The sequence below is a fragment of the Balaenoptera borealis genome (genome assembly GCF_965194805.1).
Source record: "Balaenoptera borealis genome assembly, chromosome: 12".
Lineage (NCBI taxonomy): Eukaryota > Metazoa > Chordata > Mammalia > Artiodactyla > Balaenopteridae > Balaenoptera > Balaenoptera borealis.
The window spans coordinates 104,046,469-104,190,647 of NC_138869.1; the positions used below are offsets into that span (position 1 = coordinate 104,046,469).

At 43.5% G+C, this 144,179-nt stretch overlaps 2 protein-coding genes and 1 long non-coding RNA gene across 10 annotated transcripts; all 3 read right to left on the reverse strand.

Annotated features, from left to right (window-relative positions):
* Nucleotides 1-40,647: 40,647 nt before the first annotated feature.
* Nucleotides 40,648-60,598, reverse strand: SNRNP48 (small nuclear ribonucleoprotein U11/U12 subunit 48). 3 transcript variants are annotated; one of them, XM_082347758.1, is made up of 10 exons: nucleotides 56,884-57,098; nucleotides 55,699-55,737; nucleotides 53,662-53,775; nucleotides 53,352-53,412; nucleotides 51,906-51,980; nucleotides 47,081-47,269; nucleotides 46,500-46,621; nucleotides 44,791-44,882; nucleotides 44,307-44,471; nucleotides 40,648-41,619 (listed from the first exon to the last, which is right to left on the reverse strand). In XM_082347758.1, exons 1-10 carry the CDS (start codon nucleotides 57,037-57,039, stop codon nucleotides 41,571-41,573), a joined length of 1,062 nt encoding a protein of 353 aa, XP_082203884.1. In that variant the 5' UTR covers nucleotides 57,040-57,098; the 3' UTR covers nucleotides 40,648-41,570. The 3 variants fall into 3 exon arrangements, with proteins under 3 accessions (XP_082203884.1, XP_082203885.1, XP_082203886.1); XM_082347759.1 differs by lacking the exon at nucleotides 55,699-55,737 and having other exon boundaries at nucleotides 56,884-57,096; XM_082347760.1 differs by lacking the exons at nucleotides 40,648-41,619; nucleotides 44,307-44,471; nucleotides 44,791-44,882; nucleotides 46,500-46,621; nucleotides 47,081-47,269 and adding an exon at nucleotides 47,276-48,972 and having other exon boundaries at nucleotides 56,884-60,598.
* A 112-nt stretch (nucleotides 60,599-60,710) lies between these two features.
* On the reverse strand, nucleotides 60,711-102,847 carry DSP (desmoplakin). 6 transcript variants are annotated; one of them, XM_082347679.1, is made up of 25 exons: nucleotides 102,210-102,844; nucleotides 89,996-90,095; nucleotides 88,732-88,880; nucleotides 87,853-88,027; nucleotides 84,733-84,861; nucleotides 83,140-83,190; nucleotides 82,082-82,243; nucleotides 81,150-81,254; nucleotides 79,419-79,514; nucleotides 78,965-79,090; nucleotides 78,269-78,421; nucleotides 76,955-77,109; nucleotides 76,018-76,144; nucleotides 75,041-75,242; nucleotides 74,564-74,790; nucleotides 73,735-73,901; nucleotides 73,157-73,295; nucleotides 72,438-72,631; nucleotides 71,209-71,371; nucleotides 70,034-70,117; nucleotides 69,367-69,474; nucleotides 68,678-68,776; nucleotides 65,617-67,911; nucleotides 63,460-64,620; nucleotides 60,711-61,117 (listed from the first exon to the last, which is right to left on the reverse strand). In XM_082347679.1, the coding sequence occupies exons 1-25, from the start codon at nucleotides 102,401-102,403 to the stop codon at nucleotides 61,106-61,108; spliced, it is 6,573 nt and encodes a 2,190-aa protein (XP_082203805.1). In that variant the 5' UTR covers nucleotides 102,404-102,844; the 3' UTR covers nucleotides 60,711-61,105. The 6 variants fall into 6 exon arrangements, with proteins under 6 accessions (XP_082203805.1, XP_082203807.1, XP_082203808.1 ...); XM_082347681.1 differs by lacking the exon at nucleotides 63,460-64,620 and having other exon boundaries at nucleotides 102,210-102,847; XM_082347682.1 differs by lacking the exon at nucleotides 63,460-64,620 and having other exon boundaries at nucleotides 67,414-67,911; nucleotides 102,210-102,842.
* Nucleotides 102,848-107,018: 4,171 nt separating this feature from the next.
* On the reverse strand, nucleotides 107,019-130,248 carry LOC309608231. The gene is made up of 3 exons (XR_014232755.1): nucleotides 128,218-130,248; nucleotides 120,048-120,149; nucleotides 107,019-108,370 (listed from the first exon to the last, which is right to left on the reverse strand). It is a non-coding gene; the product is annotated as an uncharacterized lncRNA (long non-coding RNA).
* Nucleotides 130,249-144,179: the final 13,931 nt, after the last annotated feature.

Sequence of the window (144,179 nt, forward strand, 5' to 3'; positions counted from 1 at the left end):
ATCACAATACTCTCCCTCCGCTGAACAAGACTTGGAGCTGTATGAAGACTGAGGCACCAAGCAAATCTTAGCTCAAGGTTACCCAGGATGGAATGAAAATTGAAGTAGAGCTCATTCCTGAGAAGCCAGGGTGGTTGGCCTCGGCCAGAGCCCACGTCTATGGATCTCACTGGGATGGTCTAAACAATCAAAACTACAGTGAGGTACCACCTCACACTGGTCAGAATGGCCATCATCGAAAAGTCTACAAATAGTAAATGGAGAGGATGTGGAGAAAAGGGAACCCTCCTACACTGCTGGTGGGAATGTAAGTTGGTGCAGCCACTGTGGAGAATAGTATGGAAGTTCCTTAAAAAACTAAAAATAGAACTACCATATGATGCAGCAATCCCACTCCTAAACATATATCTGGAAAAGATGAAAACTTTAATTCAAAAAGATACATGCACCCCAATGTTCACTGTGGCACTATTTACAATAGCCAAGACATGGAAGCAGCCTAAGTGTCCATCTACAGATAAATGGATAAAGATGTGAGATATATATATATAGATATATATATATGGCATACACACACACACACACACACACTCACAATGGAATAATACTCAGCCATAAAAAAGAATGAAATATGCCATTTGCAGCAACATGGATGGATCTAGAGATTATCATACAAAGTGAAGTAAGTTAGACAGAGAAAGACAAATATCGTATGATATCACTTATATGTGGAATCTAAAAAAATGATACAAATGAACTTATTTACAAAACAGAAATAGACTCACACAGAAAACAAAATTATGGTTACCAAAGGGAAAAGCGGGAGAGGGATAAATTAGGAATTTTGAATTAACACATACTACTATATATAAAATAGACAACAAAGACCTACTGTATAGCATAAGGAAGTATACTCAATATCTTGTAATAACCTATATAATGGAAAATAATCTATCTATCTGAATCACTTTGCTGTACACCTGAATCACTGCATATCAACTATACTTTAATTAAAAATTAAAAATAATAAAAAATAAATGGGGGCTTCCCTGGTGGCGCAGTGGTTGAGAATCTGCCTGCCAATGCAGGGGACACGGGTTCGAGCCCTGGTCTGGGAAGATCCCACATGCCGCGGAGCAACTGGGCCCGTGAGCCACAACTACTGAGCCTGCGCGTCTGGAGCCTGTGCTCCGCAACAAGAGAGGCCGCGATAGTGAGAGGCCCGCGCACCGCGATGAGGAGTGGCCCCCGCTCGCCGCAACTGGAGAAAGCCCTCGCACAGAAACGAAGACCCAACACAGCCATAAATAAATAAATAAATAAATAAATAATAAAAAATTTAAAAAAAAACCAATTCTTAGGAATTTTTTTTTTTTTAATTTTATTTATTTATTTTATTTATGGCTGTGTTGGGTCTTCGTTTCTGTGTGAGGGCTTTCTCTAGTTGCAGCGAGCGGGGGCCACTCTTCATCGCGGTGCGCGGGCCTCTCACCGTCGCAGCCTCTCCCGTCGCGGAGCACAGGCTCCAGACGCGCAGGCTCAGTAATTGTGGCTCACGGGCCCAGCTGTTCTGCGGCATGTGGGATCTTCCCAGACCAGGGCTCGAACCCGTGTCCCCTGCATCGGCAGGCAGACTCTCAACCACTGCGCCACCAGGGAAGCCCAATTCTTAGGAATTTTTTAAAAAAATAAATAAATAAAAATAAATGATCAGCTAGGTCTTATCCTTGTGCTGCATCTGTCATTTTCCACTGCTCATTCAAATTTTCTCTGAGTTAAATCATGGCTCTCTCCTGGAGTCTTTCATCCTTTAGAGGCTTAACCAGTGGAACAGGTCTCTAGTGTCTTCTAAAAAGCTTCACAAATATTCAAAAAAGATTTAATGAGGCCTCATTAGAAAGGCAGATTTTTTTGACCACAAAAAAAAAAAAAGAGAGAACTTCATGTTTGAAAAATATTTAAATACTGGGTCAGCTTCTGCAGAGCGCTTCAAAGAAAGAATGTTATGTCTAAGTCAGAATCTGAACATAAAAGTTCGAAAGATAACATGATAATGCTCACTTGGCAACTCCATCTTCCTGATGGAAATGCAAACAGGCAAAGGCAGAGCCTTTTTTTCAAAATGGATTGTAAACGCTAGGCCCTACCGCCATGCTAATTTGAAGATTATTTTATTACTGTGTACTTTTCAAGGCTAAATTGGAAACATCTGTCTTCCTGAGAACTAACAGGAAAAAGATTACAACTGAGGATGAGATGGCAAAGTCCATTTTAATTGCCTCATGCTGAAGATGGGAGCATCTCCGGGTGCAGGAAGCATCTCCTTTCATGCACCCCAGTATTTCATGAACTATAGCTAAGAACATACCACAAGTACATAATGCGTCCAGGCTCCTATTTATGAAACGTAAGTTAATTCTCTAAGTTGCTTTTTAAAAGAAAAAATTTTCCCGAAAGCATCTGGAACCAGATGACCACAGGCGTTCCTGACCTGCATGTTCAAGTTAATCATGTTCTATTCCCTCCATATCTAGATGCTCTGATTCTGATCTGCTTCCTCATTGTCTTGAATCACAGGAAGGTGTGTCTTTTCCCAGGATCACCTTCTCCAATAGTCCTCAAGGTCCTCGTGAGAATTACGCATGTAACCAGATTGTTCCCTAGGCTTTCTCTCTGGGTTCCAAGTAAGCTCACCTATAGTCAGGGCTGCTGCTTGCACTCTCTAGACCCTCCCATCCAGGATCTGCTGCCCTCTCCATCCTTCTGCCCCCTCCATCCTTCTGCCCCACCACTGGGGCGTCCCCCACTGCGATGTCTCTGCCTCCCCAGCCCCGAGTGACACTGATCTTGAAAGCCCTCACCTCCTACTGCCCAGAAGCCTTCCACACCTCCAGCCTCTGAGGATGTCCTTCTCAGATCTCGGGGAAATGCTTCCTAATCCTCACCACCCTCAGACAGACTTCCCACACCAGAACTGCTGAGCTCCTAAATTGGATACAGTTGTTTTCTTTATAGGGGAGCCCTTTTCTTCCCGGCAGGCACAGACACCAGAAGTTGGGGTGAGGGCTGCTGGAGGGGGAGCCACTAGGTGGAGAACTGGTCAGGCACAGGCTCACCCTATAACTGGAACCACTGTAGCTTGGTCAGTCGAACTGTGCCACTCAACCTGTCAACTCTTCCAGCCTTCCTTCTCACCCATTGTTGATCTTTTTTTCTCAGTAGCCAAGATATCCTTCCTAGAAATATGGCTTCCTTTAGGGACTCCCCAGTCAAGAATGGCCATTAGACTCATGGAAGGAGACCCCTGCCTTGAGCCCCATGTTTTAGGGGTTCTGCTTTAGCTTTCTAGGTGTGTTCCATCTCATAGGGCGAAGCGTCCACAGGCCCAAGGGAACATCCTCACCCGGAGACCATGGTCTTCCATGCTCCAGGCACCCAGGATCCTGGAATCCCTGCCTGAATGGCCCCAAGAGCACTTCTAGAGTCTGCACACCCTCTTATCTGGGGTCTGTTCTCCCAAGGGCAGGCTGCACCTCCAGGACATGAAGCCTAGACCTGGGAGGTGGCCCAGGGGCAATTGTTTGGGGGATTCTGAGGAAGAGCTTAGGAGAGAGGCCTAGAGTGTCCACACACGTAAACTTGAATCTTCTTGCTCCATCACAGCTGGAGCTGATGTGCACACAGAAGACAGGCAGATCCCAGGCCGGGGACTTTTCCCCTCACTGCATTTCCCTCACTGTAAGCCTAGGGAAAAGGGCTTTAGTGGGACCACTTAGAAAACATCATGTGTGTCCCCTGCTTGGGGTACCCAGAGGACCAATGTCCGACTCATGCCTGATAAGTCTAAACAGGGCAGGATGGGGTGGTTCCTGAACTGTGGGCAGAGGCAAGGACAGGCTGCTGCTGGGTTTGGTCTTAGCAACCTCGTAAGGGATGTGTAATGGGCAAAGGATGGGCCATGAGATCAAGCTGGGGAGGGACTGTCTTAGATCCTGCCCTAAAAGGGCTTCCCCAGAGCTGCAAGGGGACCCTAACAGAAAGAGACCAGAATATTACAATTAGAAACAGGCCTTGCATAAATGGTGATGTGTATGTGACAGGTGAGAAATAACCCTATTTTCTCTCTCATCCCCATGACCTGCGCTGGGAGAATCCAGTGAAGGGGGGAGCTGCCAGCCCACAGCTCTTACTCACCAGGCCTCTCCCCCAACCCCTGAGGCTTCCCTGCCTGTAGGCCGCCCTTCACCCCCTGCTAAAACTGGCCAACGATCACTGAGTCTCAGACTCAGCTACTCACAGACCGGGTCAGAAGTACCTGCAACCCCTCAGTGTCTGGTTTCTACATTTAAAAATTATCCAAGTCACAAATATATTCTCCTACAAAATCAACAATTCAAAGATTTATAGAGTAAGAAATGAAAAGTCTCCCTACACCTGCACCCCAGTCACATGTCCCTTAGCAGATGCGACCTCTAAGAAGGGTCTGTGCATTTCTTCCAGTTTGTCCTCATCCATGCATTTACATACACACAACATAAACACACACACCACACACACGCACACACACACCACACATACACAAAACAACACACGCACAGTTTGTGTATTTCATAAATGGGATTCCACTGCCACCTATTCATTTCATCTTACAATATGTCTTGGCGTTCCTTGTAAGGATGTCCTATGATTTATTGATTTAATCAGTCCTATTCTGAATGCAGGTTGTAGAGCAAGTGGTATAGAGCACACTCTCGCCAGCCCACCAGGAGTCAGATCACATCACAATTCCGCCTCCTGGTAGCTGTGGGACCTCAAATAAACTGCTTCTTCACCCTGTGTGTCTCAGGCCCTTCATCTGTATAATGGGGATAATAAAAGCACGTACAAGGGTGTCACAGAAGATTAAGTGAGTTCGTTTATGTAAAGTGCCTAGAAAAGTACCAGCCCACAGAAGGCCTTGTACAAGTATTAGCCATTATTCACAGTATAGCTATATTTCCAATTTTGCAATGATAATATTTTAGCAAACAACTTGTAGACAGTTCCGTGTGAGTATTTCTATGGGACAGATTTCTCTTCCTAGAAGTGGAATTGCTCTATTAAAAAGCATACACATATTAATTTTGCTCAACCCTACTAAACTGTGTCTCCAAAAGGGAGAAAATATGTGTGAGAGTGTGTATTTATTTGCACCTGCACCAGTACTGGGTGTCATCTCTGAGACTCTGGCAACCCATGGGTTGAAGCGGTGTTGTGATGTTTTATTTGCACTCTGCTGGTTACCATTAAGGGTGAGAATCCTTTCACAGATTTGTTTCACAAATTTGTCCCACCCCGTCCCCTTTCTCTTCTTCTGTGAATCCACCAGCCATGGTTTTTGCCTGTTTTGTCACTGCATTACTTTTCTTTTTCTTATTGATTTGTAGTTGCTTTCTCTATATCATGGCTATTAGCCATTTGTGATTATATATGTTACAAAGATTTTTCACCCAGTAAGTCATCTGCCTATTATTAGTTTGTCATGCAAAAGTATCAAATTTTTGGCGGTCAATTCTGAAAATCTTTTCCTTTGGCATTTTGTGTCTTGCTTAGAAAGGCTTTTTCCCACCCTAACGTCATGGAAAACAGTCCTCATTGCTGGAGGATAATTCGTACCAAGGAAATAATGAAAAAAGGTTTGGGTTGAAATTTTATCTGGAAAAAAAAAGAAATTAAATAATTGTTTTTATATTATATCTAGCAACATTTCCATTACAATTTCAACTTCAGCTAGTTTTCAAAATGAACTAGAAATAAATCAAGCTTTTACAGAGGGTGATAATTTTTCAGATAAAATTCTATGATTATGTTAACATAGTCTCCATTTTTTACAGAACGGTCATTTTTACAAAAATATTTGCAGGTGTCATCAACTCTCCCAAAGGTTTCTCTGCATCCTTTCATGTCTAAATCATCCCATTTTGAAGAATCTATCCTGATTTTCTTGTAAACTTCCCCGTCTCCTTTCCTTAACTGGTTCCACGCTTCCAGAGTCTTGTTTGCTGACAGCTTTGCACGAGATCTGAGCACTGAGCCGCCAACATTTTCACCAACTTCATGAAAAATTCTACCCCTTTGGCCAGATTTGCATTGTCATTATGCAGTCTGTTTATTTTGGCACGGAAGTTTTGAGTGTTTATAACACCAGACTCTAATCAGAGATCTTTGGTATCTGGGACAGATGTTTGAGCAGAGGAAGACTTTACTGTGGCCAATTCATTACTTACTATTTTCAGCATGTGTATAGTTTTGCTTTCTGGGGAACTCTATAACTTCAGGAACTCAGATCAGGAGTCCTGGGACAACGACGACTCCTTAGCCTGCCATGCCATTTAATTCACCCAATACCAAGGGTGTGTGCTGAGCGCTATTTTAGACACAGTGAATAAGGTCCTGTGTTAGTCAGGGTTGTCCAAAGAAACTGAACCAATAAGATACATACAATATTTATATTAAATATAAATATATTTATTATGAGAAGTTGGTTCATGTGATTATGGAAGCTGAGAAGTCCCCTGATCTGCTCTATGTAAATTGGAGGCCCGGGAAAGCCAGAGGTGGATTTCCAGCCTGGGTCTGAAGGGTGCGAGCCCCAGTCGGAGGGAAGGAGAAGACACATGTCCCAGCCCTGCAGTCAGGCAGAAAGAGTGAATTCTCCCTTCTTCCACCTAAGTGTTCTACTCAGGCCCTCACAGGTTGGGTGATGCCCCCCACGTGGGGAGGACCATCGGCTTTACTCAGTCCTCTGATTCCAGTACTAACCTCTCCTGGAAACACCCTCACAGACACACCCAGACATGATGTTTAACCAGCTATCTGGGCATCCCATGGCCCAGTCAGGTTGACATGTAAAGTTACCCATCGCAACACCTTTGGTAGTTGTATTTCCTATAGCTGCAGCATTTATCCCCTTTTCTACTGAAGAACTGGACACACTGAACAACCACCCTCTTAACCTCCCCCCTCCATCCCCTTCACACACACACATACACCAACACCACCTGGCCCACCTCCTCCTAATCGTTCCCATGAGAACCTCAAAAGGTTGTTTCCAGAAACACCAGGGACAAACCAAAATGAATACCTGTGAGAAAGTTAAACCCTGGTCTGGGCGAGAGGAAAGTTCAGAAATGAATGACATAAGGAACACACGGCCTCATCCTCTCACCTGACAAATGGTGGATGGCGTCAAGCTGGGAAGAAGACGGACCCCGCTGTCTTCCAGATCTAGAACTCCATAACTCAGCATCGGGCTGTCTTGAGCCAGGACTGACTCGTGTTAGCCCAAGCTCCCCAATATATTATGTGAAACAACTGTGTCAGAGCCTCTGACAATGCCAGACACTATGGTGAGGGAAGAAGATGAAAAGACCGTGGTCCATGCTCTCAACGATATTCCAGTAGAGTTGGAGAACAGGTAACATTACAGCAAAGGCCGTGAGGGTCGCTCCTGAGTGTGTGAGGGTGGGGTGGTGTATTCACATTGGGCTCCGTGGGGTCCCAGAGGCTCCAGGAAGGTTTCCACGAGGCCACCACAAGAAGAGCCGGGCTCTGGGCTGCCCCCCACCTACCCGGACATTGATGGGAGCAACTGCTTTTATCAGGTTTACATTTGGGGTGTGATTAAAGATGTTATTTAAAGAAAAGATTGCTTTTAAAGATTAAAAACCTGTGATCTAGAGCAAGGGTCAGCCTGGGGGCCAAATCTGGCCCATCCTCTATTTTTATAAATAAAATTAAATCGGAACCCAGCCGTGTTCATGCATCCATCGCCCATGACTGCTTTGTGCTCCAAGAGCTGAGGGGAGTCGTTGAGACAGAAACCGTATGGCCCACAAAGCCTAAAATATTTACCCTCTGGCCTTTTACAGAAAAAGGTTGCCAATCCCTGATTTAGAGGAAAGACATCTGGAGTCGGACCAGCTCAGATAACTGTTCATCCATGGAGGCAGTGAGTCACGAGGCAGAGGCAGGACAGGCCCCAGTGGCCAGATCTCCCTCCCATGATCCCCCAACATCACCATTAAAGTTTCATTCCCTCAGCCACCAACTGCAGTGCAAATCCGTCTACCCTCCCCAGGGACGCTGGGCAAGTGGCCTCTGTGCCCTCCTGCCCCAGCCGCGCTGTCCTCGAGGCGATTCACGGTGTGGAAAGGAAGCATGGCTTCAGGGTCTCTTCTGCAGCCTGGCACCTAGTTTTGCATTTTTTTCTTAAAGAGGGCTCCAAAAACATGGAATCTGCTGCCAGCTCTCTTCAATACATTCCAGGTAGTACCTGCCCTGTCCGGCAGAGCCTTTGACTCTCACCCCTTTAGACCTGTTGAGTTCACGGACAGTGAGCTCTCCACCCGCCTCCCCCGTAGGGCAGGCCCCTCCCTGCCAACCAGACCCCTTATTGGGGAAGGGGGATCTTCCCCCACTGATGACTGAGGCTAGGTGGGTGTGATGATTCATCTTGTGTGTCCGCTTGGCTGGGCTGTGGTACCCAGACATTTGGTCAGACATTATTCTGGATGTTTCTGTGAGGGTGTTTTGTGGGTCAGTTTAACATTTAAATTCATAGAGTTTGAGGAAAGCAGATTGCCCTTCCTAGTGCGGACGGCCCTCATCTCATTAAAGGCCCACATAGAACAAATGCCTTCCTCCCCTGAGCAAGAAGGAATTCTGCCAGCAGACACCCTTGGACTTGAACTGCAGCCTCAGCTCCTCCCTGGGGGTCCTGCCTGCCAGCCCACCCTGCAGATTCTGGACTTGCCAGCCTCCATGATGGTGTGAGTCAATGCCTTAAAATACAATACATCTCTCTACATAGATATCTCGATGCGTATCTCTCTACACACATCCTGTTGGCTCCGTTTCTCTGGAGAACCCTGACTGATCCCATGGGTAAACCAGGCCTGGTCTTCCTGTTCATCCACACAGGTTCAATTCGGGGTAGGAAGTGGGAGGTCCAGAACATTCTCTGACCTGGCATTTCAGGGCCAGGCACTTTGAGGGTCACTGGGTACTTGCATTGTTACCATTAATAAAATCAATGCTTAGACCCCATTTGGACCCCTTAAGTCTGTTCTCTGTCAAATAGAGAGGGGAAAGGGACCAGCAGTTGGCACCCTTAACCTTCAACATTTATCACAGTCAGTTTAAAAAGGATCTGAAATTCATTCAGTCAAAGGTGTAAATGATCTTCTGGAAAAACAAAATCTTTTTTTTTTCCAGAGATATCTGAATTCCCAAAGGAACAACTTTTACTGGTTTTCCTAGTGGTTTTATTTTCTTCCTCATACTTCTGTGAATTTTCCATATATTCTTCAATTAGTAGGTGTCATTTTTGTGTTGGAAAAATAAAATTTAAATATAAACTTAGGACTTCCCTGGTGGCGGGGTGGTTAACAATCCGCCTGCCAATGCAGGGGACACGGGTTCGAGCCCTGGTCCGGGAAGATCTCACACGCTACAGAGTAACTAAGCCCATGCACCACAAATACTGAGCCTGTGCTCTAGAGCCTGCAAACCACAACTACTGAGCCCACATGCCACAACTACTGAGTCCATGTGCCACAACTACTGAAGCCCACGTGCCTAGAGCCTGTGCTCCACAATGAGAAGCCACCACAATGAGAAGCCCGTGCACCACAACGAAGAGTAGCCCCTGCTCGCCGCAACTAGAGAAAGCCCACCTGTAGCAATGAAGACCCAATGCAGCCAAAAGTAAGTACATAAAATAAATAGATTTATTAAAAATAAATAAATAAATATAAACTTACTGGGTTTCACTGCTTCCTGTCCCCCAAATCACTGTCATTTTCTACTTGCGTTTGATATTGAGGTGACCTGCATTGTAAACTCAAGCTGGAGTTCAACCCCCCTGTTTCTGCAGATTCAGTTATTCATGTGCTGATTCACTCAACACATTTTCACTCAGCACCTACGTGTCCAGGCACCGTAACAGGTGCTGGGCCTCTGGAGTCAACTGGCCTGAGTTCACATCCCAGGTCTGCCCCTAATTAGCTGTGTGACCTCAGCCAAGTTACTTCATCGTAAAACAAGACAAACACTGGATGAAATGGGTCAGCAAGTGAAAGGGTTAAGGCAGCCTGAGTGGCTATGAGTTCTCAGTACCAATCAGCTGTTGCCATTTCAGATGCTGATAAGGGAACAACTTTGGTGGCAGAAGTTTCTGTCAGCTGGTTTCTGTTTTCAGAGTGAAAGGGGCAATGGTCAGGCTGTCATTTTGATGGAAGCAAAGAAGGTGTGAAGAAAGAGGGAAGTGAGCGGGATGGATGGTAGTGATTGGGGTCCATATACCCCTAGCAGCACTGGGCTGGGGTCTTGTGATGTCCTCCAGGGCACAGCGTAGGAGCAAAGGGAAGACCTGGATTAGTCCCAGCTGGGTTTCACCTGGGCGTCATGGAAGGCTGTAGGATCCAGGGACATGGGTGAGAACATGGCCACGTGACAGATAGACGAAGCATACACAGGAGCACGGTGCCCGGCCTGATGCTATAGAGGACGCCAGGCTGTTACATAACTAGAAGGGGCCTCCCCATGGCTCAGGGCACCAGGAGGGCAGCATCACTTGTATTTTTCAAATTGAACCCGCCTCAGGCTCTAACACACCAGATTAGTAGAAAGTTAAATATGTCCGGCTTGCGGTTTCCTGCCAACCTCCTATCATTGTCCAAAAGCGCATGGGCTTATTAGTGTCTCCAAGGCCAGTCCCATCCAGTCATGGAGCAAAAGCCAGACAAATGCCCTTAGGGCTGAAGGAAACCACAGTCACCCCCAGAACGCAGCTGTTCCAGAATTAGCTGCCCGGCCAGGCAGCGGGGATCACAAGATCTACAAGCAAATAACTCATCTTGTCTGATTCAAAGAAATCATGGACGCTACTGTGGGTTTCAAAATGGAGCAATTCTTCAAGCGGAATCCCACTTTCCCAGGATAACGCTACCCCAAACCAGCCCAGACCCCCAAGGTCCCACTGCAAACACACACCCTGTAGCTGGCAGTGAGGCGCCCCCACCCAACACTACTTCAGGACCATCTTATCCCCATGACACCCTAGATCATCCCATTGAGTCCCAGTCCCCTTCTCCTCGCGGCTGGGGGCTGAGGAAGGCCTTGGAGGGATCTCTCTGTGGACCTGACTCAGGAACCTTCTCAATCGGTAAAGATCCAAATTACATTCAACCTCAAAAGGGAAAAGACTGGAGTTTCCGTTGCTTTCCACAAGGGAAGTTCTTTATCTTCCTATAGTTTGGTGAAGAGAGGGATGGGTGGCCTCGATCAAGTCACCACAAAGGCCCGCCCCACCTCTACAGGGCAGAAAAATAACTGGCAACGGCAGCTTCTCTCCACGGGGAAAAAAAAAAAAAAACACTAAACTAAAAATTGATTAAAACTCAACAATAATAAACACCACAACTAAAAGATGGGCCAAAGACGTGAACAGACACCTCAGCAAAGAAGATATACAGATGGCAAATAAGCACATGAAAAGATGCTCCACGTTACACTGTTTACTTTGCAGGGAAATGCAAATTAAAACAACAGTGAGATACCACTGCATACCTTTTAGAACAGCCAAAATCCAGAACACTGACGACATCAAATGCAGGTGAGGATGTGGAGCAACGGGAACTCTCATTTGTCGCTGGTGGGGATGCAAAAGAGTACAGCCGCTTTAGAAGTCAGTTTGGTAATTTCTTACAAACTCACATAGTCTTAATATACAATCCGGCAATCACGCACCTTGGTAGTTACCTAAAGGACTTGAAAAACCTGCATACGATGTTTACAGCAGCTTTATTCATATTTGCCAAAACCTGGAAGCAACCAAGATGTCCTTCCATAGGTGAATGGATTAAAAAACTATGGTACATCCAGATAATGGAATATCATTCAGCACTAAAAAGAATCGAGCTATCAAGCTCTGAAAAGATATGGAAGAACCTTAAATGCCTGTCCCTAAGTGAAAGAAGCCAATCTGAAATGGCCACATATTATATAATTCCAATTATATAACATACAGAAAAGGCAAAACTATGGAGACGGTAAAAGGATCAGTGGTTGCTAAAGGTTAGAGGGGAGGGATGAATAGGTAGAGTATAGAGGATTTTTAGGGATGTCAAAGTACCGTATATGATAGTGACGGATACATGTCATCATACAGACGGTCCCTGACCTACGATGGTTTGACACGGTTTTTCAACTTTACGATGGCGCAAAAGCAATACACATTCAGTAGAAACCATACTTCAGATTTTGAATTTTGACTTTTTCTGGGCTAGGGATATGCAGTGCGATCCTCCCTCACGCTGCCAGGAAGCAGCAACTCCCCATCGGCCATGTGATCACGAGGGTAAACGACCAAACCGGTACATTTAGACCATTCTGAACCCAACCATTCTGTTTTTCACTTTCAGTACAGCACCCAATACGTGACATGAGAAATTCAATGCTATGTTATAGTATAGGCTTTGTGGTAGATTATTTTGCCCAACTGTAGGCTAATGTAAGTGTTCTGAGCGCATTTAAGGTAGGTGAGGCTAAGCTGTGATGTTCAGTAGGTTAGGGGTATTAAGTGCATTTTCAACTTACTATATTTTCAACTTACAATGGATTTATTGGGACATAACCCCACTGTAAGTCAAGGAACGTCTTCTGTCCATTTGTTCAAGGCCTTAGAATGTACAACACCAAAGAGGGAACCCTAATGTGAGCAATGACCTTTGGGTGATGATGACGTATCAACATAGGCTCCTCAGTGTAGGGGAAATCTCTGCACCTTCTCAATTTTGCTGTGAACCTAAGATTGCTCTAAGAAAATAAAATCTTGAAATGTTTTAAATAAATAAATGATTGACTAGTAAAGATACCGTTGCCATTGCTTTATTCAAGCAGAAGTAGATGGGTTAGAGAGAGTATATTTCTTCTTTCAAAATTAGATTTACCGGGCTTCCCTGGTGGCGCAGTGGTTGAGAGTCTGCCTGCCAATGCAGGGGACGCGGGTTCGAGAGAGTATATTTCTTCTTTCAAAATTAGATTTACCGGGCTTCCCTGGTGGCGCAGTGGTTGAGAGTCTGCCTGCCAATGCAGGGGACGCGGGTTCGAGCCCTGGTCTGGGAAGATCCCACGTGATGCGGAGCATCTGGGCCCGTGAGCCACAGTTGCTGAGCCTGCGCGTCTGGAGCCTGTGCTCCGCAACAAGAGAGGCCACGATAATGAGAGGCCCGCGCACCGCGATGAAGAGTGGCCCCCACTTGCCACAACTAGAGAAAGCCCTCGCACAGAAACGAAGACCCAACACAGCCATAAATAAATAAATAAATAAACTCAAAAGTTAAAAAAAAAAAAAATTAGATTTACCTTGGACAATGGTCCTCATTCATTCAACCCACAAGTAGTTATTGCACGTGGCAGGCACTGCTCTAAGCACTGGGGATGCAGCAGGGAGCAAATAAACCAAGAGCACTGCGCTCGTGAAACTCACATTCTCATTAGCTATGTGACGTCATGAAGCGCAACAGAGGAAAATATCAGAGTCCGGGGAGGGAGCGAAGAGCCCAGTGGTCCACAGGATGGTCTGGGAAGGGCTCTCTCATAAGATGACTTTTGAGTAGAGACCTGGAGGATGGAAGGAATGCTTTTCAGGTGGAAGGAGCATGGAGGGCAGAGGGCAGGACCCCCCAGAGTGTGCTTAAGGAGGCTGCAGCAGGGTGAGGGAGGGCCACAGTGATGGGAGTTGAGATCAGAAGCTTGGGGTGGGCACAGAACGTGCAGGGCCTTGAGGTGAGAACTTTGTATTTTACTCTGTGTCATATGGGGAGACACTGGATGGTTTGAGCAGAGAAATGATATGGTCTTGCTTCCATTTTAAAAGGACCATGCTGGCCCCTGGCACCTACATGGAGAAAGAAGCCTTAAGGGGGCAAGTTAGAAATATGGAGACCTTAGTAGGAAGTATTTTCCAATAGTCTGAGGGTGATGTTGGCTTGGACGAGGTTGATGGTAGTGGTGGTAGTGAGAATTGGTAAAACGCTAGATAAAGTCATTAGGATTTGCCAGTGGGTTGGATATGAGTACGAGAAAAAGAGTGAAGGACGAGCCTTTGGAAAGATGATGTGGCAATTTACCAGGATGAGGAAAACCAGAGAAGGGCTGGTTGGGATGGGGAGTTCGGAAGAAACCAAAAGTTTGATTTTTAACTCTGCTTGATTTGAGATCCCTATTAGACATGCAGGGGTGATGTCAAGTCTGGAATTCAGGGGCAAAGGCTGGAGTGGTTTGGAGTGGTCAGCATATGAATGGTACTGAACATGGAGGGACTGATGAGATGGTCTAGGGAGTGGATGTAGACGGGGAAGAGTGAGCCATGGGCATCCTAGTGCTTAGAGCTCAGAGATAAAAGGAAGAACAGGCAGTGCACACTGGGAAGGGGTGGCCTGTGACATAGAAGGGAGAACCAGGGGAGAGCAGGGTCTTGGAAGTGGGGAACATGTTTCAAGAAGGGACTCAGCAACGATGTCAACCACACTTGGTCAAGACGAGGACTGAGACTTGGCCATTGGATTTGGAGAGTGAAAGTCACTTGTGGCCCCGACCCAGCAGTTTAGATGGAGTGTTAGAGGCAAAAACCTGATTGGAAAGAGACCCAAGAGAGAACACGAAAAGAGCAGTGAGGACAGCAAGTATAGAAAACTCTTTTGAAGAGGTTCACCACCAAGGAGGGCAAAGAAACGGGGTGGTAACTAGAGAGAGGTCTAGTGTTAATGTAAGGTATTTGGTTTTTCCTTGGTTTTGTTTTGTTTTAAGATGGATGATATATGACTTAATAGAGAGAGAAGAATTGACAATGCCAGACAGAGGGAACTATTCCCAACACTGACTCTGGGTGAGTGAGAGAGGAGAGTTTCAGCACATAGCAAGAGGTAGTGTTCTTAGGTTGAGCACAGAATAATTCCTCTACTGCAACAGCGGAGACGCCTGGGAGTTTCTTTTCAACTTTTGGCCATAAGGTGGCAGTAGACAGCTTCGTATAAACCCAACGACCCTTAAAGAACACCTCTGGGGAAATGGCAAAAGCTGAAGTCAATTTAAAAAAAAATTTTTTTCTAAGACTCGCTCTGAAGGACCACACTGCCCTCCAGCCTTCCAGCTTCTTCTTAAATAGCATCTTCTCGGTCAGTCCTTCCCTGTCCAATCTCGCCCTAAGTAGGTCCACAAGGCTTTCTGGAGGAGGTGATACCCAATCAGACTCAAAGGACGTGTGGCGCTCTCTGGGGAAGAGCATGGGGGACGGTAAGTGCCAGGCGGTTACTCAGGCAACGACAGCTGGGACTGATTTGAGAACCAGGCTGAGGGCAGGAAGAGTAGGATGGCGGCAGGAATGTAGCCAGGAGATGCTTGCCTACCCTCCACCCCACCCCTGGGAGTAGAGCAGGATGGTAAATATGGAAAGGACAGGAGGGCGTATCACACACTTAGTAGGTAACAGGAAAGGGACACCTGGAGACCGGCTCTCAGCTCTCTATTGTGGGTGAACAGGAGGATGCTGGCGTGAACCCAATGCAGACGACCAGCACCGGGGAGGCAGAGCCAATTTCCAGGAAAGGTGACGACCATGGTTTTGGACAGTGGAGTCTGAAACATGTGGAGAGTATTCAGGGAAGATGCGCAGTTTTACACATAAACATGGTGCCTGGAAGAGAGGGCTAGGTGGAACTCAGTAATTATTGTGAACATAGTTAAAATACAAGAGAACTGGTTACTGTCAACATAGTTAAAACCTAAGAATAGGGGGCTTCCCTGGTGGCACAGTGGTTGAGAGTCTGCCTGCTAATGCAGGGGACACGGGTTCGAGCCCTGGTCTGGGAAGATCCCACATGCCGCAGAGCAACTAGGCCCGTGAGCCACAACTACTGAGCCTGCGCGTCTGGAGCCTGTGCTCCGCAACAAGAGAGGCCGCGACAGTGAGAGGCCCGTGCACCGCGATGAAGAGTGGCCCCCGCTTGCCACAACTAGAGAAAGCCCTCGCACAGAAATAAAGACCCAACACAGCCAAAAATAAATAAATAAATTTTAAAAAAACAAATACCTAAGAATAAGTGACATCTGTTGGGCAGAGCCTATGTAATGAGAAAGAACATCAACACTGAGAACCATCAATATTTAAGGATAAGCAGAGGATGAAAAACTCTCCAGAAGGAGAATGTGGAGTGGGAATCCAAGCCGTAGTGAGTTTCAAAAAGGGAGGCTGTATTAGTCTGCTAGGGCTGCCATAACAAAGTACCACACACTGGGTGGCTAAAACAATAGAAATCTATTTTCTCATGTTTCTGGAAGCTAGAAGTCTAAAATCAAGGTGGGTGGCAGAGTTGGTTTCATCTGAGGCCTCTCTCCTTGGTTTGTAGACGGCCGCCTTCTCCCTATGTCTTTACATGGTCTTCCCTCTGTGTCTGCATCCTAATTTCCTTTTCTTATAAAGACACCAGTCATCTTGAGTTAGGGCTCACCTTCATGACCTCATCTTAACTTAATTCCCCTTTTAATTTTTAAAAAATTTCTATTGGAGTATAGTTGATTTACAAGGTTGTGTTATTTTCTGGTGTACAGTAAAGTGAATCAGTAATACATACACATATATCCACTCTTTTTAAAATGCCTCTTAAAAGTTCTTGTCTCCAAATAAATAATAGTCACAATCTGAAGCACTAAGGGTTAGTACTTCAATATTTGAATTTGGGGGGACACAATTCAGACCATCACAGTGGGTATGATAGAGTCAAACACAGCACAGAGACCCAGTAATTTAAAGATGCATAGTGTCCTTTGGGTTTGGTGATGCAGAAATCATGGCTGACCTCAGTGGTGCTTGCTAAAACCAGATGACAGTGGGTTATGGGAGGTTCTTCAATGGGAACAAATACTCTTTGGAGAAAAGTGGATAAAGGCATATCCCTAGAGAGTTTTGAAGAGGAACTATTAATATCTCTGCCCACTTCTTTCATTTGGGAAGCAAGGTATTGAGATAAGGATATTGGGTACCAAATAATTGAAATATTATGAATACTATGATCTCTAGAGTAGAATAATTTCATTTATTGAGCACTTTTTATGTGCTAGAAAAATTCATTTTAATCCTTACAACAAATCTATGAGGTAGTGTTTGTTATCTTCATTAACAAGTTGAGGAACTGAGGCTTTGGGAGTTGAAGCAATTTGCCCATGAAGACACCACTTCAGATGGCCTGGCTGGGTCTCAAAGCTGTTTGAAAGCTCCAAAACCCTCGTCCTTACCCACTTCATTATATTGACTGTATTTAAAATAGACAGCAAATTTGAGACAGGTTATTTGCTAAAAGTTTGTAAGTCATTTGCTTGGATCTTAGAATACATTTTTCCATGGAAATGTGATTGGTAGCGACTGGGTTTCCACCAGCCCACAAGTGTATGTTTAAAGTATAATGTATGAAAAGATGCTTTTTATAAACTACCAAAAAAGAAACATCTAAGGCTTTCTGCCATACTAATGATTAAATGAAACAGCAAAACAAGAATATCACTGAGCAAGAAGTTTTTAAAACTTATCTTAAATGGTAGGACTTGAAAATGTCAATTAGGAAGTAAGTAGGAGAAGATTCTGGAGCATTTTGTTTTTGAACATCTGAATTTGAAACCCAATTTATCTTTATCTTGTCCAATTTACTTCAAACATATGGTTTCCCTCCACTTTCCTGAATTCAAGTCATTCATTGGCCATGATGGGGGAGTTTAACCAATAAATGTAATTTCAAGATGGTTAGAAATTTTTCTTGAAATTAGTTAATATTTGTAAAATTTAGAATAGTGCCTGGCATAAAGTAATTAGGTTATAAGTGCCGAGTACTCTTCTAGGTTCTTTGAATGTACTATATTAACTCATTTAATCCTTATTAACAATTCTACTGTTGCCCCTGGCTTATATTGGGGGAAATGGGGCCCCAGAGAGACAAGGAACTTTCCCAAGGTAACACAGGTAGCAAATGGCAGAGCTAGAGTCCAAACCCAGATTTTTAATGCCTTTAAATTGTAGGAAAGAGGCTAATGAAGATGTGTGTATCCATTTGTGAAGGTTAGTTTTACGTGTCAACTTGGCTAGGCTAAGGTATCCATTTGTTTGGTCAAACACCAGTTGAGATGTTGCTGTAAAGGGTTTTTTTTTAGATGTGACTTACATTTAAATCAGTAGACTTTGGGGAATTCCCTGGCGGTCCAGTGGTTAGGACTCACGCTTTCACTGCAGTGGCCCGGGTTCAATCCCTGGTCAGGGAACTAAAATCCCACAAGCCATGTGGCACAGCCAAAAAAAAAAATTTACATCGGTAGACTTTGGATAAAGCAGATTACCCTCCATAATGTGGGTGGGCCTCTTCTAACCAGTTGAAGGCCTTAAGAGCAAAGACTGAGGTTCCCTAGAAGCTGCCTCTAGACTGCAACAGAGAAATTCTGCCTGAGTTTCCAGCCTTCAGACTCAAGACTGCATCCACTCTTGTGCATTTCCAGCCAGCCTGCCGAGCAGCTTTCAGACTTGCTAGCACCAAAAACCTGTAGAAGCCAATTCCTTGAAATAAATAAATCTCTCTCTCTCACACATTATACCTCTCTCCTAGTGGTCTGTTTCTCTGTTCTCTAGCCTGAGCACCCTGACAGCACACAGGTCATAAATATTGCCCACGGTCAGCAATAAAGCTGTGAGAGTGAGAGGCAGACACGAAAGGGAAAGCTCAGCACTTGCGGCTCCCCTGCCTCAGGGGAGGACTTGCAGGGAAGGGCTCCCGTCGGCTCATGTTGGACTTGGACCCAGACAGCCTAGCTTCTGCAGTGCTGGCTTCTCTTGTTGCAGAGCACAGGCTTCAGTAGTTGTGGCACGTGGGCTCAGTAGTTGCAGCACACAGGCTCTAGAGAGCAGACTCAGTAGTTGTGGCACGCAGGCTCAGTAGTTGTGGCTCACGGGCTCTAAAGCACAGGCTCAGTAGTTGTGGTGCACGGGCTTAGTTGCTCCGCAGCATGTGGGATCTTCCCGGACCAGGGCTCGAACCCGTGTCCTCTGAATTGGCAGGCGGATTCTTAACCACTGCGCCACCAGGGAAGTCCCTAATTTCATCTTTATTCCTTCCTCCCTCATGATTTTTGTCAGCTTCTTTGAGATATAATTTCTATACAATAAAATTCACCAATTTTAAGTATCCAGTGTGATGAGCTTTGACAAATGTACACAGTCATGGTACCAATCACCATGCTCATGCCACAGAACGTTTCCAGCTCTCCCAGAAGCTCCCTCATGCCCCTTTGCAGTCAATCCCCACCCCACTCCTGGCAAGCACTCTGCTTTCTGTTACTGTAGTTTTGCTTTGTAGAGAATTTCATATAGTGGAATCATATAGTACGTACTCTTTTCCACCTAAGCTGCTTTCACTTAGCATTATACGTTTGAGCTTCATTCATATGGTTGCTTGTATCAATACTTCATTCGGTTTGCTGAGTGGTGTTCCAGTGTATAGATATACTAAATTTGGGTGCCATTTACCAGTGGCACATTTGGATTGTTTCCAATTTTTGTCTATTGAGTAAAGTTACTATGAGCAGTCAAGTACAGGCCTTTGTTTGGACATACGTTTTCAGTCTTTTGGGTAAATACCCTAGAAGTGGGATTGCTGGATCATGTGGTAAGTGTATATTTAACTTTGTAAGAAACCGCCAGACTGTGATTCCAAAGTGGCTGTATATGATTTTTAGCTTACAACAAGAGGAAGGGGGAAAAGAGATATATCTTGCTATTGTTTAGTAAAGATCAAGCCCCCAAAAAGGCTTTAAAGGAGGAAAAGCAGTTTGGGATTAACAGTGGGGTCCATTTCTATGTGCTATTCCTTTCCAGGGATCACAAAATCCAGAGCTGATTGTACCTTGATTTCTGCAAATTAACATAATGCGAGATGGTATAACTATTCTCAAACCTCAAATTCAAGTACACCAGAGAAAATGGATTTTGAAGTCTTTCTTTAGATCAAATTAATTTGAACTTGGTGCCCACATTCCCTGGGCTGGAGGGGAACTTGATCTCTTTCCCTAGTAGGGCGCTCTTCCCATCTACAGGGAAGTGAAAAGGTGGCAGGTCTTCGCTGGACCAAGGCAAAGGGATGGGTCCTGCAGTCCTTGATCACCAGCACCTCTGGGACACCTCTAGGGATACTGCACCCTGTTTCCCTCTGAGACATTGCCGCCCCTGAGAGCAGGACACAATTCCCAAAGAGGTTTGTAAATAAAAAGCAGAAAGAAAAATTCTGGGCGGTCAGGTCTCCTTTCCACCCAAGTAACCTCTAGCTACTTGGAGAGGAGAAAGAAAGCCACAAGGAAGGAAAACAAATACTACAAAACATCCTGCCAAACAGAGTATCGTTTGCTAACATGGTTCATAGTAATTCCCGTTTTTAAAAGATGACAAAATGAACACACGAAACTACTAGAAATACTGTTACCAAATGAAAAAGGATTAACCTTTTCTCACATTCTGCCTTCGAGATGAAGACACGTTTTAGGAGACCCCCCGCCCCGCCGAGTGGCCTTCAAATCGCTCCCCCAGAATCAGCCAGCTTCCTCAACCAGGCCTGGTGGAAGCCGAGGGGGGAGGTGAAGGCAGGCAGCCCCTCCTCAGAGCGGGTTGGGGTCATGTCCACGGCCACAGCAGACCGGGTGGGGCTACGGGGCTCCTCTCAATAGACACGTCCTTTTAATTTCAGATGTTCAGCTTTTTCATGCAACAGAGAGTAGAAGCCAGACTCAGGGGGAGACGATGAGGAAACTACAGGTACCCGGATGGTGAGGCTGCATCGTGCGGTGCCGGAGGCTAATCCAACTCCACGCTCACGGTGGTGACTGGGACTCATGCCGGTGAGACTATCTCAACGGAGAGTCACTACGTATCTCTGCCAACCACTGTGGATGGATGGCAGTGGGACCTCCCCTGTCCAAAGTGCTGGCTGTCATTCGCTGGAGCATCTGACGCCACTCAAACTGCCTGTGGTGAGGGAACCATCACCTCCATTTTGCCACATCCAGTGACAGTGCCCAAAGCTCACCCCCCAGAATCACCCAGGGACTCACCAGCTCACCCCAGCGGATGCGTCCTTCCTGCTGGCACACCCTCTTCTCCTGGCTTCCTGATATCACCTGGTTTTCTGCCTTGTCTCTGGCCACTCTTCTCCCTCGCTGGCTCCCACCCCCACCAGACCTCTCAGTGGTGGCGTCTGTCCAGCTCAGCCTTCCCCTCCACTGTCCTGACAGTCTCGTGTGTAGGTCACCCGCTGGAGGCCCCGTGTCCTCCTGAGCAGCCTCTCTTCTGCCACTCTACAGTTTGGATATCACCTGTATGATCTGTCCGGGTCTCACGTGCTCATTCCTCCCAGATACTGTTTCTGGGAGGGCGGAGTTAGGCGTTGCTGGGCAATAGGACAGAGCTGCTCAGCTGTGTCTTGGATACTCATTTCTTATCTCGATTAACAATCAGCTCTTTCCTTTGTTTATTGCAGCTGGGGATTTTTGTGGACTCTTATTATCCTTTGGTTGTTCACACTACTAGGTTTTAGAGGAAGGTTTTAAGATTGATTGAAATCGACAGAGGGAAGTCCAAAGGTCAGAAATCCAATGAACGTTTTATTTTGTTTTAAAATCTCATCAGAAGTATACGTTTCTGTTGTATTACAACAAGCCTATCATTTTCCTTTCCAGCCCTTATCACAGCTTATATTTATTATATGTATGTATTTGGGAAGTTATGTTTTAATTTCTCCTCCATCAGAAACTCCATCAAGGACCTACTGTATAGCACAGGGAACTATACTCAGTATTTTGTAATAGCCTATAAGGGAAAAGAATCTGAAAAAGAATATATATGTATATAACTGAATCGCTGTGCCTGTACACCTGGAATTAACACGACATTGTATATCAACTATACTTCAATTAAAAAAACAAAACAAAACTCCGTGAAGGCAAGTACTATATCTGCCTTGTGGCCTCAGTCATTATCAAACTGCCTGACATGACAGGAGCGCATAAAGTATCTGCTGGGTGAATGAATTATTTAATCAGCCAATCAGACAAGCAATCAATCTATGAATCGGGCCAGGTTATCCCCTCTCACTCACTCACAGGAACAGTCAATCATGCCCCCTACACTGACTTTGGGGAGCGTGTGTAAAGTTAGCACTGACAGGCCTATTTGAATAAAAAGTACTGATGATAGGCTGGATACTCTGCCACAGGCCAAGGTGAATGGATTTAAAGTATGCATCCCCCATGTCTTTTTGTCCCCATGCAGCTTATAAACTAAGCGACAGCAGCTAATAAGTGCCAGATTAAAAACATAGGCCAAAATATATTGTAGTATCCACATATAATGGGGTATGATTTGGCCTTAGAAAGGAAAGGAATTCCAACAGATGCCACAACATAGACGAGCCTTGAGGACATTATGCTAAATGAGCCAGACCCAAGGGATAAACACCGTATGTTTCCACTTAAATTAGGGACCCAGAGTAGCCAAATTCAAAGACAGAAAGTAGAATGGTGGTTGTCAGGGGGTGAGGGGAGGGGGGCATGGGGAGTTATTTTTAATGGGTATAGAGTTTCAGTCTTGCAAGATGAAAACGGTTCTGGAGATGGATGGTGGTGACGGTTGCCCAGCAATGTGAATACACTTATGCCACCGCACGGTACACTTAAAACTGGTTAAAACGGTAACTTTTATATTTTACCACAATTAATAAAAAACTTTAAAAAAGCATAGCCCAAATGCTGTGGGAGCTCAGAGGAAAGGCTTCCGTGCCTCCCAAGAGGGTTCTGATGCCAGGTGCTAAGCCTAGCAGAGTCTTAACTAAGATCACATGGGGGGAGGGGCGCTTATGAGTTTAACGAAAGATGGCGTAAAACAAGAGAAGGAAAATGTCTTCAAGTGTTTTTCGTGTGGAAGGACGTTTGGAAGCTCTCCCTGAGCAGGCTTCCAGTTTCTGAACGGCAATCTCAAATCTGCTCTCGTGTCTGGGCCACCACCTCCATGTCAACGTGGATCCCAGGACACCCCACCTGTCAAGAGATTCACCAGGCAGAACAGAGCTGCTCAATTACATTAGCTGCTTCCAAATCATGGGGCGTGTTTTTTTTCTTCCCCATTTTTAAAAAGCAAATGTCTTACTACTGCCAATTCCAATCAGCACTTAACCACACAATGACCTCAAATATCCCAACTGTTCCAAAAAAGGATGGAAACTGACCCTGCACGTAGGTACGCGGCTCTGAGGCAAATGGGAAACACCAAATAAGGGGTGCGTCAAGGGGAGTGATGGAGGCCTTGTGGGTCCCTTTATGAGAGCCAAGCTGCGGTGGGAAGCGTTATTTGAAGTCGTTTCCGCGGAGCCTGATAAACGCCGCTCTTACCTATCATCTCTTTTTGGCCTCCTCTCTCTCCCACCCGGCATGGGCCTTGGTTAGTCCCACCAAGATGGTCCTGAGTTTCCACAGCCGCAGGAGTCGGAGTGCCCCGGATAAAGGGGTTGCCCCACTGGCGCGAACCACCAACGCAGCTCGGTCACTCTGGGTGCTTCCCACAGCGAGCGAGCCGAAAGCCATCAGCGCCGATGGTTCCATCTGATTCCATAGCGCTGCAGTGACGGGATTCCCTTTTAGCTCCTTTTAGCGTTCAATGCCTCAAAAATACAATAAAAATTTCCTTCTAAGGCACTCAGTCCTTTTAAGAAGCACAAAAGAAGCCACAGATTTATAACCTGATCAATTTCTTTAGATATAACATCAACGTTATCATCTTTACTGAACTGGAAGTCTCTTTTTTCTCTGTTTTTGATACATCTAGGATAAAATCTGAGCACTTACCACTCTTTGTAACGGAGCAAAGGCTCCCTGTCTGACTTGCATAAAAGCCAACACTATGGCACCGACTCTTGAGAAAACAGCCTTCTTGTAAGCTTGGCCGACAAAACTTTCAAATCTATCTCCCTGACCCAGGGCTTGGGGCGAAATTTAAGGAGAGAGGGGAATTTCAAACTTGGAAGCTGATTGGTTAGTTTTCAATCATTCCATATAAGGTACTCGTGCTGTTGGAAGCCAGGTTTTCCTTATTGAAGGACCTCTTGCTTTGTAAAGGGCTCCAGTGGCAACGCTTCTTTGAGTTCCGGGGACTGAAGGTTCTTGGTTCCTGAGTTCCTGTCTTGCACATGTGCAGTGCTGTCTCTAAAATAACTCAAGGTTTGATTAATCAACCTATTTAAGGAGCCAAAAACAGTTTAAGCTGGGCAATGTTTTACATGTTGTTTCACTTTTACATGGGAAAAAGCTTTTTTTAAAAAAAATTTATTTTATTGAAGTATAGTTGATTTACAGTGTTGTGTTCATTTCTACTATGAAGCAAAGTGATTCAGTTACATATACATATACATCTTTTATCAAATGAAAACAGCTGGAAGGTTTGTTTCCCTCCTGCCTTTCCTTTGCCATCTGTGGCGCAGCAATCTTGGAGGTGCTGGGATCAGGGAGATAAGAAGGCAGCAGGCAGAGAAGAACCAAGCCTTCTAAGACTCTGCTGGTGACTGGCCTGTTTTTAAATAATTAGGAGACGGATTACCCTTCCCACAAACCGATCTCAGTATTGCCAAAAACAGCCAACCATTACCGTTCTTGGTTAATGACTGTTTCATCAGCCAAATATGGTACAGCACTCTTAAGTGGGAGAGCAGCCCGCCATGGTTGATTGAAAATATGTTTTTAAAATAGGTGATCCCTGTTTCATTTCATGCTGGATCAGTGGATGAGGAATTGAAGTACCACGAGTTACCACACAGCCAATGGGTACCCCAGAAGTTCGCACAACCTGAGCTGCCCCGAAGACTGTTGTGTGCCACAGCTCTCCAGCCAGCCTGGCAGGATGTCTGGGCATTGGAAGAAACGAGTGTACATTAATTTGTCCAAATCCCATTGTTTTTAACAAATGCTTTTATCTGTGCAAATGGGAATTCCGCTGTTCTAATAACCCAGGAACTTCTGAAAGAATACCTGGGTCAGGTGACTGAGCAACTCCAACTCTTGTGAGTTTCAGCTGCTCCTTGGAGATCTTTTCCTTCAAGTATCAATGCCTCCACCACTAGTGTCTGCTGCTCCTAGACCACCCAGAACCTTGCTTACTCTTAGCATAGCTGAGACAGGCTGGTAAGAAATTTTTAAAAGATTATAATACAACATAGGGTCAAACAAAAGGGAACGTATAATTAGCAGAAAAACAGTTCAGCTTCAGGTAGAAAAACAGAGAGTGGAGTGGAGGTTACCAAGGGCGAGTGGGTAGGGGAAATGGGGAGATATTGGTCAAAGGGTACAAGCTTCCAGTTATAAGATTAACAGGTTCTGGGGATCTAATGTGCAGCCTCCTGATTATAGCTAATAACACTGAAATACACTTGAAATTCGCTACAAGAGTAAATCTTAAATGCTCTCACTACAGAAACGAAAGGGTAATTATGTGAGGGGATGGAGGTATGAGCCAGCGCTATGGTGGTATCCTTTTGCAACACATAAATGTATCAAATCAGCACACTGTACACCTTAAACCTACACAATGTTATATGTCAATTATACCTCAATAGAGCTGGTAAAATATTTTTTTAATTAAAAAAATTTTAAATATTGGGTTGACCAAAAAGTTCGTTCGGGTTTTTCCATAACGTCTTATAGAAATAAGGACATTTTATCTCACGTATTAAGAAGTCCAGGTGTGGGGCTCTCCCAGGGTTAGTTTATTCAGTCTCAACAACATCATCAGGAACCAAAATTCTCCCCACCTTGAAGTCTTCAGCCTGTGGGTTCCTCTTCTTCTGTTGATTCCACGCGTGATCAGAAATGGTTACCAGAGCCAAGCATCACACTTCACACAGCCATGTGCTGAGGTAAAAAGTGGATTTTTTTCCCCTAAGATATCTCTTTTTAGAAGCAAGGAAAGCCTTTCCCAGGAAGCCCCCAGGGGACTGACTCTCATGTACCATTGGCCAGAACCTGTGTCACATTTTCAGTCCTAAACCAATCACTGGAAAGAGGGATGACATCACATGACTAGTTTAGACCAATGAGGATTTACCTCTGAGCTCAGGGAGGCCCTATCCCCGAGCACACGGGCTCTGTAAGCAAGACAGAAAGGGTAAGGTATGGATTTAGATATGCAACCAATGGTGTCTGCTAAGTGATCATAATGATCTCTAAGGGTCTTTGCAGCTCCAACACCCAGTCACTATGTGAAAAAGCAACATGAAATCCTGGCTAAGTAGTGTTCCTTATTTCTAATGTAAGATGTCAGAGGATTTCTCTCTTTACACACGGCTCAGATCTTCCACCAAGAATTTCAAAGTCATCAGATTCATTCAGGAGCCCAGCCCAGGACTGGTACTTAGCTCTATACTAAAAAAGGACACAGAGTCACTAAATAGGGTAACCTAGGATGGGCTGTGGTAACAAATTAATCCTGAACTATCAGTAGCTTAACATAATGAAGATTTAGTTCTTCCTCACGGTGCACATTCAATGTGGTTCAGTAGAAGGCTCTGAAGTCACTCAGGAACCCAGGCTGATGGAGGCTGTACCATCTTGTGATGCCACCATATTAACATAGCTTCAGCGTTTAATGGGACATGGAATATTCACACCTGCTCATAAGTGCCTCTGATTGGAAGTGACACTTGTTCCTTCTGCTTACAGCCCATTGGCCAGAACTGGTGATATGGCGCTAGCAAAACTGTGAGTCTTCCCACATGCCCAGGAAGTAGAGGAAAATCCTGTATGATGAGCACAGCCGTCATACACACTTTCTATCGTATACACTTTCCTTCTCTAATCATCAGAATCTGGACACTTTACCTGAGCATTTCTAGGTTCTAGTTCTACACTGACAACTGAACTGCCTTTTAGCTTTTTTTTGCCAATCAGCCTTTCAGCTAAGATCAGATGTCTACGTTGAGATCTGTCATTTGAATTATCAATGATTTTGTATTTATACCTGATGATTTAATAATTTTTAAAGCAAAAACAAAAAAGAGAAACAAGAAAGAATGAATGAATGAAAGAACTCCCTCAGTTTCATTTGCATGTTGTTTTTTTCAAGTCACGAACATACCATGTGAGTAGATGACCAAAATAAATGAGCAGCAAACTGTGAAGTTGCGGTATCCGTGAACAGAGTCTAGGACTGTAGTCAAATAACTGTATATTAAATAAGTATAAGTTGACCTATTCAATCACAAATACAATTATTATTTGGCTCCATAGTAATAAGGCATAAAGGGTGGGAAGTCCATATAATTATAACTCATATTAATTCTAGGCAAACAGGGTTCTGACACCAGCTCTCTGACACCGTCTGGGCGCCCTGCAGCACAGTTCTGACGCTACCACCTGGCGTGAGCATGATACTCCACAGGCTTCAGGGCTGGGTCCACAATACAACCCTCAGACACCAGCCACAAGTGGGGTCCCCAGGCCACCTGCACATCTGATCAACCAGCTATATGCATTTGGGGGGGTTCCCACAACCCCCTCAGTTTCAATAATTTGCTAGAATGACTTACAGAGATCATTTAAAACTTGACTTGTGATTACAGTATATTATAATATAAAGGATAAAATTCAGAAAGAGCCAAATGAAGAGATGCACAGGGCAGGATCTGTGGGGTCTGGGGGAAACCAGAGCTTCCACAGCGCCTCCTCGTGGAATCTGGTCACACCACCCTCCCAGCCACATCAGTGTGTTCACCAACAAGGAAGCTCCACCAAAACCGGTCTCCAGAGCTTTTATTGGAGTCTCATTACTATGCATGATTGATTAAGTCAATGGCCACATGACTGAACTCAATCTCTACCCCGTCCCCACTCCCTGGAGGTCAGGCTGGCCCAAAGTTCCAACCTTCTAACCATGTGGTCTTTCTGGTGACCAGTCCCCATCCTGAAGCTTTCTAGGGGCCCACCTGGAGTCGCCTCATTAGCATAACAAAGACACTCTTGTCTCTCAGGAAATTCCAAGCGTTTTTGAGGCTTCGCCAGAAACTGAGGACAAAACCCAGGCATATGCTTTATTACAGCACACAAACAAAACTATATCTTCAGTTTTTCTCTTCATGCTCTGTTAATTTTACAGTATTTCTAATCAGTGGTGACAGTGACTGTTTTCCTAATAGGATCAGAGACCCAAGACATATTATTGGGAAGGATCTTAGAAAGTCCCTTTTTTTTTAACAGATAAGGAAACTAAGACTCAGAGAAGTTACATTACTTGCCTAAAGCCACAGCTGGTTGGTGAAAGAGTTGTGATTAAATCCTGAGCCTTCTTTTTTGAAATGTGTACTTCACAGTCAACCATAATATCTCTCTCTTTTTTTTTTTTTGGCTGAGCCACGCAGCTTGTGGGACCTTAGTTCCCCGACCTGGGATCAAACCAGGGCCCACGGCAGTGAAAGCGCCAAGTCCTAACCACTGGACCACCAGGGAAGTCCCAACCATAATATCTCTTAATGCCATGTAGCGAACACACATTTTTAGAGGGGGGTTCAACTCCTCCAATCCAGAGTTCCCTAGAAACCTACCTCCAGAGCCCAAAGTTAAGCTTCTCTTGGTTACATTTGGTACCAGCCCTCCATCCTCCAGCCCCAACTGGTCTGCAAGCCAAGTAAGGCACTCTCCCCACCCTCAGGCACACGGTGGGGAAAAGATCCAGGCTCAGCTTCAGGGAGGATAGAAGGTTGGATTCACAGTGGTTTCCTAAAGCTGCGGATTCATGGGGGAGGGAGGGGACCTCGGTGCTCAGGTAGGGCAAGTACCAGGTCCCAGCTGGCTCTGAGAAGAGCTCTTTACTTCCTGATGTTCCAGCCCCCAACTTCCATCCCTGTCTTTTCATGGAGGCAGAGAGATGACTGAGAGAAGAAACCTCAGTCCCTGCTCCAACCCTAGAATGACAAAGCAGGCTCAGAGCCAGCCTAAACAAGGGTAGTATGATTACTGGGATATCAGAAAATCCTCCTCCTCAAAAAAAAATCCCTTCCCCATCATCTGCATTCTGAGACTTTCAATTCCTTTAAGGTAAACAAATCCTTTCATTCTATGAGAGATACATTTCAAAATTTCAAAAGCCAGCAGAGGGAATATATTTATGCAAACTCTCATTAGAGTGATTGACTGCTATCTGATTTTGGGTTTTGCTTGCATTTCATTTTAAAGTCAGAGAGCATTAACAACCACAAGGGCACTGAGTACATTCAGTGCATCCCCAAATTATACATTGAGCAGATCACAGCAACACTGCATGTGCTTATATTTCATTTCTAATCCCTTGCTCCTGCTTATGGAGGAGATGTTTAGGAGAGTGAAATGGGCTCTGGGAAGAGAGGCAGGAAATGTATATCAACTGTAAATTGACTAATAAGGTCTTGAATTGCCTAATAATCAAGAATGATTGCCCAACTGCCTAATAATCAAGAATAACCAAGAATCCTCATATATCATTGCCTTCTTCCCTGCAAGACCAATGAATAAAGGAAGATATGAACTTCTAACATAAGAGTAAAACTCAATATCAAAATAATTCAGAAATGAACTCATCTAAACATGTTTTTAAAAGCAGAAACCTACCGTTTTATTCACGTAGGTCTTTCATCAAAAGAAATCCTTTGTACTCATTATATACCCCTTCCCCTCTAAGAAATAAATGAAATAAAATTTTTTCTAGACAATTCCATCCTCAAGTTCCCCAAACCACTAACCAAACAATTGCCTCAAAGATCAGAATTTCTTAAGACCCTTGAAGGAGGATGAAATGTATTAAAACCTGACTGCTTTAAGCCAATGGATCGGGCGGGAGTTCTCCAAGGCTATGAACTAGGACCAGGCCGGCTTCATCAGAATCACCTGGGGGGCTCCGTGACAATGAGACTGGGGGGCCTGTTATCTACATGTATAAATGTGCTGTGCTCCGGTTTGGGGCACTCCATTTGGTCTGTAATATATCAAAATTGCTATTAAAAAACAATTGCCCTTCAAGGGATGTATAGTTTGTCTCTGCAAAACTGACTTTTTTAAAACTTTATGCATTTTTTTCCTCAAAATAGTACATTCACATAACACTTGGCCATCCTTAAATGGAAAGACCATAAAAAGAAACATTTACTAAGTATCTGTAATATGGCTAAACTCTGCACCAAATGGAAAATTCATAACTTTTTTTTTTTTTTAAATTCATAACTTTTGACCATGTTAGCCTTTAATTCCGGAACGAATGCCTTGTTTCCTTGCCAAATAGATATTAAAGAATGTTAGTACATCAAGAGTGATTATCTTAAAATGCTAATACTGGGAGTGAAAATAAAAGAGCAAAGACAAGTGCCATCTATCTCCCTTTTTATGTGCTAACAACACTCTCTAATGCAGACAAATAGGTCCGTATAGTTATTCAATAAAACCACCAGGCTATGAGTCAGAAGAGCAGAGCAGCTACATAATTCACAGGGCCCTGCACAAAATAAAAATGCAGGGCCCCTTATTCAAAAAGCAGGAAAACAAAAAAGGCTTTTCCTTTCTTCCATGATCTCTCCTGACCTGTCATGGTGGGTTTTATTTGTTTTTAATGTCACGCTCTGACAGGCAGGAGGACGGTCACAGATGGAGTGCTGGACACCCACCGGACACCCCCTCCCCTGGGGTAAATGTGCCCAAGCTCCCCCCGCCGAGCAGGGACGAGGAGTGGGGACTAACGACCATCCCTGGGAGGTGGGAGGTGGGAGGAGGAGACGCTTCGCCCCATCATGTGCTCCATTATCCCATCTGACTGCTCTCCCAAGACACAAATTCAAAGATAAATCATTAAGAATTCCAAGATGGCAAAAGCAGAGCATTGGATCCCAAGCCCAGGCTCCCTTCTGAGCACAGACCTGAGTGTGACATGTGAGAAGCGCCCCATAAGAGCCCCCAGGTTATAGGACTATGCTGCATGGTACTAGGACATCCAAAAATTTGTCAGAATAAAAGCTGCAGGATGCTGTTACTCATCATAAAATACACACACGATTTATCATTCTTTTAGAAAAGAGAACAAAACCGAGGCTTTTTGATCAGGGGTGGCCAAATTCTTTTACGTAAAGTGGCAGATAGTACACATTTTAGGCTTTGGAGACCATAGCATCTCAGCCGCAACTACTCAGCCCTGCCCTTGTAGCTCCAACCCGGTCACAGACAATATGTAAACAAATAGGCATGACTGTGCTCTACGAAACATTTTTTGTAAGTGCTGAAACTTGGATTTGATATGATTTTCACGTGTCATGAAATATTCTTCTTTTGATTTTTTTTTTTTTTTTTTTTTTGCCCAACCATTTAAAAATGTAAAAACCATTCTTAACTCACCAGCTGAGCAAAAACAGGCGGCCAGCTGGACTTGACCTGTGGACTGTAGCTTTCCAACCCCTGCTTTAGAGTATAGTAGATTCAGTATGGAAAACTAAAGAAGCCTCTAATAATCCCTCAAATCTGTAAGCGTGTCATTTCAATAGCAGGGTCAAGAGAAGCAATATTTATGAGTATTCAGAAAAGGGATTGGGAATAAGAGTCAGGAAGCTTGGATTCTAGACTAGGTTCTGCTATGCACCAGCTAGTGCAATGGATTGAATTGTGTCCTCTCCAAAATGCATATGTTGAAACCCTAGCCCCCAGTGTGACTGTATTTGGAGATAAGGCCTATAAGGAGGTAATTAAGGATAAATGAGGTCATAAGGGTGGGGCTCTGATCTGATAGGATTAGTGTCCTTATAAGAAGAGGCATATATAGAGGTGGTGTTTTAAGGTTTCCATAAAAAGTGAGAGCTGGAGGAAACAAGGAAGATTTCCAGGTGAGACTGAAAGGATGAACATGATTTCCTTCAAAGCAAAGAAGAAATTTAAGTCAGGAGGAAATGAATCGAATGTATTGGTGAAAAAGTCAAGAGGCCAGACTGCTTATAGCAGAAAACTATAAGAAGAAATGACATTTAAAAGATACTTTTCAAATGAAAGCATAAAATAAATTTGGAAGATGGATTTACTGTGTTTTCCCCTCACAAGTATGTTGTACCAGAAACACACAGGATGAGCAAAAATCCAGGTGACCATGTAACCTATGCCGGGTTTCCAGATAAGGGGACAGAGTGGGGAGGGAATGTACCTGGGTTTGCAACCTGCATCCTCACTGAGAAGCTGGTGACCTTGGGCAAGTCACTTGAGTCCCCCAAGTCCCATTTCTTCAGCTGTGAACTGGGACCAGCGATGCTTGCATCTTAGGGTGGCGAGATGATCAAATGTACCAGGGCATCAACTACTGTGCAGGTGCTGACAGAGGAAACCACTCTCGCTCTTTTCAGTAGTCTATTTCCCAGGAAACTTAATCTAAGACATCCATGCAAAGTACTCAATAAAGAGAAGCTCTCATATTTCGAGTCTAAGAGGTATCAATCATATGATGCATGCTATAGACTGAATGTTTGTGTTCCCCCAGAACTCATATGTTGAGACCCAATCCCCAGGGTGATGGTATTTGGAGGTGGGGCCTTTGGCAGGTCATAAGGGTGGAGGCCCCATGAACGGGATTACAGAGAGAGATCTCAGAGAGCTCCTGCACCCCTTCCACCATGTGAGGGCACAGTGAGAAGACAGCCGTCTGCCTATGAACCCTCACCAGACACTGAATCTGCCTGTGCTTGATCTTGGACTTGCCAGCCTCCAGAACTGTGAGAGATAAATGTTTGTTGTTTAAGCCCCCCACTCTATGATATTCTGTTCTAGCAGCCTGAATGGGCTAAGACAACGCATGTTTTTGGGGTTTTTTAATAAATTTATTTATTTTATTTATTTTTGGCTGCGTTGGGTCTTCGTTGCTGTGCACGGGCTTTCTCTAGTTGCGGCGAGGGGGGGCTACTCTTCATGGTGGTGCGTGGGCTTCTCATTGCGGTGGCTTCTCTTCTTGCGGAGCACAGGCTCGAGGCGCGCGGGCTTCAGTAGTTGTGGCATGCGGGCTCAGTAGTTGTGGCTCGCGAGCTCTAGAGCACGGGTTCAGTAGTTGTGGCACACGGGCTTGGCTGCTCCACGGCATGTGGGATCTAGTTCCCTGACCAGGGCTCGAACCCGTGTCCCCTGCACTGGCAGGTGGGTTCTTAACCACTGCGCCACCAGAGAAGCCCCGACACGTGTTATTAACTGAGAGGTCGGGTGCCTACAGAATCACTGAAAGGGCTGCAGGACTGAGCGGGCGCTAAGCTGGGCTTTCAGAAATAACTCCCAGGGCTTCCCTGGTGGCGCAGTGGTTGGAAGTCCGCCTGCCGGTGCAGGGGATGAGGGTTCGAGCCCTGGTCCAGGAGGATGCTGCGTGCCATGGAGCATAGAATGAGTGCCAATCCACCACGACCACCCTGGGCAATTACGTAAAAAACCAGCACCATGCCTGTCCCCTGTGACACGCCTGGTGCATTTCCAGCTACAGCAAACAACATGAAAAATGTTTCACCTTCTCCTGCTCAGCTTAGGAAAAACACAAAAGGGAAAAGCTAGCCTGTTTCTTTTCTCCGGGGTGACTTTTGTCCCCAAGCAGAAATGTCTCCCACTGTTATCTACTCAGCAATAACACAGATGGTTTTTTTGAAGTAGCCATTTGCAAAGTAGCTGAGAAAGTGAAATTCCTCAATAAAGCAATAAAAGAATGCTCTCTTCACCTAAGACAGCTGCCTCTCTTGCCCCCATAGCATATTCATTGCAAAACTGTTTTTTCCTGCAAGTTCCTTCCTAATGATTAAGCCAGTAAAGCCCTAGACGTTTCTGAAATGTTCTGAAATATTTTACTTCTTGCTTCCCATGAAAAATCCTAAAACTCATGAAATTTGTTTCTTCAGAAGAGCGAGAACTCAAGGGACTCGTGTAACCAACATCTCCAAGTTAAAGGGGGACGGTGGCCTGTCCTTCTGGTACGTGTCCTATGGGAAACGTGTCGGGAGCACGGGGTGACATCAGGTCCGTGCCCTGGTCCTTAAGTCACCCCTTTCCAGGGGTGACAGGGATGCCAGGCTGAGAAGGGCAAGGTGAGTGTCCCTGGGGAGCAATGATTTCCTTTAGCAGAAAATCCAACTCACCAACTTTTCCCAATTCTGAAGGCCTAAGGCTCTGAGATTTAGACTTGTTCCTCCATTTTGACTTCTAATGTGATTTCATCCAAAGAAGCCAGAAAAACATGACAAATTGTTTCATTTGTGTTTACATATTATCCTGAAACCTCTGACCTTCTAGAATTTTTTGAAAATTCCAAATCTTAATTCTTCTCCTGTCAAACAAAGCCACTTTTGTTAGTATTTTAAAAATAGGCTTTATTTGGGGGCGAACAGTTTTAGGTTCACAGCAAAATTGAGAGGAAGGTGCAGAGAGTTCCCAGACAGCCCCTCCACACACCAATCTACAGCCTGCCTAGTAATCTTTTTAATGATCACCTCTAATAAAATGAAGAGGCAGATTCTTTTTTCATAAACCCCATGGAATAACTGCCTTGGGTAAATAGTCACATTCTAACCTGGCAAAAAAGTTATGGGAAATGTATCTATTCTTGATAAAAATCATAATTCAACAAAGCTATCATTTTGCTTCCTTGGCTCCAAATTTTACCTTTTCTCCAAAGAAATCAAATAAACTTTATACCCACAGCAATGCTTTATGGGAGGGGCGTTGGCGTTGTGGTTGTTTGCTTTTCAAATTGGACGTCCCCATCCAATTTGAGTCCCCATGACTCAACCTCCATCTCTAGTGCTACCCCGTTCCTGTTGCCCTCAGAGTTCTGCTCTTTCTGCTTCTTTGGGATTATTATCAGAACTACTAGGTTTGGTACTTCACCTCCAGCAGACTCAAAACCCATGACCTGCAGGAACATGCCCACAAACAACTCTTCACATGGAATAACCAAATTTTCCATATTTAGTCTATTTATCCCCAATTACTATCAACTTTCCAGTTTCTCAAGTGTAGGTTTTTATTCCCTCAGTGATTGCCCTAAACTGTGTTTCTTTTCAATCCCCAAAACCAGGCTGGGCACACTGTGTATTCCAGTTAAAACACAGGTGCTTTAGGGGCTTTCCTGGTGGCGCAGTGGTTAGGAATCCGCCTGCTAATGCAGGGGACACGGGTTCGAGCCCTGGTCCGGGAAGATCCCACGTGCCGCGGAGCAACTAAGCCCGTGTGCCGCAACTACTGAGCCTGCGAGCCACAACTACTGAGCCTGAGCTCTAGAGCCTGCGAGCCACAACTACTGAGCCCGTGTGCCACAACTACTGAAGCCCACACACCTAGAGCGCGTGCTCCACAACAAGAGAAGCCACCGCAATGAGAAGCCCATGCACCGCAAGGAAGAGTAGCCCCCGCTCGCCGCAACTAGAGAAAGCCCACGTGCAGCAACCAAGACCCAACACAGCCAAAAATAAAAATAAAAAATAAATTAAAAAAGCCACAACAAAAAACACACAGGTGCTTTAAACTGCCTTACAGAGTCAAAGAAGAACCCAGAGTCCTTCCAGATGGAAAAAAGTGAAACAGGAAAGCCTGCCATGACTTGTTAATAGAAAGCCTCAGTGTTAAGTTCCTTCCCTGAAGGAAACTGGAATTGCTGTTAATTTTCTTAACAGTGCCTTTTGAGGAGCAAAAGTTTAATTTGATAAAATCCAACCGAGGGATTTTCTCTTTTATGGTTTATGCTTTCTGTGTCCTATTTAAGAAATCTTTGCCTAACCCAAGGTCACAGAGAATTTCTGCTATGTTCTCTTTTAGAAATTTTATATTTTAGCTCCTACAGGTAAGTTTATGATTCACTTCCGGCTGTTTGTGTGTCGCTGAAGGTAGAATTCAAGGCTCACTGCGCTCCACAGGGATGTCCTGTTGTCCCAGCACCGTTTGCTGGTAGAACTGCCCTTTCCTCGTTGAATTACTTCAGTGGCTTGTCGAAAACCAACTGATCACATATCTGTGTATCTATTTCTAGATTTTTTTTTTTTCTGTTCTATTCATCGACATGGCTAACCTGGTGCCAGTACCACTCGGTCTTAGTTACTGTAACTTTGTAAGAAATCTTGAAATCAAGTAGTTTAAGTGTTCCAACTTTGTTCTTTTTCCTCCCTAAACTGTTCTCTTTCAGATCCACTGCATGTCCATATAAATTTTTAACTCAATTTCTATCAAAAAAAAATCCTGCTGGCATACTGCAACATTGGGTGAACTTTGAGGTGAAGCATGCCAGCTAAAAATTGGCACTTGCCATCTACCTCTACAAGGATTAGGTCACAAGCAACTGCAGCCACTGACCTTCAACACACCCTGAAAGGAGTTCAGGGTGGAGATCAGGAATGAGGCCCTCTGTGCTCTAGAAAAACTGGCAGAACAGGCCTTCAGATAGTTAGATATTTTCAGGAGAAGAATTTATGAGCCCAATTCTTGCACTTCCTCATATTTGGAAAAGCACTGAAGTCATTAATGGTGACATCTGCTCCTTGTGACCAGCAGCCAGCATCTGCCAACATGTGTGACTGCACATAGACCCCTTCACTGAAATCACATATACCGCTTTGGAGCAGCTTCTCAGAGCTATCTCAGATGCTCTCAGGCTATAGTCTTCATTTTGCCCCAAATAAAACTTAACGCACAACTCTCACGAGTTTTTGTCGACAAGTGAAGTAAGCCAAACACAAAAGGACAAACATTGTATGATTCCACTTATGTGAGGTCCCTGGAATAGTCAGATTCATAGCGAGGGAAAGGAGAATGACAGTTGCCAGGGGCTGGGGCGGGGAGGGATGGGGAGGGATGTGGAGGGATGGGGAGTGAGTGTCTAATGGAGACAGAGTCTCAGTCTGGGAAGCTGGAAAAGTTCTAGTGATGGATGGATGGTTGCACAACAATGTGAATGTACTTAATGTCACTGAACTGTGCACTTAACACTGTTTAAAATGATATATTTTATGTTATGTATATTTTATCAGTTTTAAAAATGCATTATGCTTTTAAAAGAAAAAAAGCCTGCTGGGAAAGTACCGCAATTGCATTGAAACTTGTTCAATCTAGAGAGAACGGGTACCTTAAACATGTCTTCTGATCTGTGAGCATGGTGCTGTTACCAAGCCAGGTTTGTTTGCCCGACACGCAGCCAGCCAAACGCTGAGATGCTGAGGTCTGCAGTGGAGAAAAGGTTTATTCACGAGGGGCCGGGAGAACAATTCAATTCCACCTCCCCGAAGGCCAGGGCTTGGGATACTTACAGGATAAAGCTGAGGCATGGGGGGCATGTGGGAAAGGTGACTGGCAAGAAGAAAAAGGTGAGGTCATCGTGGTTATGCGCAGGCGCCACTAAGCTACAGGCTTCTCCATGAGACTCACACTCAGAAAACTGCAGCATCTACACGCCCTGAGGGTGGAGTTTCCAGCTCTCTGACGTCAAAAGGTCACCGATTGGACATTCACTCAAGTTCAGCTGGAGGGTCTCAAGGGTCCCAACCCATCTTAACCAGCTGGAACTTGAACTGGATGCAGCTGACACCAAGTTCCTGAAAACCAACTCGGGCAAACATCTTACTGTTCAGGCTACTTGATGCTTGGAAGGCAGGGAGTTTTTCTTAAAAAGTTAAAGCCAGCTTGATCAGTGAAGGCAGTTGCAGTTCATTATTTACTAAGCAAGCTACAGTTTAATGGATCTGACTGATGACTACCCTCAGTTTCAGCACCTCTTCATTTATGTCTTTAATTTCTCTCAGGAAGATTTGTGGTTTTCAGCACGCAGGTCTCACACATACTTTATTAAATTTCTTCCTACGTATTTTACGCTTATTGATGCTATTTCCAATTTTCATTACTAGTATATAAAAGTTATAATAGATTTTTATGAATTGACCTTGCTAAATTTATGAGTTCTAGTATGGTTTTTTTGGTAAATCTCTACATAGGTGATTATGTCATCTGCGAATTAAGACAATTATTACTTCATCCTTTCCAATCTATACACATTTCCTTTCTTTCTATTGCATTATTGTACCAGTTAGGACCTCAGTACAGTGTTGAATAGAAGTGGCAAGAGCAGACATCTTTGCCTTGCTCCCAGTCATAGGAAAAATTATGCAATCCTTCACTATAAAACATCTACAATGTTTTGTAGATGTCCCTTTGCAAGGTGAGGAGGCTCCCTTCCATTTCTAGTTTGCCGCGAGTTTTTTTTTTAAGCCCTAAATAGGTATTGAACTTTATCATGTTTTCTCTGCATCTACGGAGGATCATATGGTTTTTCTTTAGCACATCAATATGGTAAATTACATCGATTGAGGTATGTTTCTTCTTGAGTAAACTTAGGTAATTTGTGTATTTCAAGGAATTTACCCATTTCATCTAAATTGTTGAATTTACTGGCATAATATTCCCTTTCTATCATCTTAAAGTCTGTAGAATCTTTAGCAACATCTCCACATTCATTCTTGATACCAATTACTTTCTTTTTTTCCTCCTGGCTAGAGTCATCTGCCTAGAGGCTTATCAAGTGTATTCACCTTTCTCAAAAACCAGCTTTTGGTTTCTTTTACTCTATTGCTTTCCAGTCTTCTATTTCACTGATTTATGTTCTTTATTGTTTTCTTCCTTCTGCTTAATGTGGGCTTAATTCAATCTCTTTTTCTATCTAAGTTTACTCAAGAAGAAACAGATACCTTGAAATAGATTCAGTATATTAAATTCATAGATAGAAAAACCTTCCCACAGGGCTTCCCTGGTGGCGCAGTGGTTGAGAATCTGACTGCCAATGCAGGGAACACGGGTTCGAGCCCTGGTCTGGGAAGATCCCACATGCCGCGGAGCAACTAGGCCCGTGAGCCACAACTACTGAGCCTGCGCGTCTGGAGCCTGTGCTCCGCAACAAGAGAGGCCGCGATATAGTGAGAGGCCCGCGCACCGTGATGAAGAGTGGCCCCCACTTGCCGCAACTAGAGAAAGCCCTCACACAGAAACGAAGACCCAACACAGCCATAAATAAATAAATAAATAAATAAATAAATAAATAAAATTTAAAACGAAAAACAAAAAAAACAAACCTTCCCACAAAGAACACTCCAGTCCCAGATGGCTTCACTGGTAAATTCTACCAAACACCTAAAAAGGAATAGTATCAATTTTTCACAATTCCAGATAATAAAAGAGGAAGGAAACTTTCCCAGCCCTCATTATCTTGATACCAAAAACCAGACAGACGTTACAAGTAAACTACAGACCGATATACCTCATGAACGGAGACACCTTAACAAAAATTTGGCAAATTTTTGCAAACAAGTGCATCTATCAAGACATTAAAAAAACACTATCCTATTTTTCCCCAATCCCACCACCCTACTCCTTTCCCCTTCTCTCTCATACTAAAAGCCCAAGTACATCTTCTAGTTGGTAAAGTCATTGAAATCATAATGAAAAACAATATTATAAATTAAGTTATACTATATGAAACTGCTGATCATTCAAATGGATTTGACCTACAAAAGCAGCAATTTCATATGGCTCAACATTATGGTAACTCCAAAGTCCTTCAATCTGAATTTTATATACTTAGAAATTAAGTACAAGGGCACTAATAGGGCTTCATACTGGCAAGCGACCCATTGATTCTCACCTTATAAATTGGAGAGCTTCTTCCACACCTGAACCTAGCAGCCAATCTGATCTAAATCTAGTCAACCTTTCTGGCGTTGTCAGTTACTTACTCACATAATCAAGGTTTCCTTTCTATTTGGAACCCACCTTGGAATCTTTAACCTGGGTTTCCCAGATACTGCTCTTCAGACGTGAGATGTTTAACATTTAATGCCAAAGTTTCAACTGAACAATCTGGCATACAAGAGAATATACTATACTACTAGCAACGAGAAGGAACAGACTACAGACACACACAACATGGATCAGTCTGTGAAGAGGCAAGTACTGTGCTGTAGCATTCCACTTACATGAATTCTAGAAAAGATGTATCTAATCAATAGTATCAAAAAGCAGATTTGTGGTTGCTTAGGGCTGGTGGTAGAGAAACTGATTGGGAAAAGGGGTATAAGGGAACTTCTGAGGGAGACGGAAATGTTCTCTATCTTGATTGAGATGAAGGATACATGGTGGGGGTATAAGTTTGTCAAAACTCAATGAAGGGCTTCCCTGGTGGCGCAGTGGTTGAGAATCTGCATGCCAGTGCAGGGGACACGGGTTCGAGCCCTGGTCTGGGAAGATCCCACATGCCGCGGAGCGACTAGGCCTGTGAGCCACAATTACTGAGCCTGTGCGTCTGGAGCCTGTGCTCCGCAACAAGAGAGGCCGCGATAGTGAGAGGCCCGCACACCGCGATGAAGAGTGGCCCCCACTTGCCGCAATTGGAGAAAGCCCTCGCGCAGAAACGAAGACCCAACACAGCCATAAATAAATAAATAAATAAATAAATAAATAAATAATTTAAAAAAACAAAAAAAACTCAATGAAATGTACACTTAAAATGAATGTATTTTACTGTATGTAAACAGTACCTCAATCAACTTTATTTACAAAAAACAAAATGACAGTATATTTTTAATTAACAAGTGAAACACAAATACTACCTTATTTTTAAACAATTAATGCATAATGGATGAAGCTGAAGTTCCCTTTGACCACCCTCCCAATGCTGGTTTCCATCCTTTCTCTCTCCCATTTATACCTCCTCCCTCAAATAATCACTGGTGGGAGTTTGGGATGAGCTCTTCTGAACCTTTACAACTGTATTTACATTCATATACAGCCAGAGAAGATGTACAGTATTGTTTTGTACATAGATATAACTTGTACCTATGTTTCTGAAACTTGTTTATTTTCATTTAGCATGTCTCTGAGATCTATTCATGATAATATAGTTTATTTCTTTAAATCCAATATAGTAATCTATCATGTGACTATACCACATTTTATTTAGCCAGGCCATTCCCCTTCTGATGAATATTTAGGTTTTTCCCTTTTACAGTTCACCCGTGGTTACCCCCTGGGGTGGCCACAGGGATCACAGATGGTGCTCCAACCATTCTTTAGCCTTATCTGTAAGGTTTAATTTTTTACAGTAAGAATGCATTTATGTATTAGTTATATAGTTTAAATATTCACTTTAATTCAATAATTTTGATACATAATTATCAAAAAAGAATGAAACAAAATCAGTAATAGGAGGCAATCATCCATTAAAATATAAGGAAAACAAAGTTCTAGGGCATAATCAATGTACTCATGGTTTGAGATGTAAGTATTGATTGAAAAATAATGATCTGAGCACTAAACAGTTCATATAAGCGCATTCTCCCACTCAAAGCAATTATGATAAAACTATCAGCATATTGGTTACCATGGCATAAACATAATTAATACACGCACAAATACTTCATTTACATTTTTTGCTTTCTTCTTTTATGACTATGATGTCTTTCCCCATCCCTGAAATGAAAGGGGTGAAAAAAAAATTATAAATGACAGGCACTTTAATATCAAAGTTTTAAAATAATAATTCACAGTCATATACTGACATCAGATATAAACCAGAACAAGTTAAAACATGCCCTTAAAACTGAACAGTGACTTTTTTTAGGAGTAGACATAAAAAATGCATCATTAAAACTACAGGACAAAATTGAGATGGGGATAAGGAAAACGGATTTTTTACCTGCGCTTTGGAGTTACACTTTAACATTAACTCTGACTATATGTACCCGGTTGATGACCTGAGAGTTCATGGCAAACAGGATACTGGAGTCATAGGAGGGGTTCAGATGTCTGATCTCCTCACCCGGGCCCCCATCTCAGTTCCCACAATTCATTCCCTCTCAGGGGTGGCCCTCAAAGACTATCCTACTGAGAAGTGTTTCCTGCTAATACTCAGTTTATCCTCTCTAACGGAAGATGACTCACGTTTAGATTTTGAGGCTCTCTAACATATGTGAGTTCATAGGGACTGACTGGACATGTCAAAAATTACTTAAGTGGAAGAAGCACTGACAACCAGAAGAAGTGAGACAGCACAATTTCTGATAGCTAATCAAGAGTTAACGTGTGCAGGGGCTTTCTGGGTGGCGCAGTGGTCAAGAATCCGCCTGCCAATGTAGGGCGCACGGGTTCGAGCCCTGGTCCGGGAAGATCCCACATGCCGCAGAGCAGCTACACCTGTGCGCCACAACTACTGAGCCTGCGCTCTAGAGCCTGAGAGCCACAACTACTGAGCCCGCACGCCACAACTATTGAAGCCCGTGTGCCTGGAGTCCGTGCTCTGCAACAAGAGAAGCCACGGCAATGAGAAGCTCGCACACCGCAACGAAGAGTAGCCCCCACTCGCCGCAACTAGAGAAAGCCTGCTCACAGCAACAAAGACCCACGCAACCAAAAATAAATAAATAAAATAAATTTACTTAAAAAAAAAAGAGTTAACGTGTGCATAATTATCACAGATTATCATGCATTAAATGAATCAAAGGGGTTTACTAAGCAAATATTTCATTTTTATAAGAGAAGGACTAAATCATAGCTAGCTTTAACTCTATGAACTGAATGATAATAAGATGAGCAAAATTATTAAACCAATAAGTCTTACTAATTCCTGATCGCCACCGGCCCTGGAGAGGTATCATTTAAAAGCCTATTACTAGACAAGCACTGTGCAAGTAATACTAAATAAGGCATGGACCTGCTTTCAACGAGCTCAGTCTAGTAGAGAGAGAAATAACTTACGTTCAATAAAAAGTAGGTGCTGGGTAGAGTGGTAACAAAATGGGAAAGGTCAGCTCTGTTTGAATGAGTGAAAAAGGCTTCATGGAAATGACTAAGCTGGGTCTTAAAGGATGAGGAGGAGTTTACCGAGCAGGCTTAAAGGACTCCCCTGGTGGCACAGTGGTTAAGACTCCGTGCTCCCAATGCAGGCGGCCTGGGTTCAGTCCCTGGTCAGGGAACTAGATCCCACATGCATGTCACCACTAAGAGTTCGAATGGCAGTGAGCTGCAAGTAAGGAGCCCACGTGCCGAAACTAAGACTCAGTGCTACCAAACAAACAAACAAATAAATAAATATTAAAAAAAATAAAAAATCAGAACATGAGGTGGAAAGGCATGGATGAGGCACAGTGTGGACGACGAACTGTGAGTAAGCTGGGCTGGCTAGAGCTGAAGTTATGTATTTCACGGGGTAGGAGCAAAATACAAGGTAGGCAGGCAGGTGCCCTGCTCCTGGAGGTCTCGAGAGCTGTTCTAAAGAACGTGAACTCTACCGCTGAGGAGTTTTAAGAGGTGAAAGTTCAGTCTGGCAGCAGGGCAGGGATGGATCCACGTGGGACAAGCTTACAGACAGAACAATTAGGAAGATGGCAGCCTTAGGGACAGAGAGGAGGAGGAGCACATGAGGGATCTTCACACAAAACTGACAATCAGGACCAGACGGGAAGGAGTAAAAGGGAGCTTCGAGCATGAGTCCCCGACTTCTGGCTCAGGTGAACAGATGATAGTCATCCATTAACCAGGACAGGAGTACTGGCCGAAGAGGAGCAGACCAAGAAAAAGACAAGCTCAGGTGTAGACCTGATAAATCTGAGATCCACGGAGATGCCCAGTAAGCAGCTGGATACAGGAACAGACCTCGGTCAATTTGAATTCATTATTTCAGTATTACTTTGTATCTCCCCAGCTTTCACAATTTTATCAGGAATACCAACAAGGGCAAAACTGACTGCCATTAAAGCTTAGACCTTCTCTCTGACTTTATAACATCCTTTATCTGATGAATTAGCAAGAGAAAGAAAGGATGAGAAAGAGAAACAAGAAAGGGAGAGAGGGACACAGAAAGGACTGAAGAAAGAGCTAGGCAAACACCTTTTTAACACGATTAACTTTCTACCTAGACATTACTTTCCCATCTCCTGGTGAGGAAACAAGTAATAAAAAAGGGAAACTACCAATCAGGCAGATAGAGCTGTGGATATTTGAACTGAAACCGGAAGAATGTTAAGAATCTTCATCAATTGTTTACTCTCTTCACCTTACTTTACTTACAAGCCATTTTCTCAGCATGGCCTATGACAGGAGGACCTTTTGCTTCTCAAACATCAACAATTCGACAGCGAATGACGCGGTGTTGGGCTTACCTCTCTTTCCTTCTTCTTGAGTCCCAGTGTTTATCCTTATCTTTGTTTCTTTTGCGTTTATGTGGGCTCCTACTCCGATCCCTTCTATGTCGTGAACACTCCGCATCCAGATAGCTTCCCCCAGACTGCCGTGAGTCTACTGAAGCCGACCGCCTTTCTTTGTTCCTGAAACAGAAAGAACATTAAACAGTTAGTTTTAACCACGGTCTCCAGTACAGACCAGCCTAAAGCTCAATATCCTGTACCAGACCAGGGACAGATAGAGACTAAATACGTATAACCTTGCACTCCAGATAAGAGGGCAGGCAAAGAAACTTAGCTCTTAATGGTATGTTTTACAACTGTGGTAAAATAAAGAACAATAAGCGTTCTGATGAATTACAGTGTGCTACTAATGGTCTTGGAGGCGCTAAAATTCAGTTGAACAATTACAGGTGACAGAATAAAAAGAGAACTATTTTCACCAATTGACGCATTGACATACTTTTCCGCATCATCCTCTGCTTTCTCCTGCTCCTCCTCCTGCCAGTGGCTGCTGAGTTCCTCCATGTGCACGTTGATCACATCCCGAATCACCTACGGAGAGTTAAGTACCGAATTTCAGATAAGAGAGCTGCTCAGGGACTTCCCTGGTGGCGCGGTGGTTAAGAATCCGCCTGCCAATGCAGGGGACACGGGTTCGATCCCTGGTCCGGGAAGATCCCACATGCTGCGGAGCAACTCAGCCCGTGCACCACAACTACTGAGCCTGCGCTCTAGAGCCCACGAGCCACAACTACTGAGCCCACGTGCCACAACTACTGAAGCCCGTGCACCTAGAGCCCGTGCTCCGCAACAAGAGAAGCCACCGCAATGAGAAGCCCACGCACCGCAACGAAGAGTAGCCCCCGCTCGCCACAACCAGAGAAAGCCCGTGAGCAGCTACGAAGACCCAACGCAGCCAAAAACTAAATAAATAAATAAATAAATTTATTTAAAAAAAAAAAAGTTAACCATAAAATTGTAAAGAACACTTAGCAACGACACTTACATTTGAGTTCAAGGTTATGAGACCAGAGAAAAAAACAAGTGTTGAACCACCAAGGATTTGAGGGACTCTAAGAATCACTAGGGCGACGCCCAGTAAGGTGAGTCTAAAACACGTGCTTTCATTGTAAAAAGCACAGCATAAAACTAAGTGCTAAGCCGTCGGTACAGAGCATGAGTGCAGTAAGCCGGCAGACGGCTCAGAGCCATCAACACCCATGGAAACAGTGAGTGGGCATCAAGTTTCTAAACAGCAAAACAAAAGGCACCGCAGATGAGACACCATGTATTAGGATACTGAGGTAAGAATAAATACATGTGATCAGATACAGTTTAACAGACAGGCTTGACTAAAGCAAAAGAAAACGCTCGGTAAAATGAGGCCAGATTACGGAAGGTCTCTGAAATCATAGAAGGAAGGAAAAAATAACATGGGAACAATGAGAGATTCAATAAGGAAATTATTTAGAGTCTAGGCAAGGTGATTCGTGTACCAAAAATTCATCAACTCTACCCACTAAATGACATCTGAAAATAAGTCTAGATGTACATCGAGAGGTTAATGTACTTAAATTTTATAATATACATAGAATTATTTTATAATATAAATCACAAATAATTTATACCAAGACATTTCTTAAGCCCAAATGTTTAGTAAAGTACATAAAAGCACACTAAAATTTCTGCCAAAAAAGATAACTATTTACTGAACAATTTCTTTGTCCATAAGCATTATTTCAATTACTTCTCACAATAATCCTGCAGTCTGTATTACTATAAAATGAAAAAATCTGAACCTCAAAAAGCTCAAATAATTTGCCCAAGTCAAACAGCCAATGATAAACCGCAGAATCAAAACTCAAGCCCAGGTGTGTCTAAAGCCAAAATCTATGTTCTCATCGTGATGTAATACCACTTTCTCAAAAGCAGTGTTTTCGTAAGATCGCACAATCTCTTCATAGAAGGGCTCTGTACCCTGAAAAGCCTCTGTCCGGTACAGCGTGGGTCTGAGAGTGACGGAGCAACTACAGAGCAGGTGTGGCCACCGTGGAACCACTTCCTCGCAGAAAACCTCTAAGGAACTGTGGAAATCCACGGGACAGAGGACAACTACCTAAGGGAAATCTCTGTGTTCAACAAAGCTCTACACACTTATGTAAAACTTACCTCAGTATATGATTTCTTGGTTATGTGAACATTCTTAGCTCTATAGGACTGGCGTCTTCTTTTATAATCTCTCACTTCTGCCAGGATTTCAAGGTAAGATTTTGGACTTTTTCGACTATTATCTAATAAAAGAACAAAATAAAATTAATACATCCTCAGAAGCTATAAATTCTTATGACTTAGTGGGAAGGAACACCATAATCATCCGGTATTTCAACATGCTTTAATGTATTGTAATAATATAGGACTCAAAAATATTCTAAAAATTCTGTTATATAAATGAACTAAGTTTTATAGCTTTCCTTTTCTCTAACTGTTAACTGAACGTAAGAGTGCTTAGGTACAGAAATGAAAGTAACAGCCCAGCTCAAGGAACATTCTTACAGAAGTAAGGTATGCTTAATGTAACAATCAGAGAGCAAAATTTCAAGTACTAAGTAAACATCTTAATATGTATGTGAATATCAGATGATACAAAACCATCCTATTCCAACTCAAAGTGGCCTGACAAGTCATCCTAATAACACTCAAAGGATGGAATGACAATTAAGAAATAGAAAACTATGATATTCGTCTCAAACCTTGATTGACTTTGGCAGCCAAGTCTACAAAGAGATCGCTGTCATTTTCAATAATTTGAGAATCTGAGCGCTTTTTCTTTGTCTCCTCGATTACAAAATCATAGAGGGCAAGACGATCAGCTTGGGTTAGATCACAAACAAACCGTTTGTGATTCAGAGGAACTTCAACAGGCAATGAAGAATACATCCCTAGAGTAAAAATAAAATCACAAGAATAAACAATACATGAAGCTTTGTGGATTTATGATCTACTATACTTATCTTTAAACATGTGCTGTAATAATGCAACATTAAACTAACACAAGCAATCTGTTTTCATGGTAATCCCTAAACATACAAAACATCAATCTGTGTGATAACGGCCAACACTGACTCTATCCCGAATGCTACACCCACAGAACGTTTGCTGTTGTGGACGCTTGCTATTCTTCCAACAATGTTAAGACAGATCCCATGAAGGCAGGCAGTAATAACTATGAGACAATTTGCTAAGAAAAAAAACTTTTAAAAGGCTACCCATACTGTAAAAGTAGATATTAACTTTCTTTCTGTCTATATGCTTTTCCCCATAAAAGCTGGGAAAAAATGTTTTTAATAGGTAATACACATTACAGTCCCTTTGAAGATAAATTATAGAAATATGAAAAATGTGTAAAAAATATCATTTTTTATGAGACATCAAGCTAGATGTTCCATAGTCAAAATACATCCCATTTGTGCAATGACTTAGAGCTAGGGACCAAGAAACAGTTAAGTAGCAGAAATCCCAAGAAAGACCAGAGAAAGACAGACTGAGACTAACCCTGATTTAATTTTCGGAAGAAGCGGCATATTGGCTTCACCAAATTAACTGAAAAACGTTAACAATACCCGCCCCCCCAAAGTCATAGAACTTTCTAAAATCTGCTCATTAATGAAAAAAAGTAAATACAATACCTTGATATGATGTATTAAACATTGAAGAAAATTTGTTTTGAGATTCAAATTTTCTCAAAGAAACAAAAAAATTACTGTAACTGTAAATAAAGCAATTTAAAACGATTCTTTCTAGACTTCATTATTCACGAATGCAAACAAAGAACATGAGCTACTAAAGGAATCCTTTTAATGTTTGCTAGTTACCCTAAAGTAATAACTTAGGTTCACAGAACAATGTAAAATCTGTAGCTCTTCTCAAATACTGATATTTGATAAAGTTTAACCCCACTGACTTTCTAAGTAAAGAGGCAAAACAAAAATTCAAATGAGAGCACCCTAGGAACTAAGCGTTACAACACAAGAAAAGAGGTGACTTTACATTTGTCGACAAATTAAGAGGAGAGCTACACCGAATCTGAGTCCGTGGTGTAACAGCTATAGATAACCATCTGTACTAGCAGAAGGCTTCTGAATTAGTGCGGAAGGAGGGTTCCCTCCCTTTCAATCAATCTTACTCTAATTCTGGTAGACACTAGGGAAAGTCAGATGTTAAAACATTTAATTTTATAATATAAAACTGAGATGGCTTTGATAAACCTAATTTATCTGAATATAGGTTATATATTCTGGGAGAAAAATACAAAAGATTAGAAAACACTGATGTATTATAAACAAGCTCCATATAAACCTCTCTCTGTTCTTTCTAAACAAAGAAGTATAATTTCCTCCTTAAAATATTTTGGAGTTTTCTTTATTCATCTTAAATTTCTGTGTGGTCAAGACTCATAGTTAAATTCTTTGAAATTCAACTAAAATTCCAAATCAAGACTATAATATTGTGACAGTGATTAAGATAAAGTTTAGAAATTTGAGTGATACTTTTAAAAGGATATCATTTGCAAAAAGGATACTGCATATCTTTAAATAAGGAGTACATTCAGGTTCCTAATTCCTCTTTATACTCACCCCAATTACTGAAAAAGAAAAAGTACAGGAAAAGTTAAACAACAAAACTGCATTCAAATCATTCAGAGCATAGATATTTCTGACAAAAAAAGAAATAAACATACTTCAATAAGCTTACATTTCCACAAAATGTAAAAGTTCAAATGCAAGTTTCTATACAATTTAGAGGTATATCTGAATGAGCTGTAATCATACTAATTCTGTGACCCTCTATCTACTTTTTTTTATAGTAGTTTTTAAAAACTGTGGTAAAATATACACATGAAATTTACCATTTTAACCATTTTCAGGTGTACAGTTCAGTGGCATTTAGTACATTCATACTGTTGTGCAACCATCACTTCTATCCATCTCCAGAACTTTTTCATCATCCCAAACTGAAACTCTAATCTACTTTTTCAAAAACTTGAACTCTCATTCTTCTGTGTTAGTTCTTTCTGCCATCACAGGGCATCTCAAACGTGTGAGATACAATATTAAATATTAATAATAAATATTAATATTAAATAATAATATATTTAACAATATTAAACATTAACTCGTGTTAAAGGTACAAATTCAGAATTTTGTAAAGAATTCATACAGAGTCAATTTCCTAACACTGGAGATGAAGAAATGAGGCCCTTGGAAGTAAAACGATTTGCCAACATCTCACAAGTGGTAGGAACAGATCAGGTCTAGAACCATAATCTCCTGTCTCTTTGGGGTTCTTTAGCGTAGTACACTGATGTTCAAATCATGGCCACCACCCAAACAGATGCCATGAAATTGAAGTACAGCAACTTGAATTTTTAATATTGAAGGAAAAAGATAAACCACCAACTATAAAATGATTGTTTATGACTGAAATCAGTATCTTGGTTATAAAATTAACCGAAGTAACTATATCTGAAAATAAATAAGTAGACCTAATGGCTGTTCAAGCTTTGACAAAGATTAACGAATTGAGAATTCTATACCTTGAGTTTAGACCTGATGTGACTGATGAAATGAAGACATAAAAAACTTACAATTTAGTACATAACAAACAAAATATTAATGAAATGGAAAATATAAAACTATTCATGTTAGTCATTCTTCCTTCAAAGTAAACATCAATAAGAAAGTATTAAAGAGATTTTTGTCCTGGGGTAAAAAATTTTAGATGTGTAAGACATAAGGGTGCCACAAAAAATAATCTCTATTGAGAAATTGCAGAACTCTACACAGATGAAAAAAAGTTTTAAAAAGAGGGTTACAGATCATATAACATGTTATTCTTAACAATTAAGTCTTAATTTAAGGTAATACAAAAATTCAAAATCAAATAGACGTTCCTCTTAACTATCTATTGAAAGAACAATTCATTCAAAGTAATTCTTTGCTTTTGTAAAGAATTAAACTCAATGTGCAAATCTGCAAAATTCAGAACTTGGCTCTCAATCCAGCTTTCCTATATTATGGCAAAGGGGTGTTAATTCACTTCTGTGTGCCTCTATTTCTTCATCTAATATGAAAGGGCAAATACTTGTTCAACCTATCACAAGTTTGTTGTCAAAGGGAAATGAAATACATAAGAGAGCTTTGAAAAAAAAAAAAATCTCTTCTAAAACATAAAAGCACTGAGGACCTTTAGAACAAGCACCCCAGAACTTTATCATCTCTATCAGACAGGATTTGTTTCCTGATCTGTAAAAAGCAGAAGCTGGATTAGATGATCTCCAAGTTCTCTTTCAACTCTAAAATAAATTCAGTAAATCTATCTAACTAGCTAAGGTCAAAAAAAGTCCTTTAACTAGTAACCCCTCCAAAAAAAAACCAAAACCAAAATCCTTTACTTTTTTAATTGGTTCACTAACTGAACAGGGGTCAAAAAAAGCTTGACTGACTATAGCTCAGTAATCTCTTCAAATAAGATGAGAGTCAAATGTCTCCCTCAAAGAATAAAACCTGCAATTTAGCACAAAAAGTACTAAATGGGATCTTCAAAACAGGAAATACAAGAAATATGCTTCTGGCTGTTACAAGGAACCAATGTAATGCAGACTAAAAAGACTTCTTCCTTCTGCAGCCACAGGGCAACTGAGGGAGAAATGAAGCCCAGATACTGGCTTAGAACAATGGGATTAAGACCCTGAACATCGACACAGGAGAAAAGAAATCGTAACTATGGGATGGTGAGTATCATTCAGCTAAAAAGAAGAGTGAGGGAGAAAAAGGTAAGATGTCCAGAGAAAGAGCTACCTTCAGGAGGCTTAAAGAAGTCAACTGAGAATTCTTATCAGAGCCAGTCAGCTTTGGCTGGATGATCTACCTAGAGTCAGAAATCTGTTAACTCCATTTACTTGTTTTCTTCTATCATTTTGAAGGATTAAGGTTTCTTTCAATTTCCTAGAAGCCGCAAACTTAAAAATTCTAACCTAGTCTCTGCTGAAGTTAAGTCCTAGGCAGAAACTCTTAAGCCAGCCTTCCAAAGCTGGGCATGCAGGGATCCACAAACCCTCTGAAACTGTATATAAAACTGTTGTTTGTGCTTCACTGAGGAGTAGCTGTGGAGACAGATTAGCCCGAGCCTTTCTTCTTACATTCCATTTCGACATTCCTACATTTAACACTGGGCTAATTCTCAAGAGAGAGGGGAAATGTCAGGGTGAGACAGTCTACTCAATGGGATTTATTTACTATATAATCATAATTTTAAAAAAATTATCTACGAGGCAATCTCACTTATTAGGTAATCCCAAAGCATGAATCCTTAGCTAAAACAGTGTCCTGGTGAGACGGGTGTATCTCAGTGGAATATATCTAACAAATGAAGCTGACACCAAGCACTGAGTCTAATGTCAAATGTAAAACTTAGCCTTTCTCATAACTGTTCTCATAAGATTTCTCTTGAAAATTAGTAACGTGCTATGGAAGAAAAACAGTTTTATTAATTAGCTCAAACTTTGATGCCACTTACTTTGATTATAATAATCACCATCGTTTCCAACTGCATCTCTAGCTTGTTTAATTATCTGGAATTGTGAGTCCTTATCTGTCAAAAAAATCCATAAACACAATATGAATCATCAGTGTCCACAATGAAATTAACTGGGTTCTAATCCGAGCTCCTTGGGCACATTGAGAAACCTTCCAGAACCTTAACACCCACAGTGCTGCCAATGTACTCTGAATGCAGAATTCTTTCAGATCTACCTAGAATCCAGTAAGTAACCAGACTTCAAGCAATTCAGAAAACACTATAATCAAGCATGCAGCAGTAGCTGCTACAAATTTTAGCAACCAGTATAATATCTAACATTTCTTGAATCCCAGCTAAGTGTCAGGCAGTATTCTAACCATATTACATATATCATTACATCATTTAATCCTCACAAGGGTGCTATTATCATCATCCGCATTTTATAAAGAAATTTAGGCAACAAACAGGTTAATTACCTTACTGAAAGTCACACAACTATTAGTGACAAAACTAGTTGACTCAGGGCATTCTGATTCCAAAGTCCAAGATTTTAACCTCTATGTATGCTGTGAACACTTGGAACACATTTCCATCCTCAGTTCTATCGTCAAATTATGTGTGTGGCCGGATTTTTGTTATAATCAAGAAGGAAGGCATCTGTCCTATTGTACAAAGCTTTGGAGGATTTTCATTGCCTATTATAAGCCTGGTCTCTAAATTTCAGATTGAGCAAACTAGTGTCACTATAGGAAGTATCTTTCTTGGGACTTCCCTGGCGGTCCAGTGGTTAAGACTTTGCCTTCCAATACAGGGGGTGCGGGTTCGATTCCTGGTTGGGGAGCTAAGATCCCACATGCCTCGCAGCCAAAAAACCAAAAAAACATAAAACAGAAGCAATATTGTAACAAATTCAATAAAGACTTTAAAAAACGTTCCACATCAAAAAAAAAAAAAATCTTTAAAAAAAAAAGAAATATCCTTCTTAATCAACCATAAGCATACTTATAAAGTCCATTCTTTTGATAATTCAAAAATGAAACATCAAGACTTCCCTGGTGGCGCAGTGTTTAAGAATCCGCCTGCCAATGCAGGGCACACGGGTTCAGTCCCTAGTCTGGGAAGATCCCACATGACAAGGAGCAACTAAGCCCGTGAGCCACAACTACTGAGCGCTCCAGAGCCCGCAAGCCGCAACTACTGAAGCCTGTGTGCCTAGAGCCCGTGCTCCACAACTAGATAAGCCACTGCGACGAGAAGCCCGTGCACTGCAATGCAGAGTAGCCCCCGCTCGCCGCAACTAGAGAAAGCCCGCGCGCAGCAACGAAGACCCAACGTAGCCAAAAATAAATAAAAAGAAATAAATTAAAAAAAAAAAAAAAGAAATATCAATACCTATACAGGTACAGCTACACTAAGATATTTTTAAATTATATTAATACTTACTCAAGGTAACTGAAGGTATCTTCGCATTCTCATAGAAAAAGTCAGAATTATACATTTTATCCTAAATAATAAAAAAAACAAAATCTTAGTGTTCTTCAGTATCATATGACTATTTTAAGATTTGAGATAAACCAACAACAGATTAATATCATTTAAACATTTCTTGCAATAATTTGCAAAATGAGGCAAGTACCATTGCACCCCTCAAATGACAATTATTTTGTCAGAAAACATCACACTGTACCTTCCAAATACTGTGAACTTATTAAGGCATGAATTACACAACATACACATAATAGATATATGGTACCTCTTCTTCTTTGGTATAGCCCAGTTTCCTCAATCTACAAGATACCATGTGCTTCGCTAAAGACGACTTAGGCATGTGATGATTGGAATCATAAGGGCATATGGCAACTTCATCCTATTAAAGATCAAACAGAAGCAAAGAAAAAAGGTACAGAATTTTTAAGGAAATAATTATACCATTAAATGTTTTTATATCCTCTTCTGTAGGCCTCTCCCAACGCCCCTGTGTGAGTGTATGTATACAGAAAAAAGAAAAAAAACCTCCCTCATTCTCTCTCCCCCTTACAGCCTCTGCCCCCTTCAACCCATCAAAGCCCAACTCTTTTTTTTTTAATTATTTATTTTATTTATTTATTTATGGCTGTGTTGGGTCTTCGTTTCTGTGTGAGGGCTTTCTCTAGTTGCGGCAAGCGGGGGCCACTCTTCATCGCGGTGCACGGGCCTCTCACTATCGCGGCCTCTCTTGTTGCGGAGCACAGGCTCCAGACGCGCAGGCTCAGTAGTTGTGGCTCACGGGCCCAGTTGCTCCGCGGCATGTGGGATCTTCCCAGACCAGGGCTCGAACCCGTGTCCCCTGCATTGGCAGGCAGATTCTCAACCACTGCACCACCAGGGAAGCCCAAAGCCCAACTCTTGAAAGATGTGTTTACACTCACTGCCTGGACAACCTCACCTACCAATCAGCTAGTCTTTTTTCCTCCTAATGAACTCTGAAATCCTTCCACATAATCCATGCCCGCTGTCATGTCCCCATGCAGGAGATCATCACCTCCCTCCTGGGTTACAAGGGCCACTGCCTAACTGCTCTCTCTACTTCCGGTCTGGCTGTTCTCCATTCTCCACACTGCAGCTAGCTTGAATCCCAGGCCTGCCACTTACTGACTGTATGAACTTAGTCAAGGTATTGAACCTTTCTTTGCCTCAGTTTCCTCATCTATAAAAGGGGTGTAACAGCAGGACCTCTCTCACAGAGCTATGAGTTTATACACATAAAGCAATTTGGACAGGGCCTGATAAATAGTAAGCATTCAATAAATATAAGCAATTATTATTTTATTAAAAGGCAAGTATAATCATGATATGTCTTGGCTTAAAATACTTCCATGCGGGGCTTCCCTGGTGGCGCAGTGATTAAGAATCCTCCTGCCAATGTAGGGGACGCGGGTTCGACCCCTGGTCCGGGAAGATCCCACGTGCCGCGGAGCAACTAAGCCCGTGCGCAACAACTACTGAGCCTGTGGTCTAGAGCCCACGTGCCACCGCAACTACTGAGCCCACGAGCCACAACTACTGAAGCCCGCGAGCCACAACTACTGAAGCCCATGCGCCTAGAGCCCATGCTCTGCAACAAGAGAAGCCACCGCAGTGAGAAGCCTGCACACCCCAATGAAGAGTAGCCCCCGCTCGCCACAGCTAGAGAAAGCCCATGTGGAGCAACAGAGACCCGACGCAGCCAAAAATATATAAATTAAATAAATAAAGAAAAAAACAAAAACTCCCATGCCTCCCCCACTGTTCTCATTAAGAAAAAAAAAAAAAAATCTAGATTCTTTAACACGGCTGACACAAGGACCTTCAAGCTCTGGCCCCTACTGACCATCATTCCCCTCCTTCCCCGTAGCCTATGCTCTTGGCTATCCTTAACTACCGGAGGTTTCCTATCTGCTCACACTCTTGTCTCTGGATTTCTACACATGCTGCTGATGCTTTCTCTGTGCTTCACTAGCTAATTCAGTTCACTTTCGTTTATCAGCTTAGAATTCACTTTACCCAGGAAGTCCTGGCCATCCCCTCACAGCCTACAATAACTGGCACTACAGTAATTCCAACCCAGCCTTCACAGACTTTATCACATTACAACGTAGTGGCTGATCTCTCTGTATTCCCCCTCATCACCACCACCAGCCGCTGAGCTCTGTGAGGGTGGGAACTGTGACACCAGTCGCTCAACTTCAGCATGAAAACACTCCAGCAGAAAAGAGAAGATTCACTGCCTATCTGGACTGCACCTGGTCTAGGAAGTATGAATGTCACTTACCAGGATGTTTACGCCAGTCCCTCTCCTGGATATCAGACACTGGTTTTGCAAAGGTCAGATGCACATCCACAGCCGATTGCCAGAATTTTGGAATTTTAGAGAGGAGTTTGAGAGCGGCCGCATGCCAATTAGGCACACGGACTCTCAGAGCAGAATGCCTGGGGGTTCAAATCCTAACTGCCACCTATCAGCAACGTGTCCTGGGCCAAAGTATCACCTCTTCTGGTTTGTTTCCTCATCTGTAAAAAGTGGCTAACGGTACCTACCTCATAGGGTAACTAAGAATATTAAAGGAGGTATAGTAAGTGGCATATACAAAGCTCTATTTAACTGTTAACAAAAGAAATCTAAATTTACTAAATCGCTGGGTAAACAGCGGTGTGGAAAGGCTTGGCAGGCCCCACTCAATGGAATTCGCAGCTTCAAATATACCTCTAAACAAATAATAAAAGTGTTGCTGCTGTTTTCTCCTCTGGCCGAGCAGCACGCGGGATCTTAGTTCCCAGGCCTGGGATTGAACTGAACCCGGGCCCCCTGCAGCGGAAGCGCGGAATCCTAACCACTGGACCGCCAGGGAATTCCCAAAAGTGTTTTTTTTAAATGGTAAACCCAGAAAGAATAGTCGACCGCATGAATAATGATGCCACACTGGAGCACTTCCCTTCCTCCCATCCCATTAAAAAAAAAAAAAAAAAATCAGGATTATTCACCCCAATACTCTTGCCTACATCTCTTCCTAACGTCCAGGAGAGCTGCTAGTACCGACTCTAGGTTGATATCCTTTAATAATCCTGGAATCGGTGCACAGTCTGGAGGCAGAGAAAGGTGACCTGCACTCCCAAGCCCTCCCGACACCGAGTCTGGTGCAACTGCGGAATCCACGCGACAGATGACAGGGCAAACCGCCGCCGCCTCCGCGAGCAGCACCCCGAGACCCGCCCGCTTATCTCCCAATCACACCCCAGCCCGGCCATCCGCTCCGCTCTGCACCCGCCGCGATCCCTTGGCTCCTTAGGGCGAGGTTCCGCGGGGGTGCGCAGCCCGGGGGTGGGTGCGAGCATCCCGGGGGCGTCGGGCGCTGCAGGCCGGATCCCGCGCCTCCCACGGCCCTGCAGACGCGGGGCCGCGCCCGCCGCCCGGGGCTCCGCAGGCTGAGGGCCCCCGGGAGGACCCCGCGCCTCTCACCTCGGCCGCCTCCTCCTCCCCGGGCTCCAGCCGGTCCAGGCTCCAGCCCAGCGACGCCGTCACCTCCTCCAGCGTCCGGCAGCAGCTCTCCACGAACTCGCTCAGCTCCTCCCGCAGCCGCCGCCGCTCCTCCACCGGGGGAGGTTCGCCCTCCATGGCCGCCACACGGCCACTCACACCCCTGCCGGGCCGGAAGGAGCGGCCCAATTGCCGGCGGCGCGCGCGGGCCTCTGGGAGCGGTGGGCGGGGCCACACCGCCACGTGACTGGATCCGCCAACAGGGAAGGGCCCCGGGATGGGCGGGAGACGTTCTGTTGAGAAGTCTCTTCCGTCCTTTCCCGACGTCGCTGCCTTTGTAAGGCTCGTGGATGCCTTTGCGCTTGGCCTTCCCTGAACGGCGTTCCCCGCCCCACCCCAATTAAAAAAAAAAAGGCTTATATCTACAGAAAAGTTTAAAGAGTAAGTACGATGAGCATTCGCATAGCCGTTCTCCAGTTCATTAACTGCTAACATTTGGCCTCTCTCCCACCGTCTCCATGCACACAGCCCCGCACACTGATTTTTGACGAATTATTTGAGAGTTGCGGATACTTCCCCACAGACGTCCGTATGCATCTCCTAAGAATAAGGACATAGCCCGACATAAGCACAATACATGATCAAACCTAAGAAAATTAATAATTTCATAGTATCATCTAACATAATTCATATTCAAGTTTCCCGAGCTGCCCCCCAAATTCCTTTGATAGCCGTTTTATTATTTTTCTCAACCCATGAGCTATAATCGGCTCTTCTAATGCAGAACAGTCTTCTCCACTCTCCTCTGTAACTTGTCATTGAATTTTGTCCCGACTCCCCACCAGTTGTCTGGTAGAATGTTCCTCCTTCTGGACTTGTTAGATCTTCCCCTTACGACTAGATTCAGTGTAAGCATTTTTTGCAAGACGTGTGTACCTCTTTATATCACACCTCATAGAGGACACATATCTTAGATTCTCCTGCTGTCAGTAATGCTAAATTTGATCACTCGGCAAAGGCGGTGACTGCATGGTTCCATTGTAACTGTACATTTTCCTCTTGGTATTTGGTAAGTAATCTGAGGGATGCTACTTTGAGGCCACGTGAACGTCCTGTTCCCAGCAAACTCACACAATCCTTCACTGAATCTGTGATTACTGATTATGTACCCGATGATTCTGTAACTGTCATGCTCCCACGTTTATTAGCTGCCATTCTTACCACACCTTCATTTTTTTCTATCGTTTGTTTCACTATGGAATCACGGTTTGGTTTTTAAAAAGTCATTATTAAAAGTTTTAAAATTCGTTATTACATACTCCATTACCATGATAATTCTTTTTTTTTGTAAGCAGAAAATGTGTGTGCAGAAATTATAAGGTGAATACAAAATACTGATATTTTTGAGAAAATTGAATTGGATCAAATCAATAATAAAAATTTTCCCATGGTTCCATGGACTTCTGAATAGTAAGATCATTGGTATTTGACATAGCCATAATGATGCTGTCCACACAAAGTGAACAATGCAAGAGGCATTTACTAAAGACTATGAGTATTTGTTATATGGATTCAGCCCATTAATAATCAATGTCCATTTCCATCCTGTATCCTGGACTTAATTTTTTTTTTTTAACCATCATAATTCTTGTTGATGCTCAAATGGTCCCAAGTTTGACCAGTGGAAACCACTATAACCATCTGTGTCTCTTTGACACATCCCTGTTAGTCCTCAAGTACTTCCCTGCTTTGATTAACCCAAGTCTACTCTGTACATTTCCTACCCAAGACCTGGAACCAGCCCTTCTGGTTTCCCCAAATAGTTTTAACTACCAGAATCTAATCCCTCTCATGTTTTGTTTTTTTTTTTCAAGCCTGATACCAAATCTTTGCTTTCCTTTGCACTTGCTTCCATCAGGCAGTATACAGTGGAGTATACTTTTGTGAACAACTATTCTCAAAGGCAAACAGCACAGTTCTCACACACACACACAAATAAAGGTGATAATATGGAAAAAGGCCAGTAGCTACAAGTGGATGTGTGGCGAGAAGCAGTCTATTCATACTCTGCCCACAGCATCCTTACTTTTTGTTTGCAATTACGTAGTTTGCCAAGCCTCCTGGAAAATGTGAGTCTATTTTTGGGTGTGAAGTGATGACTGTTGTTGAAATTTTACATATACAGTTCCCTTTTCTGTGGATGTACAGTATACGTGAACCAGATCAAAACTCAGCCCAGGTCAAGTATGCCCTCTCTCCAGGATCCAGCCCTCTCATTTCACAGCTTAATGACAACTCTGGCAGCAGCTTGGAGGGGGTGTACCATTTCAACCTGAAGAACTCCTTTCCATTGATTCATGTTAATCTGTCCAATCACCATTTTCCTAAAGAGGTCTCCTGACCCCTGTTCTAGGTTAGGCCTCTATTCTGGGCTGAATTCTGTCCCCTCCAAAATTCAAAGTCCAAACCCCCAATGTGACGGTATTTGGAGAGGTAATTAAGGTTAAATGAGGTCATAAGGGTGGGGCCCTCATGTGACAAAACTAGTGTCCTTCTAAGTTGAGGAAGAGATGCCAGAGCTCCTTCACTGCCTGTTAGCCCGGATGAGAGCTCTCACCATAAACCAACCCCGGTGGCATCTACCTTGACCTTGGACTTCTGACCTCCAGAACTATAAGAAAATCAATGTTTGTTTAAGCCACCAGGTCTGTGGTATCTCATCACAGCAGCCCGAGCTAATGCAGCCCCCCAGCTCTGGCGTAAGGATCCTCCTTCATTTCCTTCAACATAGCATTTCCCACGCACTTTCCTTCCTTTTAAACTACAAGGGCTATTTCTGTACCAGGTACTTCTCCCATTAGATCCACAGCTTCTGGACCATGTGTGGCACACAGAACTCAATATTCAGTGAATGAAATTAATAACAAATCCTCCAAATTGGGAGGGGGCCAAGAGGAAGAAAAAGAGAGGCGAGGTAAGGAAGAAACGAGTGCTGTTTTCACCCTAAGTACCAAAAGCCCCCCCAATAAGTTAAGGATTATCTAGAGTATGATCGTTTTTATTCTACACAATTAGCATTTCATTTGTCTTCCTAGTGTCTATTGTACCATCAAATGTGTCTGATTGTATTAATATATGCTTCTGATATATGAAAGTTGTCCCACTCATTGTTTTACATGTGTCTTCTGCACCCATCCAGACTGTACGTGCCTTGAAGTCAGGGTCTTATAAACTCTACTGAATCCTCATTGTACCCAGCCCAATACTAGACATAGCAGGCAATCAGTAAAGTATTATTAATTTAATAACAAATGTCTGAATTTCAAAAGTTTTCTTTGATCCAAAAAATAGGCTTATATTTCGTTGTCCTTCAACAGAGAAGCAAAAACTCTTCAGGAATGTTTCATAGATTCAAGGTCAAGTCCTTCCTCTTTGGGGACAAAAATGCAACCATGTAGTTTAAGGCTACCCAAAATGGAATCTTAGCCACTTCATGTTTTTTGAAGGGTATGACAGTGACTTCTCCCCATGCTATGCACTGTCCAGAATAAGCCAGAAGTGGGTATTGACCTCTTGCCTGGCCTCCTTACACAGGCTTCTTTAAAGGACTCTACCTGGTACATAAATGTTGAAAAAACTACCTTCAGAAGACCAACTTCTAACAGGAATTCAGAACTAAAACAGTTTTTTAATGGTCTTTCTTAATAGGTATTTAGTAAACAGTTTCAGACACATTTTACAATAAACAAAAAGCTTCTGCTAAATGCCCTTGTGTGTATGAACATATTATTAAATCAAAACGCAAAAACTTCAAACGTCTAAAACTTTATTGCCAGAATAGCAAACTTCATAAAGACACCTTTTGGAAGTACATAGAAAATGAAAAGCAAAATAAACAGAAAACTTTGACCAAAGAACAGCAAAGATTGCTACTATCATGCACATACAGTCAAATTAATACCAAACCAAACAGGTACAATTAAGAGTATATGGGTCATGCAATCCAAGGAGACTCATTGCAAAATGCTTGGGTTTGAGGGGGATTCTTTGCTTGGGGGGGGAGGGGGGGAATAGGGTAATTTTCTCCTCATACAGAAAATGGAAATATTTAGATGAGATGCAGACTGATGACTACAAGGTCAATTTAATTTTTATCTCCAAGAACAGAAATCTGGATTATAGGCCATGAGAAGTTCAAGAAGCATCACTCAAAAATCTAAAGACAGAAGAGAAGAAACAAACTTTAGATTCAATTTGTGTTATCCTTACAACTGATTACTACTTCCTATGCACTACATCCAGTGTATGACATTAGTTCAGGTAAGCTAAGAAGATAAAAAGCCAGAACAGCCTTTACCATTTGATTCCCCCCATGGCTACATTTTCTTAAGCCTAGAAAGTTCTATCACTATCCTACAAGCACAAGGTTTTCTTTTTCTATTATTTAGTAAAGTGAAAATTCATATAAATGAAAGCCAAGGTCTAGCAACCATTTCCAGCCAACTACTAGTGCCCAACAGAGCTGTTGCTAACGGAGTAGGAGTGGGAGTAGGAAGAATTCCCCGTTGCATCGAAGCTTCCTCTCCGGGACCCACTGCGGGAACCAGATCGGGAGCCAGAGCGGGAGCCGGAGCGGGAGCCTGGGGCAGAAGACATGTTATAAGGGCTGGGCAGGCCCTTGGAGGAGACCGAGGCGGCCTCCAGAAGGTGCAGGCCGGTGATGTCTTCCACCATGGAGCGATTCATGGCATTCTTATAGGATATTTTCAACTTGGTTTTGGGGCAGGTCAGGATCTTGCCGTAGCTGCTGGGGTCTTGCAGCCTCTGCGCTGCCCGGCCATCGATGTACCCCTTTCTGATGGCTTCTTCCATGCTTATCCTCCCTTGCACTTCGGGGTCAATCAGGCCCCCCGTGAGGTACTGGAACTCCAGGAAGCGCTGGCCGGCCTCATAGGGGAGCCACTTTTCTTTCACTGCCTCTGCTGCCGACATCTTCTTCTTTCCCTTCACGCCTTCAAAGCCGAGGAAGGCTTTCTGAGCAGGCTTCAGCCTGGTGGCCATATCCTGGTCAATCAGGCCCTGGGAGACGGCATCCTGGAGGGACAGCTTCTGCCCAGTGGTTGGGTGGATGATGCCGCCCGTGCAGGCCTGAGCCTCCAGAAGCCTCTGCCCAGTGATGCTGTCAACAATGCCCCGCTCTATCCCTTCCGTAATGGAGATCTTCTCCAGGTTTTCCGTGTCGAAGATGGCTGCGATGGGGCTTGATTCTTCCAGGGGTTCGGACAGAGACCTGCTCCTGATGGTTAAATTCCTGACGCTGGATACGGTGGAAATCTTGCTTAAGGACTCATGTCGCGAGCTGCTGAAGACATCTTCGCTGACGCCACTCCCGGTGCTGACACCATTCTTCAAGGAGATCATATCAGCAAACTGAGTGAGGCTGAGGCTGCCGGACTGGTACTGGTCAAAGAACTTCCGGTCAATGAGGCCCTTGTCAATCGCATCTTGAATATCATACTGACTGCCCGTCTTCCTGTCTACCAGGACCACCCGTGTGGAGCCGTCCGATCCAGTGATGGTTATTTCTTCCCACTCGCACTCCTGCTCACACAGTTCTTTGAAGGTTTCATAATCTATGAGGCCCTTCTTGTAGGCCTCCTGGACAGACATCTCCTTGTTGGTTTCCGGGTCAACTATGACCACTCTGCGCTTCCTGAGGGTATTCTTTTGTGATGTCTGCACCTGTTTCTTCTTTTCTTTCAGGGGCAGAAGACACAGCCCCGTTTCCTCATCCTTAATGCACCTTTCTTTCAGTTGCAGATATGTAAGGTTTTCCTCAGTGTTTGGGTCAAAGAATCCTTTTGTATCATCACTTGGATCCGAGAGAATCTCATTGAGCTCCTGATTGAAGTAGCCCCTCTTGTACGCTATGTCAACGGGCAGGCGGTGGCTTTCCTTCGGGTCGATGATCCCACCGGTTGCAATCTGCGCTTCCAACAAGCGAATGCCATGGCCCTTTTCGATGAGTTCCTTGTTCATGGCTTGGAACAAGGAGATGGTGTTTCCCGTTTCAGGGTCGTTGTAGCCGGTGACAGCTCGTTCTGCAGACAGGAGCTTCTCCTTGAACTCGATGCCCACCAGACCTCTTTTGTAGGCTTCCTCCACCGGTAACCTCAAGTTGCTAACAGGATCCACCATGAAGCCAGTAGCTGCTTGCGCTTCCAGGAGCTCCAGGGCAGTACCAGGTCGAACCAAGCCAATTTTCATGGCCTCGTAAATGCCAAGCTTCTGTTTTGTGGTCTCATTGTAGATGCCTGCGATGCAGCTTGAACCCTGAAGGAATTCCTTAATTCTCTCACCAACCTCAGCATAAGAAATCTGACCTGATTCCAGTTCATTGACAGTGGATGGTCTCAATATACCGGAATCAACCAGCTCGGAGACGGTCACGGGTTGTCTGATTCCTTGGAAGGACATACTTCTCTTCTGTACCAACAGCAGAAGCAGACCGGTGTGCGGTTCGATTCTGCACCTTTCCCTCAGCTGTATGTAACTGACCTTCTTTTTGGTGACCGGATCCACGAAATTCTTCTGACTGTCTCGGGGATCGTTCAGGGACCGATACAGATCTCTGTCAATCAGCCCACGAGCCAAGGCTACATCTTTCGGCAAAAAGACGCTGTTCACAGGGTCCACCACACCCCCTGAAGCAATCTGGGCTTCCAGCAGACGCATTCCGATTTCCCGATCAATCAAATTTTTCTTGATTGCTTCGGACACAGATACCGTCTTGCCCGAAAATGGGTCATCAAACCCAGTGATGGCTTTCTCTGCTGTGTATATCTGCTGGCGGTCATCGAAGTCGATGAGATCCCGAGCTATGGCACTGTCAACAGTCAGCTTCTCGTTCCTGTGGGGATCAATTATACCACCAGTGGCCGCCTGGGCCTCCAGAAGCATGACCGTAGATTCTGGGGTGATCAAATTCTTTCTCTTGGCCTCTACCAAAGAGTACTTTTCCTTAGGGGAAGCGGAAGCTCCAGCGATAGCTCCTGCTCCCCGAAGGAAAGGCTGGATCTCAGAAGAAACTTCTTCCACTGACTTTTTCCCCTTCAGCAGTTTGTCCAGGGTTGTTTTGTCAATCAGCTGGCACTCGTACAGCTGCAACGCCGTCACCTTCTTCCTCAGTCCGTCAAACACCAGCTTCGAGGAGTCAACGGACCACTCGTACTCAGTCTGGGTCTCGCGGTGGGAGCCGTACGGGCGCTGCTTGAGTTTGTCGATTTCCCTCTGAAGCCGGGAGCGCTCTGTCTCCAGCTGGGACTGGGTCTCCCTGCTGGAATCTTCCAGCTTCCTCTGGCACCTCTCCTCGATCCTCTTGATCTCCGCCTGGAGCCTTTCAATCTCACTCCTAAGGCTGTTCTTCTCTCTCTCGCTCTTTTCTCTTTCGGACTCTATCTTCCTCACAACCTCCTCTTTGCGGGAACACTGCGTTTTCCACTGGTTCAGGTCATTCTGGATCTGCTGTTTCTCACACTCCAGGTGCTGTTTCACCCTGCTTTCTGCCTCGAGGGTCACTTTGGCGCGATTCAGCTCATCCTCTAGCCTCTGCAGCCTGGCCTTGTCTTGCTCCAGAACTTTGATTTTCACCAGGAGGCTCTCTCTCTCCTGCACCACCTGAGAGCACTGATTCTTGGATTCCTGAATCCTATTAGATGCCTAGAATGCAAAAAAGAAAGAAATGGGAAAAAATAATGATGTGATCATATCACAGGACCATTATCATTTAACTTCTTTTCCCATATTTTTAAAAAAAGTATATTTACATATTGGCCCTTTTCTTTTCCTTGAGTATACTGTTATTTTGTTATCTTACAAGTTCCTGAAAAAAATTCTGTAGATACATGTTGCCACTTTGATAAATGGCTTCTATACTTTCCATATTTTTCCACAGAAGGAAATAGGAGCAGCTGTAGACCTGGCTTACTCTTAATAGTAATTATGGTTTGAACACATATGGGGAGTTTTATTCCAGGTTATCCCACCTGCTGTACCTACATTTCACCTGTTATAGCTATACTCACATGTTGAATAAAGCAATACAAATCTACGGACATACACACACCCCTCACCCAGCCCCACACAAATATTGTCTACAGAAGTCAAACGTATTAGAAGTTAAAGAGGTTAAGTGTTTTAATTAGGGGTTAAAAGAAGAAAACTCAAACAAAAAGAAACATATTAGGGCCACGATGAAAAGAGCACAGAATAACGCATGCAGAAAAATCACATAAGCAAGCAAGAAAGTGATTTTAAAACTGCACAGAAAACCCATTTAATGTGGCTTCTGTTTAGGAAAACTTTAATTACAAACGTATGTCACAGCTCACAAAGAGCCACCTTCTAGAAAACAGAGTGGAACATTGAGAGGAAGTGATCTCAGATGTCACACCCCAGCCAAAGTTCGAAAAGCAGAGCCAACTGCGGGTTACACAGGGATGGGCACCCGATGTGGCAGTAGAAGAGACGGGCAAACAGCACTGAAATTACCCTGAAGCAGCGTCTGGATCAGGACAGACAGCAGCACAGCATCAAAAAGAAAAGCGAGACGTGTGCAAGCATCCAGCCCAGCAGCAAGAGCACAGCCCAGCTGGGAAGACTGTGGAGGGAATTAGTTGAGAGGGAGTGAAGCAGCGATCAAATATTTGTGAATACCTCTAATGCCTGCTTTTGGAATTTCTCAATTTCCTGTCTCAAATTTTCCCTCTCTCTCTGTAAATCATTAATCAGGCCCTGCAGCTCCAGGGTCCGGGCGTTGCTGATCTGCAGCTGGCTCCGGAGCTCCGAGATGGTGGCGTTTTGGTGGTGATCAGCCGTGCTGCGGCTCTGCTGGAGGTCGTCGTACTCCAGCCGGAGGTTCCGCAGCTCCCCCTCAAGCAGCAGGTGCTCTTTGGTGAGGTTCTCGGTCAGCGACTGCAGCCTCTCGATTTCGATCTTGCTCTCGTTCAGGCTCCTGCTCTTGTCCTCGACGGCCTTCTGGAAGTGCTCGTTCCGCACCTGCGCCTGCCTGACGTTCTCCTGCTCCTGCAGCAGCTGCCGCTGCAGGGCCTCCACGTCGGAGGCCAGCCTACGCAGCTCGTCCTGGGTCCTCTGCTTCTCCCGCACGTGGCCATCCAGCACGTCCCGCTGCTGCTGCAGCTCGTCCTCGCTCCTCTTCTTGACGACGGCCGCCTGCTCCAGCTGCTGGGTCAGGCTGGTGACCTTGATGGCCTGCTCCTTCAGGGACCTCTGCAGGGTCTCCAGCTCCTCCTCCAGCGTCTTCCTCCTGAAGGAGTCCTCAGAGGCCGCCCTCTTCAGCCACGTCAGCTCCTCCTCCACCTTCTGCTTCTGCAGCTGTAGCTCCTTCAGGGAGCTCTGGAAGCGGGCGGCGTCCTGCTCCTTGACGGTCCTCTCCTGGGACACCCGCTCGTAGTCAACCCTCAGGCACATCAGCTCCTGCTCCTGTGCCTTCAGTTTGCCGATCGTCTCTGTGGCGCTGCTGTAGGCCTTCTGCAGCTCACACTGCGCCCTCTGCCACTTGGCGTTTTCATCCTCCAGACACTTGCGCTGCTTTGCTTCTGTCTCGGACAGCTGCTTTAGCCTCTCTATCTCCTTGTTTTTATCCTGGATCGTCTTGGCGGCATCATCCAGAGACTGCTTGTACCGCGTGCTCTCTTCCACCCGCACCTGCGTGACCTGCTTCAGCTCCACCTCCAGCTGCTGCTTCCGCTGCGACATCTCCAAGCCCGTGGCCTTTTGCTGTTGGACGTTCTCTTCGACCCTCCTGAGGTTCTCTGTGGTCTGGGCTAGAGCGTTCTTCAGCTTTGTTACTTCTTCCGAGAGGCTCCGGTTTTCCCTGGTGAGAGTGTCTATCTGGGCTCGGTAGCCGCTGGTGTCCTCCTCCTTCTTCAGGGTGAGCTGGTGGATGGTCGTCTTGGTGATGTTGATCTCCGTCTCGAACTGGTTCTTCAAGCTAATGATTTCCTCATCGTAGTTGTTCCTTACCTTAGCCAGTTCATTCTCAAATTCCCAGCGGCGCTTGGCCTCCTCCTGAAACTCAGCTTTGAGTCTTTCGATCTCCTTGTTTTTGTCCTGGATGGTCTTGGCAGCCTCCTCCAGGGACTGCTTGTGCCTGGCGCTCTCCTCGGAGCGCTGCTGGATGACCTGCTTCAGCTCCATCTCCAGATGCTGCTTCTTCTGCAGCATCTCGGAGCCACAGGCCTTCTGCTGCAGGGCATCCTCTTCTGCCCGCCTCCGCTGCTCCGTGGTCTGCAGGATGCTACTGGTGAGCCGGACAATCTCATCCTTCAGATCTCGATTCTCCTTTGAGAATCTATCGAGCTGGTTTCGGAGATTTTTGGAATCATCCTCTTTTTGCATGGATATCTCCTTGATGGTAGTCTTTGTGATGTTAATCTCCGTTTCGTACTTGTTCCTTAAATTACTCATCTCCTCATTATAGTGGTTTCTTACCTTTGCCAGCTCACTTTCATATTCTCTCTTCCGGGTACCCTCCTCCTGCAGAAGAACCCTCAACCTCTCTATCTCGAACTCCTTCTCCTTGGTGGCTTTCTCATACTCCATTTTCTGCCAGTCAAGGCTCTCCTTCTCGCTCTGCCTCGCCTTCTGCAGCTGGTCGTAGTCGTTCTTCTGTTGATCAAACCTGTCTTCCATGGCTTTTCTGCTTCGCTTTTCATCCTCAATCTCGTAAGTCAGCCGGGTGATCTTCTCATTGAGCTCTTTGATTTGGCCGTAGCACTTGTCTAGATTTTGCTTGGCTGACTTGCCATCCAGCTCAGCCTGTCTCTTCAGCTCCTCCAGGCTCACAAGCTTTGCTTTGAACTGGGAACACTCCGCCTGGTATTTCTGCAGGTTCTGATCCAGGAATTTGTTCTTACTGCAGTTTTCAGAGTTGGCGTCTCGGCACAGCCTGAGCTCCTCTTCCAAAACTTCGATCTTGGTATTTTTCAGCTGTGGAAGGGAAATCAGAGAGCGTGTTGAAAGAAAGACGCCTCACATCATAAGAAAGAAGTGGTACTTCCTCCTCCCCAGACCAACGTGCTTTCTCATTTCCTGTTACACACCTGCACACACACAGACAAGCACGCACACACAAGCACACATGTAGACACTGATACAAGGCGAAAGCTACTGGACAAAAAATTCAAGAAATCTGTATTCTTGTCATAATCCTTCCGTCAACTGCTTGTGTGATCTTAGTAAGGGATCTACCCTCTCTGAGTTTCAGCTTCCTCATCTGTGAATGAGGGAATTTCTTCCAAGACCCAAAGCTTATGATTTCCTAAATTATGTTTCCTTTATTTCCAGGTATCAAGTAAGTTTCCATATAAACTCAATTCGAATATTAGAAATGAGTAAATTAAACAATAACTCGACATGGAAAATTCAAATCCAGCTAGTCCTGGATGTTCTTCTTAATTTAACACAAAGAAAGAAAGAAAGCAAATTCCTTGACCAAACATTAAATGAAATTACTGGGGGTTATGGCAAGGTAAAATAGCTATAATTTTGAAAATATTACCTGAGTGCATTCCGAGCAGTGTACTGGAGAAGAGGACTGACACATGATTTATGAATAAACTATATTATACTAACTGTTTAGAGGAAATACAGTTTTACCAATGAGTATGTCCAAATTCATGTTATAACGAGGCAGTAATAATTAAGTTCCATTCTATTTTCTTTTTTGATCCTCCAAGGAAATAAAGTAAATTACCTTCAGATCTTCCAAACTCTTCAGCATCTCATTTAAGAATCTGTAATAGTCTCCAGACCTTGTAAGAAGTTCTATGTACCGAGCATGGATATCTGCAGCCTTGGAGAAAAGAAGTGCAAGGAAAAATCAAAGGTACTGCATTCAAAAGAAGTCCTATGCAAGCTGACCAATTCTGTTTTCTGAAACAATCCAATAGTGAAATTATATTTTAAAGAGTGAATTCCCTTCTTTCACCTGTGCTAATTCCAAAACCCAATAAAAGAATAAAGTGCAATGAAACAAAGGGCCAAAAACCTCACATTTCATCCTCATCACTCCAGGGTGTTCCCCCTAAACCATCTGATGGGTGATGTTCTCTGACACCTTTGAGAAGAAGTTGTCTTTTAGAAATCGACTGGATATTTTCCACTCTTTAAATGCCCCCCTCACTAAACCCAGAATTTAAGCCCAGTTTCTGCAAAGATTCTACTGTATGAGCAATAGTCCCAGACTTCTCACTGATCATTCCCTAAAATGCATTATGCTGATGACTTACACTAGAGAGAGGATAATCTATTAAACCTTTTTGAATGGATACCCTATAGCAAGAGATGAATTCAGGGAGGGTAGGGAAGACAGGAAGGGGACAGGGAAAAGAGAAGATGCAGAGGGAGGGCCGAGCTCTAAGAGATGGGTAATGACATATCTACCTCTTGCATAATCACCCCAGAAGGAGACTGAACGATGGTTCTCTTGACAGGTACGTTCAGTAGAGTTTCCAGTCCTGAGGTGTATGACGCCAGCTGCAGTTCATAATCCTGCAGAATAATAACGTTTCAGAAAAACATACTTAATTGGCTTAAAAGGAGTCACTGATGGCTACAGTTCCCCAGCTTTAAATCACCAAGCTGTACTTCTAATGTCCAACCCCAAAGGCCATCACGTGCTGCTAGTGTCCAAGCATCATATGACACTATTAAACCAAGTAGCACCAGTTTATATGCAAAATGGAGATCTCTGCACACACCCCCAGTCTAAAGGATGAAGACCGGCCCATTCCCGTAGATATTGCCAATGTATAATCAATTCAAGCTAATGGATAACAGCATTTACAGTTTGTTCACGAGAGAACATATAAAAACCATAATCGCTGTCCTCAAGAAGTCTGTAATCTTTAAAGTGAATCAGAAAATAATGTAGTTAATAATATTCTTTTATAAAAAAAGTATGGAACACTTCATGGATTTGCATGTCATCCTTGCACAAGGGCAGGCTAATAATCTCTGTATCATTCGTTTTAATATACGTGCTGCCGAAGCAAACACGGTTAATAATATTCTTGATGAAACATCAACATTCTTTGTGAAACCAACATACCTTAATTGAATTTGCACAAAGTTCGGCAATTTTTTGTACTTCTTCTGATTTGTCTCGTTTGCCACTTATATCACTGTGCAAGTTCTATATAGAAAAGGAAATATTTACAAATGTTAAAATGTACACATATTTTAAAATAAATGTTTTTTTCACTCTTTAACCACTGTAACTTGTTTTTTTTCCCTCAGTTTATGACTACATGTTCAGACCCCATCGTCTCACAGTTAAACCTTGGGAGATGAGCAAGTTTTCTAGTCAGAAACTAGAAGAAAGATCTTCAACTTCTTATGATCTAAGAGGTTACTATCTGGCCGGCACTCTCTTCTGGTCCTATCACCTCAGTTTATAAAGATACTTTACTATGACGGTCGTTACATTATTTCTATGTTCACAACTGCACTTCTTTGTAAATATCTCAATTGCTTTTCCTCTGGACACTATTTAAGCATTCACAAAATGGACTAGTAATAGTAAATATTTATCATTTCATGAAAAGATACATGCATCCCCATGTTCACAGCAGCAGTATTTACAACAGCCAAGACATGGAAACAACCTAAATGTCCATTGACAGATGAATGGATAAAGAAGATGTGGTATATAGACACAGCTGGAATACTACTCAGCCATAAAAAAGAATGAAATAATGCCATTCGCAGCAACATGGATGGACCTAGAGAGTATCATGCTAAGGGCAGTAAGTCAGAAAGACAAAGACAAATACCATATAATATCACTTATCTGTGGAATCTAAAATATGACACAAATGAACTTATCTATGAGGCAGAAACAGACTCACAGACAGCAAGAACAGACTTGTGGTTGCCAAGGGTGGCAGGGGGAAAGGATGCACTGGGAGTTTGGGGTTAGCAGACATAAACTATTATATACAGAATGGACAAACAACAAGGTCCTAGTGTGTACAGCACAGGGAACTATATTCAAGATCCTGTGATAAACCATAATGGAAAAGAATATGAGAAAGAATGTATATATATATGTATAACCGAATCACTTTGCTGTATACCTGAAACTAACACAACACTGTACATCAACTATACTTCAATAAAGTTTTTTAAAAATGTATCACTTTAAACCTAAGTACTGCTATGAAAACCAGAGGAAAGTACAGCTTACACCCAGTGACATCTATGCAATGACAAATTGCCTTATACCTTCTGCTCGTTCAAAAATCGCATGACCGTGTTGGAATCGCCAAACTTCATGGATTCTAAGTTATCCTGGCAGCGTTTGGCATCAAAGAGCCATTTGCAGAAAGTCTGATAGTTATCACGGTAATTCCTCAGTTGCTTGATTTGTTTCTCCAGGTCCCATAATCTGGGGCAAACAGAGATAATAAAATTATTTAATATTGCTCTTGCTCCGCAGAAGTATTTAACACAGAGTTACCCGATGACCCGGCAATTCCACCTGGCACATACTCAAGAGAACTGAAAACATACATCCACACAAAAAATTATACATGAATGTTTGTAGCAACACTTTTCACGATAGCCAAAAACTGGGAACAACCCAAATATCCATCAGTTGATGAAAGAATAAACAAAATGTGGTATAGCCATACAATGGAATATTATACAGTCATAAAAAGAAATGAAGTACTGACACGTGCTACACCATGGATAAACCTGGAAAACATTATGTTAAGTGAAAAAAAACAGTCACAAAGGACCACATATTGTATCTTTCGATTTATAGGAAATGTCCAGAATAATTGGCAAATCTATAGAGACAGCAAGTAGAATGGTGGCTGTTTGGGGCTGGAGGGTTGGGAGGAAATGGGGAGGGACTGCCAGTGGATATGGGGTTTCTTTTTAAGGGTGATGAAAATGTTCTAAACTTAGATTGTGGTGACGGTTACACATTCTGAATATACTAAAAACCAGTGACTTGGACACTTTTGGTGGGTGAGTTATACGGCATGTGGATTATGTATCAATAGAGATGTTTTTAAGAAGCACTGCTAGTAAAATAAACTACAAGCAAGATTCAGGAGATGTTTTTAAACCCTCATTTGCAGTAAGGCATTTCTTTTGTATAAGATTTAATTTTCACAAACTTTTGGAAAACGCTCCCTCAAAGGAGCTACTCCTTCCAACAGTTGTAATAGGAGTTTACAGGTCACGAAAGAGCTGGATCAATGGCTTCCATTATTTCCCTAAAACCTGAAGTGCCTCTGGCACAGGTTGGTTCAAGCTTGGCTACTGGATATACCCTCTTCCTGTTGTCAACAAAGCTGCCCACAGCCAGTGCGTGAAGAGAGCTCCCAGGATGCTGAACTCACACACAAAACAAAACCACTGTTTTTTATAGTGATGACTTCAAGCGACATTATCTTGGGAACAACCAAATGGGAAGAAAGTGTGGAAGGAGGTTGGCACACCTGTAGTCTATCTGTTTATCGATTCTTTGCCAGCGATCTGTCAGCTGTGTGACTTTTTCGCTGAACTTGCCCAGGTCCAGGTCGTACAGTGGATACTGCTGTGAAGTCTGGGAGTAGATCTGCTGGGCTTTCTGCAGTTCTGTCTTCATGGTGGCCAACAAGGACTTCTTCAAGTTCAAGTCGTTTTTAATTTTCTGTCACAGGAGGAAAAAAAAAAAAAAAGTACAAATTAACCTCATTCCCACTTGATGCTACACCGCAAGGAAAATATATCTACTGATTGCATCTCCCTATATTTATGCCAGTGACCTAGTTCCTTGTGCCGACTCGTTAAAAAAAAAAAAAAAAAAAAAAGGATTCGATGTGTAAATTAGTTTGAGAAATGCTACATCATCACACTCCATTCCGTTCCTGAAAAATTATAAAATCTATTAACCTATTAAAGGTTCTGAGAAGTACTACAGTACCAGCTTAACTGTGTTTAACTCGCGTTCCCCAGACTAATCTCACCACGAACGACTTTCTCACATAGGTCCTGCCAACACGCCCTGGAAAACAGTGTTCTAGAGATAACGGCTGATGTCAACCACGTGTGGCCAACGAAATCCAGTAATCCTCCAAACTCATGAAGACTTAGTGAAACTCTACCACCGGGGACTGAGTAGTCCTGTATTCTTTCCCACAAACCGGGCCGCTCGCTGTTCAACCCTTCTCCTTACCTTCAGTCCACAGCGGTGAGCATCCATTTTATCCAGATCCAGGCAAACTGTCTCCTCTTCAATAAGCCTGGCTTCGTAAACCTTCAGCATGTCTTCTGTCTGGAGAATGGCCTGCAGGAGTGCTCTCACCATACACAAGCTGTCAGGAGCCAAAGAGGAAAATAAAATTGCCGGCGACATAATTAGACTTGGAAACTCTCTTGGGCTCTTGCCACTCTTCATAAAAGGGAACAATATTAAAGCAGATAAAAATTTACTCTGCTTATTTTATAAGTTGTGGAGCAATACATTTTTTCCCTCTTTCATGACTCAGAACACCATCTTGCATCAATGGAAGAAGTCTAAGTTCTGGCCTTTAGAGGATGCCTTGGCTGGAAGAGACAGTTCAGAACAATGGGATTGGCACCCGAGGCTGGAGGACCCTCTCTCAAAAGCACAGAAGAATGTGAGTGAGGCTCCAATGAAAAGAGGAACCATAAGGCAACAGCTCCAGCAACCAGCACATAAAGCAAATGAAGTCTCAGAAAACGAAGCTTGAGAAAAGCCAAATATCCGAGGTCAGTGTCAGTCGCGTTTACCTATTTAAGTAGCCGTCTGTAACGCCATTGATATTTTCCAGTTTCTGAAACAATCCAAATACCTCATTCTGCAAATAGCAATATTTTTCCGAACCTCTGAAGTTAGCTAGCATGTCCTTCAGCTGGTTGAGAACTTGAGCAATTGCTTGAGAATCATTCTGTAAGCCCTGTCCAAAAAGAAGGGAAGCGCTTTTGATTTAGCTGTATGCTTCTCACCGTCACTCATGTCCTCAAAAGGCCCACAAAATGTGAACAACTCAGGTGAGAGTTGACCTTTCATGTCCTTCATCAGAGAGGCCTTACCAGCACTGGGTAAATGTGACCCTCTTCCTTAGAATATATACCTCGGAGATCCCAGTGCAGTGCCCAGGCCTGGCTGAGCAGAAGAGATCGCTGAGCTTGACACTGAAACACCTGGGCTGCAGTCCCAGCTCGGCCGATGGCTTGCAGCTCTTACCCCACCCCTTACTGTCTACAAGTGAGATCATTCTACCTGTCTAGCCCACATCATAGACTGTTTCAGGCAGAAGCCAAATTAATGTCTGTGAAAACTTTCGAAATCTACAAAGCACTACGTTGCAGAAAAGGAAAAACACTGCAGCCAGACTGAGCGGCCCACAAACTAACAGCAAAGGTGGTTTAATCCCCAGCCTGGTATCTTTCCACAGATTCGGCAGCATGGGAAAGAAAAAAGGAAATTGTGCCAGAAGCCTCTTTTCTTGAAAATGAAGGTTTCTTGCCTATAAATATTTAAACCAGGAGGTCTTTACCAGTTCACAGTTAAATATAAATATACCTAGAATCAAGCAAAACATTAACGGATACCTACCTTTAGCTCGTTTATTTTCACTGTGATGTGGTGCGAACACCCTTGATCTGCCAGAAGGACGTTTTTAAGGGTCATTCTGCTCTCACAGAGCTCCATCTGCCTGCGAATCTTCTGGAGCTCTATCAGCAACCACGTTTCCCGCTTGTCATTTTCTCTGTTGGTTTCAATTACTTTATTATGGTTGACAGCTTGGCAGGAACCAAGATGAGTGATTTCAGTTGTGGTTACTGTAAAAATGTTAGGACCACAAAAATCAGAGACTTCTTGGCTAGAAGGGCGCAAGGCCTCAAAAAACCATCCATGCTGCATGAAAGTGTCGCTACTTCCTTTGATTTGGTTCTGAAAACCTAGCATCTCAATGACTTTTGATATACGATCTTTCAAAGAAGTGATTCTGCAACTAGTTTTTGGCCAACTACGTACTTTCTTTTGAAAACGGCATGTACGGTGGCTGCAAAGGACTGGCTCTAAACCCACCTGTCTGGTGCTGGGGGTGGCCGGGGAGCTGGATGACCAGGGCCTGGTAATGCTTCTGGGCGTCCGTGAACTGGGTCCGTATTTTCCTCTTGTCATCGTCTCCAAACACCTCTGAGCCTTGGCTGTCTCTGATGAACTCTTGGTAATGTAACTCAAGGTCAGATATTGTCTTCATGTAATCTTCCTGCCGCATCGTTTTCAGCTGGAAATAAACCAGGCGGGGCGTGTTTCTTGGCCCCAGAGCGTGGCCAAGAAAGCTTCCCGGGAAATGCACTACTCTGGTGGCGCTTGAGGCAACGCCCCTCAAAGACCCATTAAGACAGAAAAGGTCTTTGATGATTTAGAGCTTGCGCCTAAGAACCATAGCAGTGGGTTGTCAATTTTCTTCTGCCTATGGAATTTTCTTCTTCAAAGGAAATAGGACTCAGAAGCCCCAAATGTCAAGCAGATCACAGCAAAGCTGCTCTGACTGAAAAGAGTTAAAGGGGTAAAGGGAAGCCCCAAACTTACCCATTCCCTGCCCCTCTCCGCCCTGCTGTCCCTGTCATCCCAAAGGACTCCCTCACCTGGATTCTTGGGCCACTACCTGGAAACCACTGATCTAGGGTAACTAATGCTTCCAAGAATTCAATCCCACCTTTTACTTCTGTGCTAGCCAATCAATAACTATGCCCTCACTTTCCATTACATCTAAGGAGAGTGGGACCCTGAGTATCACAGGACCTCATGCCTTTCCCACAGGGACTTCTGGCTTGTCCGGTAACTTTAATTAGTACTTCTGTTTGTCTCTTAACCGGCCGGGTGCGAATCCCTCCCATCCTGTGTTGGACGGACTAGAACCTCTAAGGAAGGCTGAGCCGACTCTCTTGTTGACGCACAAAAGCATCAGCTGCACAGCTAGGTTTGCCTGGTAGAAACTGCACTTCAGGGAGCAGCTGGGGGGCCCCTCCAGGCAGCGTGTGGTCCTGAGGACGTACCTTGGCGATGGTCATGACCTTGATCTTCTCGATGTCGATCATGCAGTAGTGCCAGGACACCAGGCTCTTCATGTTGATGTAGAGCTGGTTCCACAGGGCCAGGATGGCTTCATAGTACTGCTCGATCCTAGGAGGCGCAGAGGGAAAGCACGTTAGCCCGGGTCTCCAAGTTCATCCCAAACGGGAAACCTGGCCACGCTCCCCCGATGGCACAGAAAACTCAAAGAACTAACAGAGCAATGGGTGAATGGGGCATTTGCAAAACATTCAACATTTCAATGGATTTAGACTAATACCCAAAAAGTACATTCTCAATGACCGACATGGGTTTCGATGCGTTGGAATCGTTTTGGTCAAAACAGGCTGTACAATTTGTGGTTGTTGGGTTGTTTGTCAACCACTTTTTAATTGACAGAGGTCTGGCGCCGTGCAGGCAACAGTGAGAAATGGGTCTCGGGTCACAGAACGCCTGCTGGAGCTTGGAAACGGGCTCATTGGGCTACTCTCACCCCACCCTGAGCGGGCTGAAGACTTCCATCATAAAAGGTTTGGAAGAATCTCCCCTGGACGGTCTGTCAAATGAATGCGCCACCTACTGATGGCCAAATATTGATGCTGAGTGCATTTTCTATTTGCGGCTACAGGCCAAACTACTGACTGTCTAAAAGGCAGAAGAATTTCGAAACAATGTCTTTAAAGTGCATGGCCAGAACGAGCTCCTCTATTGTCAGACATTCTTTTTCATCTTCCCATGATAACCACAGTATCTGCAACATAAAACCTCCAGACAATGCCAAGGGACCTTCTTCACCGGGTCCCCCTCTGGGGAGAGGTGACAGCAGTAAGGAGCGGTGTGTCTAAGTGTCTTGGATCAGCGTCTGCCCTATCTCTCCCCACCCGCGTTCATGTCACAGCCAGAAGGAAGTTCAAGACGTACTTGCTTGAGATGTCCACGGCCAGAGGGTTGGGCGGAGGAATGATGAGGCCCACGGAGGGCACGAGCATGTCCACGCCCCCTGGGCCAGTCACGTGCCACTTGCTCCGTTCATTATTGTCCTTCAGGATACACTCGTCCCCTTTGTGGACGATTTTCTGCAAGGCAAGCAGCACCGTGTTTTGGCTTTATCCACGAGCCCACATTTTTATCTTTTTGCTCAAGAACAGAAGCAGCAGAAGCGACCATGTGCTGTTTCAGCTTTGCTCTTAGTATTTTTTGCCTCAATTGAAGCTGATCTTGACACAATCCAACACGACTGATGCTTTAAATAAGACAGGTGAGCCTACAAGGTGTGTCTGAAGGGAATGAGGTAGAGTGACTTTCCAGGGGACAGCCAGGGGAGTCCCCCGGTGAAGTGAGCAATCCTTTTGTAAAGCAGAAACTCACTCCCTGGCTTTTCTATTTTTGTTGAGTATGTGTTTTATATTGTAGATTTCAATGTGTGGCAGTCACTTGTCTCATTCATTTGCTCTTAAAATTGTTAAATAAAAACAAAAAAATTTTGGTATCAGGTCCCCCAAAAAATAACTTCCTAAATTAACTCCAGCATCTAAATAGCTTCTTAAAATGGGTATTTAAAATATGCCAACTATCTTAACTACTAAAATGTAACAAGTTCGACATGGAGGTATTTCAATCTCCCTTTAGATTTCTTACTTCTCTCCACCCAAGTTCTAAAACCATTTCTGCGTGGTAGAATAAACTCCATTGTTTTAGAACGTCCATCTCACCAACTCATCACATTTTTTATTCCTTAAGTCCTCCATAATTTTTATAAGAAAATAGAGCTGTGGGAATTACATAAATAATGACTAAAAACAAGTCATCTTTCTATATAAATGTTTGTATTTACCACTGAGCCTACAGAACTGATGTGCTCGTTTAATGCATAAAATCCACAATGACATTCCCGTTACATGCAGCATAATGGCCACGTTTCTCTTTTTTTTTTTTAATTTCAGAAATTTAAAGAGGGATCACAGACGCTAATTGCATATTGGAAGAAAAGAAGGCTTAAGCCTTAAAATAGAATTAGAATAGTTTAAAAATAACTATTGTCCTACTTATTTGCAACTATCATACAACTCAGAACAAAAATCACTGCATTTTTTCAACAGCTTGCCACTTTGTGTACAAAAGAAAGACATTTACTAGGGTACTCACTGAAACCTAAATTAAATTCTGCCCTGGACAAAAATCCATCCGTAAAGAAAGGGACAACTTTGGCAGCATTCTGACTAGCCGAGTACACACCTGGTCCTGTTTGTAGTCACAGAGAGCCCTGACAATAATGGGTTTATTGCTTCTGTAGTCCGGGTTCCGAGGTTTCAGCTGCACAATCCTCTTGGACTTGTTTACCAAGTTCTGCACCTGGCGCCTGTTTTCAAGGATTTTCTCCCATTCTTTCTGCAATTGCAAATAAAATCATACTCGAACATAGATACTCTCTGAAAGTGAGATAAAGACCTTCAAATGGCATTACTATAGCTATCATGACATTACAAATTAGATACCGCTGTAGCTGCATCAGCTGTAAAAAGCCACCAATTCATCTGTCGGCAGGGACCACAGGTACCTTTCATAAGAAGCCACTACAGAGGCAACACAGCCATGAATTAGGTGGGCGGGAAAGAATATCGCTTTGCAAAAAGGCTATGCTGACAATATGTGAAGTACGTTTTTCCGAAGGGATTTTCACGTTACGTCATCGGTGTTCTCTCCGGTTTTGTTCTGAGCGCCCGTAACTACTGAAGCAGAAGTAACGTGCCACAGCAGCTGATCGCGCAAAGAAATGTATTTTGAGAAAAGCCACTGAAAATGAAGACAATGCTTGCTTGAGCTTTGGGTACTCGTTGCTCTATAGAGCAGTACAAATCCAGATAATCTGAATTGAGTCGGTGGGCGCATTTGTTTTATTCCCGGGTGAGGGCCTGGGGTCTGAGACAGTACCTCCAACACCTTGATCTGCTCCAGCAGATGCTGCAGGGGCATGTTCTTGTCACACAGGTACTTCTTCCTGGCGCAGTCTTGGAGGCTCTTCAGGTAGGCTTCCGTCGACTGGGCCTCTTCAAAAAACTGTTAAGGATGCGGGTGACCCCGTGTCAATTAAAAGCAACTCAATACACGGCATCACCTAGTATTTCAACTTCAAGGATTATCTTCCCTACGAGTCTATCTGATAGGTGGTTAAAGGAAAGAATTACAGCAGAAAGTATATTAACTTATGTGACAGCAAGAGGCTACTTGAATGATTGGTAACCAATCTGTGCTCCTCTAAACTAAAAACCAATAAATAGTATCCACGCCCTAGCGTGAAGACTGTTTTCAGCGCTTTTTCAGACACATTCGGAAGAGAAGCTGTGAAGACCCAAAAGACAATTAAATGATTACTAGGTATAAAAACCTGAAAGTAGGCGGCATTTTCTTTGAGATGAACATCAATGCATTTGGTGATCTGAAGAATCCAGCTCCACTGTGTCTGGAGAGTATCCATATATGCCTGAAACAAGAAAACAACAGCTGTCTCTGCACCATTCAGCCATAGAGAGGCATCCATTATTTCATAGATAGGTGAGCCTGAATGAAAACCATGAAGCATTTTTTATCTAATTCCAAATCAAGCAAACTTTTTTCTAAAAATTGAAACCAGAATTTCCCAACAGGGAACTCTTGGTATGGTAGAAATTAAATTTTAAAACCAATTTTGGGAATTCCCTGGCGGTCCAGTGGTTAGGACTCAGCGCTTTCACTGCCGTGGCCCCGGGTTCAATGGTTGGGGAACTAAAATCCTGCAAGCTGGGTGGCCAAAAAAACAGAAAAAACCCAAAACAACTTTAACAAATGGATATAATTAGGAGTATTAGTCAAAATATTCATCCAAATGGCATGGCTACTGACCAATCAAAACAGAACAATCAGAACAGGGATAGCACTGGGGCCCCAAGCCCTGTTCCTGTACAGCTGCTAGATCATGCGGAGGTCCAAGGTGAAACACAGCAGGACACTATGGTCCTTGCCCCCCATGTCCTCAACCTGCCTTTTGTCTGTGGAAAAACTTTAGCCAAAGAATAAGTTTAATCAGAGAAGTGAGAAAATGCAGAAACAAAGGAACAGTCCAGCAAGACTAAATAACAATAGTTTATTCATTAAGCTTAGTCAAGGACCTTTAGTTCCTCCTCAAGGGCTATAGATAATATTCTGAACAATAGCCTGTGAGCTGTCTAATAGACACTGAAACCCACACCAGGTGGAAGAAGTGAACTACATGATGACCAGACTGTAGCCATGACATAAGCTGCCACAGTTCTAAGAACTGGCCTCAAAGAAATGGGAACAAACCGACCCTGGAACTAAAGACTAACTGCATTTAAAACAATCAAGATGACACTGATCAGACCGTGGCATGACTAATTTCAAGACGACTGTCAGAGCTGACTGTGCTGTTTCTACAGGCAGCCCCCTACCCCCATCGATAAAAGCTCTTGCCCCAGGATTGTTAAGTGGGGGGGAGGTGGCCTTTGGACAGGTTGCCGGCATCCAAAATAAAGCGAACTTTCCTTTCCACCAACCTTGCCTCTTTGTTAGCTTTTGAGCAGCAAACAGCTGGACCTCCCCCCCCTACTTTCGGTTACAAAGGTACCTGCCATGAAGAGGGCCTGTGGGGGATGAAGGCAGTGATGCTTACCAACTGATACGGAAATATCTGGATTTTTTTAAACAATCAAAATGGTCATACCAGTGCTACCAGCTAATGTCAGCCTTGAGCACAGCCCACAGATGGCAGTCTAGGGCAGAGGTCAGCAAACTACAGCCCAAGGGCCACATCCGGGCCACCATCTGCATTTATAAATAAAGCTGGCACACGGCCACAACCGTTCATCTACACGTTGCTATGGTTGCTTTCACACGACAACGGCAGAGTTAATATCAACAGAGACCAAATGGCCTGCCAGTCTAAGATATTTATTATTTGGTCCTTTCCAGAAAAAGCTTGCCAACCCCTGGTCTAGGGTATTGATAAAATAAACTTGTCATGGCTTTATGGTGGATAAGAACCACTCATCTGCATAGTCTTATTTTCGGAAAAGTGTCCCCTTTTTTCCCCCGGTAAGAATATAAATCTCACGAAGCCCACCTCAATTTTGTCTGAAGCTGGATGCTGACTGAGGACAAGTTGGTCACTTTCTTGTTTAAGCTTATTGAGCTCTTTTTCCTTCACTTCCAGCTGACTCATGCGTACCTGCGAATAAAAGAAAATCAAGTCCTGTAGAACAAGTCACCGGCAGCCTTCCATCCCTCCCACCATTGTTAAAGGAAGTCAAACACAAAACTGCATTTTGGAAATGAACAATGTCAAAGAATTGCATTATGTGTTCCTCAAGAATCTTAGCATTTTTAAGACCAGAAAGGATGTCTGAGATCATCTAGTAAGCAGCTGAGGCCGGATTGGTGACACGGCTTGTCTGAATTCACCCAGGTGAAGGGACAGAGCTACAACACACCGTGAGATTTTCTAATTCTCGGTTCTAAGCCACCACACTCTGCGGTACACACACTCGAGGATGTCTGACCGAACCAATCTCACCCTGTCTGCTGTCTTCTGAGATGCTAACCCTGCACTGCCTCTCTTAAGTCACGGAAAAGCCTTCAGAAAGGAATGGTTTTTCATGACCACTCCACTGAGGCTGAATCCCAGATGGCCGAGTAAATGATCACAAATGGGGCTTCCCTGGTGGCGCAGTGGTTGAGAATCTGCCTGCCAATGCAGGGGACACGGGTTCGAGCCCTGGTCTGGGAAGATCCCACATGCCGCGGAGCAACTAGGCCCGTGAGCCACAACTACTGAGCCTGCCGCGTCTGGAGCCCGTGCTCCGCAACAAGAGAGGCCGCGATAGTGAGAGGCCCGTGCACCACGATGAAGAGTGGCCCCCGCTTGCCGCAACTAGAGAAAGCCCTCGCACAGAAACGAAGACCCAACACAGCCAAAAATAAATAAATAAATAAATAAAATAAAGAAAAAAGATCACAAATGCGTTCATGAGCGCCGCACGGCGCCCGGGGGCTTACAGAGAAGGCCTCCTGCTTCTGGGCAATGTTGGTGTTCCTATCGCTCCAGTCGTACAGCAGCTCCTCCTCCTCGCAGTCATTGATCCACATGATCTCTTGGGACGTGGCCTGAATGATGTTCTGCAGCTGTCGCAGGTGGTCCATCCTCTCAAAGGATGTTTTCTGCACAGGAAGGTCAGGGCAGCGTTAGGACAACAATATGCACATGAATGGCACTCCCTGCAGATTTCACAGATAAACCCTCGGGGATCCCTTTTACCAACAAAAATCCCACGCATCAGTCAAATGTTAATCTTTTGCATTCACTGATCAGCTGGTGGGTGAAAAGGACCCACCCAAACTTATGATGAATAAGGGGTCAATTTTAGATTCAAAGTAACAGCCTAATCCAGAAGGGTCTTGATTCAGACACTGGTGTTTGGCTTCAATAATTAGTTTTAGACTACAGAGAGAAAATAGATTATTAAAAAAGATAAATCAAGCTTTTTCTGCCCTCTCCCACATCCCTAAAATTCAAGGTGCCATCACCTTGGAAAATAGTTGTGTCACCACTAGCCATGTTATTTAAATAGTATCACTGCCAACAAGGAAATACTGAAAAAGTGAGGACAGGGTGACACAAATAGGCAGAAGAATGGAAATATCTCTTCTTATGAGTCAAGTAATTGATTCAGTTTGTCATAAAATGGTGATGATGGTCTGATGAACCTCTCTCTAAGGAAAACAAGTCTTATTTTTGCTTATACTTCCTAAAAAGGCTACAATTCACAAGTGGAAAAGCTTTATGGCTTTAACTGCAAGTATTTAACAAATGCTAATTATGTGACACTTAAACTTGCAAAAACTAAGTACTGCCTTCAGAAAAAATTCTTTTCAAATGTCCTTCTAAAGGGGACACAGCAGTAGAAATAAAATTAGCATCTATAAGCCCCTTGGTATACTTCCAGGCACTTCCTGGGTCCTTAGGGATAAGGCCAAGCAGGTGCTTTATCCCCAGGTCCACATTTATACAACCGAATTGCACTGAACACAGAGCCTTCAGAAATAAGTCGTCTTACCAGCAGGTTTTCATACTCCTCCTCCAACTGGTAGATTGCAGATTTCTCACGCTAGAAGAAGACCAACAGTGAGTAATTATTTAATTCCCCTTGAGGGTTTATATAGAAAAAACAGCCCTTCTAAATCTCCTTCTGTCAAATACGTACTAACTTCAGGTTCCCTGGTGGAAAGAAGAATTTGCTCTATGAAATCTTTCACCCACAGGGACCTTTCTCAGTTGATCTGGAGGCAAACCTCACTGGCCTGGTGGTGGCATCTCTAAAAGGAAAGGGCTCATCACTATCACTTAAAGAATCACTGTTAAACAAACTTTTAAAAGTTTGAAAATATCATTTAGGACTCCTCAGATCTTAGAGAAAAGAGGGAGAGATCTGATCAGATACTCAGGTAGACAAAAGTAGGCAAAAAAAAAAAAAAGGTGGAAAAAGCGAGGATGAGCATCTCCGGGCCAAGTACAAAAGTCAGTGATTTAAATGGTACAAATGAACTTATCAACGAAACTGAAACAGACTCACAGACATAGAGAACAGATTTGTGGTTGCCAAGAGGGAGAGGGGTGGGGGAGGGCTGGAGGGGGAGTTTGGGATTAGCAGATGCAAACTAGTATATACAGCATGGATAAACAACAAGGTCCTACTATAGAGCACAGGGAACTATATTCAACATCTTGTGATAAACCGTAATGGAAAAGAATATGAAAAAGAATGCAGATATATGTGTAACTGAGTCACTCTGCTGTACAGCAGAAATTAACCCAACATTGTAAATCAACTATACTTCAATTTTTAAAAAGTCAGTGATTTAAAGTGTAGAGATCGGGTGGAAACCAGCTACTTAAAATCAGACGAATATTTTAGGCTGTAATCTTGGACCCAGCTTCAAGTCAGTCCTTTCAGCAAAGGAAAAATGTCAGGATGAGACACGATTTCCTTATTAGAAATACAGTTTAATTACCACATAGGAAAGGCTTCACCAAGGACTTCACCAAGGATTCACCAAAATAAAACTATAGGATTGTCGCATTTTCTCTATTTGAAGAGATGGTCTGCTTTCCGCAGAAAAGAACTACCACCCCTGAAAACATGCATTTACCAGTGGCATAAACGAGTGTGTGTGTGTGCCCTTAGTCCTGGAGGGTTAGCACAATCCCTAGTAGGTCTTTCTGATTCCACATCCCCATTTACGAAATGGGATTTTAAAAAATTTCCAGGGAAGGATAAATTAGTAGTTTGGGATTAACAGATACACACTACTAGCTATAAAACAGATAACCAACAAGGACCTACTGTATAGCACAGGGAACTATGCTGAATATTTTGTAACCTATAAGGGAGAAGAATCTGAAAAAGAACAGATATATATGTATGTATAACTGAATCATTTTGCTGTACACCTGAAACTAAGACGACACTGTAAATCAACTATACTTCAATTAAAAAAAAAAAAAAATGCCAAGATTAAAAAACAATTTTCCAGTCTGTTGGGGAAGAAATCACAGACTCATGTTTCAGCCCAAACTGCCTGGGATCAACTAACTACAGCATCCTTGAGTACACTCGTGGAAGACTCTCCAATGAAATGTTCCAAAGTACCAGGTCGGCTTTAATCTTGTCCAGCTGCCAGCGGTAGTCGCCGATGGCATTGTGAATGCTCCTGTGACTGCCGATGTGCTGCTCCACCGAGGCCAGGTCCACGCCCCAGGTTATCATGTCCATCTCCGCCTGCCGAGGGAGAGAGAGTGGGCCCTTCATTTCTGACCCCCCTCACCTACAGCGTCATCAGGGGTCAGGTACCAAGGGACATACACAGCTTCCACTCAGACACAACTGAAGCTGTAAACAGTCAATATTTTTGAAACGAAAAAAAATTTGTAAAGGCTTGGAATTCCCAAAAAGGCTAGTGAGGGTTGCCCAACACAGTAAGTTGGGGGTCCCCTGAACGTATCTGTCCCTAGCTCAAGATGGGCCAAGGAGAGGTGATTCCAAAATGAGATCCTTAAAACCTAGATCATGTCCTCTAAAGAAAAAAAAATCTACCTGTGCACATTCAAGTGGCCTGTGTGTATATACAGCTGTGGGTGCACACCTATGTATGATACAATGTTATAAGATACTGATAGAAGTTTCAATATTCAGTTATTTTTAAATGTGCGTTAATAATAGTTCATTAAGCTCAATCAGGTACTACTTCCCAAGCTTATCAGCTGACCCAAGAGAATTTTTCATTGTTTATTTCTTTAAATTGTTTTGAGCAATGTAATTTTTGACTCTTTAAATCCAGAATTTAGCATTGCCTTTCGGGATGCAAAACTCCCTATGACCCAGTTCAAAGAGAAGTTACAATGTATACCCAATGCCTTAATTTCAATGAAGGTTGGCAATATGAAGATGGTGGATTTATGTTAGCTTTTTAAAAATTAAATCTACCTTTCTAATTTGAGTCTCCACTACTTCAATTTAAGAAGGCCACATAGTAAGAATCAAACATATTATTTCACAAGCTTCGTACTGTGGCGAGTCTATTGTCTTTCTTTTGCATGAGCTCATGTAAATTTCCAAATCACCTGTGTCATCTCTCGGACATGCTGAGGGCAAACATTCCAGACTGGTATTGCAGCAAGAACATAACACACATTGTTCTAAGCCGCATCCAAGTTCTCATGTACTTGGCGAGCCTTCAGAAAGGGCAGCCATCAGAAAACCGTAAGTTACCCAGGACTCTGACCTTTCTCTCCCGTGGCTCATTTCGACTTTAAAGCAGAAACAAGCGAGTGCACTGGGAAATTAATGAGATGACCAGGCTCCCGATCCCACCTCTCATTACCAGCCAGGTGTACAGTATCTGCCCCATCCATCAGCAGAAACACAAATCAGGGAAACACAACCCTGGCCCAGGAGCTGTGTGACTGCGTACAGATTGTGCCTCTGGGGACACTTCTCCCTTATCAGCTGGCCCTACAGTTCAGTCCCCTGGGAGTGGGAGGAAGAATGCAGGCTATGCTTAGGGGAAGAAGGGATAAGAGGAAAGGGCCCGAGAACCCCAGAGCAAACCAGCAGCAAGTGATAAAACTGCTTTTAATCCCTTTGAAACCCTGGGGGCTGCCTGATCTGAAAAGCAGTTGCATCTATAAAAGGGGTGTACCCCACCCCCTCTCCCCGACCACCTGCCATGACAGAAAACTGAGTCCACGTGATAATGCCGTTTTCCAAAATTTTAAAATGCTGAGCTACAAAAGATTCTTACAAAGCTACACCCAATATGAATACAGAAAATGACAAATTATGAGCTGTCATGTTATAGAACTCTCAGAGTGACTTAAGAAGACATGAGGGAATTTGCCATTTCATAAGTAATCTGGTTCCAAGGTTGTTTCACCTAACGTCTGTCACTGGTCACTGACCCTCCCCATGCAGTTCAAGCCCCATGAGCCTGGCCCAGCCTTCTCTGCTGGCTCCATTCCACAGGGACGGGGGCGCCAGCCCTCCCCCACTCCCATCTGAGCAGGGTTTTAGTACAGTTCATGCAGAAAAATTTGGCATTTGGCTGTATGTATCTTGTTTTCTTCAATAATATTCCTTTTCAGGGCTATGGGACATAAGCTTTGTACCTCATTTGCTGGCATGGTGCCAAAACATAGTAAATGCTCCAGATATGTGTGTTCAAAGATCAGAAGGGAATTGGGAAACATGCAAATAGGTTTGTATTTAGGTTTCTGGGATTACAACTGACTCTCCTCCTCTATAAGCCCCACCTTCTTGTAAGTGTTCTAAAGTCTTCATAATACGTGGGAGAAAAGGTCAACTGAATGAATGAATGCACGCATGCATGTTTAGTTGCATAAGCCCTCACACTTGCGAAAGAACACCCACAAAAGTCTTTAAGTGGCTGAGAAACTTCAGAACCACTGCTAAATTGGTCCAACAACAAGTAATAAAACCACTATTTCCAACAACGACAACTGCATCTCTGCACAACTGATCATTCTAACATGCCCACCTCCTCACGAGAAGGACAGTTCATCAGGATCAAGTTTTCATTACACAATTCCCATCTACATTCATTGCAGCACATAATTACTACGTAAAACAACACAACAATAATTAGCACTGAAACATCCTTTGTAGAAACTCCAGTTCTAGGGAAAGGCTCAGCACCTCTGGTGCCAGTATTTCACTTCACTCCCACATCAGTGATGTCATGATTGCCCAAGACAACTGACACTTCAAAAATATAAGGTTAGGCAACCAACGAGCCCAAACCGGAAGATCCAGTTTTACTGCGCGTCCAGCTCCTCCTATTTGTTAACATTTTAAATGAACCTCCACAATGTTCTCTTTTTTCCTCTTAAGTACCTCCCAGTAACACCCCGGGAGCTCAGCGATGAAGTTTTTCAGCGCATAAACTCCCATAACAGATCTTCCAGCTGTGAACGGTAAGAACTAGATTTTCACAATCTACCAATTCAGTGATACGTGTTAAATATTACCTATGTGATAAAGTACAACTATAAAGCAATGAGGCTGGTTCCCTAAGCCACGTGGGGAAGAAAATAATCCCTGAATTTTCACTTATTTCAAAGTAAAAGAATATGAGGAAATGCCGAAAACAGCAAGTGGTTGCTGCCAGCTGAGGTCCCGACCACCATCCCGCCAGGTCTGCACACCTGGCCAGGATCTCTGAGAACCAACCTCCTCCCACCGGAAGCTGCTTACCCTCTGCTGTCGCATCCACCCGAGACATTCGCTGGTGAGGTGCTTGGTGAATTCATCCCACCCGGAGCCACTCTGGCAGGTGTACCCTCCACCTCCCTTGGAGCTGGCCCTTCGGGCTCGAGGGACACTGATGGCTTTGTAAAGGGCTCGCATTTGCTCCTGGAGCTGCAGCAGTCTGAAAGGAAAGGAAAACAATCACACCACTGCAGGAAAACAGCCCATGAAACACGTCCTAGGCAAACAGCCCCCTCTGTGTCAGTACAGAGATCACAAATGTTTTACTCATAGACTTTTTTTCTTGATCACATGCAAAGCCTTAAATATTCTGACGCTCCAAGCCTGAAGCATCACAGCAAGTGTAATTGCCTTTGCCCAACCTGGCAGCATCCTGTACTTTCTCACAAGTTCCACCCTGGGAATTTCCTAGGACCATGCGCCCTGGGTAGTGTGATCTCAAAATCAGACTACACACCTCTGCCTTAAACGGCATTTTCAACTCTGTGAGTCTCATTTCTGTATGCATTAAACTGAGCTGGACTTAATTTTAGACTCTTCAAAGTCAATTGCTGTGCCAAAGGTCTTTGCTGCCCCCTAAGTGGAAGCACAGTGAACATCTCACAGCAAAGTCAACTCTTCAAAAGAAGCACGCCCTCTTGGGCAGGTCTGTTTCGTTCTTCGCATGGCAGCTTTGTGACTCCACAAAAGATGAAGGTAGTGGGCTTAGTCAATTCGTATTAGAGACACATAAAGCTGCAAAATACCAAGCAAGGGAGCCCTTCCTGGGGAATATCTGTGCTTCCTTCAGGGAAGACCTGGGTCAGGGGATTGAGTGCAACTCCACGAGGCGTGCGGGCACCACGCTCGCTCTGTGGGCAATACCTTTTCTGATAAACATCACAGGGCTGGCCCATCTGCTGCATCTCTCTAATCAAGCTATCGGTAATTTCCATCTGATCATTGGCCTGGGCAAAACACTCATCCAGTTCTCTGCTCTGAGCCAGCTGTATCCCATCTCCATACTTCAGTTCCTACAAGAAAGAAGTCACATGAAGGAAACACATAATACTGGAAAGAAAAGCTTCATGTGTATTACTAGAAGCAAAAGCTTCTGCTATAAACTTAAAAGTCCCCTGCCCCGTTCCACGTAAGTGCAAAAAATCTCTAACTGAAAATTGTCTTAGTAATTTGAAATAGGGAGGTAAATTAGGGAGATTCATGAAGCAAAATTTGTAGACTATATTTTAAATTTTCAGACACCTTTAAAAGCATATTCACAGAGTGCTGACCTTTCCCTTGCTTCAGTGTTAAATGCCTATCTTTCTTATTTTCACAGGACACTCATCTAACTGTAATTTCACTGTGATAAGAACACTGTACCAGATGAGGTCTTTTTTACACATAAACTGAGCTTTTCCTGCAACTTGTGGGAAATAACTTTTCGGTTCTTAAAAAGAAAGCTGCCTAGTTAATTGTATTGAGCCAATCAATTTCCTGATTTTGATGATGGGTGATACTAAGTGAGATGGCCACCTTTGGGGGGAGCTGGGTGATGGGTACTCGGAAAATATCATGGATCTCGTGCCTTCTAAGCCTGTTTCAATAAGATCCTAAGCTATCTCTGTAACATCAAGAAATACTGTGAGGTTCTCACGAATGTTACCATTTTCCCTCAATTTTCTATTGCTTATTTATCCATATTTTGTAATGTTTCTCATGTAGAATTATTCTCACAAGATGGTAAATTTTCCTGAAAAAAGACATTAAATTGATGGTGTACATCACAACCCATGACAATCCAGTGACATAAACATGTCAGGTTGCACCTCTAGGAAGAGAAAGCGTTACAAAATCAGAGAAATGACAACAGGTTGTTGCAATTCCAAAAGGGTGGCAATCCGTAGTGTAAATATTTTTTGGGAAAAAAACTATGTGAAAACTGGTTCCCATTGTTAAGCCAACATTGCAAGTAGGTTAGGAAGATAGATATCCTGCTCTAGTCTGTTTTGAGAAAAAGCATCTCTAAACACTAGGAGAGCAGGGGATGAGAATGCACAGGTCAGGGCTATGAGTCTAAGTTAACCAGGAGCAAAACCAAGTACAAAACCAGGTGTGGACAGTACTTTAGGAGAAAAAGAAAGCTTACTGGCTGCACGATCAGCTCGGCCCGCATCAAAAAATCAGAGCAGTTCTGCAGAAGCTCCTGGATGGTGTTCTGGTTCTGCCTGGACATTGTTCCGGTTTGACTGATGAGCAAACACAAAGAAAGAGAATATGAACATTTTTTTTCAATTTTGAACTAATTTTAAACTTTCAAAAAAGCTGCAAAAACGAGACAAAAACACTTCTGTAGGCCCTTCACCCAGACTGCCCAACGGTTCACATTGGTCATGTCTCTTTGTTCCCCTCCCCCCTGTATGTGTGTATATCTATTTATAGTATATGTACATTTTTCTGAGCCATTTGAGAACAGTCATGCTTCTTTATCCCAAAATATTCCAGCATGTATTTCCTAAGAGCAAAGCCATTCCATTATATAACCACAGTACAATTACCAAAATCAAGACATTTAAAAATGATGGCATACTATTTTCTAATCTACAGAACTTTTTCAAATTGTACTAACCTTCACACCAAGTTTTTTTTTTTTTTTTTTTTCTGGTGTAAAATCTAATCCAGAAATATTCTTTTGAGTTGTGAAAACACATTTCCAGCATCTTCCTTCCCTGTCACCCCTCCCCCTTCATCCCACATTAATGCCATCACGAGTCCTTCTGGGAAAGGTGGCATCAGACCCAGAGCTGCAGGGTTTCATTGACCAGTCTGGCTGAGGACAATTGTAGGAGACAAAAGAAAAGCGTATTCTGCAAAAATATTTTCTGCAACCAGAAAAAGCTGATAACGGTAAAGGAAGAATGGGGTGAAGAAAGTGATGGGAAATTTAAATATCTTTAATGCAAAAAGCCACTTTTCCTTTCAGGATGACCCCAGAATATTATCCTGTACAATGATACTCATCCACATGTGTACTTCAAACGCAGCACTATTCTGGAAGACAGGTAGCAGAGACCTTAAAACGACGGTGGTATTTAAGAAGAATGTTGTAGATATTCTACGTTTTTTTTTTTTTAATAGAGGATATCATGGCCAGCTGATTCTTTTTTTTTTTTTTTTTTTTTTTATGGCTGTGTTGGGTCTTCGTTTCTGTGCGAGGGCTTTCTCTAGTTGCGGCAAGTGGGGGCTACTCTTCATCGCGGTGCGCGGGCCTCTCACTATCGCGGCCTCTCTTGTTGCGGAGCACAGGCTCCAGACGCGCAGGCTCAGTAGTTGTGGCTCACGGGCCTAGTTGCTCCGCGGCATGTGGGATCTTCCCAGACCAGGGCTCGAACCCGTGTCCCCTGCATTGGCAGGCAGATTCTCAACCACTGCGCCACCAGGGAAGCCCCCAATATTCTACATTTTAAAGAAAGAGATTATAGAAATTCAGTTTGCTCCAGATACAAGTAAAAAGAGTAATCTATCATAAAACAAGTCTTACTTTTTAATTTGCCAGGATACATTATGCTACAGCACAGCCCACTACGGCTTAGTTTAATAGAGATTTAAAGCACATTAAATTATTAACGTTCAGGAAAGGCCTTATGAATGTCCTACAAGAAACCTGAGTTCCTCCAGGACTTCTGAGCTACAGCCAGGCCGGCTTGAGCTTTCAGATAAAACAGACGCCTGTTCAATGTACTGAACTTTCTTTTATGTATGTCTGTGTCGGGAAGGGTATCTGTGTGTGTTTTAAAGAAAGAATTTCTGGACTTCCCTGGTGGAGCAGTGGTTAAGAATCCGCCTGCCAATGCAGGGGACACGGGTCCTGGGGGTCTTCGAGCCCTGGACCAGGAAGATCCCACATGCTGCGGAGCAACTAAGCCCGTGAGCCACAACTACCGAGCCCATGTGCCACAACTACTGAAGCCTGCGTGCCTAGAGCCCGTGCTCCGCAACTAGAGAAAGCCCGTGCGCAGCAATGAAGACCCAAAGCAGCCAAAAATAAATAAATTAATAAATAAATTTTTAAAATAAATAAATAATGAAGAAAGAATTTCACTGTTTAAAAAAAACGTTTGAAAGGCACAGGCTGTACTAGGCAGAGACAGGGTAAAAATCACATGAATGTGGGAAACTTCTCCCACCGCCCCTTGATTCTGCCTCATTTCACATGGGAGAGGCGCTTTCTCTCTCTGCCGGCCAGGCTTCCCTACAAGCCAGCCCTGGCTGAAAGTATGTAGGTGAGAAACCAGCTCTCCTGGGAACCAGTGCCAGATGAGGCCGCAGCTCCTCCAGGCAGGCCCTGGCACTGCCCACCCATCAACACCAGGGCACCCCACCCTCACCCCGCATGAATGCTGCCCTTCTCTGCCTGCCACTCAGAATCAGACAGGAAACCTGGCACACTTCTCGGATTGCTGAGATGTTAACAGGACTCCATCCGTTGTCAAAACTTGTGTAAAATTCCACTTGACTTAGAACACTTTCCAAAATGCACCCATTATAACAGGGAGGAAAGAAATTCAAGAGACAAAGGGAAAAAAAGAAAAAAGAGAGACAAAGGGAGAAATTAAGAAATACAGAAACATCATTGAGAAGTCTAGGATGGGTAAGTAATTAGGGAGGTCCTGTGTAATTAGATTTGTTTTCTTTAATGAAGGGGCATGAGAGGCCCTTTCTTCTGAAACATTTAGTAATTCTGGTCAGCAGTTGGGCTCAGAGGGTGATTCCAACAGAGAATGCCAGTTCCTTGCATACAAAGGAAAGGGCTCTCTCTTAGCACAGTGGAAAGTCAAGAGTTTCTGAAATGATTTAATAACTGTGTGCTACTGTAAAAACACAGTGAGTGCTAAGACCGAGGGAGATGGGGAAACTGGGTGAGGGTGTATGAGAACTCCCTCTACCTCTGCAGCTTTTCTGTAATCCTAAAATTATTCCAGGATAAAAATGTATAAAAAAGAAAAAAAAAGCAGAGAGGCCAAACTCACTTGTGAACAAAAGTTCCAAAGTGTATATACAAGTCTTTTTAAAATGAATTTATGACACTAAATTCATTTGCCAACAAAATATGAAACTCTTCAGCTCTTTTTACCCAACTACTAGAGTAGTTAGTTACATGACACTTAGAAATGAACTAAGGAAAAAGAGGTGAGGCAATTAAATGCTGGCTTAAAATATGGTGGACTTGCACTTAAAAAACAAAAAGGTAAAAAAAACAAAAAACTAAAACTGTAACTTCATATGCTGTTAATGATACTAAAAAGAATTATTCATGCTTCACTAAAAGGCCTGCCTGTGTTCACCATACACGCCCTTGATAGCCACTAAAACCCTATGTGTTTGCCTTGGCATTTTAGGAATAGATTAACAACTGTCTGCACAAAAATCTAATCTTTTTAAAAGTCAAAAGGAAGAAAAAAGAAAGAAAAGCTAAAGTGTTAGAACAATGTAATGAAGAATCTTTGGTATTGTGATTTGTCGGTAGGAAAGTATGATCTAATTAACCAAATTTCCTTAGGCACAACTTTTCAAGACTGTGTCTGGTCCTTAAAGCAAGATCTACAGATCCCGTTTGTCATCTGTAAGAATCTCACTTCAGTCTGAACATCCTTGGGAAACAGACCATCAAATCGAGCAGGTGGAAGGATAACTCAGGCCCCTGAGGTTTATTGACGAGAAAAGAGAATCCGCCTTCACATTTCAGCTTGCTTGTCCCCGCCCAGTGAAGGATCCACACAGAACTGACTGTACTTAAGTCAAGGAGGAAGTGTCCGTGGAGAGGATTTTGACTCACTAGACACTGACTCAGATGCTGTGCAGTGCTGGATGAGTCCTGAACTTTCTCACAAGTTCCACCCTGGGAATTGCCCATGAGGGCAATTCTCTTCAGCAGGAGAGCCAGGAGAGCTTGCTTCAGGGAACACGGGCATTTTGTGTGTCATTCAGAACTTTTTAAGTCAAAAATCATATTTTTTCACATAATTTTAGGTCTTTTGTCTTTTATCTCAGAAATATTCTAGATCTCAGTTTTCTCATCTTTTGGGCTAGGTGCTATATAAGATTTCCTTAGCTCCTTTGTTCTGTAACTTTATTTTATGAAACCACCAAGCTCACTCCTCCTATTGAGAATAATCCCAAAGTCTATGTTCTGTGTAAAGGTAATGAAGTTTCCTCTTCATACAGTGCAATTTGGGAAAATGCAAAATTCCATCATATAGGAAGAAATCATTTTAAAATAAATACTAATTTAACAAGCATATAAGGACTTTAAAAATCCCTAGCCTCAAAGAAATTTTCAACACTGGTACATATTGGTATTAGGGGTGCAGAGATTTTAAACCATGTTAGGAATTGAACTAACGAGGTCAGAGTTCAATTTTTAAGTCCCATTTCAGTGTCACGGAAGATGAAAGAAGTCATGCAAAAAAAAAAAAAAAGAAGAAGAAAGAAAGAAAAGAAAACTCATTTGGGTCAAATCAATCAAAAAATATTGACTTCTAAACTAAAATTAATAGCTGGCCTTGAAAAAATAACATTTGTCCTTAAAAGTCTTTAACTTTTCTGAAATCCTCTTTTATTTTCAAACTTACAAAGACAAATTATTCGTATAACAAAGAACCTGCCTACACTTTTTTTTGAAAATTCATTCTAAAACTTGTTTAAACAAGTAAGGGTTCCAACAGTTTACATAAAGATCCCTTCATCAGAGGCTAAAAGGAAAACATGGTCTGGCCACATGAACGTGTGAACGGTATTAAAGAGCTTTCGATGTTTTATTTTACTACCTCCAAATAACAGTCTTTTCTTAAAAAATAAGACCCCAAAATTAACTGTGAAGCCACTAGTTTCACACTTTTCCCAAGAATATTATAGACAAAAATACAAGACAAATACTTTGAAGAGAGTCTTGAAGCATTACAAGATATTTTTTAATAGTTACTCTCTTTGTTTTATAAGTCATTTTACAATCATCTATGCTGTTCATTAGACACTTGGCCGGTGCCACGTAACTCTGGATTTCTTTTTGTATATACACTGGGTTGGCCAAAAAGTTCGTAAGAGCCTACGGAAAAACCCGAATGAACTTTTTGTCCAACCCAATACTTTCTCTCCCATTGGGTTCCTTCTTTCCTTCCTTCCTCTTTCCTTTGCCCCTTCTCTCTCTCTCCCACTCTCTCTCTCTTCTTTTTGTTCATTCCACCAACATAAGGTCCTGGATGTGTGCCGGAAATTATGTCTCACGTGTATCTGGATTCATGGAATAATGACCTTGGAAAAACTCAATGAAGATTTGATGGAAATGATAATTATGTAATGCATTAATATTGATCTTAAAACTTATTTGCATTCATATTGATCTAAAACCTATCTGCTGAGCTCCTTACAATGTTTAAAACATGTTCCATACGTTATTTTGAGTTTCTTTAAAAGATCTTAAGTAAAAAGGAAAACATCCATGGAGTTTGTAAAAAAAAAAAAAAATTTACTTCTTCATTTAAGGACAATACCCTACCTCCAAGACTCACTAAACACATCAGTGGAAATGTCACGTATCAGAAGTTACACACCAAGTGCTTCCACCTCCATAGAGTTTTCCCGGCACATCTGTGCCCTCCTTCTGCACGAATTATTTACACACCTGTCTGCCCACCCCTGGAGAGCAAAGTCCCACATCTTAGTCACTTTCGACTCCTACATGCACCTAACAACACAGAGTTCCGCAGCCATAAGGTCCTTAACATATGTTTGTTTGGTTTAGGAAAGTAGAAGAAAAACAAAGGCAGATCAAAGACTGATATGAAGATATTACTACTCATTACCCTGATTTCCAAAGCTCAATCAGGTAGCGCATCTACTGCACCCCAATTCCCCACCAAGAGTGGGCAAAAAAAAAAAAAAAAAAAAAAAAGGTTTTTTTCTATCAATTTTAGGAAGAAGGCCTCCTCTGGGCCTTCATCTTGTCCTCACCCAGGAGCTCTGGAAGCGGTACTCTAATAAAGTTCCACTGCCTTTCTGTGTTTGCTATTTTCACAGTTTTTGGTGGCTTGGGGGGGGCCAGGGAGGGTAACCTGATCACAGATCATTAACTTCATAAAGGGTTTGGGGTCCACCCCATTCTCAGCCACTTCCGGCTGGACAGCCTGTGACTTGGAGCAAGTTAGTAGACTCGCGGGGCCTAGGGTTTCTGCAGGAACACAGTCACCTCTTGGGGTTGGCCTGATGTTGAGAGGAGAAGCCAGTGAGGTCTGCAGAGCCCGGCAGAAACTAAATCCTCACTGCGAGATCATTCGTACAGGGGAAGCTGCTGTTGTGACATGATTCTCAGATTTTGCTTTTATTTTTCATTTTGTGTTTTTTGCCCCAGTTCATCATTTTAAGGATATCCTGCAGCAAATTGGAGGTGGAGTGAGAAGCGGAAAAAAAAAGAAAGAAGAAGAAATGATGACTGGGTATTAAGTGTGAGGCATCTGAGACTAAGAAATGATGATTGGGTATTAAGTGTGAGGCATCTGAGACCTTCTCAGGTAATTTTTAATTCCTAAAATTATCTACGAGACCTAAAATAAGGTTTGAGACCATTCAAAGACAGAGATACATTTTAACTGCACGAAAGACATCTTTTGAAGGGATAAGAAAATTCAGAAAAAGATGCTTTCCTTTCCTTTATTAAATGGGGATGAATATTTGACCCTTACAAAGTCAAGGCCAAAATAGGGATTTCTGTTTTGAATTCCTTCCCTAGGTGAAAACTTACATTCATTCTGACGCCTAAAAAAAACCGTTTACAAGTTATCTGGTTATCCACCAAAAGGCCAACTCCTTTTTAATTTTTTTCAGGTACCTTATGAAGCAAGGGATATTACGTTTGCATGTCACACATTTGAATTCCAGGCAAAAACTCAAGACCTATGGCCTGCAGCCTCTCACTCTGGTGTCCTCATTTTCCTGAAATGTAGATTTCACATTCCTGAGGTCTCCGAAGGTCCTGGACCCTCCCAGCCCAAGGTGTCGGCGGTAAGGTGCACGTGAGGCGGTAAGGTGCACGTGATGGGGCTGCGCTGGCATTTTACGGGATGCTGAGGCTTGGGGTCCGTGGGGCAGTGGCTTCAACATCAGAACTACCCCTGCCCATTATCCCAGGAGGGCCAGAGGGAGACTGGAGAAAAGCAAAGGGCGGAGCGGCAGGGCCCCAGGCACCAAGGCCTCGGGACGGAGGCACTTCTTCCAGAACCTTTGAAAAGTCTGGAAAGACTGGTTAGCTGAGGGCTGAGCTAAGACTCCCCAAGACACACCCAAGCCCTCCTCAGCTCCACCCGAAGAAGTCAGTGTGGAGGCATCAGCACTTTTTTTGTCTTTCCCAAGACATTTCAGGCACCCGGACAACAATGAAATTACGCCCATGTTTACAGAAAAGATTAACTACTTGTTGAAAGCTGCTCTGTAGATGTGCCTGACATTTAGTGGGCTTAACACAGCATCACACTGTGCTTCATTCCTCAGCAGATGGAAACTCTACAGGAGTGTGAATGCAAGAACACAATGGTTATGAAATAAATATTTCCCAGGAATGCAACAATTTAGAAAGAAGTAAGAACTCCTGCTGGGTAGAAGAGTTTACAAGAAGAGATGAATTCTAATAACTAAAGTTAGATCTCGTCTTGCACCATCGTGGTATACTGGATTCAAATGCAGCTTAATTTACTAACTTAGCTGCTTGACCTAAGCCGAGTCATCTAACTCCTTTAACCTCAGTTTCCCACCTGTGAAATGGGAAGTCTGTCGTGAAGCTTGAAATAACAATATACCTGGCACATGGTGGGTGTTTGCCAGGCAATGGTAACTATTATTAACCACTGATCTGATGTTTGTATAAAATATATAACCTACTCAAACTTAATCACTATGTAAGTGTTACTATCTGCCATATATTAAGCTACACTGAAGCTTACTTTGCCATCGTTTCCCAGAAAAATATTTAGAATAACCATTCTGAGTCAGCCAACTCTAAGCCTGTTTTCTCAGACTCTCCCTTGCCTCTCTGATCCAGTTCTGAGCTGAAGCTCTCACTCTATCACATCTACCTCCTGTCCCACTGCCACCAACCTCGACCAGACTTTCATCACCTCCCTCCTTCACTGGTACAACTGCTTCCTTAAGGCAACCCCTCCCACACACTGCTGGCCACAGCAATAATCCTACAGCTCCCTGTGATGGTCTTATCTCCCTGCTCCTTCAAAGGAGACCTTCACTGGCTCGGATGAGACCGGCAAGGGCTCCCCTGTGCCTAACCCTAACCCACCACCGTGGATTCGAGGTCTCCCAGGTTCTGGCCCCAGCCCGTCCTTCCTCCTTCCGTCTTACTGTTTCCCCACTTAAGCGAATGCTCCAAGAGGAGACCACTCTCTAGGCCTTGAAGTTGCGCCTGCTTTTCCACTTCTCACACTTTTCTCATGCTTTTCTCTCCTCCAGGGGCACTCTCTGCCCACTCTCTTTACCAACTGAAATTCTCCAAAGTCCAATTCAACACCACTTCCTTGACAATAAAGTCTTACTAGTGCCGCCACTGCAGATGTTATCTTGTCCCCTTACGAAGCCTCTGAGTCATGGGCACCGCTACTGTGCATTATCCGTTTGTATTATAGTACTCATGTACTTATCTTCCTCTAAAGAGCATCTGCTCCCTTCCAGAAGTCTTTGTATTTTCACCTCTGAATCTCCCCGACATCTAACACACAGCAGATGCTCAGGAAATATTGGCTGAATGAATGAATGAATACATGGACTTGAGGTACTTTCATCCTGTTAAGTACAGGGCTGTCCAGTCTCATACACAAGTACATGGTCTAAACGCACAGGATGCCAGAGGGTAGAGGGAGGAGGCCCTGATTCTCATGCCACCTCGGCCACGGTGGACTCCGGGATTTGGGGCAAGTCTTAATTTGTCTCTAAAGTGGAAAAGTGAGGTTTCTGTCCTCCTAAGGACCCCCTTCCACTCTAAAATTAAATGTAAATATGCCTGTTTAACCTCACACTGAGAAACAGGCTTCTTTTAAAAGGTAGTTTAAAGCAAACTTTAAAGTAGGTATCAAATAGTGATCACACACATTTCGCTTTGGAAATCATGAGTTCTGGAGAAATGTAAGCATTACCATTTTATGCACATATTTCTGAGGCTTAGTGACTGTATTTGGCTTGTAATCCTCCTACAAATTCCACACTTCGATCGGCGGAAGATCTAACTGGGGGACTTTGTCACTTGGCCACCAAATTTCACTACAGATTTGTAATTTCTTTTAACTACAGGAATAAGACTAGTGTAATTCTGCCATCGTTGAAAACAATATAGTATCTTATACAAGAAAAATCCAAAGTTTAAATTTTCAAAAGTAAACATCTTAAATTATCAAAGTATGTAACATGTACCAAACTTTAAAATATTAAGAAAAGCAGCGGAAGGTAAATAAAGTCGTTGCAGATTCCATGCAGGGTAAAACAAAGACACAAAAGACAGGTGGGGGAAGGAGGGATAATCAGAGTGAGAAGTATCAGGTTCTAAACAGTGACAAGTGTTACTAAATAAAGGACAGACAAAGGCAAGAGGCTGTAAAGTCACTTTCAAAGGAAAAATAAGATTTGGGCTCTGTACACACTCCAATTAGCTTATTTAGGGAAGGGCTAAATACACACATTGATCATTAAAAAAAAATCACCAGTCTGATTCAGCCAATAACGTGGGAGTTTTAGAAATAAAGGAGTTTAGATTCAACCAGTCGCTTTCATACTGGTTTTTTAGGGGTTTTTTTTTTTTTTTTTTTGGTTTTGTTGCTTTAAAAACAAAACACCTCTATGTAGAAAAACTTTCGGTCAGAAAGTGCTTTTAAAATCCTCATCATCATTCACTTAGCAGAGGGCAGTCGAGTCAGAGATGCCATGTGCGTGCCAGGGCCAAACAAATCCTCCCGCACAAGACGCTAAAAACCCCAGGAAAACAGGTGCGGTGCTGGCCCCGACCCTCTCCAGTCAGTCGCCCTTATTTTAAAGTGCAGACCTCAGCGTTTGCGGGCTACTGTGTATTGTGCTAACGCTTCGCTTCTAAGGGCTAGCAGCACCAGCGCAGGCCCGGACAGGCCTGGGGAAACTCCAGTACCTGGATCCGGAAAGAACGCCGGCCACATGCTGACTCAAGCCCCCAGCCCGCCGCCCCGCGGCCCTGGCAGCTCGACAGCAACGCGCAGAAAAACAACCTCCCTCCAAGTTAGGTAACTTTCACTTGAGTCTCATTTCCCCTTCCCGGGGAGATGTTAAAACTTGACAGGTTTATCAACAGCCTTTAGGTTGGAAAAACCGAACACAAGAAATGATGCTATACTAGGAGAAAACATCGAGCCTCGCCCAAATTTAACGTTCGGTGAAGAATCCTTATAAACCGGGTATCTTTATGCAGTTCATTAACCAAGATATTAATTACAAATTTACTTCTACAAGAAGCCAAGGGAGTGAAATACTCCATTAACAGCCATGTTTATTGTCAACTTAAAACACAGGGACGCTAAGATAACAGAAGCATATTCAAAAAAAAAAGGAACCAAAGAAACAAAAAACCACTTGGTTCATAAATGCAGGAAAGAAGCAACCTTGCAAATTCTGACTTGGATTTAAATGTGTGGATTCAAAAGCATGTGCTTTCCAAATACTGCAAGATTGGGAGGGAAACGTAAAGTTTCGGATTTAAATGGTTGGCCAACTTTTCAAACAAACTTAAAAACCAAAGTGTAAACGAGCAAAAATTTCTCCCCAGTCTCCCTAATGGTTTGGCATATTTTTTCCTGGAAACCCCCAGGTGCATTCTGTTCATTAAAGAAAGAGCTCCAAGTGTGAGACAATTCTTTGCTAGCTCAAAAAGAGAAAATAAATTTTCAAGGTGCTCCAGGAAGATAAAGAAATGAATAAATCGAAGCAGAAAGCAGGTTGCAACTCGAGTAGTCCGTCCCGGCCTCCAAAACTGCTGGCAAAACAAAAACCCCCTGGAGTGTATTCAATTTGCTCCTCCCCAGCCCAAGGCCACAAGGCTAGGTCGACAAAGTTCTGGAACTCAGGTCTCTTCCTCCGAAGCCCTACAAGGGAAGGACTTGCAGGGGGCGGGAAAGGGGGGGGTGAGAGCCGCAAAATTCTCACGGCTCACGTGGGAGAGTCCGGCTCCGGGGACCGGGTAAATGTACGTACATTATCTTCCTCCACCCGCACCCGACTGACCTCCCCCTCCCCCAGCTGGGTTTCCCGGATGACTCGGAGAGGCAGACCCGGGCCTCTTCCCAGGGCGCCTCCCTGGGGCAGCCGGATCAGGGCGGCCCCAGCATCGCGGGCCGGCTGGGGTGGTACGCGGAGCCTCCCCTCCACGGGCCCCTGCCCGCGCTATCCCGCTCAGAGCGCAAGACCCTGCGCCCGCGCTCCTCCACCGAGACACTGAGGCCGTTCCCCAGGGGCTTTTTTAAAACCGGGAAACAAAGGGCGCAGGCGCGGGGCCACAGGTGTGCTCGCTGGCGGGGGCTGCCGCGCGGCTGATCCGGGCTGGGGGGACAGGCGGCCGGCCCCGCCGGGAAACTTGGTTTGGGTAGCAGGCGAGGCCGAGGCGGGGCCTTCTCGACCCGCGACCCCGAGCTGCCGGGACGCGCAGCCTCTACACAAAAGCCCCCGGGTGGCCGAGCAGCCCAGGCGCCGCTGCGGACGTGGTCTCGGGGTGACCACGAGCTTGCGATGAGCCACTAGCCACAGCCGAGAGCCGAGTCCGCCGTGGCCACCCGACAGGCCGGAGCCCCCGCTCCTCTAGCTGTTTTACTTTTGGTTACAGTTCGAGAGGTTGAGTTTAGTGGTCGCAGCCACGCCCGCCTGACCTCCCACCTGCGGCCCGGGACAAAGGCGATGCTTCGCTGGGGACAGTCCCGGGTACAGCCGGGACCCCCGCCGTCCGCCGCGCCCTGCCTGCACCCTCGCTGGCTGGCCTCGGGCCCCGGCACGCGGGAAGGGAGAAGGGGGGCCCGAGTCCCCGCCGGCGGGGAAGGAGCCACTCCTCTGCGGGTTGGCGCACATGCCCACCCGGTCTGCGCGGCGCGCCGGGACACTCGGTCTTGCTCCAGCGCGAATAGGAAATGCGTGCATGACCTCGGACAAAGAGACTGTCCCCTTTCTGGACATGAGCTTCCTCGTCGGTCAGAGGTCGACGGTCCCTCCCGGTCCCACGGCGCTAGGGGAATGTAGAGACCCCGCCGCACCGGCCCACCGGCCCACGCACACCGCGCGCTCCGGGTCGGCCCGGTACCCACCAGTAGCCGTCCGAGTTCTGGTCGGTGACCGTGCCGCGCCGAGAGTAGTACCTCCTGATGGTGCCCCCGCCACCGCTGCTGCCGCCGCCGCCCCCGCCGCCGGTCATCTCGCAGCGCAAGTCGGGGCCGGAGTCGGCGCGGGTCATACGGCCCAGCGTGTTGCTCCGCGGGATGGAGCCTCCGTTGCAGCTCATGTTGGCGGGCACTCGGAGCGCCGCTCAGCGCCGAGGCGGACGCGAGGGCTGGCCGGCTCGGAAAGGGCGAGGGGCTCCCAGGAGAGGCCCAAACCGGGGACTGGGCTGGGGGCGCAGAAGGATTGCGAGGACGCGCCTCTCCACCGGGGCCGTTCCGGACACTGCGAGCGCGGCACGGCGGGCGGGCGTCGGGCGCCGGGGACAGCGACGGGCCGGGAGTGGAAGCGGGAGCGAGGGCTGCGGCTCTCAGGGCGGCGAGGGCGCAGAGGAGCAGGGCCGTGGCTGGGTGGTGGTGTTGGTCGGCGGGAGCTCGAGTCTCCTCCCCGCTGGCACCCGACGCTGCCGAAGCCACACCTGGCCGGTTTCTTCCCAGGGAGGGGTGCGGCCGCCGCGCCTCCCCGCCCCATCGGGTGTCACCGACGCGCACCGGCCGCCCCTCCCCACCTGCACCACCGGCCCGCGGCTCCGCCCTCCGCGCCGGGGCCTGAGTAACACGCGAGGGGCGGAGGCCCGGGACCCGCGCGCCCGTAGCGCGCGGCCGGCCGAAGGGTGGACCGCAGGGGCGTGCGCTCCGCGCGTCGCTGCAGGAGCGGGGAAAGCAGGGCCCCCTTTTTTGAGGATTTCTACGGCCCCCGGGCGGAAATAGGCTAAAAAATGAGTCATTCGATTGGACAGTTACTTACTAAACTTTTACTTCTGCGTATCCCTGAAAACGGTGCCAGCCAAGCTCTGGCTAGAAACAGTTGAGGAGAGAATGCTTAGGTGAGGAGGGTTTGTTCGGAGACTTTTTTTCGAATTTTCTTTTATTCCGGTAATTCAGAAAATTGCCTCAGAAGTCTGTTTTCCGACGTGTAAAACGATTTTTACCCAGAACCACCGCTTTCTGGAGAAGTCTTCACTGGAAATAACTAATCTCTTTAGCATGAAGACAAAGAGGAATCCACTGCAGTCAGTTTCCACAGGGTAACAGGAAACTGTAAATTGCAGTGTCTTTTATTTTGCCTGGTGATGGTCAGTCATTTTAAACGAGAAATGGCAAAAACTTCGACCCCAGACCGCTTCCAAATTTTATTAAAAAACCTTGGGACCACTCCTCTCTTGCGTGCCCCTGAGCACCTTCTCCCCTTCTCCCCGGACCCATCCCTTTTGAAGCAGCTTTTCCCACAAGTCAGTGGTGGTGGCCTTCCTGTGACTTCAGTCTACCTGAGAGCAGCAGAGAACCCTGAGCAGAGATCATCTACTGGGTACAGCTGAGTAACTCAGAGCCAGAACACTCCAGCCACCTGATCTAGGGCCCCTCCCAATTAATGGCTGCGTGCGAACAACACCGCAGCCTCTGTGACTCGGGTTTAGATCCAGAACCAGTCACAACATCCATAAAAAGCTGTTTTTATGATTTGGAGAAACTGTTCAATTACTCTTTAATAAACACCATTTAAATATCTTTATAATAAACATTTGTCATCTCCCTAAACAATGACAGTTAACTCACCTTCTTATACTGTATACTTCTGAAATGTTTATAAACTGAAAAGAACAAAAATCAAACTATAATTGCATGTTGTAAAGGGAGTGGAGGGAGTTCTCTAAAAGGTCCCAGATCATAGCACCCCAAGTTACACCTCAAATTTTAGGGAGAAATCTTTGACAAAATGTCCTTTTTCTCCACAATGGTCCACAGAGTTGACCAGCCTAAATCCAAGGAGTCAAAGATACCATGAGATGAAAGTTTACCACTGTTAGCACTCAATAATTCCCATCATTTTCTCAGTTTTCTCTTCTAGTAAAGGCAAATGTGATAAAGTGTTCAAATGATTTCACAAACACTGATGTATAGACAAGAATGGTGTTTCTTCTGAAATTGAATCAATGGCTGGAAGTCAGCATCAGCACAAATGGCCCAGATATTCACGGGTCGGCGGAGGGGAAGCCTTTTGGGGTGTCAGTCCAAAATATGCAAAATACTTCTATGCACCTCATTTATTCAGCAAGTAGTTATAACCTCCTATACAGAAGGACCAATGCTAGACTTTGGAATATACACAGAATGTCCTTGAAAACATTATAGTAAAACTTCAATTTTAAAAATTCAGGGATTCCTTCAGTCCAATAATGTGTAAATAGAAGGTCATACAATTGCACAGTAGAATTCTCCTTAAACACAGCACACACCTATGAGCCACCTCCCAGTGGTGGCGAAAGCTGTACTCAGCCAAGGGGTCCCTCTGAGAGCCCCCACTAGGTAGTCAGGACTCCAGCTACACACAGACCTAAACATCACCCAGACTCGCAGAGCTGTTTACAAAACAGGGGTAGAGGTGAAGAGCACAGCCCACCGATTACACATTTCTGGCTGCCCGATGCTTCCCCGCCTACCTTACTGCTTCCTGTTCTCCTTAAGATGTTCCCAAGAAGGCGACCGACTTCCAGCTAGCCAAACATGCCAGGTCTGGGAAGACAATGACTTTCATTTACCTTTCTCTAAGGAAGATAGGAGGATGAAATAAAAGATCGACATGACAGATGGAATCCAGACATACATGCCTTCGTTGTCTAAATTGTCTCCCAAGAGGCCCCCCAGTGAAGGCTGGGGATCAGAAGACCATCCTCTGATATGCTGCAATTTACTTGGGAAGAGCTCCATCTCCTCAGGTGCTAGATGGAAATAATACTTGTCCTGCCAACTTTCCAGACCTACAGTGAGGATCAAGTGAGATAAAATAGGTGAACATTCTTGGAAACATATAAAGCAATGGCACCGCTCATTAAACCAAAAGCTCTTTGCTGGGTGTGAAATTTTTAGCTCTAGTGCTTCTGTCTTTACCCCACATATGACTCAGTATAACTCCCCCTTGGAGACATTTAACATTCACTCAAGCAGTTATTAAGCATCTACTGTGTCACACAGCAGGCTCACTGCTGGTCACTCTCTGTAGGATATCTGTAGGAAAACAAATAATTGCAATATAATGTTAGGTCTGCTGTTATAAAGGTAGGTCTTCAGAGTTGTGGGGCACAGCAGAGGGGTTGAAAAGTAGCTTTTTTCTTACAACTAGGTTTCTACAGTTTAGAGTCCAACGTCTGGCAAAGTCCTTGCTAGCTGACCTAAGGTCAGCTATTTTTTCCCTGCCACTTGTAGATGCCTGCCCTTGTACTTTTAGAGACACATCACTGACAAGTCACTTTCTCTCTGGCTGAACTTAAAAATGACCTTGCAGTGAGGAAAGAGGCATCAGTTGTATCCTGAACATATTTTTTAAATGAAACAGAGCACCTTGATTTCAGTGAGATTAAGAACCATTTACTTGCTCAAAATCCTATGGGAACTCTCTCCTATCTCTTTGTTGGTAAATGATAATGCTTTACCATAGAAAAGATTTACAGCCTGTGAGCTAAAATACCTGTTCTGCCTGCCAGGGAAGCAGTATTTTTTTTTCTTTTATCTTTTTTTTTTTTTTTGGCCTCACCATGCAGCTTGCGGGATCTTAGTTCCCCGACCAGGGATCGAACCCAGGCCCCAGCAGTGAAAGCGCTGAGTTCTAACCACTGGACTGCCAGGGAATTCCCAGGGAAGTAGTATTTTAACAAATCAGAACTACAGACACTAGGACTGGAACTGTAAAAATAAATAAATATATATTTTTTTTACTTTCTTATTTTTCCATTTGTATGAATAAATTAGAATCTTCCAGAAATCATAAAATCTGTGTTCTCAATATTATAAAAATAAGATTGATCTCTCCTAAAGTTGTTGAAACTATTCAAAGCTTTGAATGAAGAAAGCAGTTTCATAAACCACAGAAATTCCATTTCAGAAATGGGAAAGTGTTTGTGAAATATATACATTAGCCCAGAACTCTCTTTATTTTCCTTGGTTCAAGTGTCCTTCAGGGACAGAAGAATTTCTTTGTTTGTAGTAGTTTTTCGTTTTTGCCAGAGAAGGGTGATTAACTTTTCAGAAATTGAATAGCTGATAGAAACATCTCAAATACATTTTCTGTTTCTGTACTGATGAGTTGTCCCATTGTTTTGGCACAGATAATATCCAATAAATCATGCTATCCTTTGTGGGATTTTTTTTTCTTTTTTTTAATAAATTTATTTATTTTATTTATTTATTTTTGGCTGTGTTGGGTCTTCGCTGCTGCGCACGGGCTTTCTCTAGTTGCGGCGAGCAGGGACTACTCTTCGTTGCAGTGCGCAGTCTTCTCATTGCGGTGGCTTCTCATTGCGGAGCACGCGCAGGCTCTAGGAGCGCGGGCTTCAGTAGTTGCGGCACGCGGGCTCAGTTGTTGTGGCTCGCGGGCTCTAGAGCACAGGCTCAGTAGTTGTGGCGCACGAGCTTAGTTGCTCCGCGGCATGTGGGATCTTCCCGGACCAGGGCTCGAACATGTGCATTGGCAGGTGGATTCTTAAGCCCTGCACCACCAGGGAAGTCCATCTTTTGTGTTTTGAGTATGTTTTTTGACTACATTTAATTGGATAGCATAGATACTGGAGATTCATCTATACTTTCCTGCCAGATCTTCTTTTTCATTAAGAGCCCAAGTTTGCAAGATAGGGAGGCTGGAAGTTAAGGGCGTGGATGATGGATGCACAGGTATGGGATACACTTAGCCAAGTGACTTCTAACCCACCAGGCTAAACAATAACTCCCCTTAATTTTGTTGGGCAAGCACACAGTCACTGAATAGAATACAGGAGCCAAATAAGCTAAACTTTAAAATATACTCTCAAAGGAATTTTTTAAGCTTATGCTTGTGAGGGACTCTCATTGTGAGTAGACTGTCCTTCTACCATGTTGGGATTGGAACACGTACTCAAATTTCTACAAAGTCAGATACACATTGCTGCTGGTAAACCCTGTTATTAGCCAATACCACATGGATGTATATTGTGCTAATAGCTCCATGAAGAAAATTATGAATCGCTATTCAGCCTTTACCGAAAGAATTCAAAATTTATATTCCATAAAGAATTTCAGAAACGAAAGCTGCTTTCAAGAACTTTTATACAAATTGTTTTCAAAACATTGAGAGTCTTGGAACTCCTTCTACCAGTGAAACCCAGTAGCTAAAACAGATCATGGGGGGCAGACTGGTTGTGCCCTGCTGGGAGCCCCGTCCCCACCCACTGCACTTGGGCTCTGGAGCATTTCCCCGACGGAAGAGCCGTATAAACCAAAAGCCACATTTTAATAAAAGAAAACAGCGAGTCCCAGAAAGGTTAAGAAACTTCCCTGAGCTACTTAATATCTAAAATGTCAGAATTCTGTTTCCAGCCTCATGCCCTTTCCACTATGTCAGAATTCCTGTCCAATCAGGCATGAAAGAATATCTTTCTGACCAATGATTGGTCTTAATTTGAAACCAAGAAACTATCTGATCAATTGTTATTTTCCTACACTAGACACATAGGATGTCTGGAAACACAGTGACTATAAAGTAATCAGCACGCTTTGTAGAAGGTACATCAAAAAAAAACTACTCTTATTATTTTTAACCATATTTCTATAGGTGAGGTGATTGTCTCTCTTGGCATCCTCAAATCACAGGGCATGTTTTTGTTTTGGTTTGGTTGTTTGTTTTGTTCTGTTTTTAATATAGCCTCCATCATTTAGAAAAAAGTGAAACTAGAGATTCATATACAAACAACATAAAGTCAGAATAGAAATGAAGCCATAAATGATCTGACATCTAACTTCGGGTAGAGTGTAGTGCAAACCAAATGTCACCTAGTGTCTGAAGTGACCATCCTTCAAAACTGTAGACATTCACAGGCAATAACAAGTTCCATACAAATACTCTTCTATACAAATGGAAGAGTAAGGTAGAAGTAAGATTGCCATTTTATCATCATGAAAGATTTATTAGATTTATTGCACATACATTGTTTCCCTGATGCAGAGAGAAGTGTCCACATAAGGGAGTTTAAAGAATAAGTTCCTGTCTTCAGTTATGTTGACATCTAAAGCAGGAGACAAAATATGAAGCATAAATCAACTTGCAGTATTACAAAAACACAAAAAGTGAGCATCTAAATAGAGCAGGAGCTAGGAGAGAAAAAATGACAAAACCATCCTCAGCTTCAACTGACTCTCCTCATCTAAGGTTGCAATAGTTTAATTTTGTCAGAGACTTGGTAAGATTACAGATCAACAGGAAGAAACTCTATTCAAACTCCTCACTGTACACAGAGAAAACAGGCCATGAGAATTTGCATTTCTTGTCCAGGTCTCAGCCTGTGAGGGCAAACCTAGATTAGAGCTGAAAGTTTGCTAGCAAATCAAGTAGGAGACTTGCTTAGAAGGATGAGTCTAAAGTTGGGGTTCCCCCCCCACCGATTATAAAAGTATGTATGTTTGCTGTAGGATACTCAGAAAAGGTAGAAGGGAATGTAAGAAACAGGTAAGAAAATTTCATCTATAAGGTACCATCCAAACAAGAGCACTAACACTAAGCATTTTTTGTACATTTCCTTCCAGTTTTTTTTTTCAATGAATTTTTCACCTAACTGATGTCAGATTCTCTATAAAGATCCGTATCCAGCGTCTTAATTTAGCATTATGTCATGAGTATTTTCCAACCCCATTTAAAATGTCTTGTTAGCTTTGCTTTAAAAAATGCATACTATTTTGTTGTTTCGTTTTGTTTGTTTTTTGGGGGGGGGGGTTTGTTTGTTTTTTTAAAAAGGCTTTGTAAAAGTGGCAAGGGGCAGATGCTGGAGGTTTCCATGCAAGCGATCCACCCCTCTTCTAGAATTTTCACATTAATGGCAAACAGCAGCCCCCTGTGGATGGGAAACAAGTGCGGGAGGGCGAGGCAGGGCTGGAGGGGGGAGCAATCCTTCATGGAAGGCAGCTACGACCATCACCAAACGATGTTTAGGAAAACAGTCCTGCCCCAAAGGGTGCAGGCAAGTCCTTGTAGGGCCTTCCCAGCGATCCTTCCTTAGCCCTAGCTTCCCTTTAGCAAGAGTTGGGTTCAAGAAAAAGTCATACAAAATCAAGAGGAGAGTATAGAGGATTGTTTCTTCTGCCGTAAATCAATGCCCTTGACAACAAATCTAACTTGATTTGATTTGTGCGTTTTCTTTTTTTTTTTAATTAATTAATTTATTTATTTATTTATTTTTGGCTGTGTTGGGTCTTCGTTTCTGTGCGAGGGCTTTCTCTAGTTGCGGCGAGCGGGGGCCACTATTCATCGCGGTGCGCGGGCCTCTCACTGTCGCGGCCTCTCTTGTTGCAGAGCACAAGCTCCAGATGCGCAGGCTCAGTAGTTGTGGCTCACGGGCCCAGTTGCTCCGCGGCATGTGGGATCCTCCCAGACCAGGGCTCGAACCCGTTCCCTGCATTGGCAGGCAGACTCTCAACCACTGCGCCACCAGGGAAGCCCCTTGTGCGTTTTCTTTTTTAATGATTTGCAAAATTTAAACTGAAACATTTAAACCTTGCTGCCATCAGCCAGAAACGTTTCACACTCAGAAAAAGTTACAGCAGAGTTCCGAAGCAGTTTCAGCAAACCCTGAAGCTGTTCTGTCTTGCGGAGGTGGGTGTGGAGAGCTACACGTCACTCTCGTTAAACCTGCCTGACGGCCCCTGGGAGTTGTAACTGCTTAGTGTTTGGCTCCAGGCAGAATCTAGGAAAGCATCTGAGTCTTTTCCCACCCAGGCACTCAGAAGAGATGTCAGCTATCATCTCTAAACAAGCTTTTACTTTTCTTTACTGAACAAGGAAAAAAAGAATTTAAGGATTTAAAACTGGAATTACTGTGTTCTTAAAACAAAAATCAGTATTCCTATTTAATGTATCCCTGAGAAAAAATGTAATACACAAAAGGAGGGTTTTTAAACCTCTTTTTTAACTACAGAAGGACTTGTCTTATAAGAGGGACTTAATATTAAATACATCTTACCATAAAAGGGGAAATCGACAGTAACACAATAATAGTAAGGGACTTTAACACCCCACTTTCACCAGTGGATAGATCAACCAAAATGAAAATAAATAAGGAAACACAAGCGTTAAATGACACATTAAACAAGATGGACTTAATTGATATTTATAGGACATTCCATCCAAAAATAACAGAATACACTTTCTTCTCAAGTGCTCATGGAACATTCTCCAGGATAGATCATATCTTGGGTCACAAATCAAGCCTTGGTAAACTTAAGAAAATTGAAATTGTATTGAGTATCTTTTCCAACCACAATGCTATGAGACTAGGTATCAATTACAGGAAAAAAACTGTAAAAAATACAAACACATGGAGGCTAAACAATACACTACTAAATAACTAAGAGATCACTGAAGAAATCAAAAAATACCTAGAAACAAATGACAATGAAAATACGATGACCCAAAACCTGTGGCATGCAGCAAAAGCAGTTCTAAGAAGGAAGTTTATAGCAATATAATCCTACCTCAAGAAACAAGAAAAATCTCAAATAAACAACCCAAACTTAAACCTAAAGCAATTAGAGAAAGAACAAAAAAAACCCCAAAGTTAGTAGAAGGAAAGAAATCATAAAGATCAGACCAGAAATAAATGAAAAAGAAATGAAGGAAACAATAGCAAAGATCAATAAAACTAAAAGCTCGTTCTTTGAGAAGATAAACAAAATTGATAAACTGTTAGCCAGACTCATCATGAAAAAAAGGGAAAAGACTCAAATCAATAGAATTAGAAATGAAAAAGGAGAAGTAACAACTGACACTGCAGAAATACAAAGGATCATGAGAGATTACTACAAGCAACTATATGCCAATAAAATGGACAACCTGGAAGAAATGGACAAATTCTTAGAAAAGCACAACCTTCCGAGACTGAACCAGGAAGAAATAGAAAATATAAACAGACCAATCACAAGCACTGAAATTGAAACTGTGATTAAAAATATTCCAACAAACAAAAGCCCAGGCCCAGATGGCTTCACAGGCAAATTCTATCAAACATTTAGAGAAGAGCTAACACCTATCCTTCTCAAACTCTTCCAAAATATAGCAGAGGGAGGAACACTCCCAAACACATTCTACGAGGCCACCATCACCCTGATACCAAAACCAGACAAAGATGTCACAAAGAAAGAAAACTACAGGCCAATATCACTGATAAACATAGATGCAAAAATCCTCAACAAAATACTAGCAAACAGAATCCAGCAGCACATTAAAAGGATCATACACCATGACCAAGTGGGGTTTATCCCAGGAATGCAAGGATGCTTCAATATATGCAAATCAATCAATGTGATAAACCATATTAACAAACTGAAGGATAAAAACCGTATGATCATCTCAATAGATGCAGAAAAAACTTTTGACAAAATTCAACACCCATTTATGATAAAAAACTCTCCAGAAAGTAGGCATAGAGGGAACTTACCTCAACATAATAAAGTCCATATATGACAAACCCACTGCCAACATCGTTCTCAATGGTGAAAAACTGAAACCATTTCCTCTAAGATCAGGAACAAGACAAGGTTGCCCACTCTCACCACTATTATTCAACGTAGTTTTGGCAGTCTTAGCCACAGCAATCAGAGAAGAAAAATAAATTAAAGGAATCCAAATCAGAAAAGAAGAAGTAAAATTGTCACTGTTTGCAGTTGACATGATACTATACATAGAGAATCCTAAGGATGCTACCAGAAAACTACTAGAGCTAATCAATGAATTTGGTAAAGTAGCAGGATACAAAATTAATAAACAGAAATCTCTTGCATTCCTATACACTAATGATGAAAAATCTGAAAGAGAAATTAAGGAGACACTCCCATTTACCATTACAACAAAAAGAATAAAATACCTAGGAATAAACCTACCTAAGGAGACAAAAGACCTGTATGCAGAAAACTATAAGACACTGATGAAAGAAATTAAAGATGATACCAACAGATGGAGAGATATACCATGTTCTTGGATTGGAAGAATCAACATTGTGAAAATGACTATACTACCCAAAGCAATCTACAGATTCAATGCGATCCCTATCAAACTACCAATGGAATTTTTCACAGAACTAGAACAAAAAATTTCACAATTTGTATGGAAACACAAAAGACCCCGAATAGTCAAAGCAATCTTGAGAAAGAAAAACGGAGCTGGAGGAATCAGGCTCCCTGCCTTCAGACTATACTACAAAGCTACAGTAATCAAGACAATGTGGTAGTGGCACAAAAACAGAAATATAGATCAATGGAACAGGATAGAAAGCCCAGAGATAAACCCACACACATATGGTCACCTTATCTTTGATAAAGGAGGGAAGAATATACAATGCAGAAAACACAGCCTCTTCAATAAGTGGTGCTGGGAAAACTGGACAGCTACATGTAAAACAATGAAATTAGAACACTCCCTAACACCATACACAAAAATAAACTCAAAATGGATTAAAGACCTAAATGTAAGGCCAGACACTATCAAACTCTTAGAGGAAGACATAGGCAGAACACGCTATGACATAAATCACAGCAAGATCCTTTTTGACCCACCCCCTAGAGAAATGGAAATAAAAACAAAAATAAATAAATGGGACCTAATGAAACTTAAAAGCTTTTGCACAGCAAAGGAAACCATAGACAAGACGAAAAGACAACCCTCAGAATGGGAGAAAGTATTTGCAAATGAAGCAACTGACAAAGGATTAATCTCCAAAATATACAACCAACTCATGCAGCTCAATATCAAAAAAAAACAAACACCCCAATACAAAAACGGGCAGAAGACCTAAACAGACATTTCTCCAGAGAAGATATACACATTGCCAACAAACACATGAAAGGATGCTCAACATCACTAATCATTAGAGAAATGCAAATCAAAAGTACAATGAGGTATCACCTCACACCAGTCAGAATGGCCATCATCAAAAAATCTAGAAACAATAAATGCTGGAGAGGGTGTGGAGAAAAGGGAACCCTCTTGCACTGTTGGTGGGAATGTAAATTGATACAGCCACTATGGAGAACAGTATGGAGGTTCCTTAAAAAACTAAAAATAGAACTACCATATGACCCAGCAATCCCACTACTGGGCATATACCCTGAGAAAGCCATAATTCAAAAAGAGTCATGTACCCCAATGTTCATTGCAGCACTATTTACAATAGCCAGGACATGGAAGCAACCTAAGTGTCCATCGACAGATGAATGGATAAAGAAGATGTGGCACATATATACAGTGGAATATTACTCAGCCATAAAAAGAAACAAAATTGACTTAATTGTAGTGAGGTGGATGGACCTAGAGTCTGTCATACAGAGTGAAGAAAGTCAGAAAGAGAAAAACAAATACCGTACGCTAACACATGTATATGGAATCTTAAAAAAAAAAAAAAAAAAATGGTCCTGAAGAACCTAGGGACAGGACAGGAATAAAGACGCAGACATAGAGAATGGACTTGAGGACACGGGGAGGGGGAAGTGTAACCTGGGATGAAGTGAGAGAGTGGCATGGACATATATACACTATCAAATATAAAACACATAGCTAGTGGGAAGCAGCCGCATAGCACAGGGAGATCAGCTCCGTGCTTTGTGACCACCTAGAGGGGTGGGATAGGGAATGTGGGAGGGAGACACAAGAGGGAGGGGATATGGGGATATATGTATATGTATAGCTGACTCACTTTGTTATACAGCAGAAACTAACACAACATTGTAAAGCAATTATACTCCAATAAAGATGTTAAAATAAATAATAAATAAATAAATAAGACAAAAAAATACATCTTGATCTCAGAGTTATCATTAAAGATAAATGTTAAAGAAAATGGGTGTGTAAATATAAAATTTTTAAACATTTAAAGAAAATGGGTGTGTTTATATAGACAGAAGGCAAAATATAAAGTTAAAAAAAGGTAATTTTTAAGCTATATATATATATATATATATATATATATATATATATATATAGTGTGGTCAGTTTTTTTATATTAGAAATTATGTGTTACAAGAGACGTACAATCTTGGGGCTTCCCTGGTGGCGCAGTGGTTGAGAGTCTGCCTGCCAATGCAGGGAACGGGTTCGAGCCCTGGTCTGGGAAGATCCCACATGCCGCGGAGCAACTAGGCCCGTGAGCCACAATTACTGAGCCTGCACGTCTGGAGCCTGTGCTCCGCAACAAGAGAGGCCGCGATAGTGAGAGGCCCGCGCACCGTGATGAAGAGTGGCCCCCGCTCGCCACAACTAGAGAAAGCCCTCGCACAGAAACGAAGACCCAACACAGCCATATAAATAAATAAATAAATAAATAAATAAATAAATATAAAAGAGACGTACAATCTTAAGGCATAGATGTTATCACTGGAAGACCTATTTTTTAGAATATAGATTTCTAATAATAGTTCTTTTAAATAGAGGTATGCAATTCTTAAAGAAACAGATAGCTTTTGTACCTAGTTTTGAAAATGAGAGTGAGATCCTTAACACCTGAATGTTAAAAATCTGATATTTATCAGTATGAGAAAAATAATTATAATCCAATTCATTTGTACAGGAACTGACAAGGTGTTTTTTTTTAATTGTGAAAAAAATACATATAACATATAATTCACTCTTTAAACTGTTTTTAAGTGTACAGTTCAGTGGCATTAAGTACATTCACAAAGTTGTGCAACTATCACCACCACCCACCTCCAGAACTTTTCCATCATCTCAAACAGAGACTGTACCCATTAAAGACTAACAAACTGGGCTTCCCTGGTGGCGCAGTGGTTGAGAATCTGCCTGCCAATGCAGGGAACGGGTTCGAGCCCTGGTCTGGGAAGATCCCACATGCCGCGGAGCAACTGGGCCCGTGAGCCACAATTACTGAGCCTGCGCGTCTGGAGCCTGTGCTCCGCAACAAGAGAGGCGGCGATAGTGAAAGGCCCGCGCACCGCGATGAGGAGTGGTCCCCGCTCGCCGCAGCTGGAGAGAGCCCTCGCACAGAAACGAAGACCCAACACAGCCATAAAAATAAATTAATTAATTAATTAATTTTTTAAAAAAGTGTTGGTGTGAGAAACAAAGGTGTAATAGACATGGATTTTGTAAACTGTCAAGGTCTCTACATATGTTTGGCATTTGTTAAAAAAAAAAAAAAAAAGACTAACAAATCTCTCCCCCTACCCACCCTCAGCCCCTGGGAACTTGTATTCTACTATATGTCTCTATAAATGTGACTATTCTAGGTACCATATATAGTGGAATCACACAGTATTTGTTATTTTGTATTTGGCTTGTTTCACTGAGCATAATGTCTTTAAGGTTCATCCATGTTGTAGCATGTGACAGAATTTCATTCTTTTTTTTTTTTTTTTTTAAATTATTTATTTATTTATTTATGGCTGTGTTGGGTCTTCGTTTCTGCGCGAGGGCCTTCTCCAGTTGCGGCAAGTGGGGGCCACTCTTCATCACAGCGCGCGGGCCTCTCACTATCGCGGCCTCTCTTGTTGCGGAGCACAGGCTCCAGACGCGCAGGCTCAGCAATTGTGGCTCACGGGCCCAGTTGCTCCGCGGCATGTGGGATCTTCCCAGACCGGGGCTCGAACCCGTGTGCCCTGCATTGGCAGGCAGACTCTCAACCACTGCGCCACCAGGGAAGCCCTCATTCTTTTTTTTAAGGCTGAATAATATTCCACAGTATATCTACTGCACATTTTGTTTATCCACTCATCAGCTGATGGACATTTGGGTTGCTTCCACCTTTTGGACATGGTGAATAATGCTGCTGTGTTGTTTTTTTTTAAGTAGTAAAATTATTATAGACTTTTCCTTTAGAACTTCCACTCCTCCCAGAGTTAATAACTGTCTTTCTATTTTTTATTTTTTTGCCTTTGCTTAGTTGTTGGTAATTATCATTAATTTATTCCCAAACTCATCCTGAGTTGAGTAAATATCTTCTCAACACAAACATTCGTATCAGGTATTCTATTAATTTCATCTGCTTGAAGAAATCCCTCCTGGTGGGGGGATGAGGGTGGGTGAAATGGGTGAAGGGGGTCACAGGATATAATCTTCTAGTTATAAAATAAATAAGTCATGGGGGTGGAATGCACAGCTTGGTGACTATAGTTAGTAATCCTGTACTGTATATTTGAAAGTTGCTAACAAAAACAGACATAATAGATCAATGGAACAGAATAGACAGCCCAGAAGTAAACCCATACATTTACAGTCAACTAATCTTCAACAAAGCAGGCAAGAATATATGATGGAGAAAAGACAGTCTCTTCAGCAAGTGGTATTGGAAAAGCTGGACAGCCTGCTATAAATCAGTGAAGTTAGAACACACCCTCATACCATGCACAAAAATAAACTCAAAGTGGTTTAAAGACTTAAAATAAGACATGACACCATAAAACTCCTAGAAGAGTTTCTAGGAGGCAAAACATTCTCTGTCATAAATCATAGCAATATTTTCTTAGATCAGTCTCCCAAGGCAAAAGAAATAAAAGCAAAAATAAACAAATGGGACCCACTCAAACTTAAAAGCTTTTGCACAGCAAAGGAAACCACAAACAGAACAAAAAGACAACCTACAGAATGGGAGAAATATTTCCAAATGATGTGACTGACAAGGGGTTAATTTCCAAAGTACACAAACAGCTTATACAACTCAATATCAAAAAACCCAAGCAACCCATTCAAAAAATGGGCAGAAGACATACAGATGGCCAACAGGCACATGAAAAGATGCTAAGCATCACTAGATATTAGAGAAATGCAAATCAAAACTACAGTGAGGTATCACCTCATACCAGTCAGAATGGCCAAAAATTTACAAACAATAAACGCTGCTGGAGAGGGTGTGGAGAAAAGGGAGCCCTGCTGCACTGTTGGTGGGAATGTAAATTGGTGCAACCACTATGGAAAACAGTATGGCGGTTCCTTAAAAAACTAAAAATAGAGTTATCTTATTATCCAGCAATCCCACTCCTGGGCATATATCCAGAAAAGAAAAACATATAATTCGAAAAGAGACATGCACGCGCCCCAGTGTTTAGCAGCACTATTTAAAATAGCCAAGACATAGAAGCAAACTAAATGTCCATCAACAGATGAGTGGATAAAGAAGATGTGGTACATATATACAATGGAATATTGCTCAGCCATAAAAAAGAATGAAATACTGCCATTTGCAGCAACTTGGATGGACCTAGAGATTATCATACTGATTAAAGTAAGTCAGAGAAAGATAAATATCATATGATATCACTTATATATGGAATCTAAAAAATAATACAGGGACTTCCCTGGTGGCGCAGTGGTTGAGAATCTGCCTGCCAATGCAGGGGACACGGGTTCGAGCCCTGGTCTGGGAAGATCCCACATGCCACGGAGAACTGGGCCCGTGAGCCACAATTACTGAGCCTGCGCGTCTGGAGCCTGTGCTCTGCAACAAGAGAGGCCGCGATAGTGAGAGGCCTGCGCACCGCGATGAAGAGTGGCCCCGCTTGCCGCAACTGGAGAAAGCCCTCGCACAGAAACGAAGACCCAACACAGTCATAAATAAATAAATAAATAAATAAAAGAACGTGAATTTCTTAAAAAAAAAAAAAATAATACAGGGACTTCCCTGGTGGCGCAGTGGTTAAGAATCTGCCTGCCAATGCAGCAGACACGGGTTCGATCCCTGGTCTAAGAAGATCCCACATGCCGCGGAGCAACTAAGCCCATGCGCCACAACTACTGAGCCCACACTCTAGAGCCTGCGAGCCACAACTACTGAGACCATGTGCTTAGAGCCTGTGCTCCGCAACAAGAGAAGCCACTGCAATGAGAAGCCTGTGCACTGCAACAAAGAGTAGCCCCCGCTCACCGCAACTAGAGAAAGCCTGCGGGTAGCAAAGAAGACCCAGCGCAGCCAAAAATAAATTAATTAATTAATTAATCAATTAAAAAGAGAGAATTTTAAAAATAAAAAAAATACAAATGAATTTATTTACAAAACTGAAACAGACTCACAGACATAGAAAAAAACTTACGGTTACCAAAGGGGAAGGGGGGGGGGAATAAATTAGGAGTATGGGATTAACAGATACATACTACTATATATAAAATAAACAACAGGATTTACTATATAGCACAGGGAACTATATTCATTATCTTATAATAACCTATAATGAAAAAGAATCTGAAAAACACACACATATATATATAAAACTGAATCATATTGCTCTACACCTGAAACTAACACAATATTGTAAATCAACTATACTTCAATTAGAATAAAAAGGTGCTAAAAGTAAATCAAAATTCTTCATCACAAAAAAAACATTGTTAACTAGACACAACAACCTATTGTGATCATTTCACAGTATATACAAATATTGAATCATTATGTTGTATGCCTGAAACTAATATAATGTTATATGTCAATTTTACCTCACAAAAATATTAATTTTTTTAAAAAAGATATTGCAGCCTCAAAAAGAAAGAAAGCAAGAAAGAAAGAAGAAAGAAAGAAAGAAAGAAAGAAAGAAAGAAAGAAAGAAAGAAAGAAAGAGACAGAGAGGGAGGGAGGAAGGAAGGAAGGAAGAAAGGGGGAAAGGGAGAAAGAAATCCTCCCTAGAATCTTCTGACTTGCTCTAATCTGAGCCCATTGCTCTCCAGACCTGCTTCTCCACTGTTGATGTGGAATTTCCCTCCATCTTCCCACTAAGGGTTCCCATTGCCTGTTGAGTGTTGGTTGGACATTGTCTTCTGTTTGTGGAGTTGCCATTGAGAGGTCAAAAGCCACTCTGGTTCTTTGTACATTTTATGAAACCTTCAGTAATCAGGATGTTCTATCATTTTTAGAACATAAAACTTGTGGGGGAGAGGGTTCAACCTAAACACCCTTCTTGCTTGGTCCCCAGTGCAGGAGAAAACAAGTATATTAGGGGTGGGAGAGAGTTCCTGTGGTAAATCAGCAGTCAGTAAACATGGCGGTTATGGGAAGAAGAGGAAAGTGGGGTTTTTTTTTTTTAATTTAATAAATATGGTAAATGAATGAATGAATTCCCCTTAAGAATAGGAGAAAGGAAGTCCCCTTTCTTCCCTCCCTCCCTTTCTTCCCTCCCTCTTTTCTTCCTTCCTTCCTTCCTTCCTTTCTTTCTCTCTCTCTCTCCCTTCCTTTCTTTCTCTTTTTCTTTCTTTCTTTTTTCTTTCTTTTTCTTTCTCCCTCTCTCCCTCCCTCCCTCCCTCCCTCCCTCCCTCTCTCTCCCTCTCTCTCTCTCTCTCTCTTTCATCTGTATCCCTTTCCAGAAATGGTTCCTTCATCTGGAAGAATAATTTCCCTCACAGAGAGTCAGACCTCTTTCCTGAAAATGAAACACACGCAGGCAGCCTGCTCTGGCCGCACCTCCCACGCTCCACCCGCTTCCTCCTAGTCAAGTGAAAGTGGAGTGACAAGGGGAGGTCCACCAGGCCAGCCCAGGGGACAGAAGAGGAGTGAAGAGAATCACCCTCCTCCCCTGTGCCCTTGGGCGAGCCTTATATTGTCACTCTTATTTGTGACATGGCCATGAGCTCGCAGGAAATCATTTGAAGCAAAAAACTGACAACTTATTGCACAGCTCAAAAAGGCTATTCATTGTAAAGCAGTTATACTCCAATAAAGATGTAAAAAAAAAAGAAAAGGCTATTCAATATGTTTTTCATACACCTACCGAATACTTCCTTGAAGAAGCCTAGAGATCCTTCTGACATGAGACTTTAAACCTCACAGCAATGCACAGATGTCGGTGGTGACTCTTACTCTTGCAGTAGAGCTAAAAGGACAGGGGCGACCGAAATGTCAGTCAGCTGTTAGTCCCAGGAAGACAAGCCCCCCACCATGACGGACTGCAATGCATTGTTGTTAATTAACTGGCAAAGAGATTGGGTTTAGTTTAAAAAGTGATAATGATTTGGATTCATGACAATCTAACCAATCCAGAGTTTGTCCTGATTTATTCTAGAGAAACATGCACAATACTATTACCTTTATCCCAAAATGCATTTAGAGTTCTTATTATGTACGTGGCATAATTAAAAGCAGTAATATTTTATTTTACGAAATTAGGTGTTTCTTGAACTCTGAAGGTGAACTCTATAAATACTCTATTTGGGCTTCCAAGTCTCCCCGGGTGTGAAGAATAGACCTCCCCCTTGGAAAATTCAGCCTCTAACACAATGCCTGGCACATAAAAGGGCTCAGGAAATAAATTAATGAATGAGTTAATAAACAGGAGGCCTGTGGCTTCAGCAAACAAATGTATAAACACAGGCACCCTCATTCAAGGAAAATTCAGGCTCGACCCTCAGGCTGATCATCAAAAAGCCACACAGGCTAATAGTTGGTTTTACTATCGTTTTCCCCTTCCAGGTCTGGATTTCTTAGTCTTTACATCAAAAGCACAAGTAAAAAAGGAATCCTCCAAGGTTGTACATCCCTTTTGTGTGATAAATAGTAAAATCAATTCAGGACTTCTCTGGTGGTGCAGTGGTTAAGAATCCACCTGCCAATGCAGGGGACACGGGTTCGATCCCTGGTCGGGGAAGATCCCACATACCGCGGAGCAACTCAGCCCGTGCACCACAACTACTGAGCCTGTGCTCTAGAGCCTGCGAGCCACAACTACTGAGCCCACATGCCACAACTACTGAAGCCCACGCGCCTAGAGCCTGTGCTCCGCAACGAGAGAAGCCACTGCAATGAGAAGCCCGCGCACCGCAACGAACTAGAGAAAGCCCACACAGCAACAAAGACCGAATGCAGCCAAAAATAAATAAATAAATTTAGTTTTAAAAAGTGGGGATACGCTTACTGCAGAGCCCAAACCGATCAGCCAGATAAAAGTCTAGGCTCTGCAGGTCATACGGTCATCTAGCCTGTACTTTCCTAAATGTTTTCTTCTCTGGTATCATTAAAGGCCTTATTCACCTGCTGGTAAACAATGAATACAGATTAGTAGTCATTAATCAAGGTCTTGGGTCACTTAATAGGATGGCTCAGTGGGTGGTTTCTATCGGGCCAAGCACCTGATGGGTCATCAAGGTGACCAGGTCGAGCACAGCTGCATTCCAACCACGTTCTGTCTCAGAAGGAAATGCCCCTCTCGTTCTCCACCCGCACTTACGGCTGAAGAAAGTAAAAAACGTGGGAACACAGGGGCCATATCCGTGCCTATTAGGCCTTCAGATTTGGCTGCTGCCCTCCCCCGCCCCATGAGGCCTGCCATCCAGCACCCCTCCTTCACTGGCATCAGGGTCAGGACTGTACGAGCCATTAGCTCCCAAAGCCTTCACTGCCAGCATCCGCCCTTTACCTTGTTTTCTCCAATCCTAAGAATTGGTGGAAGGGACAAGTAATTCCCATTTATGGAAGAAAAAAACCTCTAAAAGGCTTTTTATTATTTTTCATACTCCCAAGTAAAAGTCTTTGCAGCACTGCATGAAAAAGCAGTGAGATTTTCAAGTTAAATGTATCTGCATTCCACGGGACCATCCCCAGCTCACAGAGACAGTTCCGTCTCTATCCCTAATAAGTGTCGGATTCTGCACAAGATTTCATGAATAAAAAGGAGTTCTGGTGCTTTTACAAAGTTTGACAACAGGAGTCCCAGCAGCTCGGGAGTGGCAAGAGTGGCAATGTCCAGCCACTCAGCTCTGCGAAGGCGCTCGCTGTGCTGTCCCCACACCCAGGTGCTCCCCACCACAGCCTCTGCCAAGATGCCCAGGAGAGACAGCAGGTCAGCTCAAAAGGCAGTAGAGCTGGCCTTCTGTATCCGTGGTTCCACATCCGCAGATTAAACCAATCGCAGATCAAAAATAAAATTATTTTTTTAATTCAAGAAAGTTCCCCAGAACAAAACTTGAATTTGCCATCCAGCAACTATTTACAAAGCATTTGCTTTGTATTTACAGCTATTTACATAACATTTACATTGTATTAGGTATTAAAAGTCATCTAGAAGTTAAAAAAAAAAAGTCATCTAGAAATGATTTAAAGTACACAGGGGTGGGGGGGATATGCGTAGGTTATATGCAAATACTACACCGCTTTACATAAGGGACTTGAGCATCTGTGGGTTTTGGCATCTCCAGGGGTCCTGGAATGAATCTCCCTGATACCGAGCCCAAGGAGAGATCCACCAAATGTCATCCAAATCTGATCCTGCAAACGGTGATGTGAAAAAAAAAAATCATGCAGACAAAAGGAAAAGGGGATGCAAAAGGAAAACAAGCCAAAGTGACCAACCAAGAAATGAAAGAAGACGCACCTGCAGAAATAGAGCTGCTAAGGAAAGGCCAGCCTCTGTGGAGCAGGGGAGAAAGAAGCCAAATCTGATCAACATAAAGGGAGTCTCACCAGCTGTCCTGGTGTTCCCCTTCTTGTACAATCCAGAGGAATTGTTCTGTCAACTATTTTGTAAATGCAAGATTTTAATTGTTCTAGAAATACACTTTTAAGAAGTAGGATACCCACTCAATGCCTTAAAATTTTTTTTATAAGTATAAATACATTTTTTAAGAAGTGAGTTCATCGGCTGGTTGGTTGTTTTCAGTACCACCAAAAATTAATGAAATATCAATTTAAAGGAGGCTTTGATCATAGGCTGGGGCTGGGGGGAGAGTGTGTTGGAAGTTTTTAATGTAACAAGAAGCATAGCCAAATGGCAATTTGAAGTCCTAATCATGCATTTAACTTGTTGTAAAGATTTTCTATGACTTACTTTATCTCCCTGTTGTCTTTTGGTGGAATTATTTATAAAACTGTTCCCTGATCCTTGCTCTTCCTAATAGAATTGGTTGCTCTCTGTGACAACTTTGTTCTCAGTAGCCCAGCTTTTCCTAATAATGCTGTGAAAGTGCTGTGAAAAATTGGAAAATTTTGAGCATGTAGTGTATATGATATTAAATGATGACCTAGTAGAATTTTAGTTAACAAGTTATCAATGTTTTAAAATCATGGTCTATATTTTTCCAGCTGTATTGAGATATAACTGAGGGATAACACTGTGTGAGTTTAAGGTGTACAATGTGGTGATTTGATACATGCGTATGTATCAAAATGATTATCACAGTAGGGTTAGTTAACCTCTATCACCTCGTATAATTGTGTGTGTGTGTGTGTGTGTGTGTGTGTGTGTGTGTGGTAAGAACATTGAAGATCTAGTCTCTTAACAACTTTCAAGTATATAATACAGTATTGTTAACTGTAGTCACTATGCTGTACATTACATCCCCAGAACTTATTCATCTTATAACTGGGAGTTTGTACTCTTTGACTAACATCTCCCCATTACCCCCACTCCTTAGCCCCTGGTAATCACCTCTCTGCTCTGTTTCTATAAGTCTGTTTTTTTAAGATTCCACAGATAAGTGAGATGATACAATATTTGTCTGTCTGACTTATTGCACTTAGCAGAATGCCCTCAAAGTCCTTGCAGAACCTCTTTTTAAGAACAATTTGTCTCCAAATTTTAAGCTGGAAAGTCACTAGAATAACTGTTTGGAAAAAAATTATATAGCTTTTAAATTTTTCAATACTTGCGTTAAGAACTATATAGAAATTGATCATCATGCGTATATACTGATCACCAAATGAAAACCAGTAAAACATCAATTAAAGAAGAAAGAAAGTCTGAAAACACAAGGCCTGGTAGAAATCATAGGTAGAGAGATAGGGGCTCCCGACCCAGAGAGGTTCTGAAACTTGTCTGACATCAGAGAGCAAGACATGAGTCATGCCTTCAGGGTCCTTCACGCCCAGCCCAGGGTTGTGTCCATTACCCCACGTGGCCTCCTTGAGGTAACTCATCATCGTACAGTCATGCATGGCTTGCAAAGCCAAAGAGCCAAAAATGGGTTCAAATCTAGATTTTCTCATTCGCTAGATTGCGATGGCAATGATTCCCAACCCAAACTGTGTATCAGGTCATCTGAAGGAGCTATGAAAAAAATACAGTTTCTCGGACTCCTTTTCCAGAGAGTCTGACTCATTTGTTCTCAGGTGGGGCTCAGGCATTTTAATTTTTAAAGAAACATCCTCAGGTGCAGCTAATTAGATGAAAATTAGTGCTCCATGGCTCTGGTTCTCCACCCTGGGCACCCACTGGAGTCGGGGGAGCTTTAAAAGCTACATGCCTGAGTCCCATCTTCAGAGAGGCTGATTCACCTAGTCTGAGGCTCAGCCTCAGCAAGAAAGCAGGTGACTCCATCGTGTAGCCAGGGACGAGAACCAGGGCTCATGGGCTCCTTGAACCATGAAGCTCTAGTCTAAGTTATCTCCCAAGGAAGCTTTAGGGACCTGATCATTGCCATTCCTAAAATTCCAGAGCTGTCAACGTGCAATAAAGGCTTGCTGATAGACTTGTCTAAGGAGGCTCGATGTTAATGGACAGGTGAGAAGGAAAGGGCAAGCTTAAGAAATGACGAGCATTTAGTATGAAAAGGTCCCGAGGGTAGATTAGGCAGTCAGTCAAGCAAATATTACGACATTATTTTACAAACGCACAGGTGGCACTTTTGGGGGCAATAGAGGCTACTCTCCAAAGCCTGGCATCTCCTTATTTCCGAGGATATTTCGAGAGTGGAAATGAGCAAATTCTAGCTACCTTAACTAATTCCTATCACAGACAAAATCACTCTTGAGCGAGTCTAATGGAGTCCAATCCTGCCACAAGGCTCTGGAGAACAGGATAATTCATTTACCAGATGCTGTGCCCCGTAGGTGAGCAACAAAGGATGTTATAATGAAGGATATGACCCACCAATGGGAATTCATACCACAGAAGAGCTATTTTCCTGAATGACTAAGAAAACTGATTTCCCCATTCAACGTTATTTAGCAAGAATGATAAGTGAACAAGTAGGCTAGCAAAGCTGTCTAGGCTGCATAATCCACATCTGGAATAAACATGTGGGGAAGGAATTTATCAGCCTATTAACAGGGCCTATCTTGGCATGGAGGGACTATGGTGATTTTTATTATCTCCTTTATATTTTTCTATCTTTCCTAAATGTTTTATCAAGTACAAGGATTTTTTTTTAATATTTATTTTTGGCTGCATCAGTTCTTTTTTTTAAAATTTTTTATATTAATTATTATTTTTTTTAATTTAATTTTTATTTTTGGCTGCGTTGGGTCTTTGTTTCTATGCGTGGGCTTTCTCTAGTTGTGGCGAGTGGGGGCTACTCTTTGTTGCAGTGCGTGGGCTCATGGGCTCAGTAGTTGTGGCACACGGGCTTAGTTGCTCCGCGGCATGTGGGATCTTCCCGGACCAGGGCTCAAACCCGTGTCCCCTGCATTGGCAGGCGGATTCTTAACCACTGCGCCACCGGGGAAGTCCCTGCATCAGTTCTTAGTTGAAGCATGCGCGATCTTTGCTGCAGCATGTGGGATCTTTCGTTGTGGCGCGCGGGCTTCTCTCTAGTTGCGGCACGGTGGCTCTCTAGTTGTGGCGCATGGGCTTAGTTGCCCCGTGGCATGTGGGATCTTAGTTGCCTGACCAGAGATTGAATCCGCGTCCCCTGCATTGGAAGGCGGATTCTCAACCACTGCACCACCAGGGAAGTCCCCTATAGTAGGTTTTTATACATTTGTTGAACAAGTGAATTTCCTCTCAAAGAAGAACGGTAGCACTTTATAACGATAACATATGTTTATTTACATGGAGCCATTTTCAAAGCATGTGAGACTTGCAGCTCCAAATAAGATCCCCAGAACGGCAAAACTGACATCTCCTGGGAATTTCTTAGAAATTCAGTATCTTAGCCTCCTGTTTCCTGCCTCTGTTCCCTCCCCCTACACACACCCCACTGAATCAGTTTTAATAAAATCCCCAGGCAACTCTCATGCCATCCGACTTTGAGAAGAATTGGTCTAGAGCATCGTCCCTCAACCTTGGCTGCACTTTGGAATCAATGGGGACTCCAAAATACAGATGCCTGGGCTCCAGCCCCCAAGAGTCTGATTTAATCAGTCTGAGAACCAGGATTCTTAAAAATGCCCCCAGTGTGCAGCCAGGGATAAGAACCATTTGCTCGGCATCCTTGCTTGAGAGCTTCAAACCTCCTGCAGTATTTTGTAAGCCAGTGTCTCACCTACACAGTGATTTCTCTCCTCTTTACTGCTCAACCTTCCCTTATCGTATTACTTTTCCTCTTCCAAAAAATACCTCCTAGTCTCCTTTGTCAATAAATGTTTATTGAGCATCTAGAATTTGCATAAACACAAAACCTGTTCTTAAACTTCCTTTGGCAGTAAATTATCTAAATGCTCTTTCTTGGGCTCGTTCTTCATGAATCCTCTTTTTTTTTTAAATAAATTTATTTATTTATTTATTGGCTGCATTGGATCCTCCTTGCTGTGCAGGGGCTTTCTCTAGTTGCGGCGAGCGGGGGCTACTCTTTGTTGCAGTGCGCGGGCTTCTCACTGTGGTGGCTTCTCCTTGTTGTGGAGGACAAGCTCTAGGCACGTGGGCTCAATAGTTGTGGCTCACGGGCTCTAGAGCGCAGGCTCAGTAGTTGTGGCACACAGGCTTAGTTGCTCTGCGGCATGTGGGATCTTCCCAGACCAGGGCTCGAACCCATGTCCCTGCATTGGCAGGTGGATTCTTAACCACTGCACCACCAGGGAAGTCCCTGAATCCTCTTTTCTAATTTTGTAAGCATTCATTGGTGCCATTACAACTATGGGTTATTATTTCCTGAAACAGGAAAAGAAAATTAATCACATTTTGTCCAGTTTTAAAACAACTTAAGCATATATATACACACTACTATATATAAAATAGATAACCAACAAGGATCTACTGTATAGCACAGGGAGCTATACTCAGTATTTTGCAATAGCCTCTAAGGGAAAAGAATCTGGAAAAGAATCTATCTATCTATCTATCTATCTATCTATCTATAGAATCTATATATATATATATATATACACATATATATATAAAACTGAATCACTGCGCTGTACACCTGAAATTAACACATTGTAAATCAACTATACTTCAATAAAATAAAATAAAATGAACAGTTAGAAAAAAAACAACTTAAGGATTATTCTGAGCCACAGAGACATCAAAAGCTGATTGTATGTAAAAGGAACTCTATTCTGTCCTTTAGCCTTTATAAATGTATCAGCGTCCTGTTTTCTCATCCTAACTGTAACAGCTAACAGAGGGCTTGCAATGGACCTGGCACCGTGCTCCGTGTATTACTGTGTTAATTATCTCAGTTAATCCACCCAACAGCACTATGAGGCACATTCTACTGTGTTTTGTTTTTTGTCTTTGTTTTTGTTTATTTTTGGCCTCACCACAGGCATGCGGGATCTTAGTTCCCCGACCAGGGGTGGAACCTGTGCCCCATGCAGTGGAAGTGCAGAGTCCTAACCACTGGACGACCAGAGAAGTCCCTATGACCATCCAATTTTAACGGCTCTTTTCTTTCCTCCTTCTCTCAGCTAGGAAATGATTTCTTTTAATCCCTTCTGGCTGTTCTGGAGCACAATTTCCCAGCCTTGGCCCTGTTGACATTTTAGCCTGGAGAGCCCTTTGCGGTGAGGCTGTCCTGAACATTGCAGGAAGCACCCCACCCTCCTGTACACCCCCAACATCCTGGCACCGACTGTGACAAACAGAAATGTTTTCAGATGTGGTTGCACGTCCCCTGGGGGTGCAGAGCAGAAGGGTGAAATCCCCACCTCACCCCCCCCCCAATTAAGAACAACTATTCTGGAACTATTCGCTGGAATTGCAATACCACACATGCATATTTTGCCATACTTCATCCCTAAATACCATCTCAAAGATCTCAAGCCTCCATGGTAGCTCTCCCCAGCATTTTCACCTGCTTTTCTCCTTGCCCTTGCCTCCTTGGGCCCTCGTCAGATCACTTCCCAGGCATCTCCGCCGGGGGCAGCATGCGGGCGGCTGCAGCAGGGAGCACAGGACGGACTTAGAGGGTTCCTGTGATTCTTGGGGTGTGGGGCTGGAGGGGCTCTGCCGTTGCTGCTGCCCTAACTACAGACCTGACTCGCTCCTGCAGGCCTTGCTCTGAGGCTCACGTGGACACCACTGTAACACCTCCGACGCGATTCCAGCAGTCCCTCATAGAACACAAATGTCTGACGGTGTCAGTGAACGCAAAACATCTCTGCCTTAAATGCAGTCTGCCTAAGGGTAAAGCAAGACTCCGATATATAAACAGAAAAGACAAAATTATACATGAAATAAATATGCTGACTAGAGATGTTAGCTTGTCTGTACTCCACGTGGGTCTTAATGGTGTGTGTATTTCCGGATGTAAATACGTGTGGTGGGAAATTATCGTTTTATTTTTGAGATCAAGTTAAAAAGGACACATTAAACAAGACTGCCCATGGCCAGCTTCTAGCTGACCTTCCACCATGATGCCCGAAGCCTCAACAATACAATAGCTACCACTATTGAGCACTTAGTATCCACCAAACTCTGTGCCAAGTGCCCTACCTGAGTTGTCTCATTCAACCTTCCAACAGCCCTAGAAGTGCGTCATTATCAACTCCATTTTACAGATGACAAAACCTCACACTGGTCAAGTAATTTGACCATGCTCATATTTCTGGCAAACCATGAAACAGGGATTCAGACCCACAGGTCTGTCCCCAAGGTTTGTGTGTGTGTGTGTGAGTGCGTGTGTGAATAGATTAATTATGGTAAAACACGTATATCATAAAACTGTCCACTTTAACCATTCTTAAGTGTCCAATTCAGTGGCATTAAGTACATTCACATTGTTGTACAGCCATCACCACCATCCATCTCCAGAACTTTTTCAACTTCCCAAACTGAAACTCTGTCCCAATTAAACACTAACTCCCCCTCCCCCTCCCCCAGCCCTCCTTGTTTCTGTCTCTGTGAATTTGACTACTCTGGGCACTTCATATAAATGGAATCATGCAGTATTTATCTTTTTGTGGCTGGCTTACTTCACTTAGAAGAATGTTGTCAAGGCCCATCTATGTTGTGGCATGTGTCAGAACTTCCTTCCTTTTTAAGGACAAATAATATTCCATAGTACGTATAGACCACATTTTGTTTATCCATTCACCTAGTGATGGCCACTTGGGATACATCCACCTTTTGGCTGTTGTGAATAATGCTGCTGTGAGCATGGGAGTACAAATATCTCTTTGCGATCCTGCTTTCTTTGGGGTATATATCCAGCAATGGAATTGTTGGGTCATGTGGTAATTCCATGTTTAATTTTTTGAGGAACCGCCATACTGTTTTCCGCAGGGGCTGAACCATTTTACACTCCCACTAACAGTGGGCCGGGGTTCCAATTATCCACATGCCTGCCAATACTTGTTTTGGGCTTTGGGATTTTTTTGATAGCAGCCCTCCTGATGGATGTGAAGTGTGTCCCTGAAACCTATACCAAGTCTTTCCCTTTTGGAACTCTTCTTCTTAATTCAGTAGCAGTAGCACACACACAACGGAAAGATCTTGATCACAGTGCAGAAACGCATGAGGATTCACGCCCATTCCACCCCTCTCTGCACTCAGCTTGGTTTCTGTAGGTTGGCAGGATGGAATCATATAAAGCCTCCCCCTCGCTCTAGCCCCCGGCCTCCTTGATGTCAAAGTATGCTTCCTCCTCTTTTCTCTTTTCTACACTCTCAGGATTCTCTGTAAACACTCCGGAAACATTTAGAAAAGAAAATAAGTCATGTTTCAGGAGAGATCAGCCTATTTTAATTCCATTCATTTTAATGGGAATGCTCTTTCAGGAAACCTGCTCTGACTTGATCACGGGAGCTTGGGGTAGGCAAATTCTCCGCCCGGCCTTCAGAACCTGGGCAGAGGGTGAGGCTGCCCAGGCGGACAGAGTGTGACTCACACCGGCTCACCTCTCAGCGGCGGGGGCTCCACCCTGGGCGTGCCGTGCTCTCCTCCTCCCTGTTCTCCCTCCGTCCGCTTCAGCCTCTCAGGCCTTCCTTGCTTCCAGGCTCCCCGGGAAGCTGGGGCTGGAAAACCATGGTGATGAATCACAGCCCCTCTGACCACTCCAGGGAAGGCAGCAGCAGCTCCAGAATGACTCGTGGAGAATCAGGACCCAAGGTCCCAGCTCAGAAGCCGTGACAGTTTCAGAGCAAATTATTGTTCCAAGGTCTCCTGATCAGAGCTGCTCGCTCAAGACGGAAGACCACTCCCAACCGGGACCAAAGGCAGCTGTAATCAGGACGCTGATGGACTTAATGTGCTCAGCAAGTGCAGTCAATTAGGCTTGGGTGTATGCTGACAAGTTAAAAATCACCCGCAGTTGGTTGCTGGGAACGAAACTGGTGCAGCCACTGTGGAGAACAGCATGCAGGTTCCTTAAAAAACTAAAAATAGAGTTACCATATGTTCCAGCAATCCTACCCCTGGGTATATATCTGGACAAAATTCAAATTTGAAAAGATACATGCACCCCTATGTTCACAGCAGCACTATTTACAACAGCTAAGACATGGAAGCAACCTAAAAGTCCATCGACAGATGAATGGATAAAGAAGATGTGGCACATATATACAATGGAATATTACTCAGCCATAAAAAGGATGACATAATGCCATTTGAAGCAACATGGATGGACCTAGAGAGAACCATACTAAGTGAAGTAAGTCAGACAAAGACAAACATCATATATCACTTATATGTCAAATCTAAAAAAAATGATACAAATGAACTTATTTGGGCACAGATGCACAGACATAGAAAACAGATTTATGGTTACCAAAGGGGAAAGGCGGAGGGGGGGGATAAATTAGGAGTTTGGGATTAACAGATACACACCACTATATAAAATAGATAAACAAGGACCTACTGTGTAGTACAGGGAACTATACTCAATATCTTGTAGTAACCTATAATGGAAAAGAATCTGAAAAAGAATATATATATGTAAAACTAAATCACTTTGCTGGACACCTGAAACTAACACAACATTGTAAATCAACTACTTCAATAGAAAAAAAAAATAACCACCCAGTGTTGGAATCATAGACTCATAGCATTTTAGGGCTGAAGGGGATTTTCAATCTATAACATCAAAGAATTTCAGGATTAAAATAATGTGCAGTATTGATCTTATCCAGAGTCGTGCTGGAACTGGCTTACACTGTCTCATCAGAACCAACTGTTAAATTTTCAGGAAATGTGTGAACCAGTTAATTTCAAGTTGGTAGCTTGAAAGGGGCCTTTGGTGGGATCCTCACACCACAGAAATTGACAAACACTACAAATCAGGGCTTCCCTCTCTCCCCCTCCTCCACCAAGAACTGGTTGTTTAGAAATTTACTAGCACATCATTGATCTTATGCAAGCCTTTTATTTATAGATAAGAAAACTGAGCCCCAGAGAGGGGAAATGACTCATCTAGGGTCACACTATAAATTAGTGTCAGAATTCAGAATCCAAATCCTTTGTGTCCTAATCCAGTGAATGGCTACCTAAAGCGCAGCCCTGTTACCCACAGCCCAGCATCCTGCCAAAAAATAGAGCCATGTGAGAGGGTGTAATTGCAGTAAAAACAGGGAGTGAGAGATGAATAGCTATCTTGAAAACAGGTTCTCTGGGGAAGAGATTGCTCACTATCAGGCCCACCCTGGATCTGCTCTAATAGTTTAAGCTGAGGGACGAGCACTGTTTTTGTCATATTTGTGTGGAATGCAACAGGAAGACTTGGACACAACGGTGTATCTGTGATACCGTCAACAAGAAGAGGCTTGGTTGCCCTTGAAGAAAAAAGAGGAGGGAATTCCCTGGCGGTCCAGTGGTTAGGACTCTGCGCTTTCACTGCCGAGGGCCTGGGTTCAATCCCACGTCAGGATACTAAGATCCCGCAAGCTGCTCAGTGCGGCCAAAAAAAAAAAAATTAAGCTAAATTTTAAAAAAAGAAAAAGAGGGCTTCCCTGGTGGCGCAGTGGTTGAGAATCTGCCTGCCAATGCAGGGGATGCGGGTTCAGGCCCTGGTCTGGGAAGATCCCACATGCCGCGGAGCAGCTGGGCCCGTGAGCCACAACTACTGAGCCTGCGCGTCTGGAGCCTGTGCTCCGCAACAAGAGGGGCCGCGACAGTGAGAGGCCCGCGCACCGCGATGAAGAGTGGCCCCCGCTTGCCGCAACTAGAGAAAGCCCTCGCACAGAAACAAAGACCCAACACAGCCAAAAATAAATAAAGAAATAAATAAAACTTAAAAGAAAAAAAGGTGGCATGTTTGGAAAACTTGGGATAAACAGATTGACCACAAGTAAGAAGAAACTAAGATTCGTAGCCTGAAAATCCATCATTTTGGCTACTTTACCAGACTTGCTCTACTGTTTCCTGTGATGCACGTGGCTCCCAAACAAAAGCAAACGGACTTTGATGCTCACACCTTTATCCACGGTGTGACTTTCCTGTCCTTTCACGGCTGAACTCAGAGCCCTGGTTTAGGACTTTTATGCGCAAAAGGAGAGAACACGTGGCCGGCCATAAGCCAGAGGAGCGGGCAAGGGAAGGACAGATGGAGGGGGTGTAAACCCAGACTGGGGGGAATATTCCAATTGGGTCTCAAGAGCTGGGCTCAGAAAGGCAGAGCCCCCCCACCCTCCACCGCTGCAGAGGGCAGGGAGCCTGGGAGAAACGGAGAGGCCTCTGCTTCTTCCTGGTTTAATCACCCACCAGTGACAGCAGAGCAGGGACTGGGCAGCCCCACTGCACAGGATGAAGAAAAGAGGAAACAGTATACTTCCAAAGCAGGAGGGAAGAGGCGAACATCTCTAAGGGGCTGTGGATTCCTTTCCCTCCACGCTCCCTCTGTAACCCCTTGCGGTTGCTCTGGTCAACCCAGCCTCACTACCGATTGGCTCTTCCAAAAATCACTGCCACCGTCTCATCATTTTCCAGAGGCTCCTTCTCCATCCCGGCCCCCGGGGCCACCGCAATGCTCACTCCCTCTGACTCTGAGAGCAATGCCCTCCGCTCTCACCTCTCCCCCCCCCCACCCTTCATCGCTCTGCCTTTCTGAGGTTGCACAGCTGTCACCTCTTTAACCTATGATTGTCCTCTCGGCCCTGAGGATAGCCACGGTCTCACCTGAAGAGTGACGTGACTCCTGGTGTCACTGGTGGCAGGACAAGAGGTTCCTCACGATGGGCAAAGGAAAAGAGAACTCAGGTCCTGGGTGGGCAGCCCTCTTGCCCAGACTCCAGATGCCAGCTGTAAAGTCAGGGATGCCTGTGTGAGGGGTGCAGAAGGAAGCCAGTCAACTGGAAATATCCAGTCCCTGGAAGGAGGATGCCCGGACAAGGACCCCCTTTGAGGCTGGGGTGTGGAGAACCCTGCTCCCCTTTGGGATGAAACCCAGGAAGCTGGCTGTGCTGGATTAGAACCATATACCTTGCAAATCTGATATTTACTGTATCGTTTCTGTTCTCTGTTTAGTACTTGGAAAAGTCTTTTTCTTTTTTAAGTTTCAGTATGTCACAGCAGTAGTAAGAAGAAAAAAGGGAAAGGGTTGTACCTACTCTTTGGCCAAAATATGATAGAAGTGGCAGCATGCTACATCATCAAGGTTCTGGGTTTTGAAGCGATTTTTTATTTCTGTCACCTCCTCTTTGAAATGCCTCTTCCAGACTTCTGAGCCTCTCACCTGCCCTAATTCTCCTGCACCTGCCTTTGAGGTCACCTTTTCTCCTCCTCCTCCTCCCCTAAGGGGGCTCTTTCCCAAAGGGATGCTCTGTGCCTTCCCGTCTGCCTCTTCAGTCTGCCCTCACAAGGTCATCTGCTGTCAAGACTTCAGCTGTGACCTCCATGAGGATGATCCCAAACGTTTATCTCTAGTCTTGACCTTTCTCCAGACCAATTTCAAACTTCTCCTGGGCCACACTGCCTGGATAGGTGATTGCTGTCATAAACCAACATTTCCAAAATGGCATTTATTTCTTTCAACCCAAGCCCCTAAATTTCAGAATGACCTTGGACAACCTCCCCATTCTTCAGCCTCACATCTAGTTACCAAAGCCTATCGACTCCATGTCCACTGACCTCTCTACTCCGCCCACCCTCTTCTTTCCAGCACCCGTGTCCCCACCCAGCCCAGGCTGCATCACCTCTTCCCTGCACTGTTGCAAAGCCCCCTGACCTGGGCTCCCCGCTTCCAGGCTCTGTAACCACTCGAAATCAACCAGGTCAACCCTGACAGCATTCCGTTCCTCAAGCCCAGGCGAGGATGTCTTCTCCTCTGCCTGAAACACCTTGCTCTGCTTGCGTTCAAGGTCACAGATGGTGGCCCTTCCCCAAAGTCTACCACTGCCTCTCCCTAAACACTACCTGCAGGCCTGTTTCTTCTCCCTAGAAAGCTTTTCCTTGCAATGTCACCTGCCCAAAGCTCTTTTGTCCTAATCCAAAATCTGCTTCAAATGACACGGTCCGCTTGGATTCTTCTCTGATACCCTCACCCAGGTTGCCTCACTGTCTTGCCCCAGAGTGCGGCAGGGCTCCGCGTGGTACCCACCTACTCTGCCCTGTATCACAGCATCGCCTGTGCTCCCTCTTCCTTTCCCCACCTTAGCGATGCCTCCATCTCTCACTGTCCGAGCCAGAAACTCGGAAATGATTCCAGATTCCTTCTTCTCCCTCATTCAACACTCAAGTCCTCTCAAATCTACGTCTGAAATCTCTCTCATCCTTCCTCGCAGGCGGTAGCTCAGGCCATCCTCATCCCGGGAGCAGGGGCGGGACTTCCTAAGCAGCACTGAGATAGGCCGCCCCAATCTCCACCCTGCTCGCTACCTGTGTGACCTCAGGGAGCTTAGCCTTCAGCTTTTCTGAGCCTCAGTTTCCTCATCTGCAAAAGGGGTTCAAAAAAAAAAACTCTCAAAAATTTTATACACACACACACACACACACACACCGAGAGAAACTAGCATATGTGGTAAACACTCATCAGAGTAGACTTTTATGGGTTTTTTTTCCTTTAATTAAGGAAACAACTTCCTAATTGGCCCCTGGCTGCAGTGACACAAGAAGAAAATCCAGTGCTCACTATGCCCCCAATGAGCTTATAAAAGACACACATGTTCCCACATAGAACTTTTCGTTTAAAGCCAATAACCCTCAGAATAATTTTTTTTTTTTAAAGCTTGTAAAGCCATTCAGGCCGAGGCCCAGCTGCACCTCCTGCCGCGAAGATGCAGCTCCAGGATGGAGCAGCGAGCAGCTCGCCATAGGCAGCCGCCCGCGCATGCGCACTCGCCCGCGCATGCGCACTCGCCCAAGCTTGCACGTGCTGTTCTCAGGCCTCTAATCCTCCCGGTCCACCCGCCCCCCCAAACCCCACTGCCTCCTACGTCGACCTACTAACTCCCAATAGTTCCTCAAGACACGGCTCAGCTGTTACCTCCTCTGAGAAGCCTCCTTGGAGCGTTAAGGACCTCTCCTCAGATGTCCAGTCACCCCAGCACATAGTGATTGCTCTTCTACTGCTGCCTTACCTGGCTGCCCTCCCTGCTGGACCCAAGGTCAAGGTCTTGCTGGACTTGGTGTCCCCAGTGACCAGCTTGGGACCTAAAATGTATACGTGGATAAGAATATTGTATTGAATGATTGACTGAAAGAATGAATCCTACTCACCCCCCCCCCAATATATTATAAGTGCATCAAAGACCAAGGTGAAATTTCTTCTAACATCTGCCAGTTGGTTTTACCTGGAATAGATTTTCAATCAATATCTGGATGTCTGACATAGAAAAGAAACTTATGGTTACTAAAGGGGAAAGGTGGGGAGGGATAAACTGGGAATTTGGGATTAACAGATACACAGTACTGTATGTAAAATAAACAACAAGGACCTACTGTATAGCACAGGGAACTACGTTCAATATCTTGTAATAACCTATAATGGAAAAAAATCTGAAAAAATATGTACATATTTGTATGTATAGCTGAATCACTTTGCTGTACAGCAGAATCATTGTAAATCAACTATACTTCAATAAACTAAACTAAAATAATTTGTATGCACTATATGATAAAAATAAATTTAAAACAAAAAAAAATCTGGCTGTTTAAGGAACAGCACAGAGGACAGGGTGGCAGAAGCACAGTGAGCAGGGGGAGAATAAGGTGAGCTGCAGGGGCAGCTGCGAAGGGGCTTTGAGGCTGTGGGAAAGAGTGTGGTCATCATTGCAAGTGTGATAGGGGCTGAAGGAGATGAACACGGTTGGACTGATGTTTTATAAAAAGCCACACACAAAAGGCCACATGTTGTGTGATTTCATTTACACGAAATATTGATTACAATCAGAACTCTACCCAGTCAATGCGGGTCCTCGTGTTTCTCATCTATAAGATGAGGTTAGATCAACTGACCTCTAAAGTCATATTTAGTTATGTTTTTTGATTCCTTACTTATAAAAATGACTGTTAGATAGGCTGATGGAAGAGAACCCATATAGCAATCCCCAAGGAGGGTGTGGTGGTCCCTCCATTTCAGCGGCACTGAGATAGAGTGGGGATGACCCTGGGGGTTTGGATTCTTCTGCTGGTTTGAGCATTTACCTTGGGAGTGATCTTAGGGGTCATTAAATCCTCCAGGCTTTTGTTTTTTGTTTTTATTTATTTATTTACTTACTTATTTATTTGGTTGCACCAGGTCTTCTTAGTTGCAGTAGGTCAGCTCCTTAGTTGCAGCTCGTGGGCTCTTTTAGTTGCGCCTTACCAGCTCCTTAGTTGCAGCACGTGGGCTCCTTAGTTGCGGCAGGTGGATTCCTTAGTTGCAGCTTACCAACAACTTAGTTGTGGCGTGTGATCTCTTAGTTGCAGCATGCGTGTGGGATCTAGGTCCCTGACCAGGGATCAAACCCAGGCCCCCTGCATTGGGAGCGCGGAGTCGTATCCGCTGCTCCACTAGTGAAGTCCCCAGGCCTTTGTTTTTGCATCTCTAAAATCTGGGAGTTCCAGGAGGTGGCTTCTGTGGTCCTTCCCATAGAAAGTGTGAGTTCCAACCCATCTTCACTTTCTGAAGGCAACGTATATTCACGCACGTTATAGATTCTAGGAGTTTTAATAAAATTAATGTCATTAATGTTTTTCTGTTAAAAAGACTGAGGGAAGTACATGGAATAATAATACTATGTACGTGTTAAAAAGAATGCAGGAGATTTATAAATACTGATGTGGAAGATGTCCCATGAGTATTGCTAAGTTAAATAAACTGAGTTTCAAAACCATATGTATAGTACAATATCATTTTTTACAAGAAAACAATGTGTGCACATGCCTATACATAACCAGATCTTCTCTCTCAGTCTTTCCCATCTCACTATGCACCACAATCCACTCAGCTGCTCGAGGCAAAAACACAAGGATCAGTCATCCTGGTTCCTTCCTTTCCTTCACACCTTACCTCCCTCTCTTCACAGGACACAGGGGAGAAGCCACATGGATATCGCTCTTGAAAAGTCTTATGGAGCTTCCCTGGTGGCACAGTGGTTAAGAATCCTCCTGCCAATGCAGGGGACACGGGTTCGAGCCCTGGTCTGGGAGGATCCCACATGCTGCGGAGCAACTAAGCCTGTGCGCCACAACTACTGAGCCTGCGCTCTAGAGCCCGCGAGCCACAACTACTGAAGCCCGCGCACCTAGAGCCCGTGCTCTGCAACAAGAGAAGCCACTGCAATGAGAAGCCTGCACACCGCAACGAAGAGTAGCCCCCACTCACCACAACTAGAGATAGCCCGTGTGCAGCAAGGAAGACCCAAAGCAGCCAAAAATAAATAAATAAAATAAATAAATTTATTAAAAAAAAAAAGTTTTACGATCTGGGGAAACAAGACAATGCACAAAAGCAGATTAGCGAATAATTGGCCTAGACGTCATAATTGGAAGAGAGAGAATCCTGATGTCTGGATGGTCAGAGAAGAGGCACAAAAGGCTGAGTGGGTCAGGCTGGAGGAACAGACACATGAGGGAATCGGGGGGAGTGAGTGTGTGAGGGGAGGTGGCTGCCATTGACCAAGGCCTGGCAAAGGTGCCTGTGTTAGTCAACGGGGGCTGCCGTAACAAAGTACCTCAGACTTGGTGGCTTTAACAATAGGAAAGTATTTTCTCACAGTTCCAGGGGCTGGAAGTCCAAGATCAAGGTGTGGGCAGGGTTGGTTGCTCCTGAGGCCTCTTCCCTCTGTGTGTGTCTGTGTCCTGACCTCACTTCCTCTTCTTCTATGGACACCAGTCTTATTGGATTAGAGTCTCTCCTACTGACCTCGTTTTAACTTACTTACCTCTCTAAAGACCCTAATTCCAAATACAGTCATATTCTGAGGTCCAGTGGGTTAAGACTTTACTACATGAATTTTGAAGGGATACAGTTCAGCCCACCACACTGCCTACACCTGAAGTGTAATAAATGGTGAGAAAATGGTTGAAAAACTGAATGAGTGAAGCAAATTGTGTTTGCTTTGTTTGTGGAAACGGTGGGAAGTTAGTGGGACACTTACAGTAGGAAAGATCATGGAGGGCCTTGAGCACTGGAGAGAGAAGTCCAGCTCAAGGTCTAAGACACTGGAGCAAAGGAATGCTTGGTGGTTGATACTGTTGCGGGCACATTAGAAGGCACCGGTTTGCCTTGTGGGTTGGAGCAGAGGTGAGGCTGGAGGCAGGGAGGTCAGATGAGAGGTGAGGCTAATGAATACTACTCATTCCAGGTGTGGGGTCACAAGGGCCTTGACCAGGGTGGTGGCCACAGAATAAAAGCTGGAGACGGATGGGTGTGCCTGGTGGTTGTTCCAGGCACCTGCACCAGCTGATGCATCTGTGAGGACCACATTCCACCTTCACCTTGAGAACAATGAGTCCTCTAGAAACTGGAAAGGCAGCAGTTACCAAAGCCATGTAAGGTGAGCTCATAAGTCCGGAGACACCAATGATTCCAGACAATTCCTTTTGATTCAAGGCCCTCTCAGTTTGTGTAGCCCCTCCCTGGCTCTGCACCTGGGTGTTCTCTCCTCTCCAAGATGGGTGGGTTACACTAGAACAGATTCTTCTTGATTCACAGAGGCATTAAACTCACTTCCACTGTGTCTTGGATTTTGTTGTCTTCTCCCTGCATCACATCACTTACACCTACCAGGCTGTCCTCTCTCCTCTTCCCTATTTCTGAAAATCCTCTCCATCTTTGAAGTCCCAGTTTATACATAGCCTTGTCCACACAGCCCTTCGTGATTACTACTGTTCAGGTGGCACTCTCCCTTGGCTGAATCCTAATCACACATATTTATACCACAAAATCCACCAAGATATTAAATAATGTATTATGCCAATGCTCAAGATGTTTGGAATATTCATGCAAACTCCCCCAGGAGATTCTAAACTCCTTGAGGTTATAAATTTGGGACTTCTTATGTATTTATTACATGCCAAATCCAGTACATACTAGGTGCTCAAGAAATTAATGCTGAGACAGTAGCCAACACCCCAGAAGTCCATGGAGGTTTTTCCCTTGGCCCAGGAAATGGGGTTAGTAGCAAAAGGAGTAGAGATAAAATTTAAGCATATTATTTCAATCCATAGAAATAGCCTTTAAGTCACAAATGCACCAGCTCTCCCCTTACTTCCTTAATACAGCTCAAAAAAGCATCAGCCCCAAGGCAGAGGGGTCCTTATACCTCCAAAAGGAGCTTCGTGGGTCGAAACGCAAAGCTGACTTATCCTCATGTGCATAATGTTGATAAAAGGGTTGAGCAACTGACTCTTGGCAGTCTGCATCCAAGGAGATGATTAACCTGTCCTTAGAGGCAGGTAGGACCAACACCTGTGATAAGGATCATACAGAGAGCCTGAGGGGAGCTGGTGCCAGGGCAAACTTTGGAGTGGAAGACAGCTGTTTGAATACTACTTATGAGAAGAGGACAAAGGGGAGTTGGCAGGTATTTTTGCAGAAAGGTAAAAGCTGATCCTCAAATGCATATGGAATTGCAAGGGGTCCCAAATACCCAAAAGAATCTTGAGAAAGAAGAACAAAGTTGGAGGACTCACAGTTCCCAATTTCAAAACTTACCACAAAGCTACAGTAATCAAAAGAGTGTGGTACTGGCATAAAAATAGACATATAGCCCAATGGGATAGGATAAGAGTCTTGAGATGAACTCATGTGTCTGTGGTCAAATAATTTTCAACAAGGGTGCCAAGTCCATTCAATGGGTGAAGTCATTTTAACAAATGATGCTGGGAAAACTGGATATCCACATGCAAAAGAGTGAAGTCAGTCCCCTATCTCACACCATATACAAAAATCAAGTCAAATGGATCAATGACCTAAATATCAAATCTAAAACCATAAAACCCTTAGAAGAAAACACAGGGGTAAGTCTTCATGACCTTGGATTTGGCAATGAATTCTTAGATATGACACCAAAAGCACAAGCAACAAAAGAAAAAAAATAGATAAATCAGACTTCAAAATTAAAAACTTTCATGCACCCAAAGACATTACCAAGAAAGTGAAAAGATAACCTGTAGAATGGAAGAAAATATTTGCAGATCAAATACTTGATAAAGGTTTAATATCCAAAATATATAAAGAACTTCTAACGCCCAACAGCAAGAAGACAAACGACCAAACTTAAGAAATGGGCAAAGGATTTAAATAGACATTTCTCCAAAGAAGATATGCAAATAGCCATCAAGCATATTAAAAAATGTTTAATATCATTAGTAATTAAGGAAATGCAAGTCAAATGCACATTGAGATATCATTTCACACAGATTAGGTGGGCCATTATCAAAAACAAACAAACAAAACCCAGAAAATAATGTGTGGACAAAGGTGTGGAGAAACTGGAACGCTAATACATTGCTGGTGAAAATGTAAAATGGTGCAGCCACTTTGGAAAACAGTTTGCTATTTCCTCAAAAAGCTAAACATAGAATAACCATATCATTCAGCAATTCCACGCCTAGGTATACCCCAAAAGAATTAAAAACAGGTGTTCAAACAGATACTTGTCCACCAACGTTTATTGCAGCATTATTTGCAATAGCCAAAAGGTAGAAACAACCCGTGTCCATCAGCAGATGAATGGATAAACAAAATGTGTTATATACATACAATGAAATATTATTCACTCATAAAAAAGGAATAAAGTTCTGATACAACATGGGTGAACCTTGAAAACATTATGCTAAATGAAATAAGCCAGACACAAAGAGCCGAATATTGTATGATTCCACTTTTATGAAACATCTAGAACAGGCAAATCCATAGACACAGAAAGAGTAATAGAGGTTAGGAGCTGGAGGAGGGGCAAATGGAACGTTATTTCTTAATGCTTACAAAGTTTCTGTTTGGGGTGGTGAAAAAGTTTTGAAAATAGATAGTGATCCTTGTACAACATTGTGAATGTACTTAATGTCACTGACCTGTACACTTAAAATGGTTAAAATGGCAAATTTTCTGTTAAACATACTTTACCCCAATAAATTTTTTTTTATAAAGTAAAAGGAGAGTTGGCAGATGTGAGGAGCAGAAGCAAGGTGCAATGTGTACCTGGCACTCTCTGGAATGGGTAGATATTGGGAGAGTATGTGGTAAAGGCCAGGCTTTTATTTCAAAGACATTTTGTGTTAGATGCCAAAATATGCCTAAATACACAAAAACCATAGGCAGAGAAGATGTGTTCCAACAAATTGGGAGAAGCAAGATTCACCCTTGGAGTCAGCAGACTGATCCACAGGCTTTTGGGGCCACCCCAAGATGCTGAGAAAATGATCTCTAAGTTCACTTTCTATGCCCAAGCTTTATTATTCTGGTGGCACTTACTTCCCTTGCCATGTTAAATTAAAAAAAAAAAAAAAAAAAAATCTCTGATGACAGATGCCCGAAAGCTTGCTTAGCTAGAAAATGTTTAATCTTCCAGCATCTCTTATGTCAAAAAAAAACAAAACAAAACAAAAAAAGGCACTATGGCTTCCATAGCCTTTTAATTTACTTTTTAGGATAAGATATGTCAGTTTCCTATTCAGCAGAACGTTGAATTCTGTTACTTTAAGAGAAAGCTACTTAGAGTCACGTCCCCTCCTCACAGATAATCTGATTTCAAACCCTCCTCCTGGGGTGTCAGGGGTTCACCAGCTGTACCAGGACAGCACTACCCAGCACTCTCCTGTGCCCCCGCAGGGCACTGGCTCTGGGGCACTGCAGTGTTCCGACCCATCTCTAGAAAAGCATGAGCATTGAGCTAATGTACGTGGCAGTGCTTGGCACATAGAAGATGCTCAAAATACGTTCGTGATATACAGAGAATCCCAGCTCCCTGTGACATGCAAAAAGAAGTACAAAGAGGTGATTGTTAGGAGAAAAGAAAAGGACATCCCTGGGATACTAAAGAAGTGTAAGTTCAGCTTTTAAAGAGGGACATGTTTAAAAGAGAGCACATATGGTCCTTATGTACTTCAAGCCTCTTTGAATATCTCTGCAACTTCATTTGGATGATTCTAAACCTTCAGTTGGATCAGGGAACTGATTTTCTGGGATCTCCACTTTCGAATTTAAGAGTGAGCTGCCTGCAAATCAGACATGTCCTCAAATATTTAAACCTCCTAAATGAAAAGGTCCTCCTGAAAAGCACAGGTAAAAAAAGTGTGACTGTAACAACATTTCTGGTTAAAAATGAAAAGAGAGCCTTTAAAATAGATACATACTTCTGTATAAGTGACATTTGGTTAGATTTGATATGATGGCTAGTTTGCTCAATTTTCTTTTATTTTGGTTTCTCTGTTCTGCTCAAATTGTACTATGCAAGATACACCACACAGCCGGCCCTAAAGACTAATTGCTAAGAGACAGCTCTTGCAGGGAAGTAGACTCAATTATCATCAAATCTTTAATTACACAGCATATTATATACTTCACATGTATAATTATTTATTTTATGGCATCATGCCATCCTGTAGATAAACAAAGACTGAGAACATTTACTAGCTTTTCTGGGAGTGTCCCCAAAAGGGTGTAATTTTCATTCTAACCAATAACTAAGATGGGAATAACCCCAGAAGTAGATCGTTAACCTGTTGGTGTAAAATAAGTTCAGGAATTCCCCTCATGAATTTTTTGTCTTTAATGTAAAATTGCAGAAATGTTTATCACACCCACATGAATATATTATTTATATTTGTGTTGGAAATACAAATATAAATAATATAGAGATTTTGTATTCAAGGAATTCACAGTATAGCATGGGAGACTGGCATATAAATACATCATTAAAATAAAGTCTGATAAAGGCACAAAAAGAAGTGAGTAGGGGTTGAAGGGTGGTGATGGTCTTCATGGCGGTAGGTAAAAGTCAAAAGTGAATACTGGGGAGATCAGCTCGGTGCTTTGTGACCACCTAGAGGGGTGGGATAGGGAAGGTGGGAGGGAGACGCAAGAGGGAGGGGATATGGGGATATATGTATATGTATAGCTGATTCATTTTGTTATAAAGCAGGAACTAACACACCATTGTAAAGCAATTATACACCAATAAAGATGTTAAAAAAAAAAAAGTGAATACTGAAGAATGAATAGGCATTTTCATGCTTACAAAAGAACACCCCAGGAAGAGGGAACAGCACGTGCAAAGAAACACAAAAACACAAAAAAGAGTGATGGGTTTGGGACAACTCTGTGTGGATCTATACTGCTATAGATATGGGGGTAAGCTGATAAGAAGTGAGACTGAAAATACAGAGTAAGGCCGGGTGGTTCTATGTGTTACCATCCTCAATAAGTAATAACAGGTGATTCATCTTCATCTTAACATA

Bases quoted from the DNA above. Each gene is read 5' to 3' on its own strand.
- DSP (XM_082347677.1), bottom strand. From the start codon at position 102,403: ATGAGCTGCAACGGAGGCTCCATCCCGCGGAGCAACACGCTGGGCCGT. The intron at 76,145-76,954 runs GTACGTCTTGAA...TGCGCCTCCTAG, and splicing joins GCCGTGGACATCTCAAGCAA to GATCGAGCAGTACTATGAAG. The intron at 64,621-65,616 runs GTATTCACAAAT...TTTGCATTCTAG, and splicing joins TCCAAAAGCAGGCATTAGAG to GCATCTAATAGGATTCAGGA.
- SNRNP48 (XM_082347758.1), bottom strand. From the start codon at position 57,039: ATGGAGGGCGAACCTCCCCCGGTGGAGGAGCGGCGGCGGCTGCGGGAG. The intron at 55,738-56,883 runs GTGAGAGGCGCG...TTGCAAAACCAG, and splicing joins GGGAGGAGGAGGCGGCCGAG to TGTCTGATATCCAGGAGAGG. The intron at 47,270-51,905 runs GTAAGTGGCATC...TTTTTACTCTAG, and splicing joins TGGTGATTATTATAATCAAA to GGATGTATTCTTCATTGCCT.